General features: G+C 35.5%; 1 long non-coding RNA gene across 3 annotated transcripts; it reads right to left on the bottom strand.

Annotated features, from left to right (window-relative positions):
* Positions 1 to 8,760: 8,760 nt before the first annotated feature.
* Positions 8,761 to 76,600, bottom strand: LOC309863942. Of its 3 annotated transcripts, none has more exons than XR_014311309.1 (5): positions 76,538 to 76,600; positions 41,875 to 42,017; positions 31,461 to 31,561; positions 13,929 to 13,996; positions 8,761 to 9,914 (listed from the first exon to the last, which is right to left on the bottom strand). It is a non-coding gene; the product is annotated as an uncharacterized lncRNA (long non-coding RNA). The 3 variants fall into 3 exon arrangements; XR_014311311.1 differs by lacking the exons at positions 31,461 to 31,561; positions 41,875 to 42,017; positions 76,538 to 76,600 and adding exons at positions 15,286 to 15,329; positions 16,514 to 16,557; positions 33,603 to 33,664; XR_014311310.1 differs by lacking the exon at positions 41,875 to 42,017 and having other exon boundaries at positions 76,538 to 76,591.
* Positions 76,601 to 107,520: the final 30,920 nt, after the last annotated feature.

Here is a 107,520-nt window from a genome sequence, read left to right on the forward strand (position 1 = left end):
CTCCGGCCGCGCTCCAAGCTCACCGAGCCTGAGACCAGTTCAAGGTACCCCGAGCTGCGAGCTTACTGTCGGCTCTGTCTCTGTAGCCGGCTTTCCCGTTCCAATACCCGCAAGCTCTGCGACACTCAGACACCCCCGATCCTTCTGTGACCCTGCGGGACCTGAGGCCACGCTGACCCCGCATGTGCTTTGCCCCGGTTTAGCCTCTGGAGCGATGTCCCTCAGCGGAACAGACTTTTAAAAGTCCTGATTTTGTGCACCGTTGCTCCGCCGCTTGCCGGGAGCCCCCCCCCCCCCCGGGGTCTATCTTCCTGTCGCTTTGGATTCACTTCTCCGCCGGTCCTACCTTTCAGAAAGTGGTTGTTTTTCTGTTTCCAGAATTGCTGTTCTTCTTCTCTTCGATCTGCCGTTGGATTTTCAGGTGTTTGCAATCTATAGATAAGCTATCCAGCTGATCTCCGGCTAGCTGAAGTAGTCTCAGCCTGATACTTCTCTGCCATCTTGACTCCTCCTATATGGTCATTTTTAGTTGAAACTACTTATTTTTGAAATATTTGTTAGAACTCACCACTGAACAAAAAAAAATGAGCAGTAAGTTCTCATGATAATAAGATGTTGGTTACTGAGTTAATATTTTAATACTGAGATTATTAAAGTTTGCTGTTTTTATGAGTCACCTTAGTATTATTTTTTTCTTTTAATTTATCTATTTAAATTATCAAATATTGGCTTTTTGAGTGGTTCAGTGGGTTAAGCGTCTACCTTCAGCTCAGGTCATGATCCTGGGGTACTTGAATCACGTCCAGCATGGGGCTCCCTGCTAAGCAAGGAGCCTGCTTCTCCCTCTCCTGCTCCCCCTGCTTGTGCTCTCTCTCTATCACTCTATGTACACACTTGTTCTACTCTCTCTCAAATAAATAAATAAAAACATTTAAAAAATAAATTATCAAATATACTGACATAATTTTATGACCTCTTAGTAATTTTAATGACACAAGCTTCTAAAACATAAGCATCTTACCATGCACCCCAAAAATGGTTATTTGTGTCTTTATTATCTTTTTTTTTTATGTCCCAGCCCTGGTGTGCCTAATTTGGGATCTCTTTTCTTTGATAAAAAAATATACTCTGATACCTGTTTACCCAAACCTTTTTCTAATTTTCTGTTACTAAAAACCAAAACTATTTCCTAATTTATTTCTGTCATTTACCTCTACTGTTATCATTGATTTATAAATATCCAAACTGCAAAGTGTTTGGACAGGTGACTATTTCTTATTCTGTCCCTACTGGATGCTATGGATTTTAGAGAATAGCCTCTTTTAATACTCATATCAAAGGTAGTATTGATTGATAGTATGAGAAAGATAGGCTTTCATAGAGGTTATGTTGCAGAAGGTTAAATAGTCAAGAAGTACAGCCAGTATTTAGTGCCAAGTTTGCCTGAAAATAACCCTATACATATTCACAACTACACTGAATTTTCTTAAGAAATGCACAATGTAATTGTAATCTCTTAAGGTCCAAATAGAATTATTAAACTACTAGACCAAATAATTAACACAGAACTAAATCCAAAAGTAAATTACGAGTTTTTTTAAAGCAGTAGATACAAAGTATCTGCAAAGTATAAAATAATTCATATTTTCCATGTTATAACTTACATTTAAGTATTTGTCTAAATACTGTGAAGAATGGTCCTGTACAATTTAGTGAAATCTTCCATACTTAATGTAACAGTATTCAGTTTCTGTAAAAATTATAGTAATGTATAATATATTTAATAGTTTCATCATCATTACGCTATGGATAATTAAATGTATAGTGTGTCAATTCATAATTTAGAAAGGTAGATAATGTCAGTGCCATTTAGTGAAATTGTTTGCTTGCCAAATGTTTAATGAGTAGAAGTCCCTAGATGCTTTTATATAATGTTAGGCATGGCAATTAATTCTTGCTTTCCATTGTTGTATCATTCTCAGATTTAGTAGCCAAGAATCATAAAAGGAAGTAAGTAAGATTAAAGGAATGAAAGAATCACTGCATTTAATGAGCACACATGGTGCTCTGTCAGAACAGATTACCCCATGATGCTTGTGATTAATGCCTCTTGTTCTGTGAGCTTACAGTTCCAAGAACCAAGTAAGCATAACAGCAACAGTCGACAGAATTAGAAGTCTGCTTTAATTTCATATTTATCACCATCTTGTCATTTATGATCACAGTTCATCATATATGTGCTTTTGGCTGGAGTGATCAAAATTAAAATCTACTTCAATAGAAGTAGCTCAGTAGAGAACCAATGAGGCTATTCGGTGCGACAAATAATAAGGTGTACAAATTAGAATGAATTTGTTCCAGTTTGAAAATAACAACATTACAAGAAGCTCATGGGATTCCCTTTCTTCATTCTATCATATATTTCCATTATGGGGAAATATGTATCATTAAGTCTATTGGTAGTGATGTACAAATAATAAACTTTTTTATTGTACTTCCTCGTGATGGGATTTCATTGTAGTCTGATTCTAGAAAAGAGCCCTAGGTAAATGTCTCTTTGCAAAGGTGTTATGAAGACTGAATATTTACTGCAAAGCCACACACAGTAAAAATGCAACTAAATAATGAAGAAACATGATCAATCATATCATAGCAGTGTATCAAATTTAGAGCCTAGGGGAGATTACAAAACATATATATATAAAGTGGTGCTTTCACTCCATGTTCTTGATAAATATAGTTCTTTATTTTGAAACCATTTTTGACCAAGAATTAAAGCTCTATTCTATTGCAATCAGGCAGGGGTTGTCCATGTCTCCAGAATAATCATCTACAGTGTTCCCTAATCATTAACTGTGATCTATAATTTCTACCCTCCATCTTTGCTACCTTTATCTGTCACCTCTATAAAACTATATAAAATTGCTCCAGCTCCAACTGCCTCACCTTACTCTACATTCTTATTGCATTCATAAGCCCTTGATCTCCATTTGCTTCACACATACTAGCTTTTATTCCACCCAATAATAAGCTCTGGAGGTCAGGGAATATTATATACTCTATTTTCTCTCCACAGCATCTAGGACAGTGATGACTATCTCATAAATGCTCATACATTCTTATTGAATTTATTTTTTTACTTTTGTACAATTTTAAGAAGCCTCAAAATATTATACTCTTCTCTTCTACCCAAGTTCTGAACTAATTGATAAATGAAAGACATCATATTTAGAACAAAATCTTAACTTTATTACCAATGAAAGAGAAATCTTAGGATGTGGCTCGAGTATTGGGACAAAATGAATTTCCTAATTCTGATTGTACTCCATCATTAGACTGATTAGTCAGGCATAAGTCAGCTTCTTCTTCTCTTTTTCTTCTTGGGACTCTACACTCAAGATGTCTGCTCTCTCATCTTTTTTTTTTTTTTTTTAATAAACCATAAAGCATAGAAAGGCAGCACAGAAGGATGCTTCTTCTGTGCAGATTCCTAGATGCAAAAAGACAAAGAGATTTAGCTGTTCATGACCAATTCCTCTTTTCAACCTCACCAGTCAGCTAATAGATGAAAGACTGACAAGGTAGAGAGAAGCCAGGAATTTTATTTTAATAAGTAACATTCCACATGGAAGGACTATTGAATAAAAGCTCTTCCCCAATACTGTTACCAAAGCAAACAGAATAAGGTGTTTATACAAACTTTAGTGATTCCAGATTATTATAAACAGTTTGTAGATTTTTTAATTCAAGGAAATATCCTGGGTAGATTTGAGTAATCAAACATACTTGGTTCCTAGACAATTCAAAAGAACAAATCTAAAATCTATAGGAATCTCAAATGGGTTTGTTCACCTTATTCAAGAATAATATTAGGAACATGCTCAACTCCACAGGGAACATGTGATATGTATTTCTGAAAACAGTATTATGTGTGTAATTAACAAGGCATGTAGTCTGAGCAAAATCCTATATCAACAAGAAAAACAATTACACTGATATCAGTGATGGATAAAAGTAGTCAAATACAGGGCCCCTGGGTGGCTCAGTGGCTTAATGCCTCTGCCTTTGGCTCAGGTCATGATCCCAGAGTCCTGGGATCGAGCCCTGCATCATCATCATCATCATCATCATCACCAGGCTCTCTGCTCAGCAGGGAGCCTGCTTCCTCCACTCTCTCTGCCTGCCTCTCTGCCTACTTGTGATTTCTGTCTGTCAAATAAATAAATAAAATCTTTAAAAAAAAAAGAAAAAAAAGTAGTCAAATACCATATTCAGATTCTTCTGTAATTCAGTAATACAAAGTTTGAACGTGTAAAAGAAACTTAGCTGTCAGTGGAGAAAAATTTTCACTCAAACTATAACAGGAAAGTTGGTTGAATTATTCAATAATTATCTTTGTCATTTAGAGTATTCTTAAATTATTGTTTTATTGACAGACGCGCAAAGAATTAAGAGAAACAATAGCAGCTGTTAATAGTTACTAAAAAACAAACAAACCTTCTGCAAGTCTAAAAAGGTAGCATATTGGTTCCCCTTGTCCTAATAGAAGTTTAAATATTTTCTGAGAGTCTACCACTGGCATGATATTTATGAGTGTGTAGCATTTTGAAGCCTTAACATGTAGCTTTTAGAAATGTCCCTTTTTGGGAAGTGCTTTTTGCTTGTCAGTACCTTATCAATTAGTATTCTATGACATTATACAGCCTTAGTTTCCTTTTGAATAATGCTAGTTTTTTTGTTAATGTACACAGATTCACTGAGTCACTTTGCTCCCCAAATGACGATTATACAGAATCTAGTCTCAGAAAAGAATTAAACTCATTTGTCCTGGTCTGAAAGCAAAGAAAAATGAAATATATTTTTGTAACATATAATCTTCCATTATAGGTTTTCTGAATAAATTGTGCACTTGAATTAGGTTATTACAGTGGTTATGTGTGTCACAGAAAATGAATGATTAAATGAATTAGTGAATGTATAAATGGACATCTCTTGTGTTTTGCAAATCATCCTTTTGAATGACAGGCTAAGTGAGAACATTTAGAAGTGCCACATATATCAATTCCTGGTACCCATCATCAATCAAGGCATATTTTTTACCTCATCACTGTTTTTTATAATGCTAATATTCTAGACTCACCAGTGGAAATAAATTCTGGCTCTCCTCTGCTATTTATACAAACAATTCCTAAATCTACATGTATAGCTACATTCTATCTTCTGAACTCCAGATGTATATTTCAACTATCTAGTGAAAATGTATACTTCTATACTTCTATTTGTGTCACATAGATAAAAATATCTATAGTTGTATACCCCAAGAATATTTCATACATGGAATAGCTATCCTTTAACTCATTTTTCCCACCCTAATCTTCTTCTCATATTTCCTACCTCATCAAATAGCATTATTAACCCAGCTAAACAAGAAAACTAAACACAATACTTCTAGCCCTTCTCTTTCTCCATTCCCTACATCAAATTAATTGCTTCTCTCCTAATAGAGTGGAGAAGTGAATGGACTTGAGAATCAGACCCTGGATTTAAATCCCTATTCCTCTCTTGGTGTTATGTGACCTTGAGCTTCTTTGAGTCTTAGATTCTTTATTTTTAAATTCCTTTAAGACATAATTTTAAAATAAAATTTCTCATTTAAAAATATCTACCTCAGTCAAAGAAGAAGTAAATAGATGTTCTACATTCATGTATAGCAAGACTCAATATTGTCAAAATGTCAGTTCTTCCTTATTTAGTCCATAGATTCAATGTAATCCTGATCAAAATCCCTGTTGGAGAGGCTAAAGACCCAGAATAGCAAATGCACTTGGTTTCAAAAGGACTTAGTAGCTAAGTAAGGTTAGTAACCTCCCATTGGCCAAAGAAGAGAAAATTTTACAATTTAAAAATTAAATAGGAGGAACACAGAGGGTATTTAAGGCAGTGAAAATACTATGTATGATACTATGGTGATAGATGCATGCCATTATATATTTATCCAAACCCCTGAAATGTACTAAGAATGAATGTTGATGTAAATTTTATTTGGGTGATAATAATGTTGCAGGTTCATCAGTTGTAGAAAATGCACCACAATGGTGGGGAATGTTGATAATGAGAATGGTTATGCATGTGAGAACAGGAAGTAATCTCTGTATCTTCCCCTCAGTTTTGCTGAGAATTTTAAGCTCTTCTTAAAAAATTGTCTTAATAAAAAAAAATCTAATTCATAGAAATTTGGGAGGAATAAATGCCATAATGCATGAAAGCATTCACTACAGTGTCTAACAGGCAGTGCTTAATAATAGTTGGATATTCTTCTACCTACTATTAATATTATTCAATATGTTTCAAACCCTTCTACTCATTCTGTTATTTCTACCTTTCCCATAGTTTATTCCAACTCATGTTTTACTGGAACACTACAGTTACTTAGTACTCTGATCCTATTTTCACTCTCGAATGCTCCCATCTATTATGCTCTGTGATTTCCCTTACGTTCAGGGCTTTACATGTTATTTTCCTTTCTCTGCCTTAATCCATCTTCTTTTCTCATCTTAATCTTTCTAGCACTTACTTATATTTTGGTTTATAAATTAAATGTCAGTTTCTCTAAAAATTCTTCTCTGACTCACAACCTTCTCCAATAGAAGCTATTTCATACCGTTTATCATTAAATATGTTCTACAAATTTTTCTTTCTGCCTTCTTTTTTATACTCCTCATCAGATGGTAAGATTCTTGAGTTCTAGAACCATATATTCCAGGTTAACTATGATATTCTCAGTGCTTAGTCTAATGATCTTTACATAGGTACTCAACAAGTAGTTTTTTTTTAAATAAATTAATTCCTAATCTATCCATTTTTTAGAAGAGTTTGTTTATTTATTTGAAAGAGAGTAAGCAAGAGAGAAAAAGAGAATGAGCAGGGGGGAAAGGCTGAGGGAGAGGGAGAAGCATGCTTTCCCCAGAGCTCAATGCAGGACTCCTAGATCATGACCTAGGCTGAAGGCAGACACTCAACTGACTGAGCCACCTTGGCACCCCCAATCTATCCATTTTTGCTAAGCCATTAGTAAGTGACAGTAGATTCTGGCTATAGTTTCCATAAATCCTGGCATCTTGATTCTGCTCCTTAGAGGCTATTAGAAGTTTTCTGTTTACTAATTTTGTTTTTATTAATAGAATTCCATGATAATCAAGTATAGACCTTTGATATATTGTTTCCCAATTCTATTCTATTTGTTACAATGTAATGGTTCTTTATAAATATTAGAATTTACCAATACTTTCCCAGTAACTGCTATTAATATCTATAAAAATTCTTCTTTAGTTTTCAGGAAAATATCTCTGCTGAAATACACTCCCATTTGTGTTTGGAGAGGTTTAGTAGGTGATATAGAATGTAGTGAAAATATGTAACTTCAGAACACTACATGTTGAGATTGCAAGCCTCCCATTGTACTTAAGAGATCACATTTTCCTAAAATATACAGTACAATGAGAGAATTCAATACTTCTGACTTCCATTTGGGAAACATGACAAATAAAGGTCATCAATCTGTTCTCAAAAATAGCTTGATGTTTAGACTCAAAACCTGTGAAAATATTTCTTTTTTGTGGTGATCTAATATGGCTCTGAAAGTTCCCATTAGTCAAGGTGCAAGGTTAAGGAAATGAATCTGCATCCACTGGTTGAGAAAAATAAGTGAGGAGACAACTGGGAAGAGTTATAAAATTTCTCCTTTTTGTTATTTTCACTTGAAGCAAAAAGTATAGATGTCTTTCAGTTCAAGCTGATTCCACTCCTAATGCCCGATTCTTCAGCCTGCAGTTCTATTTCACTTTATTTAATGATTACCTCCTTGAATGCAATCACTGCTAGATTCATCCGTCCCATTTCCCCTTTTATTGATCTCATACTTCAGACCTGCTTTTTTATTTACTTTCCCATATGCCTAACTCTAGGGGAACAACTCCTGTAGGTGTTAAAAGTTTAATTTTTTCTATTATGAGGAATTCAACTTGTAAGAGAGCACTATGTTTCTCTTAAGAACATTTTCTTTATTTTCCTTCCTCAGGTTGTACATAAAAATGATACAAATTATTCCCTATATGTTCTCCAAAGTGTTTCCTCGAAACACTAATCCCTGCGTTGTTAATGCGGTCAAACACATTTAGCAAATACATTTTAAAGGCTGCATATCTCTTTATTGTAAGATTTCTCAGAGGTTTTAATAAATTAATGTGAATTGTGACTTTCTAAAACAACATAATGTATGTGATATTTCTTAAATTTATTTGCTACTTTGTTTCACATATTTTCTCTGAACTGTTCGTGGAACTTTTCATAGAAAAGACTACACTAGGGGCACCTGGGTGGCTCAATGGATGGCTCAGTGAGTTAAGCCTCTGCTTTTGGCTCAGATCATGATCTCAGGGTCCTGGGACCTATCCCTGTATCAGGCTCTCTGCTTGGCAGGGAGACTGCTTCCTCCTCTCACTCTCTCTGCCTATTTGTGATCTCTGTCAAATAAGTAAATTAAATTGTAAAAAAAAAAAAAAAAAAGAAAAAAAAAGAAAGAAAGAAAGAAAGGAAAAGAAAAGACTACATTAAATTTTCTGGCATCCATACAATAACTTTTAATTATTACTCAGTTTTTAATTAAATAAGACAAAAACTTTAGTAAATTACTGTACCAGTAGTACTTGCCCAAGGGCTTTATTCAATTAAGGCCAATTCATTTTTCATTTGAATTTTTAAAAATTCATATTAAAACTTGATACATAGAAATGAGTTTCCTGATTTCATTTATTGTAATATGTTGCTCCAAAGAGTGAATCCTATGTTAAAAGCCAAAAAACAAAAACAAAAACAAAACTAACTTTTCCACACGATCCATATTATTTATGGCCTTCAGTCAGAAAGGAAAGAAGATCTACATTTAATTTTAGTCATCTTTAATTCATTGATTGAGCCAATTCAACAATGACTACTATATAACAATTAGTTCAATAAAAGTTGAAAATACAATAATGAAAGAAGAAACTATTCTCATGGAACTTTGGGCCAGGTAAAATACAAGACTTTGTTAGACAAAACAGTATTTCAGTTAATACCTGAGGAACAAGTAGACAAGAGTTAGAGAGCTTTCAGTACTTGCATCTAGGGGCTACAAATAGCTCTGCTCTTCTGAAGGGAACAGTGTGAGGAAAAGAACAGTGTGAGGAAGAGAACAGTGTGAGGAAAAGAGGACATTCTTAGTACATGGTTCCTATTATATGCTGCAGCTTTAGTCTCTTTCAAAGTCAGCATTTTAACTTGATCTCATACTTTCTCAATATCTTTTTTACAAAAAGTAAGAGCTATGCTTAGTGGATTGATTCTTCAGTGTAGTAATGACTCTTTAAGAACAAGACTCTTGCTCATGTATACACTCACAATATTGTAGAGGAGAGCTATGTGAGGGGATGAACAGCAGCTCTATTTTTGTAATACCAAATATGATGGAAAATGGAGCACAAAACTTGGAAGAGAGAAAAAATTCGATGAGATAGTGAAGGTAGATGGGTAAGAGAGATAATAAGTTTTAGGCAGAAATCATATTTTTTCATTACACACCATAAAAAGTATGAACTCTTACTATTCAGTTATAATGAAAACTGGAAAACATGTATACTGAGTATTATCTTGAGCAAAAGGGAAAGATACATCAATAGAATTTTAAATATAAAAGATTTCTTCAGTTTGAAAGCAAAAGATAAAGGCAAGTACTTAAATCTAAGTGATGCCAGAACTCACAGAGCAAGTGCATAGTCTTCCCATCTGGAAATCTTTCTTGTCATTTCTTTATCACACTTGCCTAAGATTTTCTCATTTCTCTAACATAAGCAAAGCTCCATTGAAGTTTTCTAAACCTAGGGGGAAAAAAAAAAGGATTAAGGAAACTAATTTACTGAACCAAATGGCAGGGTTTTCTGAACTTCTTGAAAGGCATGTCATTGAAATGTAGAAGGATGATCTGAGGTTTGCAAAAGAAAAAGAAAAGAGAAGGTATTAAAAGGATTGTTTTTCTGAAAAGCTTTGTAGATGCGGACTGGAATAGGATGGAAATAATTGCTAACTTATACAGCTATTCCTGTGAACCAAATAGTGTTCTCAGTACTGCATATATTCAATGCTTTAATCTTCTAAATGACTCTAAGAGATAGATTTATTATTGTCCTCACTTTAAGAATAAGGTATTCCGACACAGCGGTGTTAATGCCTTGCTCCAGGTGACATAGCTAGTAAGTGACACAGAACATTTGAACTCCCTGGATTCAGCCTCTAGAATCTACAACCTTAATACTAATGCTAAACAAATTATTAATGTTAAATGAAAATATTTTTGTGTGTTGAATACATTTTATAAAATCAGATATTTATTATTTTTCTAAAGAAAGAATGTAAGTGTGTAAAGAATATTTCCCATCCAAAACATTTAGGTCATCTCATCTGTCATAACTCCTATTCAAGGTCAGCCTTGAAATGATCAGTCTGACAATCAGCTGGTTATTATAAAGACTCTATAAGAAGCAGATCAAGCAGGTTTTCATTTCTTATGATGGATATATGAATGTTCTACATATGGATTTATTCATTCTATACCTCATTTTTAAAATTCTAACTGTAAGCCAAGATTAAAATAAATGCTAATTAAAGCAGAGAAAAATTGAATTAAATGTTCACAATGTAAAATGAAATCAATATTAAGTTAATGTATAATATGCAAGCTGTAAGATCCTATCTACTTGTAAGAGAAGAGCCTACAAATGTTGTTTCAAGATTTCTGTTTGTCTGCAAACACACACACACAGACATGGAAATAGTAAATTTATCAGAAGAATCATTGTTAGCCCAAAAAACATAAGTATATTTCTCCTCTGGAATCTTACAAAGTAGTAAGTATGGTTCAGATACTAAAGGAATAACAGTATCTACCACTTCCTTTGTTAAATAAACAACAGACTCTGTATAGTGTTGTTATTGTTTTATAATGCCCTTTCTTGTAAACTGACAACACTATCCCAATGCAGAATAATTTTATATGGTACCAGAATAATAGAATACAGGCACATTATTTAGTGATGTTATAGATTAACAGTTAAACATAAAATACTTTATGAATGAGAACAAAATATGTATTAGCATATATAAATATAAACACACACATATGTAATGAAACAACAGATACTCTTAATGTCTAAGATGTCCTCTGAAATTTTCATTGTATTCTGAGTTCATTTAGTATTTAAAAGTTGGCCAGGAAGTATTCGATTAATTTCCCAACCCACAAATGTCTTATAACCTATGGATTAAAAATAATAACTTTAAGCAAATTTGAATCTCACACAATACTTGTTATTTTTCAAAATAAAACCCGATAGATATTGAACAGAAGTAAATTTTAATTTGCATTTCCTAAAATAGAAGATGTGACATAAATATTATATTTTAATGATTAAAGAGAAACACTTTCTTTCACAGTTTAACAGAAGTCTGGATTCTGGGGAAAAGTTATTATTACCTTACATAGATGCAGAAGGCTGAAAAGAATCTGACAAGACACTGTATGTGATTGTTCAAACTTCAGATGAAGGTGAGCCAAGGGAACAAACAGGAGTCTGCACTGTAAGGACCTATTTAGAAACTGTGTCCCTGCTCCCCTTCCCCCAGGGGATTTACTTGGAGACAAGTCCCGGAAACCAGCTTCAGGTAACAAAGCCCAGATACAAAGGTGGGTCAGGCCAGGTGGAGACCTCCTATCAGTGGGGGGATGCATACTGTCTCCCTGGTTACCAAGGAGTATGGGCCCTGCCTTTTGGGAGCCTTTTGGGCACCAATCTCAATCAAGGTGTAATAGACTGGTTCAAATGTCTTCTAGGGTAAACTGTAACTCAGTTGGTCACCCAGCATCACTGTAGAGTTTCCTGTGTGTGTTACAACTCATTGGCCACCTGTGTGTGGCCAGGCCCGACCGCATGGGCTTTGTCCTTAAAAGCTAGTCTGTGAAACAGAGAAGGGTCACCCTCTCTTGTAAGAGGTGCGGCCCCGAATGTTCGGTTAGATTCTTGATGCTTGGTGTGAAACAAAGCTTTGCTTGACCTTCACTTTGTATCAGTCTCGCTCCTTTAATCATGGACCCATTATTGGGGCATAACGTGCACCAGTCTGACTCAGAAAATCATTTTTAGTTCACTAGTCTAACACTAGGACAAATGGACAGTGAAACCTTAAGGTTTTAGGTTATTGACCGAAGCCCCCAAATATTTTATCTTCAAAATTAAAAATCTCAAAAGAACCTTGTTAATGTGTAACTTTAAACAGTGTGATTTCTTTGTAAACTCTCAAAAATAAATGAAGTTTAAAAATACACCATATATTTTAGTTGTGGGAATAGTTAGTTCATAGCAGCACAGGTAAAAGGATATATTTGCAAAACAAAGTAAAACAAAAACAAAAAACAATAAAAAAAAAAGATACATTTGCATTTTACAAATGATACCCATCCAAGAAAGACCAACTCATGGCATCCTGGCTAACTATGAAGTACTTTTTAGAGCTGGTACATGGTGGGGAACCAAAAATATGCTTCTAGAACTAATTAATTAATTAGTGAAGGAAGGTTACATAGAAAATGCCAATTGCTGTCTAGGAGTAGGAAAAAAATGTGTTTCCATAAAAGAACAGATAGAAATGAACCACATCTACCTTGATTTCTTTTAATAGAAAAATAAACTATATCTGTATATTTTTCTAGTAATCAAAAAATTCATAATTGGGAGTACCTGGGTGACTCAGTGGGTTAAGCCACTGCCTTTAGTACAGGTCATGATTTCAGGGTCCTGAGTTTGAGCCCCTCATCAGGCTCTCTGCTCAGCAGGGAGCCTGCTTCCCTCTCTCTCTCTCTGCCTGCTGCTCTGCCTACTTATGATTTCTTTCTCTCTGTCAAATTTTAAAAAAATAAAATCTTTTTTAAAAATTCATAATTAATAGGTATTGAAATGGCAAATATATTTTTAACTTAATGAAAGAGGAACAGGGGCGCCTAGGTGGCTCAGTTGGTTAAGCAACTGCCTTCAGCTCAGGTCACAGTCCCGGAGTCCCGGGATCGAGTCCATTATCGGGCTCCCAGCTCATGGGGAGTCTGCTTCTCCCTCTGACCATCTTGCCTCTCATGTTCTCTCTCATGTTTCTCTCTCAAATAAATAAATAAAATCTTTAAAGAAAAAAAAAGAGGAACAATCTTAGATAAAGTCCACAAAAATATAAAACTGAAATGTTCATTGCTGAATGTTTTGAAATTATTTTATGAATTTTGTGCTTTTATACTTTCATCTTAAACCACCAGCTAATGACTGACTCAGCTAAGATATTGTATATAACTCTGATAAATTCTATCATTACTGTCTTCCTTTATCTTTTACCTCCATAACTCAACATAAAAGTAAATAATTTATTATTGATATTGTACACTATGAAAATGCTAGAAATAAATGTTAAATAAATACAGAAGGATTAATACAGAAATGGTTAGAATGCAATTTTGTAAGGGATTTGAAACAACATTTGGGAGGGCTAGAAAGTATCACTGTTTACAAAAAGATTATGACACTCACACATTTCTTTCTCTTATAGATAGAAACTATAGCACTTCATCTTGTAAGTAAGAATTTATTATTTACAGGAAAGAACACTGTAATAAAAGTATTCCTTTTTTTCCCGGTGGAATTGTAAAATTAATGAAAGTTGTTTATCATTTGTTTCATGCATAAATATCAAAACTAATGCCTGAAAAATAAAATTTGTAAAAGCAATATTTTAAATTATGCTGGCAATTCAAAATTTCTCTCAATGTTGTTAGAAGAATGTAAATGATGTTTACTTACTTTTTACTGTGCTTACAACTCCTCATTTTTTTCATGCCTTTCCAATGTTTTGCATTTCTTAAAAATACCTAAATCAAAAGGAAAGATATGCCTTTAAAATGAATTTACTCAAAATAAAGTAGTCTAGTTTTCTTTTGATTTTTGAAAATGCCATTCCCATGCACTTTGAAGTTTGGAAATTAATCTCTACCAGTTATGAGCATATAACCAACTGCTGATTATTTATTCTGATTAATCAATTTACTTTATCTAACTATGATTTATTTCTAAAAGCCTGTAGATATACACATTTCACTTAAAATTAGATTGTTATTTTATCCTTCTCTAAAGTAGGCATAGGTCAAGCCAAACTGTATTTTCCTTCAAAATAGAAAAAAATTAAATACTATTTGTAAGTATAACTTTGATGGGTTTATGTCCGTATTCATGAATTTGACTACTAAATTAAGTAAATAATAATGTAATAGTTGACTTGAGTAATGAGGAGAGTGTTTATATACAATGGACACCCTCTCCATTATGCAGATGAAAAATGATTCTCTTCCCATTTGTCATTTACTAAATTTTTAAGACACTTTGTCTGTTTTCCACATTTATTTAGGAGGTTTTCAAAAGGCCAGTCAGTGAATAGAGTAAAAATTGCTGCTGAAAATGAATTAGCACCATCTCTGAAAGAGTCAGATCTCACATAGGTGCCAAATGAAAGGCGTGATGACCCTCATAAACACCTTGTGTGAGTTAATAAGAGTGAAGGTTCATTTCCATAATGACTCCACATTTGCATCTGTTGCATACCACTTGGGGTGCACCATAATATAGGTTGTGCATGGTACAGGTTGACAAAAGTCAACTGTGAATCAGGCAGCCTGTGATACTCATCACCTCGGTAATAAAAATGACCATGCAGACTTTGTATCTGGCCCAGTGCCCAAGTAAGAGCCATTAAATTGGCTTAACAACAACACAGCCTTTGAAGCACACCATCTGCTAGTCCTCTTTGCTACTACTTCCTCCTCCTTGTAACTACATAAACATTAATATACCATAAAGTATATACTTCCAGACAACCCACCTAGGACAAGGTGAAAAAGCAGATTCCTTTACTGATTTCTACTTTTATGGATACCCTCTGAGCAAAAAGAATAAAATAGCATGGGACAAGCAAATTTCCAACCATGTTAAATGTATTATTTCTTTGCTTGGCTTCATTTAAATTTTAGCTAGTATCTATTGAGGACAGACACTGAGTTAAGTACTTGACAAGGATTGTCTCCTTTATCAGCCAGAATGTGGCAGGTGGTGTAATGTTTCTATTTTAATAATATGAAAACTGAGGTTTACAGAGTAAATAACTTACCCATAGTGGGTCATAGCTAGTAAGAGTAAGGTACGAATTCAAACCTGTATAAAAAAGAAATAATTATGTGATGGAAAGATGTATTAGTTAATGCTACAGTGGTTATCATATTTTGGCATATAAATACATCAAATCAACATGTACACCTTAAACTTATACAATGTTATATGCAATTATATTTCAATTAAAAAGTAAAAAAAATTAACTCACATCATAAAAAAGCCATATCAATCAGACTTCAAGGTTGGTACTCTTTAATAACTCTGCTACATTGCTTCCACACCACTTACATAACTTCTTCCTAATGTCAACACATTTTCTTTTCATTTAGAGTCTTTCTTTCCCACCTATGTCTACACACACACACACACACACACACACACACATTTCTTTATGCCATTTTCTTTGCATAAAACACCTTCCTTACCCTTCATATTCCTTATTTAAATAAGACAGGACAAAGTTCAAGTCATTTGCATGTTCTCTTTCATGCAGGCTTTCATAAATATTTATCATGATTAATTTCCCTATGCTTTTAACTCTTATACAACCCAATGTTTATCATGGAATTTTTATACAGTTTGCCTATATCATTCATTATTTTTTCTTGTATTCTTATCTCTGCAACTCATATAGATCTTTTTCAAAGCACGAAACTTGTGGTTCTCTATAATATACTATATAAAAGCAAGTTATTATTATTTCAGTCATTGGACTTCTGTATACTTTGCTTATACTAGCATACTGATGTATAATAGGTACTTATTGGGATTCATGCCAATTTATTAATGGCAAGGGCTGAAACTTAAACAGATTTTAGATTTCCCAATACAGAATGAAACTATTGCTTAAAACCAACTATAAGTCTTTGGAACTAGAATTCGGGTAAAGGAAAGTTTTTTGTCCTCTATAATTTGAAGGGCAAACATTTAGTCCTATTTAAATGCAAAAGGAGCAGCTGGATTTGTTATAAATAGCAATGAAATAATTCAAAATGTGTAGCCACTGAAAAAACTTAATATTGCTGTTCAGTGGATAAAACCACTAGTAGTCACAGGAAAATGATGAAGATAATGAAGATATAAGAATAAACGCAATAAAATTATTCAGTTTCAAGCTTCGCCAAAAAAAAATTATAAAGGTAATTTTGAGTAAAAAAAAAGAGCATATTTTAGTTCAGACTAAGAAGTTTGAAGTTGTCAGAAATATAATAGTAGTGAAACTTTACCAACACTGGATGATTAGCCATCAGAAATGTAGTAGGACAGACTCCTAAGAAGAAGCACAAATTAATAAATTCTAACCCCATTTCCAAATGTTTCTTTCTTAATTCTAGATTTATATGTTCTTGAGTGTCTGAAAATGTAAATGGGTGATGCCAGTGTTGCATAACACATAGCAGAAATTCTCAACCCTGGATACATATTAGATTCCCTTAGGGAAAACTTAGAAATATTGGTGCTTAAGTGCAACTATAAACTAATTAAATCAGAATCTCTAGGGATAGGATATAGCTGATCATATTATTTTAATGCTGACCAGGTGACTCCAGTGTGCACCTAGGATTAGGAGTAGGCCATAGACATGGCCTGAGACTTATGGGAGGTTTACAATTACTAACTGGTTGTATAAGTTATATAAAAACTCAAATATTTCTAATAACAAATCTTTGATCAGAGACATATCATAATAATGACATAAGTAACTATAAATCAGGTAAAACAAGCAAAAGTCAAGAAAACTGTGTTTTAGTTACCACTTTTCTATAAACTTTTTGTGGTGCTCTGGTCCACTAAATCACTTTTTATTTCTGAGCCTCATTTCTCAGTTTATTCTCATTTGTGACTCTAGAAATTGGCCAGTGGGACTGAGATTTCCTTTAACTAACCTTAAAGCTGCTAAATATTGCATAAAAAAATCCCATTTATCTGTCACTAACACAGAATCTGTTGATGTCAAATCTTCCAGCTTCTGGTTGAAATACTGGGGATTTTCCATTATAATGATGACCAGAGCCACAAACATACATTTCAGGATTACAATAACATTAAACCAAGGTAGTATCAGAAAATAGAGGTAGAAATAAAAATTTTGATTGTGAGCAAATTTCTGCCTTTATCTATGTTTACTAAGTAGCTCAGAGATTACTGTTCTTAATATAATAAATTCAAATGAGGGTATGAGAAACACAATTTGATAAAAATTAAAATCTAAAAGCTAAAAAAAACCTAAAAGAATATTTGTTGCAGGTGATTAAAACACACACACAGAAATGCATCATAAATAATACTATATGGCTCCATAGCTCAGGGGTTAGAGCACTGGTCTTGTATAAATAATACTATGTGACTTTAGCTATAAAGACTAAACTGAAAATATTTGAAGTTCTGGCCTAAATCTATAATATTTTAAACCACAAGTTGAAAGCAAATTAATAAAATTTTGCAATGACCTAAAAAAATAGACACAGACACTAGTTGGGGTGAAATCATGAAACAAAGTGTTAACTTTTAAATGATTATACAATTTATCAGAAACTCTTGATTAGCAAAATTATTGAACAAATGTGATGTGATATAGCTAAGGTATAAAATATAATTCTAATGCTTTTGAGAAAACTGTCATTTACAAAACAGGAAAAGAAAAACTATTAAATTAGGCCAAATTCTGTATTAATATTTGACATTCTATTTTCAAAGCAGCCTTAGTGAATATCCAAAGGCTTGAATCTTCTTCTTTTACCCAGAGATGGACAACATAGTTTTCTGTGTGAGATTTGCTTTTGGATGTGCTATCTGAAAGGCTGTAGCTCATCCTCCTGATCAAAAGCAATATGAGTGACTTCACGCTTTGTTCATGGGAATGCGTAAGAAAACTAGGCTCTATGTCTTTGCGACTTCCAGATCATTTTCTGGAATCTCTCAGTCATTTTTTTACTTGAGTATGCCCCTAGGAGCTTGCCTGGATGACCACCACTCAATCATTGAATGTTTATGTGTATAGCAAAATCTTTTTTTTTTTTTGTTTTTAAGATTTTATTTATTTATTTGACAGAAAGAGATCACAAGCAGGCAGAGAGATAGGCAGAGAGAGAGGAGGAAGCAGGCTCCCTGCCGAGCAGAAAACCTGATGTGGGGCCTGAGGCAGAGGCTTTAACCCACTGAGCCACCTAGCAAAATCTTAAAACCATGCTTTGCTTCAGTAATTTGAAAAAGAAAGTTGGGGATTCACCTTCAATTCACTCAAAAAATCAATCAAAAGCAACACTATTGGGGCACCTTGGTGGTTCAGTGGGGTAAAGCCTCTGTCTTCAGCTCAGGTCATGATCCCAGGGTCCGGGGATGGAGCCCCACATTGGTGTCTCTGCTCAGCAGGGAGACTGCTTCCCCCCCTCTCTCTGCCTACTTGTGATCTCTATCTGCCAAATAAATAAGTAAAATCATAAAAAAAAAAAAAGCAACACTATTTCATAATTACTTGGTTTTACTTACTGGATAGATTTCAGAAAATATACAAGACATTCTGATAGGAAGTCTGACTTTATTATTGATAGGTTGTAGTTTATAACTACAGTTTATTTTATCTACTAAACAGGACGAGCTGTCTCATTTAACCAATGGCAGCTGAGTGAAGGAGTGAATCTTCTCATAACCCCAGAAATTTTATTCATTAAGAAAATTTATTCAAACTGATGTCTTGTTTTGTTTTGTTTTTATTGAGAGCCAGTGTTCCTTTTGCATGACTCCCAGATTTTACTGATTAGCAATAGATTCACAATAAATGGTTATCTGATTTTCTTAACTGTCTTATCACTTGTTCCAAGATCATTTTAGTGTTGTTTGTAGAATATCCTACAGAGTTTCTGAATTATCCTATACTTTATTCCTACCTTTATAGGGTAAGGAGGACAGAGAGAAGTAGAAATGTCAGCTTCCTTGGTAATAAAAGCAAACATCATCCATCTCTTTCACTGCAGTAAGAATCGCAAAGTTCCGTAAAAAAAGAAACCATTTGACCTATTTCCTATTGCTTGCTTGGTAAAAAATATTTTGGGTAAAAAAGTTATTTTTGATTAAGAATGAGTGAGGAAGGGCAAAAATAATTGAAGGAAAAGGAGACTACCCCAAAAAACTGTTCAATAAAATTTAATGTAATTGAGAGATAACCTTCTAGATTGAGGTGACAGAGTGCCCAACAGAGTGAACAAAAATGGACCTATACTGAGGCATATCACAGGAAATTTGGGGATATGAAAAACCAAGATAAGTTTCACTAAGTTTCAGAAATTAAAGCGGTGGGGAGAACTCATGCTTATGTGCAAAGGATCAATATTCAAAATGGCAAAATGGCTTCAGAGTTCTATGAAGCTACAAAATACTGAAATAGAACCTTCAAAACACAGAAGTAATATTATTTCAGTCTTGAATTTCATTACCAGCAAAACTATAAATAAAGTGTAAAGACAGAATAAAAAACATTTTTAGACAAGCAAAGTCTCAAAAAATAATAACTTTCCCAAGTGTTCACCTGAAAAAAGGTATTGGCAAATCACTTACTCTTAAAGTGATTTCAATAGCCAAAGCCAGAAGGATGTGACCAACTAAGAAGGAACTTCAACATATGAAAAATGTAATGAAAATATGATGATAGCAGTGAAGGGACATTCTAGGATAACAAGAATGAGCCAGGTAATGCGAGAATTGATTTCTGCTGGTCTTAGTCTAGTGAGGCTATTGGTTAGAAATACCAGCTGTGCCCATCAGGAGACCAGAGACAATCTTCCTTTCTGAGCCAATGTTGTTGACTGAACCAGCCCTTGTGGGTCCTACTGTGAATGCAAGATGCACCTCAACAATGGCCATCAGGGAACCTTAAAAAAAGAAAGCCTTATTACTTATAAAGTAATACCTGGAGGGTATACAGTTTAGGGTCCACACAGTGATTTTTAGGAAGAGGGAGAAAGAAAAAGAACGAGAGAAGACAGGAAGAGAGAATAACAAGAGAGAGAGCATTTGGATCCGGTCTCTGCTTTCATTGGGGGTGAGTGTGGGGTGACTAGGGTTTCATGGGTTCATTCTTCATTGGTGAATTTAAAACATAAGAGAGGAAATTTAAATTAAGGATGGAAAGAGCAAGTTGTGGAAATTAAGTCATCCAGACATATCTAAAACAAAGCAAGCTTCAAGGGTGGAGTGACCTCTCTCTAGTTGTGCCTTTGGAAATGTGTTTCAGAGAGAGCTGCCCTTGAAGTGGAGGTCTCAGCAATGTAAAGCTTACCTTCAGGACTTGCATTGTAATCAAAAAGGCCCACTTTCATCCTCTTACACTGCAGAGGATAGAATGAAGATGGGGAAATATTGGACATATATGATAAGGTAAGGTGTGAAATGATTCAAATGTATTAGTGTATAAAAGAAACTAAAGATAAAAATGACAAGAGCCGGAGGGAGGAGTCAAGATGGCGGAGAAGTAGCAAGCTGAGACTGCTTCAGCTAGCCGGAGATCAGCTAGATAGCTTATCTAAAGATTGCAAACACCTGAAAATCCATCGGCAGACCGAAGAGAAGAAGAACAGCAATTCTGGAAACAGAAAAGCAACCACTTTCTGAAAGGTAGGACCGGCGGAGAAGTGAATCCAAAGCGACGGGAAGATAGACCCCGGGGGGAGGGGCCGGCTCCCGGCAAGCGGCGGAGCAACCGCGCACAAAATCAGGACTTTTAAAAGTCTATTCCGCTGAGGGACATCAGTCCAGAGGCTAAACCGGGGCGAAGCCCACGCGGGGTCAGCGTGGCCTCAGGTCCCGCAGGGTCACAGAAGGATCGGGGGTGTCTGAGTGTCGCAGAGCTTGCGGGTATTGGAACGGGAAAGCCGGCTACAGAGACAGAGCCGACAGTAAGCTCACAGCTCGGTGTTACCTTGAAACGATCGCAGGCTCGGTGAGCTCGGAGCGCGGCCGGAGGTCAGGCAGACGGGAGTAACTGGGCGCTGTTCTCTGGGGGCGCACTGAGGAGTGGGGCCCTGGGCTCTCGGCTCCTCCGGGCCGGAGACCAGGAGGCCGCCATTTGTGTTCCCGTCCTCCGGAACTCTACGGAAAGCGCTCAGGGAACAAAAGCTCCTGAAAGCAAACCCAAGCGGATTACTCACCCCGGCCCTGGGTAAGGGCGGTGTAATTCCGCCTGGGGCAAAGACACTTGAGAATCACTACAACAGGCCCCTCCCCCAGAAGATCAACAAGAAATCCAGCCAAGACCAAGTTCACCTACCAAGGAGTGCGGTTTCAATACCAAGGAGAGCAGCAGAATTCCAGAGGAGGAGAAAGCCATGTACGGAACTCATGGCTTTTTTCCTGTGATTTTTTTTTAGTCTTGCAGTTAATTTAATTTTTTCTTTTTCATTTTTTTTTTCTTTTTTTCTTTTTCTTCTCGCCTTCGGGTAAAATTTTTTTTTTTAACTGTTACCTTTTTCTTTTTTAACAATTTTTTACTAGTTTATCTAATATATATATTTTTTCTTTTTTACATTTTTCTCAGGTGTTTTCTTTTTTTAAAAAAATTTTTTTTCTTTTCTTTTTTTTTCTTTCTTCCTTTTTGAACCTCTTTTTATCCCCTTTCTCCCCACTCACGATTTTGGATCTCTTCTAATTTAGTTAAAGCATATTTTCCTGGGGTTGTTGCCACCCTTTTAGTATTTTACTTGCCCCTTCATTTACTCTTATCTGGCCAAAATGACAAGACGTAAAAATTCAACGCAAAAAAAAGAACAAGAGGCAGTACCAAAGGCTAGAGACCTAATCAATACAGACATCGGTAATATGTCAGATCTAGAGTTCAGAATGACAATTCTCAAGGTTCTAGCCGGGCTCGAAAAAGGCATGGAAGATATTAGAGAAACCCTCTCGAGAGATATAAAAGCCCTTTCTGGAGAAATAAAAGAACTAAAATCTAACCAAGTTGAAATCAAAAAAGCTATTAATGAGGTGCAATCAAAAATGGAGGCTCTCACTGCTAGGATAAATGAGGCAGAAGAAAGAATTAGTGATATAGAAGACCAAATGACAGAGAATAAAGAAGCTGAGCAAAAGAGGGACAAACAGCTACTGGACCACGAGGGGAGAATTCGAGAATTAAGTGACACCATAAGACGAAACAACATTAGAATAATTGGGATTCCAGAAGAAGAAGAAAGAGAGAGGGGAGCAGAAGGTATACTGGAGAGAATTATTGGGGAGAATTTCCCCAATATGGCAAAGGGAATGAGCATCAAAATTCAGGAGGTTCAGAGAACGCCCCTCAAAATCAATAAGAATAGGCCCACACCCCGTCACCTAATAGTAAAATTTACAAGTCTCAGTGACAAAGAGAAAATCCTGAAAGCAGCCCGGGAAAAGAAGTCTGTAACATACAATGGTAAAAATATTAGATTGGCAGCTGACTTATCCACAGAGACCTGGCAGGCCAGAAAGAGCTGGCATGATATTTTTAGAGCACTAAACGAGAAAAACATGCAGCCCAGAATACTATATCCAGCTAGGCTATCATTGAAAATAGAAGGAGAGATTAAAAGCTTCCAGGACAAACAACAACTGAAAGAATTTGCAAATACCAAACCAGCTCTACAGGAAATATTGAAAGGGGTCCTCTAAGCAAAGAGAGAGCCTACAAGTGGTAGATCAGAAAGGAACAGAGACCATATACAGTAACAGTCACCTTACAGGCAATACAATGGCACTAAATTCATATCTCTCAATAGTTACCCTGAATGTGAATGGGCTAAATGCCCCTGTCAAAAGACACAGGGTATCAGAATGGATAAAAAAACAAAACCCATCTATATGTTGCCTCCAAGAAACTCATTTTAAGCCCGAAGACACCTCCAGATTTAAAGTGAGGGGGTGGAAAAGAATTTACCATGCTAATGGACATCAGAAGAAAGCAGGAGTGGCAATCCTTATATCAGATCAATTAGATTTTAAGCCAAAGACTACAATAAGAGATGAGGAAGGGCACTATATCATACTCAAAGGGTCTGTCCAACAAGAAGATTTAACAATTTTAAATATCTATGCCCCCAACGTGGGAGCAGCCAACTATATAAACCAATTAATAACAAAATCAAAGAAACACATCAACAACAATACAATAATAGTAGGGGACTTTAACACTCCCCTCACTGAAATGGACAGGTCATCCAAGCAAAAGATCAGCAAGGAAATAAAGGCCTTAAACGACACACTGGACCAGATGGACATCACAGATATATTCAGAACATTTCATCCCAAAGCAACAGAATACACATTCTTCTCTAGTGCACATGGAACATTCTCCAGAATAGATCACATCCTCGGTCCTAAATCAGGACTCAACCGGTATCAAAAGATTGGGATCATTCCCTGCATATTTTCAGACCACAATGCTCTAAAGCTAGAACTCAACCACAAAAGGAAGTTTGGAAAGAACCCAAATACATGGAGACTAAACAGTATCCTTCTAAAGAATGAATGGGTCAACCGGGAAATTAAAGAAGAATTGAAAAAAATCATGGAAACAAATGATAATGAAAATACAACGGTTCAAAATCTGTGGGACACAATAAAGGCAGTCCTGAGAGGAAAATATATAGCGGTACAAGCCTTTCTCAAGAAACAAGAAAGGTCTCAGGTACACAACCTAACCCTACACCTAAAGGAGCTGGAGAAAGAACAAGAAAGAAACCCTAAGCCCAGCAGGAGAAGAGAAATCATAAAGATCAGAGCAGAAATCAATGAAATAGAAACCAAAAAAACAATAGAAAAAATCAACGAAACTAGGAGCTGGTTCTTTGAAAGAATTAATAAAATTGATAAACCCCTGGCCTGACTTATCAAAAAGAAAAGAGAAAGGACCCAAATAAATAAAATCATGAATGAAAGAGGAGAGATCACAACTAACACCAAAGAAATACAAACTATTATAAGAACATACTATGAGCAACTCTACGCTAATAAATTTGACAATCTGGAAGAAATGGATGCATTCCTAGAAACATATAAACTACCACAACTGAACCAGGAAGAAATAGAAAGCCTGAACAGACCCATAACCAGTAAGGAGATTGAAACAGTCATTAAAAATCTCCAAACAAACAAAAGCCCAGGGCCAGATGGCTTCCCGGGGGAATTCTACCAAACATTTAAAGAAGAACTAATTCCTATTCTCCTGAAACTGTTCCAAAAAATAGAAATGGAAGGAAAACTTCCAAACTCATTTTATGAGGCCAGCATCACCTTGATCCCAAAACCAGACAAGGATCCCACCAAAAAAGAGAGCTATAGACCGATATCCTTGATGAACACAGATGCGAAAATACTCAACAAAATACTAGCCAATAGGATTCAACAGTACATTAAAAAGATTATTCACCACGACCAAGTGGGATTTATTCCAGGGCTGCAAGGTTGGTTCAACATCCGCAAATCAGTCAATGTGATACAACACATCAATAAAAGAAAGAACAAGAACCATATGATACTTTCAATAGATGCTGAAAAAGCATTTGACAAAGTACAGCATCCCTTCCTGATCAAAACTCTTCAAAGTGTAGGGATAGAGGGCACATACCTCAATATCATCAAAGCCATCTATGAAAAACCCACCGCAAATATCATTCTCAATGGAGAAAAACTGAAAGCTTTTCCACTAAGGTCAGGAACACGGCAGGGATGTCCATTATCACCACTGCTATTCAACATAGTACTAGAGGTCCTAGCCTCAGCAATCAGACAACAAAAGGAAATTAAAGGCATCCAAATCGGCAAAGAAGAAGTCAAATTATCACTCTTCGCAGATGATATGATACTATATGTGGAAAACCCAAAAGACTCCACTCCAAAACTGCTAGAACTTATACAGGAATTCAGTAAAGTGTCAGGATATAAAATCAATGCACAGAAATCAGTTGCATTTCTCTACACCAACAGCAAGACAGAAGAGAAATTAAGGAGTCAATCCCATTTACAATTGCATCCAAAACCATAAGATACCTAGGAATAAACCTAACCAAAGAGACACAGAATCTATACTCAGAAAACTATAAAGTACTCATGAAAGAAATTGAGGAAGACACAAAGAAATGGAAAAATGTTCCATGCTCCTGGATTGGAAGAATAAATATTGTGAAAATGTCTATGCTACCTAAAGCAATCTACACACTTAATGCAATTCCTATCAAAGTACCATCCATCTTTTTCAAAGAAATGGAACAAATAATGCTAAAATTTATATGGAACCAGAAAAGACCTCGAATAGCCAAAGGGATATTGAAAAAGAAAGCCAACGTTGGTGGCATCACAATTCCGGACTTCAAGCTCTATTACAAAGCTGTCATCATCAAGACAGCATGGTACTGGCACAAAAACAGACACATAGATCAATGGAACAGAATAGAGAGCCCAGAAATAGACCCTCAAATCTATGGTCAACTCATCTTCGACAAAGCAGGAAAGAATGTCCAATGGAAAAAAGACAGCCTCTTCAATAAATGGTGCTGGGAAAATTGGACAGCCACATGCAGAAAAATGAAATTGGACCATTTCCTTACACCACACACAAAAATAGACTCAAAATGGATGAAGGACCTCAATGTGCGAAAGGAATCCATCAAAATCCTTGAGGAGAACACAGGCAGCAACCTCTTCGACCTCAGCCGCAGCAACATCTTCCTAGGAACAACGCAAAAGGCAAGGGAAGCAAGGGAAAAAATGAACTATTGGGATTTCATCAAGATCAAAAGCTTTTGCACAGCAAAGGAAACAGTTAACAAAATCAAAAGACAACTGACAGAATGGGAGAAGATATTTGCAAACGACATATCAGATAAAGGACTAGTGTCCAGAATCTATAAAGAACTTAGCAAACTCAACACCCAAAGAACAAATAATCCAATCAAGAAATGGGCAGAGGACATGAACAGACATTTCTGCAAAGAAGACATCCAGATGGCCAACAGACACATGAAAAAGTGCTCCATATCACTCGGCATCAGGGAAATACAAATCAAAACCACAATGAGATATCACCTCACACCAGTCAGAATGGCTAAAATCAACAAGTCAGGAAATGACAGATGCTGGCGAGGATGTGGAGAAAGGGGAACCCTCCTACACTGTTGGTGGGAATGCAAGCTGGTGCAGCCACTCTGGAAAACAGCATGGAGGTTCCTCAGAATGTTGAAAATAGAACTGCCCTATGACCCAGCAATTGCACTATTGGGTATTTACCCTAAAGATACAAATGTAGTGATCCAAAGGGGCACATGCACCCGAATGTTTATAGCAGCAATGTCCACAATAGCCAAACTATGGAAAGAACCTAGATGTCCATCCACAGATGAATGGATCAAGAAGATTTGGTATATATACACAATGGAATACTATGCAGCCATCAAAAGAAATGAAATCTTGCCATTTGCGACAACATGGATGGAACTAGAGCGTATCATGCTTAGTGAAATAAGTCAAGCAGAGAAAGACAACTATCATATGATCTCCCTGATATGAGGAAGTGGTGATGCAACATGGAGGCTTAAGTGGGTAGGAGAAGAATAAATGAAACAAGATGGGATTGGGAGGGAGACAAACCATAAGTGACTCTTAATCTCACAAAACAAACTGAGGGTTGCTGGGGGGAGGGGGTTTGGGAGAAGGGGGTGGGATTATGGACATTGGGGAGGGTATGTGCTTTGGTGAGTGCTGTGAAGTGTGTAAACCTGGTGATTCACAGACCTGTACCCCTGGGGATAAAAATATATGTTTATAAAAAAAAAAAAAAAAAAAAAAAAGAAAGGACAAATACCCAACTTTTGTAGCAACATGGACGGGACTGGAAGAGATTATTATGCTGAGTGAAATAAGTCAAGCAGAGAGAGTCAATTATCATATGGTTTCACTTATTAGTGGAGCCTAACAAATAGCATGGAGGACATGGGGAGTTAGAGAGGAGAAGGGAGTTGGGGGAAATTGGAAGGGGAGGTGAACCATGAGAGACTATGGACTCTGAAAAACAATCTGAGGGTTTTGAAGGGGTGGGGGGTGGGAGGTTGTGGTACTAGGTGGTGGGTATTATAAAGGGCACGAATTGCATGGAGCACTGGGTGTGGTGAAAAATAATGAATACTGTTATGCTGAAAATAAAAAATAAATTAAAAAAAAAATGACAAGTGCCATTCAAGTGCATATTTTAATTACATAATTAGAATGATTTATGATAAAATGCTGTGTTTCAGTGTGCGTATGCTTTTATTGTTAAATTAGAGTTTCAGGGAATTTAGGGGCACCTTGGGTGGCTTAGTCAGTTAAGTATCTGACTCAATCTCATCTCAGGTCTTGATCTCAGGGTCGTGAGTTCATGTGTGGTGTTGGGCTCTTGCTAGGCATGGAGCCTATTTAAAAAAAGAGAGAGAGAGAAGAATAAACATTTTCAGGGAATTTATTTTGAGTTTTGAGCTGATCAGCAAGGTATCAGATTACAACCTTACATTGTGGATCATTGTTTCGCCACACAAAACTACTCAATAATTATAAGAAGATGTTTGGTTTCTTTGTCCTGTGTCAGTTATTCATATATTTTCCTTTGTCTACAGAGGCAACTTCTTCACTTTCATTAAATTTTTATGCCGATCCACAACCTTGACTAAACTGCTTAAGAACATAAATAAACCCACTGATGCTAAATTTAATAAACACTTAAAAAAATTCATTTATTTATTTGAGAGAGAGATGGGGAGGGTGGGCAGAGGAAAGAGAGAGAGAAAATCTCAAGCAGACTCCTTGTTCAGTGCAGAGCTGACGCAGGGCTCAGTCTCACCACTCTGAGATCGTGACCTGAGTTGAAATCAAGAATTAGATGTTTAACCAACTGAACCATGCAGGCACTCCTAGACACTTTTTAATCCCCATCTGACCTGATATTTCAGAAATAGGTGGCTAACATAATCTCTTATTAATAACATCCTCTGCCTTTCTTAGTCTATGTGGAATTGAATTGGAGGTCCACTCAGTTCTAGGGACAGACATGTAGCCAATTCCTGACTAATCATTACATATAATTGTAATATCCTTAGCTGATGTTTGAATGAATGAATGGACTGAATGAAATCAGCACTAATTCTAAGAATATTGATTTAGTGAACAAACAGGAGGCAATTCCTTTTCTATAGACTTAGAGAAAGGAGAATGTAAATCTAGAAAATGGATCAAATAATAAAGGGCAAACGTTTTAGTAAGAGCTTTGCAAAAGGATCTCAATCTAATATGGAACCAGAGGATAGAAAATGGAGAATCTCATGCATGTGGTTTGAGAAGTGGGAGACTAATTATCCATAAATGTCTGACTTACAGAAAACTGAGACTTATCCCCTGAACAGTGGACATTCACCAAGAATCTCTCCCCATCTTTCCTCAGTTCTTCTCCAATGAAGTTACTGCTTAGACTCTCATTCTTGCCTTTTTCTCCTGCAGCATTCTACCTCTCAGCAAATGGTAATCCCTTAGAATTTCTTGAATGATTCCTTAGCTCGAAGCCAAAGAATCATTATCAATGCCTTCCTTTCTCTTAGCCTAAATTCAGTCTGTTGCTAAGTGATACCAATTCTTCTTCTACTCATATATACAGTTAGTTATCTTTATCTCTTTTGCTATTCAGATCACTATTGTCTTTTTAAAAAAATTTTATTATGTTATGTCACCATACAATACATCATTAGTTTTTGTCTTTTTTTTTTTAAGATTTTATTTATTTGACAGACAGAGATCACAAGTAGGAGAGGCAGGCAGAGAGAGAGAGAGAGATGAAGAAAGAAGGCTCCCTGCTGAGCAGAGAGCCTGATATGGGGCTCCATCCCAGGAACCTGGGATCATGACCCGAGCCAAAGGTAGGGGCTTTAACCCACTGAGCCACCCAGGTGCCCCCTAGATTTTGTCTTTTATAACTGTACTTCATTCCTCCAATTTCAACCCTATCTCTATCTCACATATTTCCACAGAGAGGACAGAATGATGTTTCAAAAAATGAAACTCAGCTATGGTACTCCTCTGTTTGAAAGCTGTCAAATATGCTTCAGCACCTTGACATTCTTTCTGTTTCTTGAATGATCAAACTCTTTGCTTACATGAGAGATGTTGGCAGGCCATCTCTTCTGCCTGAAAGTTAATTCCTGGGCCTAGTCGTATTTAATCATATCTATGACTGTTTCTTTAATATCACAGAGTATTTTGTAATTTTCCAATATTTATCACAAAGCTTGAGACTTAAGGGGGCTCAAAACATGCTTTCAAATGAATGAACAACATTTATACCACATTTTTTTTTTTTTTTAATCAGAAAGAGAGAGAGACAACATAAGCATGGGGAGTGATAGGCAGAGGGAGAAGCAGGCTCCCTGCTGAGCAAGGAACCCAATGAGGTCTTCAATCCCAGGACCTGAAAATCATTACCTGAGCTGAAGGCAACTGCTTAACTGGATGAGCTACCCAGGCATCCTTATATAACAATTCCTTCCTGCTTATTATGGCAAATAAAAATGGAAGGAAGTGAATTACTATGCCCGATTGTTATACATTTGTACTTGGAGACTGAGAGAATTACTTTTATGTGTCAACTTGACTGGACCACAGGGTGCACAATATTCAGGGTGTTTCTGTGAAGGTGTTTTTGAATGAGATTAACATTTAAATTAGTAGGCTGAGTAAAGCAGGTTTTTCTTCTTCCTCCCCAACAATGAGGTCTGATTGGATGCGTCTCATCCAATAAACTGAAAGTCTGAATAAGACAAAAAGTCTGACCCTCACCTGAATAAGAGAGTATTCTTTTCAGCCTGACTGTCTTTAGATGAAGATAATGGCTTTTTCCCACCTTCATCTCAACTAAGACAACAGTTGTTAGGTCTTAAGCCTGCCAGCGTTTTAATGGGAGCTACACAATTGGCTCTCTTAGGTCTCAGGCCTTTGGGCTTGGACTAGAACTAAGCCATTGGCTTTGTTGGGTCTCCAGTTTGCTGGCTTGCCCTGCCCATTCTGGGACTTGCCCTGCCCATTTTGGGACTTGCCCACCTCCATAATCACATGAGCCAATTCCTTGTAATAAATTAGTACATAGACAGGTAGAGAGAGAGAGAGACAGAGATATGCAGAAAGAGAAAGAGAGACAGAGAGAGAGAGATCTCCTTATTGGTTCTGTTTCTCTGGAGAATCCTGACAAATACAAAGCATTATAAAAATATAGCCAAAGTGACTTTTTTTTAAAGATTTTATTTATTTATTTGACAGACAGAGATCACAAGTAGGCAGAGAGGCAGGCAGAGAGAAAGAGGAGGAAGCAGGCTTCCCGCTGAGTAGAGAGCCCTATGCGGGGCTCGATCCCAGGACCCTGGGATCATGACCTGAGCCGAAGGCAGAGGCTTTAACCCACTGAGCCACCCAGGTGCCCCGCCAAAGTGACTTTTTGATTAATTAAGAGTGCCTTTGAATAGGTGAGCCTTGGTCATGTATATCATTGTTTTAGAATTTGAGTGTTCTGACTTAACACAATCCATCCCCCATAAACAGTTGTATTCTCTGCTATAGTTTGCATAGTTCTTGGTACAATGGACATCTCTACAAATGTAATCTAAGTAAATATTTAAAAAGACTTACTCTACTAAATGCATAATATTTCTATGCATATTTAAGCAGAATTGTATAAATAAGTAGTTCTATGCATTATTTAATAAATAGTTGCTCAAACAACTGTTTATCTACATGAGAAAAAAAATACATCCAAATAGAAAACATAGACAAAAATCAATTCCAGGTCAATCATAGATTTAAAATCAAAAAGCAGATTTAAAAAAAAATACAAAAAATAGTAAAATGCTTTTTTGACTACATAGATTAAATTCCCTTAAGAAGACACAAAATACCTGGAAGGGAAAGATAAATAAATTCATGCACAATACATTTAAAATACAAAGGATTTTCTATAATTCAGATATGATAAAATAGCTAGTATCAGAATAAATTTCCTGTCAAAAGCAATTATCAAAGTGAGGCCAAAAAGAAAAAAAAAAAAAGACAATCATCTGACAGAATTGGAGAAATATAGAAAAATCTGAAGGACTACTATCCTTGAGAAAGGAGAAGCATAGCCAGTGAAATCCACTTAACCCTATCTTTCCTGAGGCCATATCCAGGTTCTTCTTGCAGGAATCTAGAACACAAGAAGGCTGGCTGCGATCTCACTGGGAAGGGAAGACACAGGACAGAGACTGTGGGAGGCAAAAACAGGTGAAAAGTAAAAGACAAAGTAATGAACATATGCCTAGAAGAAGCTCAAAAATCTATATACAAGTACCTCGTAAGTCATTGCCTGATTCTTAACCAGTCATATCAATAAAAACTACCACGACATGCAACAATATGTCTGAATCTCATAAGCAGAATGCTGAATGCAAGAAGCTAGACACAGAAGAGTACATACTGAATAATTTCAGATATGTAAAGTTCAGGGATAGAGAATAGTAATACACAGTGACACTATTTTTGAAATTTAAATGAATGATGTGGAATGATATATATCAATAGTACTTAGGGGAAAAATGCATAAAGGAAACAAAGCCAATTGCCAAAAGAAGATGTATAATATGAGAGTATTCAGTTAAAACTTAAAAATCTCGGGGTGCCTGGGTGGCTCAGTGGGTTAAAGCCTCTTCCTTCAGCTCAGGTCATGATCCCAGGGTTCTGGGATCGAGCCCCACATCAGGGTCTCTGCTCCACGGGGAGCCTGCTTCCTCCTCTCTCTCTGTCAGCCTCTCTGCCTACTACTTGTGATCTCTGTCTGTCAAATAAATAAATTTTTAAAAATCTTAAAAATAAATAAATAAAACTTAAAAATCTCAAAGGAATCCTTTATTGAGTTTATGAATATATATACATTAAATCTGAAGCTAATATTTGACAAAACTTGGTAGAAGACACATTATTTTATATATTATTTTGTATGCTGAATATATATATATCTATATTTTTTTTTTCTTTTTCAACAATAAGGTCTATGTAGTTGTCTTTAAGCACTCTTATCCTGAAAATCAAGTCATCAGTTGAAAAGTTGCTGCAATGGCAGCATTACCTGTAGTCAAAAGAATTGTGTGTTTTTGACAGCATTATTACTTTAAAAATGAAATTTTCAGAAGGATGGTTTAATTTATTGAGGGCGGTTTAGATTTATTACTAAAAAACTCATCTAAAAAAATTTGTCTTATAGGTTAAGACCATTCATATTCTATTTCATACATGAAAACTCTTAAGTATTTATAATTTAAGAATGTATATGATATCTTTATAATAAAACACACTAGTGTCTATGACATAATTTCATCCTCAAGAAGTATATAGTTCAGTAAGAAAAAGAAAATAATTTGGTACCATATCTCCTTGTACTTCCAAATCTAAATTTCTCAATTGACCAAAGAAAAGAATCAAATAGGGACATGTGGATGGCTCAGTCTGTTAAGCATCTGCCTTTGGCTCAGATCATGATCCCAGGGTCCTGAAATCGAGTAGCCCATCTGACTCCTTGCTCAGGGGGAGACTTCTTCCCCCTCTGCCTGCCATTCCCCCTGCTTGTGTGCTCTCTCTCTCTCTGAAAAATAAATAATGAGATCTTTAAAAAGAGAGAGAGAGAGAGAGAAAATCAAATAGTTTACCATAAAATATATGGACATTTAGAGAGTTTTTGTGTTTTTCCTCTATTTGGGGCCCAAACTCAAGGATAGTATGTCAGACCTAGTATATGTCAGTGTTTGCATTTTCAATGTTTACTATTTGACATCCTTTAAGCCCCAATAAAGAAATTTTCTCCAAGAGACCATACATATTTTTAAAAAAGTAATAAAGAATGTAAATTATTTAGTACATAGTTTCATATGCCTTTAGCTTGGTTACTTTGAAGAAGGCCATCCAGCAACTAATGAAGTAAAATCTACAATGTCTGACATTTAATAAAAAGTTACAGGCAAGTAAACATAAGGCCTTTAATGAGGAGAAAAAATCAATCAATGAAATCAGAGTCAGAAACTATACATTATAGTATGTCTAGAAGATAATGAAGTTAAAAAAAGCTACTGTAAATCTACTCTGTATGATCAAAAAGGTAGAGGGAAAAATTAGGATGATAAGGAATAATATAAAAGATAATTTCCTTAAAAAGATCCAAATTGAACACCTAGAGATAATAAAATAAAATACCTCAAATAAAAATATTTGAGATAAGATTAACAGAAAACTGTATACTACTGGTGAAAAGATTACCTTAAAGTGGAAGATTTTTGGGGTGCCTATGGGGCTTAGTCGATTAAGTGTCGGACTTCAGCTCAGGTCATGATCTCAGGGTCCTGATCAAGTCCTACATCAGGCTCCCTGCTTCAGAGGGAGTCTGTTTCTCCCTCTCCCTTTGCCCCTGCTTGGGCTTGCTCTCTCTGTCAAACAAATAAATAAAAAATATTTTTAAAGATTGTATTCATTTATTTGAGATAGAGATAGAGATAAAGCACAAGTTGGAGGAGAGGGGCAGAGTGAGAGAGAGAAGCAGACTCCCCCCTGAGCAGGGAACCTAATAGGGGGCTCCAACCCAGGATTCTAGGATTATGACCCAAGCTGAAGGCAGACACTTAACTGACAGAGTCATTCAAGCACCCTTAAACAAATAACTCTGAATAAATAAATACATACATAAATACATACATAAATAAAGTAGAAGATGTTCTAAAACCCACCCTCCCCCATGCACACTCATAAGACTTGCTGTGACTCCCAACTGCTCCTACATTAAAACCAATATTTTCAGTGTAGCCTCAAAAACCTGCATGGTATGTTTGTTACCTATTTCTAAATCTCACCATGAATCATGGTTTCAATCTCAGCAGGTTTTTGCTGCCTTGCCCTTCATCTTTATGGCCTTTAACTGAATATTTGTCAATTACACATGATACCTCACTTACAAAATTTCATCCCCTCATTGCCTCACTTTTTTGCCTTTTTTCTAATTACCTACTTTAAGTATCACCTGCAGCATTGTTTCTTTGAAGGTCTCCATGATTCCACTGATTAGGTTGTTATCTCCCTACCATATACTCATAACTCCTGTGTTTGTTTGTTTTTAATTTCTCACTTCCTTGTAATTCTATACGTTTTGTGTCATTATATTTTTAGCACCCACCGTTTCCAGTAGTGTGCAGATAAAAAATAGATTTTGTCCACCAGTAAATTCCCAGCACATTGCCTGACACATGATAAGTAATCAACATTTTTTTGGAAAAAAAAACAAAAACAATAAGTGAATTAATTGCAAATTAAGATTTTTTCTTTGGGCTATAATGTGTTTGGTTTATGAAGTCTCTGTTTCATTCAATATAATTATGCAAGCACAAACTTCATTAGCATTTAAGCCCCAAATCAATTAGTTTTCTGTATTTGGATTTTCTGTATTTGCATTATGCCTAAGTTGTAATTTCTCAGAAATATTAACTGATTTATTAAGACTAACATACTAAGCTCAACTACAAAGAGATTCATGTTCTAAGTAAAAGCACACCAAAGCATAATAAATAAGTACATTAAACTATAACAGTATACTTATCAAAATGCTAAAATGTCTTAAATTTTATAAAATTTTACTTATGGTGAGAGCTTAATGAAGATTAATTGTTAAAAATAAAATCAGCTAATAATATCTAATATCAAAAGTATTTTGCTTCTCATTATTGAATTATATAGTGCATGAATGACAAAAATAACTGTTTATTCAAATACCCGTAAAGGGTGGCTCAGTCGGTTAAGCAACTGCCTTCTGTTCAGACCATGATCCCATGGTCCTGGGATTGAGCCCCGCATTGGGATTCCTTCTCAGTGGGGAGCCTGCTTCTCTCTCTCCCATTCCACCTGCTTGTGCTCTCTGTCTCTCTCTCTGTCAAATAAATAAATAAAATCATTTAAAAAAATACCCATACCAAAATACTTAAGTCTTAATGACAAAATGGAGTGAGGATATTAGTCATTATGTACTAATAAACTTCTCCCCAGTGTATTTAGAGATAATGAAATCATTTCCACAAATCAAGGTGTATATTACATTTAGGGAGTAGGAACATCAAAGTTAGATTTTAAACTACTTTAATATTCTGCAATTAAAAACTAATAATAATAATAATATAAAATGATTTTCCATATCAGTGTAACCATTGGGTGCTTGACAAAAAGGAAATAAAAACCACACTGTAAAAGAGCATAATCTCATTTCAAGTCTAAAATGACTTCCACTAAAAAAGATCCATGCAGAAGAGCTTACACTTTAAAATTACAAAATGTACAAGGTTTTACAACAAAGAACAGACTGAAATCCTCCAGAAAACTTCAGAAAATAGCTGACCATCTGAAAAATACTATAAAATGGTATATCCAAAATTATTAAAAGCCTGAAAGAAGGAACATAAAACAAGACAAAAATATAAGAAAAGCTAACTTAGAAAAAGAGCAAAAGAAATTTTCTGAAATTAAAAAAGAAAGAGAAAAATAAATAAGAAGTCAAATTGTAGATTGCTTAATATAGCACATTGCTAGAAAACACAGAATTAATAAACTCAAAGAAAAAAATTGAGCAAACTACATGCATCATATGAAACAAATGGATAGCTATGAAAATAAGATTGAGAAAGAACTTGTATTATTCCTGTCAGTCAAGGAAACAGAACCAATATGACTGCTATGAAATAAGAAATTTATTATAATAACTGGACCTTACACAATTATGGGGGAAGCCAAAAGCATGAAGTCAGATGACCAAAGAAAACAGGACCTCAAAGAGAAGCTGGTGAAGAAGCAGATGAAAGGTTATTGCCTTCGAATCTGATGGTTGCCTGAAATTGCTGTATGTCACTAAGACAGTTAATTGATAAGAATAAGTGGACACAGAGCAGAGAACAGCAAGGACAAAGAGCAAGAAAATAGTAATATGCTCAAAAATAACCTGGACCCCATAAAGCCTAGAATGGGGATATTAGTGCCTTTTACAAAATTAAAGCTCAGCTAAGGGAGGAGATATAATAAAAGCTGGAGCAGCAGAAGGCCTGAATATTGTCCCACACCAACAATATGAGCCAACAAATCAGCAATAATATGGAGGAGCTGCAGTGGTGCCTGGGAACAGATAGAGAAAGGAGAAAATTCTGAGAATGATAGTTCTAACTTAGCTACATTGACAAAGCATGAATTCACTACAGTCCTCTTCTTTATAAATTGATATCCATACATCACTCTTTAGAACACATTTAATTTGCAAACAAATACACAGTACTTCTTCCATCTATGCTACAATCCCATCCATTACAGCTGAAAATAGCCAACTTTCACAATAAAATAATACAAAGTCACTTTATCTGTTTCTGGGTGATGTTTGTTCCTGTTCTATTTGAGTCTCAATCCCTCCTTGATTTCCTTTAATGTAATGCTGATAAATTATATATGTGTGTGTACATGCACAAACACACACACACACACACACACACACACACACCCCTAACACAAACATATATTCTTTTTAAAAAATTAAGAAGCATTCGTAAAGCATGCAATCTTATTTTTGTAACAAATCATGTGGTGGTAGCAGGTGTTTAGACCGTCTTCTACCCTTAATAATTCCGTATTCTCTTTACCATCAGTAAAATCTCAGCTTATTATGGCTCCTTGCCTGATGGGGTAACCCAAAATTTCATTCATAAAATGTCTAGGTTATCAATGAGCTGCTTGTATTGAACTCACTTCCAACAAATAGTCTGGAAGGGAGAGCAATAGTATCTTTGTAGTAGTGAACTCTGGACAACACCACCTTAACCAAATATTTTAAGGATAATATCCCTAGGAAGAGGTCAAGTTGAATTCACTCACTCTCTGATATGATGAGATGAGGAAATCATTTTACTTCTGTAGTATTCTCCTTCTAAGTCCATCACTCCAGTTTAATCATGAGAAAATACCAAAGTCTTAACACTAAAAGAACAATGACATGTTTATAAATATGTATACTAAATATACAATGTGTATGTATATGAATATGTGTATATAATGTATATATAGAATGTATAGTGTGTGTGATAGAAATATAATGGGAAAAAACATAAAGGTAACTTTTGCCATTCAGTTAGAAGAAAATTTGCCTTATTTGGTTTACATTTGTAATATTATTTAAACTTACCAGCTGAGCATATTTGGAGGAGAATTAAGATTTGGGGCATAAAAAACAAAATACTTGTTATTAGTCCCAGTTTATGTCTTATATTCATTCACTCTACCAATATTATATTAATTCTAACCATTCTCCTCCAGAGGAAAGACTAGGGTTATTCTGATCTAAGGACATGATTAGTCTCTCACTTTAAATAGATGCTGTGATGTGATGCAAGCAGCAATGTGTGCCAATCTTGGAATATGAATTAGGAATGTAGGAAAGGATTTGTTAAAACATATAGTAATGTAAATGGAGTTGGTCTTTTAATAACTACAGCAGCTGTTGAAATAAAGAGGAAACACTGAATATTTTATGTGAAAATAATCCCAGGATGTTTATTTTCTTTATTTAAAAAAAAAATTTAATTCAATTATGCTGTTTCCATGATAAAGCCATATAATTGCCTAAAAATACACTTGAAAATAATGCCTTGTATTTTTCCAGTGCTAGCAGAAAATTATCAAGGAAGGAAGACGGGCATGTCTAAATATTCTAGGCTTATTTCTGAATCTCATTAATGGTGTTTGTTCCTTAAGCAAGATAATCACTTTTCTGACCTTATCCTAGACAAAGCACAGGTGGTCAACACATAACAGGAACATTAAAAATATTTGTTTTTTTTAAATTCCTCATTTTTTCTCACTTTTGGTGCATGTATTATCTTATTATTTTTCCTTAATTCAATTTAACACTTCCCCAGGTTATATTTTTCAGTTATCATCTTCATAATCACTAGTTTTTATTCAAATCAACTCACCATCTTTATGTCAACTTTAAGCAAGATATTTTAAGAATATTTGTGGCTATAAAGAAGAATAAACCATGTATGTTCTTTTGTACCCAAGGAATTTACAATTGGGAGAGAGTCATCTAATTGTAAAAATAACCCTGTTTTTAAGTAAAATAATATTGTTATATACTTAATGATATAAGAGAGAAATGGCCAGCATCTTAAATATAGTCTCTAGCACTTAACATTCTTCCAAAGAACACATTTGTCTATCATTTTACAGCATTATGCAAAATAGACCAGGAAGCAGCAAGTACTCTGAATACTTTTAAAAAACAAGCAGATAATGAGAAATAAAAGGAAAAGTTTGCAGATCCAGGAGCTGACACATAGGTAAATTTTTTAGGAATATACTGGTCTATGGCAAGCCAGGATATTGCATCTTAGGCAAAAAACAAGTTGCTACACCTTGTTCCCCTATCAGTAAGTCACTAAGTGGTATACCACTTGGTAGGTCTCTTTAGAATGTTGAAACCATATATACTAAACTAGAGAGAAATTCTCTAACCAACTGTCAGGGCATTTTAAAGTTTGTCAATTTTAAGAGAGGCCAAGAACAAGAGATGACTCTGTAGCCAGTCCTAGGTTATAGAGGTATCTTCCCAGTCACCCAAGTCATGGAATCCCAGCAGATTTGATGATATTAGATGTATCTATAGTGGATAAAGGTGCTGTGTGTGTACCTAGATGAGCAGTACCAATGAAAGAATTACAAGTCACGTCTTGACTCAGTTATTGTCTGATTCACCAAGTCATATAGTTGGGTGCTGCTACACAATCCATGATATGATGTAAATAGTACATTTAGGATCACACCTGATGTCTATAAGATATAAATAAGGTTGAAGAGCATACAAAAGTAAGTTAGATGATCAAATGGCCAGATTCTCACATCACTTGTCTTTCTTATGCTGAAGCATGCCACTCAGCTCACACTTAGGATTTCTTGGGAGATTGATTTCTATCATTCTCTTATAGAAGAGAGGAACAGCTCATTTGAAATGCATTGTTGCAGGATGTAGAGGTAAATTAAAAATTAATTTCTATTTCAGTGCTATTTCAGTGCTATTTATGTGTGGTCCAGAAGAACAGAAGAAGTCATACCACTGGCAAAGCTTCAGGGAGCACATTTGATTGGCAGATTTGTTTGGAGAAAGAAGTACTTTAAGATTTGTACATACTAAAAAAAAGATTTTCACATATGCAGAATTCTGGACACAGATGAATGGTTTGATTGGTTAATCAGAGATAAGGAATATAATTAGAAGATCAGAGACAAAAAAATCTGGGCAAGGGGCATATGGATGAACCTATGAAAGTGGCATAAGTATGGAGATTTATGTGTCAAACCCCACCATAGAGCATCTAACAACCTCCCAGGTAGATGGGGTAGGGGGGGTAACTTATCCTATGGTCATCAGTAGTCTTTGTCCTCAACAATCACAATGCATGACAGATAGTGACATAAGTGGAATGGTCATGGTGCAGGGATGGTGGTTGAACATGGGATTAATAGCATGGGCTCCCTCTCACTCCAGTTGATTTAAGTACTGTCATACTGAGTGCCTAACTTGCTAGCATCAGAGACTGACACTGAGATCTCAATATGACAAAAATCTCTCAGGCCTGTCACTTAGTACTAAGTGGATTATGTGAGCTTCCATCACACTGGAAGGGACAGTGATTGATCTTCACTAGAACTGATACTTACTAATTTAGGTTTCTCCTTCCTGGCTGCAGGATCACTGCCAGCTCCAGTATCACAGAATTTTTTATCCCTCAGACTGAGGGAAGCACTTTATGGCAAAGCCAGAACTACATAGGATCTACATTGTATAATATATAGCATTACCTAGAAAGAGTCAGTCAGCTATAACTCAGTTGATCATTTTAGAGTTCTTTTGCCAGGGGAGCAGAAAGAATAAGAAAATAGGGTTATTATACTAGAAGGTAGATAATTAACACTTATTATGATAAGGACCTAAGAATGCTGTTAGATAAGACAGGAAACAGTGTGCCTAGAATTCAAGGATCTACTAAGACATTTTTGATACTCCCATGCCACATTAAATAATGACTGACACTAAAGTAAATGCAAGATGATCAATGCCTCATAACACTTGTCATGATGTATGGGTCAATCAATCAGGCAAACATCAGTCCAGTTGATGTGGTTTCCAAATGTGAAGAAAATATAGAATGAGTAGTAGTGGAAGAAGGAACTGACTACTGGAGCAAGGACAATAGCTTGTTCCACTGATAAGCATTAAGTTCAGAATTCTTGCTGAGGGACTTATGCATCTTGTGACTGGACCCAAGTGGGGCAAGAATGGACCATGTGGATATTACTTTTGTACTGACATATATTCTCTGATTACAGCCATGGCTATGGTAAACAATTCCAAGCAGGCTTTAATTTACTTCACACTCATGGTGACTAAAGTGAAGTGTGTACCATATGTATGTATTCAGGACTTTTCTGATGCTGAGGCATGGGATGCCTGAAGAAGACGCTTGGCATCTATATGCAAATACCATAAGAGTGTGTGGGGGGTTATAGTCTAAGGACCAGATCTCAAGGAATGGGAGAATGGAGCTGATGGAAAAATCTTCCATTTCATCCCTCAGACAGATAATTACACAGCTCCTCAGAAGGTCCTGGTGGAGTCACCTGTCCAAAGCCCACAGTGACTACCATTCAGTAACTGATTTTTATTTGGCTTTCTCTCTTTCTTTTTTCCTTCTTCTCATTCTTTATTCTTGTTTTGTAATTTTTGTTCCTTCATAAACTATGTGTATACAGGCCTGTATGTCAGCCTCTGCTTTCTGGAGGTATCCATGTTATTCGAGCAAAAATTTAACTTCTCTGCTGAATTGTCTTCACTGGATTTGGATAACAATAATAATATCTATATCATCTGATTGTTATAATAATTAAGTGAGGTACCAATTGTAAACTACTTAGAACAGTGCCCGGCACATGGTAAGTATTTCGTATGTTACTAACAATTAAAGAACAGATGAGGATAAAGTTTTAAAATATTAAACAGGATGACAGATGATATGACAGATGATATGGTATGAGATATTTATGATACATGATAGAATATAATTAGAAAATTAATTTTTCCAGAATAATAGCTTTCTTATTTGTACTACTATCAACCCCCAAACCTTTCCCATTTCTATGCTGTTAGAATTAATTTTATGTTGACTCTACTTACATAATGAATTTCTGGTGATAGTGTAACACATGAGACCCTAGATCACTCAACATAATGAAAATCATTCACTTAGAATAATAAGAGAATGCCTAAGTGAACGAATTGGAGATGCTGCTGATAATAAAATCTGATAATAAAATCTGAGCAAAACAAACTACATTGATATATCAAGGCAAAGACTTTAAGCATACACTTTCCAGATTACCATTATAAGTAGATGGGTAGATAGATGATAGATAAATAGATAGATAGATAGATAGATAGATAGATAGATAGATAAATCCCTACTTCTTGAAGTTGTGTAGAAAATGGAGAAAGGAAGGAGATATAGTATCTTATAATGGTCCATTTCCTTAAGTAGTAGGAAGGGAGGAACACATCTGTGACATTTTCCTTAGGCCACTGACAAGCACCCTGCATTCATCTGCCTCCTGTAGAAAAAGAGTTGATTCACATGAATATATATACACATTCAAATAGCCTTTAGCTTTGCACAAGAAAAATATTCCTAAGAACTACTGAATTATCCTTTTCTAATGTACCATTTCTTCAAATATTCCATAAAATTAATCTCTCAAGTCCTCTTTTCCTCAAAAGTATAATGAAATATATTATTTTATTGTAATGAAAAATATTTCCATGATTAGTTATATAAATAAGCTATCTATCTATCTGTATATATATATGCATATATATAATACTCTTAGAAGAAAAGGAAGTTCAGTAAAGCTTCATGTCTGCATGTAAGAAGTTGGCTGACAAAGGCAGTGAAACCCAGAAAACAATAACGAAAATGATCTCCTAATGTATTATTCTTCAGTATTTTCGATGCTTAAAAGTATCGTTCAAATATGTTTCTTCCTTTTTTAATCTTCTTCTGGTTATAAATAGTATTATTTACCATGGAGACAGCCTATATGTTCAACTATCACCCACAGACATGAACAGCACCCTATTTATTCATTATAGTATATATTTTTTTTAATTTTTTATTTTTTATAAACATATATTTTTATCCCCAGGGGTACAGGTCTGTGAATCACCAGGTTTACACACTTCACAGCACTCACCAAAGCACATACCCTCCCCAATGTCCATAATCCCACCCCCTTCTCCCAAACCCCCTCCCCCAGCAACCCACAGTTTGTTTAAAAAAAATCTAAGGTTGAAATATTTCAAGCAATGAAGTGATATCACTGGGATTTTATCATTAAGTAGGTTTGGTAAAGAGTATTAAAGGATTCATCTAACTATAAAAATATCACTTGAGAATCATCCTTGGTTCTTATTTGTCCTCTGGGTAAAATACTGCCTCTCCCCAATCATATTTTTGGAGAGTAAAGTGTTATTCTTAACTACACAGTCATTCTTCAGAAAACAATGTTAAACACATCTGCTCTGGGTCTATTATTCAGCCCCTCCTTTCATCACATCAATCTATTGTTATGCAGAGAAAGGGACAGAATGTATAATAGATGAGAAATTTATTATTTTATTACACTTGTCAACCTGACACTTAAAACAAAACAAAACAAAAAAAAAAACCTGCATGGAAGTTCTGTTTCAAAGAAATGACATTTTTATCTTATGGAACCATAATTTCTTAGTAAATCAAGGAGATGTATTTTGTAAAGAATGCACTGAAGGTATCTAATCATGTCGGAAGGGTAAATACAACACTATATACCTAGTTACCATTCCATGATGGAATATGGACAATTTTTTTTCTACTTTAAATATTAGAGAGTTTGGCTCGCTTGACTTTAAATGATACTGTAAATCAAGTGTGGAGTGGAAATAGTTTTCAAATTCCAAAATATCCCTCTCTTTAAGCTGTCTGCATTGTTTTTATATGTTTAACTCAGATTATTTTGATTCCATGTAAGTCAGATTAATAAATGTAAGAAAATGTTTGATTTACCGACAAGCTTAGTTTCTCCTTCTGTCTGAGATAAGTTCCTAATACTTCATCTTTCTCAACTGTAAAAGAGAACATGTTCTCATTTCCTTATCTTTGCATTCAGCTAACTTCTAGTTTATATCTCATGATATCAAAGTGTATTCCTTACCAGATGCCCACCAATACCAGAACTTCTCTCTCTGTGAAATATAACACCATGGTGCTTAGGAGGAGAGTAAGAAATGATTGAATATATCAACAAAAACATGCAGGCACAATGCTAACATTCTTTGTTTTTATAGCTAGATATCTCTACGTGGGGTCAGGAGAAGCCATGGAATTCTACTAGAAAAGTTTTAAGAGCAATACAAATTTCATTCCTGTCATGACTGAGTTTATAAACAAAAGGATAAAAAGTATACTGAAGAGTAAGAAAGTTGGTGGCAACAGCTCAAGTCACAGAATTATTGTCTCCAATGCCTAATAAAATGAGCATAAAGCTACAAATCAAATCAGAAAAAAGAAGAATTCACAGTAGTAACCAAGAAGGAAATGGTACAACCTCATTCAAAAAAAAAAGATTGATTGGTACCTCAATCCAAACTTCATACTATGCACAACACACACACACACACACACAAACACACACCACTCTGAAAATTAATACCAAGAAAAAATATGAGTGACTGAGTGGCACAATTGTGAGAATTCCCATTATTATACTTGACATTAGAAAAAAATAGATTAAGATTTACACAGGATTTCTGCAGAAGCAAGAAAAGTGTCAAGTTTTGACATTTTCCAGTGTTCCTTGCAGAAATGTGGTAATGATAAGAAGCCCAAAGTTATAAGTCCTTATGAAAATACGTATCTTAAATCTTGTTAGAGGATATTTGCCAGGATCTTAGAAGAAAAAAACAGAAGGTCAAATTGAGATTCTTCCACATGCTCAAACAATAAAAACAGAATAAAACACCCTCTAATTGCAGCTCAGAGGGAAGACAAACAGTCCCAGGTAAGTAGGGAGTTACTTGTATAAGAAAAATGGCTTTCAAGATAGAGTAAGCAGAAGGGCTGGCCACCTTGAATTTGAGCAAATAACAAGTGGTACAGCACAGCAACATGGTATCTGTCATGAAGACCATAACTAATGAGGAAAAAAAAGGGTAAATTGATGGTAATGAAAGAGAAATGAAAGAAAGAAATGTAGTAAAGCAAAAGAAACAAAATAAGGAGCTCATTTTGGAAGAAAACATAATGGAATGATTAGTGGAAAATGTTAAAGACAAGAAAGAACACAAATTAAAAAATCAAAGACTACACTGATAAGATTATGAACTATTATTATCCAAAAAAGGAAGAGCTGATAAAATCAAGAATCAAAACAGCCAAATGAGAGAACTGCATTACAGAATGTCCCATAACAGAACAAACAGAGATGAAAATATGGTTATTGGCCCAAAAGATCTTAGGTTCATCAGTGTGAACACAAAAAAGAAAGTCAAATACTAAAGAAATCAGAGTCCATAGCTTCTATCTGATTGAAAAGAATTTCTGTGCCCTCAAGAAAAAGGTAAGAAACATTGAACATCTTTGAAAACCCAAAATAAGCTTGAATTTCAGAATATGCATGTCCATTTCCAAAACACAAAGCTCTGTTAATCTCGTTATCTCATTGTGTCTTCCCAATAGTCACATGAGGTTAGAGATTTAACTTTTTTCTCTTTAACAGATAACCAAACTGAGGTGCAGAGAAATTGACTTGGCCAACATCAAATGTCAAGGAAGTTAAGGAGAAAAGTTATTTATGTAGATGTTCTTGACTTAGAGCTGATGCTCCCCCCGCCCCGGAAATGGCCAGTTAAGTAAGGCATATAGCAATGGTTTGGGAAATACTAAGTGTGAAATTTTAAAGGCAGGATTAGAATAGAAGCATTTATCTGTTGTTTAAAAATGTCTTATATCAGGCGCCTGGGTGGCTCAGTGGATTAAGCCTCTGCTTTTGGCTCAGGTCACGATCTCGGGGTCCTGGGATCGAGTCCCACATGGGGGTGGGGGGGTCTCTGCTCATCAGGGAGCCTGCTTCCCTCTCTCTCTCTCTGCCTGCCTCTCTGCCTACTTGTGATCTCTCTCTGTCAAATAAATAAAATTTTTAAAAAGTCTTATATCTTTCTTTGAATAGTAAGCAACATCAGATATTATTTCAAATGATATCTCCAGAGAATAACTGAAAAATAACTCAAATTGGATGAAATGCAGCAGCAGAGTCCTATAGGGACCAATTACAAATAAACAGCCTCATTAAAGCTGTAAATGCTTATAAAGTACATCAGAGCAGGAATATCCAACAGTGAAGCACAGGTGTACACAGTTACTACCAATATTTAGCATAATTTAAATTTGGAACATAATTAAAGGAATTTATGGGAAAATGCAGGCATCTGAGAGTTTCCCAACCAAATGATGATAGAAGAAACTGTGGGTACAAGATTGAAATGTCTACTTTGTTCAGTATTATGTTTGTCCAGTTTGCCCTCTCCTTTCCCCTTTCTATTTCTCCCTTCATTTTAGAAACTAGTACTTTCTGTAACTCATTGATGGGTCCCACACTGACCTTCCTCCTTTGAAAGTTTTTCCTTATCTGTTCATACATTCTCCTCATTTAGACAAGTCATTACATTTTCTTCCTTCGAGAGTTTTAGAACTAAGTTTCATTAACATGACTGGGAGGATATTTATCAATATATATCTTAGTGTGCAAATACTTCTCATAAAATGAATTCCTTAAAGAGAGAAAAATTAGAGGAATAGTGATTTGCAGATGATAAGACAGAAAAAGAATGATTATAAAGAAATGCCTGGAATTATTTTTTCCATTATTGTTTTCTAATACCAGAAAACTGAATTTAACATGGTAAATTCATTTTTACCACAGCCAATACATTTCATCAATACAAGTCAATGCATTATATATGGAGACTAAAATGAAATGTAACTATCAGAATCCATGTTAATCTCCTCAAAGTCAGTAGTAAGTAGCTCTATAAATAAGGAAGATGTCTAGAGAAAAAGGTAATTCATTCTCAAATTGAGTTCACAAACTTAACTTACTATGATTTTTATGTATACATTAGAGAAAAAAGGTTAACTTAAAACACATTATTTGAAATCACTTTGCCTGTCTGCCTCAAACCTAGTTAAATTTGACTTTTAAATTGTTGAAAACTGAAAATGTAAATAGCTTGTATGTGTGAACTTAGTCAAAATATTAACACTCTTGGGGCACCCGGATGGCTCAGTGGGTTAAAGCCTCTGCCTTCCTCTCAGGTCATGATCTCAGGGTCCTGGGATGGAGCCCCACAATGGGCTCTCTGCTCAGCAGGGAGCCTGCTTCCCCCCTCTTTCTCTGCCTGCCTCCCTGCCTGCCTGTGAACTCTCTCTCTGTCAAATAAACAAATAAAATTTAAAAAATATATTAATACTCTTGGCTAATTTCCTCATCTATAGAATGAATACTGGGTAGGGTAAACTAGGTACTTTTAACTTGGGTACAAAGAATCTTTTGTTAAGAAACTATGTTAGAGGCAACTAATGAATCATTGAACACTACACCAAAAACTAATATATTGAATTTAAATAAATAAAATTTAAAAACATAAACAATAAATGTTCTCATAAAGCCCCTTATATTAAGCTGTATGTTGGCCTCTGTCTTGAAGACATTTCTGAATGTTGCAGAATTTTTTTGTAAAATGACGTGTAGCTTCCTGTGTCCATTGTTTTGGAGAGAAGATCAATACATTACATCAGATTTTATGCAAGGTGGACTACATGTTACTTTATCGCTCAAGTATTCTATTGATGCTGTGATATTCCATCTGTGGTTCACTGAGTGTGGAGGAATAATCTGTGAAGGTTGTAGAAAATATGGATTATTGAAACACACAAAAGAATTTCTGATTGAGGAGGGCTGGCATCAAGTTGATGTAAGAAGAGTCACTGCTAGGGCGCCTGGGTGGCTCAGTGGGTTAAGCCTCTCTTTTTCGGCTCAGGTCATGATCTCAGGGTCCTGGGATCGAGCCCCGCACATCGGGGTCTCTGCTCAGAGGGAGCTTGCTTCCTTTCCTCTCTCTCTCTCTGCCTGCCTCTCTGCCATCTTGTGATCTCTGTTAAATAAATAAATAAAAAAAAAAAAAAAAAAAAGAAGAAGCGCACTGCTATATGCCACAGGACTCATCACAATTACAGATGTGATAACCAAAATGTAGTTTAAAGTATTTTAAAATGATAAAAGAATATTTTTAATCTGTGCTGATTAGCATAACTTATTTTCTGTGAAGCCAAGTCCCTTAAAGTTTCTTTATTGATATGTTAATTTTAATACAATGGCTCTCCTGTCTAAACTTTCACAAGCAGGGAAAAGATTGGAGATCTTAAAGCTGTATAGCTTTAAGACTATACAGAATGTCTGATGAAAGGTTTACACATATAGGAAAGCAAAACTATTAGCTAAAATAACATTTGAGTTCCATATACCCACTATGGTACCCCTATGGATTTAATGTAGTTGTGTTAGCTCTGGGATTCTTTGTGTTTGTGGTTGTGGTTGTGTCTTTTATTCTAAATTGGAAAGATCTACTTTTCTTCCTATAGAGTGGTCATTTTTTCTGCATTGCTTGTAATTCTACAAGGGTTTCCATATTAAAGGAACTCTAAAATCAATCATGTCCCTATGGAATCAAAGCCATTACTTTTAAATTTCTTTATTCCATTGCTTATCACTTCCACAAAGTCATCCCCTTTGAAGTCATTGAAGTCTCCTGGAGAATTTTCAGGGGGCATGAGACAACAGTAGTTATATTTCTCATTATTACTGATAAGAAATAGAAATATCTACTTTGTCGAGATGAGGTCATTAGCTAAAAGCTAAGGAAATGACTGCAGTACATTAAAATATTAATCTAATTCACTTTTTAAAACAGTCCTGCAGGCTGAAAAATTAGGAATTTAACAAACCATAAATGTTCTCATAAAGCCCCTTATATTAAGCTGTAGCAAATTAAGACATTTTCTCTAAAAAATAAAATAAATAAACTGTTGGCCTCTAACCACAATTTTAAGAAGTAATTATTAAATAAATGTCAAAGAACAAATTCAGACTTAGTAGAAACTTTATTCAGAAGGATAGTTGAAGGTAAGGAAAAGCATTATTGCAATAGAAAGTGCTGACCTTAGGTCAGCAAATATCTTAGGGGTGAGTCAAGAAGGGCATTTTCCGTACAGAGAGAAGTGAAAACAGCTAGAAAGAATAGAACATGGGTAAGTTGGAAGAAGGACTTGTGTGATAGGATGATGGAGTAAAGAATACTTTACCCTGGGGGAACCTGGCTTGCTCTGCTTGAAGAGCATGTGATTTTTTTTTTTAATATTTTATTTGTTTTTTTGACAGAGCTAGAGAGAGAGCACAAGTAAGCAGAGCGGCAGGGAGAGAGGGAGAGAGAGAAGCAGGCTCTCTGCTAAGCAGAGAGCCTGATGCGGGACTCGATCCCAGGACCCTGGAATCGTGACCGGAGCCGAAGGCAGCCACTTAACCAACTGAGCCACCGGGGCGCCCTAAGCATGTGATTCTTAATTAGTTCCAGCCCTATGTTGAATTTAGAGATTACTTACAAATAAATCTTTTAAAATAAAGAATGCTTTACACTGAGGTCAGTGTATACTTAGGGGGGCTCTGAAGAAGGGCTGTATGATGGCTCAAGCTGAGGGCATCCCAAAAGCTAGGGACCTCAGGCAAATAAAGAAGCTTGACCAATGTTTGGTTAATAAGAATTTTGTTCCAAAGGATTGGTGGAGATAGCAGTTCATTCAGTCATTAATGAGGCAAAGAATAAGAATTTGAAGACTCTATGTCTGTCCATGTCATAGGCAAACAAGGAGTATACATGAATCTTTTCTAAGTTATACAAAGAAGAATGGTTCTTTGCAGTAAGCTGTACTCTTAGAATACAAAATCTGTGGATTTCTTACCTTTCACTGTTTTCCAGGCTCACAGAACTCATAAAAGTCAACATTGTTATAGTTTTTTACAAATGTCATAGTAAAATACCACACATACTCTGAATTTGTACCTCATTGTACATCTTTTATAGACAGAAACTAATTTCTCATTTTCTAGAGATGTTGTTCTCTGAGATAAAAGTGGAGTAGAAGAAGGGGGTATCTAGATATGATAAGTGCAAAGCAGAGTAGATAGAGCATCCCTCCCCAGTGACAATTCAGAAAAGGGAGACTTCAATGGAACCATCCAGAGAAGTATCTTGCTCCATCACTGAAACAAGTCTTATTTATGGCCACCCAATGCAGAAATGGTTTCAGACAGAGGGTGTGATAGAAAAAGATGACCCTGGCAACCAATATTAGCTCATTCAATCTTCTATCTGGACTATTAATTAAATTCACAGAAAGAACTTCTCCCTATAAAATGAGTTGACCTTGTTCACTATGTTCCAAGCACTATGCTGTTTGCTGGATTGCTAAGCATGAAGGCATCATTCATATGTAATTTTGTTTTTTTATTTTTAATTCAAGTATAATTAACATACAGTAGTATATTAGTTTCCAGGCTACAATATAGTGATCCAACAGGTCTATACATTAGTCACTGCTCATCATGATAAGGGTACTCTTAATCACCTTCACCTATTTCACCCATCCCCTCACCTATTTCCCTTCTAATAACCATCAGTTTGTTCTCTATATTTAAGAACTTATTTTTTGGTTTGTCTTTTTTTTTTAATTTGTTCATTTGCTTTGTTTCTTAAATTCCACATATAGTTGAAATCATATAGTATTTTGTATTTCTCTGACTGGCTTATTTTGCTTAGTATTATATCCTCTAGATCCATCCATGTTGTTACAAATGACAAGATCTCTTTATTTTCTATGACTGGATAATATTCCGTTGTTTATATAAACAACACAACTTACCTTCTATTGATGGACACCAAGGTTGCTTCTATATCTTGGCTATTGTAAATAATGCTGTGATAAACATAGGATGCATGTACCTTTCTGAATTAATGTTTTATTTTCTTTGGGTAAATAACCAGTGTGGGACTACTGAATCATATGGTAATTCCATTTTTTTAATTTTTTGAGGAACCCCCACACTGTTTTTCCATAGCGGCTGTATCATTTTGTATTCCTACCAACAGTGCATAAGCTGCCTTTTTCTCTATGTCCTCCATAACACCTGTTGTTCCTTTGTTTTTTTATTTTAGCCATGTGACAGGTATAAGGTGATATCTCATTGTAGCTTGAATTTACATTTCCCTGCTAATGAGTGACATTGAACATTTTTATATTGGCCATCTGTACTTCTTCTTTGGAAGAAAATGTCTGTCCATGTCTTTTGCCCATTTTAATTGGATTATTTGGGGGGTTTTGGTATTTAATTATATAAATTCTTTATATATTTTGAATATTAACATTTTTTAAGAATTATTTATTTCTTTGACAGAGAGAGAAATCACAAGTAGGCAGAGAGGCAGACAGAGAGAGATAGGGAAGCAGGCTCCCTGCTGAGCAGAGAGCCCAATGCGGGCCTGGATCCCAGGATCCTGAGACCATGACCTGAGCAGAAGGCAGAGGCTTAACCCACTGAGCCACCCACGTGCCCTGAATATTAACATCTAATCAGTTATGTAATTTACAAATATCTTCTCCCATTTGGTGGGTTGTCTTGTTTTATTGATGGTTTCTTTCACCGTGCAAAAGTTTTTTATTTTGGTGTAGTCCCAGTAGCTTAATTTTGTTTTGTTTCCCTTGCCAAGGGAGACATATCTAGATAAATGCTTCCAGCTAATGTCAATGAGATTACTGCCTATGTTTTCTTCTAGGGATTTTATGGTTTTAAGTCTCACATTTGGAACTTAATCCATTTTAAGTTTATTTTTCTGTATGGTACAATAAAGTGGTCTAGTTTGCATTCTTTTGTGCATAGCTATCCAGTTTTCCTACCACTATTTATTGAAGAGACTTTTTACCATCGTTTATTCTTGCCTCCTTTACCATAGAATAATTGACCATATAAACATAGATAATTCATATCTAATTTTAAATTTTTTGGAGTAACAACTATTAGGCTATTTTCAAAGTTTATATATTAGCTAGTACTTCTAAATCAAATTTAGCATCATTAGAAAATAAATTCTTAAACACTTCTGTTTAACAATTTAAGTTGGATATTATCTTAAATATATCTCTGTACCTTCTCCTACCCCCTTTCTTTATCATCATCACCACCATTTAAAACACAAAATGCTCAAGCTGTAGAATAATTGGACTGTTTCTTTAAGCTATCTATCATATGTTGTTTATACTCTCATCTGACTGGTTTTTTTTTTTTTTTTCTGCTTACTTCAGAGGAAAGCTGTTGGTCTGAAAGCTGTAGATGGATACTCCTCCATCAGTGGAAACTAAATTCTTCTATTAGACTTTATAAAGTGTCATGGAGTTTTATAAGACAAGCAAAAGGAAGATAATTTGTGCAAGCTTCCTTGAGGCTAGAACAGATGGAATGAAGCTCTTCCTATACTAAGATGAAGTGGACCTTTGCCTCAGGCCTGGTGCTTTGCAATTCTTATGATTGGGAAAAAGCAAAGATATATTTCAACAGCTAGTTCTGAAAAGTAAGAGGCATATAACAATGAATACTATTTCCATATAGAAACATATAGAGCTGTTATTTTAATCATCAATCTATATAATCACACATTTTAAAAAAATATAAGTAGCCCTTAAATTGTAAGCTGCTCTATTGTGATTAATTTTCCTAATCCAATGTGTTCCTCCTGTCCATATAAACCTGATTTTAGCTTATAAAAATATTGATTAATGTAGAAAAATATTTAGATTACAATGTTACATACTTGAGAAGCATAGCCCTAGAATATGACCAGGTATGATGATATAATGAAAAGATATAATAATTTTACATATATTGCCAGATGTTAAAGGTAACTTTGAGAAGGATGATGAAACATCATAAGTAGATGTTAATACCTGATTATAAGTTAATAAGAAGTCTTGAACAACATGCTGGCCCATGAATTTTCATAATTTATAGCTCTAAAAGATAAATTATGGTCCATGGACTTTTCAACATTTATCTCTAAAATATACAAAAATAACTCTTAGCACTACAGTCCGTAGATTGAAATATAAACACATATGGTTATTTATCTGTTTTAAGCTGTATACGTTAGTAGAAAATGATGTATGTATATTAATACCAAGCAGGAAGAGACCATAGAGGTCAAGGGCACAAGCTCTAACGGGCTCACCTAAGTTTGACTTCCAGCTGAACCACTAATCTCAGGCCAGCTACCTTGGATGAGCTACTCCCTACCTCATTTTCCCGACTGTACTGTGAATATTAAAATAGTACTGACTTCAAAGCTTGTTCTAAAAAAAAAAAAAAAAAAAGAGTTATTTTAAAGCTCTGAAAAAATCCCTGACATATGTTAAACACTCAATAAATGTTAGCTATTTTATTAGGCCATGTAACTTTAGCAAAGACTCATTTTTCTATGTGCTCTAAATAAATGTTTATTACATAGTCTTACTATAAGAATTATTGTTGATTTCAAGATAAGCACTGTGCTAAACATCATACACACACACACACGTGTGTGTGCACAAACATAAAATTTTATTTGACTTTCTTTTACAATCTAAGAGTTTTTAAGTATTATTATAATGCCCGTAACACCAAACAGAAATCAAAGCATAGAGTTGCTAAGTAACTTCTCCAGGATCACAGACTTTAAGTAAAGAGAGAATACAAAACAGAACACTACCTTAAGAATCAACAAAACTTAGATTCTCAGTCATGATATATAATTTCCTTGCTGTATTATCTCTAAAAAGGTAACTATCTGGCTTATTGCCTCACTTGTAAAATAGGAGTAATGTTCTATATCCCTGCCTGCTTCTCGAGTTAGTGGAGAAAATCAAATGATGTAATAATGATAAAAAAAAACATTCCATCCAGTGGAATAGGAATAATTGAAGATTTTTCAGCATGAGGTGTCTAGGTCACTCTCTCTCTCTCTCTCTCTCTTTTTTTTTTTAATCAAGAGATGCTCAACCGACTGAGCCAGCTAGATTCCCCAAGCATCTTTTTTCTTTCTTTTTAAATTATTTATTTATTTATTTGACCGACAGAGATCACAAGTAGGCAGAGAGGCAGGCACAGAGAGAGGAGGAAGCAGGCTCTCCACGGAGGAGAGAGCCCAATGCGGGGCTCGATCCCAGGACCCTAGGACCATGACCTGAGCCGAAGGCAGAGGCCCTGACCCACTGAGCCACCCAGGCGCCCCTGTCTAGGTCTCTTTAAGAGTGCTTCAGGTTGCGATGTTCTTAGCCACTTCCTCAAAGAGCACCAGAGCCTGGTTTTCCTTTGAGGAACATTCCTGTCATTCCCTGCAGCTGAGTCTGAAGGAAAGAAGGGGCTTAACTTCTATAGTCATAGCTGGTGTCTGAATGTGAACTGGCTTTTCTTCTCTGCCTGTGCCTGCTGGGCTGCCAGCAGACGTATCTGCCTGTTGTTGCTACATGCACATGGATAGATCTCATTTGAAATGCTAAATTCCAATAAATTTTTCCCTCTCTGGCCTAAAGATGAATTTGTTCTGCTTCTCAAAACTATTTAGGAGCTACCAAAATGGAGCTGCTAAGATCCTAATGACCCAATTCATCTTCTGTAACACAACCATTTCCACAAAGTAAAGACTCTCAAGAGCATTTTGGTAATTGGGGGTTTGAAAGACATAGATTTAGGGACTAGGGTTAAACTCTATCTCATGTTCTTACCTCAGGAGCCATCAAGTCCTTTTTACAGCATAGGCCCTTTTACTCATCCTTCCCCTAACTACCCAGAATTCTGCTTCTCTTTTTTTTACAAACAGGAGTCCATTCATCTCTCTTTGGCTTCTTTAAAGGACCCACGATTTATCAAACTAGTCTACATCTACCCCCAAACTTTGATTCTGACAATAATATATGCTTAAATTTGGCAAAACATGATTTATAAAGTTACCATTGCTACCCTGATACCAACATGAAAGGAAAAAAATGCATATATTTTTGTGGCAAGTAATATGGAATCATACCTAAGGTATATAACTTGCATTATCATTTTAAAATGGGGAAATCTAAATTAAATACTCTACAGAATTTCAGTCATTAACACAAAATATGTTAAAAGTCATCTTGGGAAGTCTTATCAATTAATTAGTGGGTATCTGATATATATTTCACATTCTGCTTAGACCGTGATTATTTTTAAAAAGTAATACATGGAGGGGAGGAGTCAAGATGGCGGAGAAGTAGCAAGCTGAGACTGTTTCAGCTAGCTGGAGATCAGCTAGATAGCTTATCTAAAGATTGCAAACACCTGAAAATCCATCAGCAGATCGAAGAGAAGAAGAACAGCAATTCTGGAAACAGAAAAACAACCACTTTCTGAAAGGTAGGACCGGCGGAGAAGTGAATCCAAAGCGACGGGAAGATAGACCCCGGGGGGAGGGGCCGGCTCCCGGCAAGCGGCGGAGCAACGGCGCACAAAATCAGGACTTTTAAAAGTCTGTTCCGCTGAGGGACATCGCTCCAGAGGCTAAACCGGGGCGAAGCCCACGCGGGGTCAGCGTGGCCTCAGGTCCTGCAGGGTCACAGAAGGATCGGGGGTGTCTGAGTGTCGCAGAGCTTGCGGGTATTGGAACGGGAAAGCCGGCTACAGAAACAGAGCCGACAGTAAGCTCGCAGCTCGGGGTGACCTTGAACCGGTCGCAGGCTCCGTGAGCTCGGAGCGCGGCAGGGGGTCAGGCAGACGGGAGTAACTGGGCGCTGTTCTCTGAGGGCGCACTGAGGAGTGGGGCCCCGGGCTCTCGGCTCCTCCGGGCCGGAGACCAGGAGGCCGCCATTTGTGTTCCCGTCCTCCGGAACTCTACGGAAAGCACTCAGGGAACAAAAGCTCCTGAAAGCAAACCCGAGCGGATTACTCACCCCAGCCCTGGGTAAGGGCGGTGTAATTCCGCCTGGGGCAAAGACACTTGAGAATCACTACAACAGGCCCCTCCCCCAGAAGATCAACAAGAAATCCAGCCGAGACCAAGTTCACCTACCAAGGAGTGCGGTTTCAATACCAAGGAGAGCAGCAGAATTCCAGAGGAGGAGAAAGCCAAGCAGGGAACTCATGGCTTTTTTCCTGTGATTTTTTTTTTAATCTTGCAGTTAATTTAATTTTTTCTTTTTCATTTTTTTTTTCTTTTTCTTCTCGCCTTCGGGTAAAATTTTTTTTTTTAACTGTTACCTTTTTCTTTTTTAACAATTTTTTACTAGTTTATCTAATATATATATTTTTTCTTTTTTACATTTTTCTCAGGTGTTTTCTTTTTTAAAAAAAAATTTTTTTTTCTTTTCTTTTTTTTTCTTTTCTTTTTTCTTTTTTTTTTTTCTTTCTTTCTTTTTGAACCTCATTTTATCCCCTTTCTCCCCACTCACGATTTTGGATCTCTTCTAATTTGGTTAAAGCATATTTTCCTGGGGTTGTTGCCACCCTTTTAGTATTTTACTTGCCCCTTCATTTACTCTTATCTGGCCAAAATGACAAGACGTAAAAATTCAACGCAAAAAAAAGAACAAGAGGCAGTACCGAAGGCTAGGGACCTAATCAATACAGACATCGGTAATATGTCAGATCTAGAGTACAGAATGACAATTCTCAAGGTTCTAGCCGGGCTCGAAAAAGGCATGGAAGATATGAGAGAAACCCTCTCGAGAGATATAAAAGCCCTTTCTGGAGAAATAAAAGAACTAAAATCTAACCAAGTTGAAATCAAAAAAGCTATTAATGAGGTGCAATCAAAAATGGAGGCTCTAACTGCTAGGATAAATGAGGCAGAAGAAAGAATTAGTGATATAGAAGACCAAATGACAGAGAATAAAGAAGCTGAGCAAAAGAGGGACAAACAGCTACTGGACCACGAGGGGAGAATTCGAGAATTAAGTGACACCATAAGACGAAACAACATTAGAATAATTGGGATTCCAGAAGAAGAAGAAAGAGAGAGGGGAGCAGAAGGTATACTGGAGAGAATTATTGGGGAGAATTTCCCCAATATGGCAAAGGGAACGAGCATCAAAATTCAGGAGGATCAGAGAACGCCCCTCAAAATCAATAAGAATAGGCCCACACCCCGTCACCTAATAGTAAAATTTACAAGTCTCAGTGACAAAGAGAAAATCCTGAAAGCAGCCCGGGAAAAGAAGTCTGTAACATACAATGGTAAAAATATTAGATTGGCAGCTGACTTATCCACAGAGACCTGGCAGGCCAGAAAGAGCTGGCATGATATTTTTAGAGCACTAAACGAGAAAAACATGCAGCCCAGAATACTATATCCAGCTAGGCTATCATTGAAAATAGAAGGAGAGATTAAAAGCTTCCAGGACAAACAACAACTGAAAGAATTTGCAAATACCAAACCAGCTCTACAGGAAATATTGAAAGGGGTCCTCTAAGCAAAGAGAGAGCCTACAAGTGGTAGATCAGAAAGGAACAGAGACCATATACAATAACAGTCACCTTACAGGCAATACAATGGCACTAAATTCATATCTCTCAATAGTTACCCTGAATGTGAATGGGCTAAATGCCCCTGTCAAAAGACACAGGGTATCAGAATGGATAAAAAAACAAAACCCATCTATATGTTGCCTCCAAGAAACTCATTTTAAGCCCGAAGACACCTCCAGATTTAAAGTGAGGGGGTGGAAAAGAATTTACCATGCTAATGGACATCAGAAGAAAGCAGGAGTGGCAATCCTTATATCAGATCAATTAGATTTTAAGCCAAAGACTATAATAAGAGATGAGGAAGGACACTATATCATACTCAAAGGGTCTGTCCAACAAGAAGATTTAACAATTTTAAATATCTATGCCCACAACGTGGGAGCAGCCAACTATATAAACCAATTAATAACAAAATCAAAGAAACACATCAACAACAATACAATAATAGTAGGGGACTTTAACACTCCCCTCACTGAAATGGACAGGTCATCCAAGCAAAAGATCAGCAAGGAAATAAAGGCCTTAAACGACACACTGGACCAGATGGACATCACAGATATATTCAGAACATTTCATCCCAAAGCAACAGAATACACATTCTTCTCTAGTGCACATGGAACATTCTCCAGAATAGATCACATCCTCGGTCCTAAATCAGGACTCAACTGGTATCAAAAGATTGGATCATTCCCTGCATATTTTCAGACCACAATGCTCTAAAGCTAGAACTCAACCACAAAAGGAAGTTTGGAAAGAACCCAAATACATGGAGACTAAACAGTATCCTTCTAAAGAATGAATGGGTCAACCGGGAAATTAAAGAAGAATTGAAAAAAATCATGGAAACAAATGATAATGAAAATACAACGGTTCAAAATCTGTGGGACACAATAAAGACAGTACTGAGAGGAAAATATATAGCGGTACAAGCCTTTCTCAAGAAACAAGAAAGGTCTCAGGTACACAACCTAACCCTACACCTAAAGGAGCTGGAGAAAGAACAAGAAAGAAACCCTAAGCCCAGCAGGAGAAGAGAAATCATAAAGATCAGATCAGAAATCAATGAAATAGAAACCAAAAAAACAATAGAACAAATCAACGAATCTAGGAGCTGGTTCTTTGAAAAAATTAATAAAATTGATAAACCCCTGGCCCGACTTATCAAAAAGAAAAGAGAAAGGACCCAAATAAATAAAATCATGAATGAAAGAGGAGAGATCACAACTAACACCAAAGAAATACAAACTATTATAAGAACATACTATGAGCAACTCTACGGCAATAAATTTGACAATCTGGAAGAAATGGATGCATTCCTAGAAACATATAAACTACCACAACTGAACCAGGAAGAAATAGAAAGCCTGAACAGACCCATAACCAGTAAGGAGATTGAAACAGTCATTAAAAATCTCCAAACAAACAAAAGCCCAGGGCCAGATGGCTTCCCGGGGGAATTCTACCAAACATTTAAAGAAGAACTAATTCCTATTCTCCTGAAACTGTTCCAAAAAATAGAAATGGAAGGAAAACTTCCAAACTCATTTTATGAGGCCAGCATCACCTTGATCCCAAAACCAGACAAGGATCCCACCAAAAAAGAGAGCTATAGACCGATATCCTTGATGAACACAGATGCGAAAATACTCAACAAAATACTAGCCAATAGGATTCAACAGTACATTAAAAGGATTATTCAACACGACCAAGTGGGATTTATTCCAGGGCTGCAAGGTTGGTTCAACATCCGCAAATCAGTCAATGTGATACAACACATCAATAAAAGAAAGAACAAGAACCATATGATACTTTCAATAGATGCTGAAAAAGCATTTGACAAAGTACAGCATCCCTTCCTGATCAAAACTCTTCAAAGTGTAGGGATAGAGGGCACATACCTCAATATCATCAAAGCCATCTATGAAAAACCCACCGCAAATATCATTCTCAATGGAGAAAAACTGAAAGCTTTTCCGCTAAGGTCAGGAACACGGCAGGGATGTCCATTATCACCACTGCTATTCAACATAGTACTAGAGGTCCTAGCCTCAGCAATCAGACAACAAAAGGAAATTAAAGGTATCCAAATTGGCAAAGAAGAAGTCAAATTATCACTCTTCGCAGATGATATGATACTATATGTGGAAAACCCAAAAGACTCCACTCCAAAACTGCTAGAACTTATACAGGAATTCAGTAAAGTGTCAGGATATAAAATCAATGCACAGAAATCAGTTGCATTTCTCTACACCAACAGCAAGACAGAAGAAAGAGAAATTAAGGAGTCAATCCCATTTACAATTGCACCCAAAACCATAAGATACCTAGGAATAAACCTAACCAAAGAGACACAGAATCTATACTCAGAAAACTATAAAGTACTCATGAAAGAAATTGAGGAAGACACAAAGAAATGGAAAAATGTTCCATGCTCCTGGATTGGAAGAATAAATATTGTGAAAATGTCTATGCTACCTAAAGCAATCTACACATTTAATGCAATTCCTATCAAAGTACCATCCATCTTTTTCAAAGAAATGGAACAAATAATGCTAAAATTTATATGGAACCAGAAAAGACCTCGAATAGCCAAAGGGATATTGAAAAAGAAAGCGAACGTTGGTGGCATCACAATTCCGGACTTCAAGCTCTATTACAAAGCTGTCATCATCAAGACAGCATGGTACTGGCACAAAAACAGACACATAGATCAATGGAACAGAATAGAGAGCCCAGAAATAGACCCTCAAATCTATGGGCAACTCATCTTCGACAAAGCAGGAAAGAATGTCCAATGGAAAAAAGACAGCCTCTTCAATCAATGGTGCTGGGAAAATTGGACAGCCACATGCAGAAAAATGAAATTGGACCATTTCCTTACACCACACACAAAAATAGACTCAAAATGGATGAAGGACCTCAATGTGCGAAAGGAATCCATCAAAATCCTTGAGGAGAACACAGGCAGCAACCTCTTCGACCTCTGCCGCAGCAACATCTTCCTAGGAACAACGCAAAAGGCAAGGGAAGCAAGGGAAAAAATGAACTATTGGGATTTCATCAAGATCAAAAGCTTTTGCACAGCAAAGGAAACAGTTAACAAAATCAAAAGACAACTGACAGAATGGGAGAAGATATTTGCAAACGACATATCAGATAAAGGACTAGTGTCCAGAATCTATAAAGAACTTAGCAAACTCAACACCCAAAGAACAAATAATCCAATCAAGAAATGGGCAGAGGACATGAACAGACATTTCTGTAAAGAAGACATCCAGATGGCCAACAGACACATGAAAAAGTGCTCCATATCACTCGGCATCAGGGAAATACAAATCAAAACCACAATGAGATATCACCTCACACCAGTCAGAATGGCTAAAATCAACAAGTCAGGAAATGACAGATGCTGGCGAGGATGTGGAGAAAGGGGAACCCTCCTACACTGTTGGTGGGAATGCAAGCTGGTGCAGCCACTCTGGAAAACAGCATGGAGGTTCCTCAGAATGTTGAAAATAGAACTGCCCTATGACCCAGCAATTGCACTATTGGGTATTTACCCTAAAGATACAAATGTAATGATCCAAAGGGGCACATGCACCCGAATGTTTATAGCAGCAATGTCCACAATAGCCAAACTATGGAAAGAACCTAGATGTCCATCCACAGATGAATGGATCAAGAAGATGTGGTATATATACACAATGGAATACTATGCAGCCATCAAAAGAAATGAAATCTTGCCATTTGTGACAACATGGATGGAACTAGAGCGTATCATGCTTAGCGAAATAAGTCAAGCAGATAAAGACAACTATCATATGATCTCCCTGATATGAGGAAGTGGTGATGCAACATGGAGGCTTAAGTGGGTAGGAGAAGAATCAATGAAACAAGATGGGATTGGGAGGGAGACAAACCATAAGTGACTCTTAATCTCACAAAACAAACTGAGGGTTGCTGGGGGGAGGGGGTTTGGGAGAAGGGGGTGGGATTATGGACATTGGGGAGGGTATGTGCTTTGGTGAGTGCTGTGAAGTGTGTAAGCCTGGTGATTCACAGACCTGTACCCCTGGGGATAAAAATATATGTTTATAAAAAATAAAAAGTTAAAAAAAATAAATAAATAAAATAAAAAGTAATACATGATTTCTAGAGTTAAAGCACTTGGCTGTTTAATACTAAGAGAGGACTTACATACTTTAAATGTGAGAATAAGATAGAAATTTCTGACAAAGATATAATGAGGTAAAGAAAAAAGAATTATGGACTTAAAAAAAGGTTTCTTGAAGAAGAGGGTATTAATCTGAACTTTGGCATTCATTTATGATAAAAAATGTTTTGTAAACTAGAAATAGACAATAAATTCATTTCCTATCTGCAATCAGAAATGAGAAAAGGAGACCTCCTATCACTATTTCTGTCCCACATCATTTTGAAGGTCCTAGCTGTTATGATATAGCAAGAAAAAGAACCACAAATGTAAGAATTAGGAACAAAAAATGAAGCTCCAATGACTCACTAATATGATTGTCTTTAAGAAAATAAAAAATAAAGTCCATATAAATCATTACAATTAAAATCAACAAAATTTTTGGTTATCATCTTTTAATACAAAAGTTTTATTTAAGAAAATATGTAAGAGAATTAAATATTAAATATAATTTTATAAATCAAGGGTAATTTTTAAAAATTAACAAAAGACTTAAAAGAATTAAATGTCAAAAAATAAACCTCATGGAACATATCCAAGATCTCTACATGGAAAACATAGAACATATGTGAGAGAAATTAAGGGAGACTTACATAAATGAACAAATATTCTGTGCTCCTGGGTTGGAAGATAATATTATAAAGTTTTCTATTTTTCCCTCATTGACTTATGCCTTAGGTGCAGTGAGGGTATGAAGCAGTGGAAAACTTTGTCAACTGCCAATAAGAGTGTACATTAGTAAAATCACTTACCTTTATATTATTTGTAATTCAGAAGTAAACATGGTTGATAGATGGGCAGCATTTAAAAATTTTTTAAATACAGAAGTTTGTTTTATAACCACCCACGTTCATAAAATACAGAACCGAAGCTCCATTCATGAGATGGAAGGCCATCTGGTAATATTTTATGTTAACTAATTTTTCTTGTTATCTGCCCAGTGACTAACAATGGAGGCTATCCAAGAAGGATGGCAAAATGGTGATGGAGAAAGGAGGGTAAATATAACTAGGTATGTAGAAAAAAAAGTAAATGTAAAAATTTTGATATCATAACAAAATACTAAGGCTTTATCAATTTTCAGGTTAATTTTTTTTAACATCATTATGGACTGAGGACTCTCAATATATTTTTGAACTTGGCCATCCAACTGGCCTCACTGCCAGTACATTCAACCCATTCACTCCCAAACGTGATTGTTACTTTAATGTTCAGATCTGAGACTCACTGAAGAAAAGGACAGAGTAATATGAAGATAGGATATTTTCTGGTTTCCAGAAAGCTGGTATAATTTCAAAAATGCCCATGGTGATGCTAAAAGAACAATGGAGCCAAATAAAAGGGCTACTATTGGCCATGTTCTCATACACTGAGGATCAAAAAAAAAAAAAAAAAGGAAAGATAAAAGAAAAATGATAGTCAATTATAGTGGTTCTCAACCAGTGAGTTTTGTCCCCTAGGAGACATTTGAATTGTCTGAAGACATCTCTGGTTGTCACAACTGGGGTAAGTGCTTCTGGCCTCTAACAGGTTGGGGCAGAGGGGTGCTAAGCATCCCGCAGTACAGGGGACAGCTCCCCACAAAAAAACAAAAACAAACAAAAAAAAAAACACACACACACACACCACTACAATTTAAAATCTCAGTAGTGCTTAGATTGAGAAATGCTGGTCAACTGAAACAAACTCAATTCATAAACATATTCCAAATAGGGAAAAACCACATAAATGTAAAGTAAGGTTGCTGCATGCAAAAGAGGAGTAAGTTTAATATGTGTTTTGAAATTGCTGTTAATGTGTGACTCGACTTGTCACCAGCTAGACCATAAGACCTGACATTTACTGACCACCTGCATGTACTCACTAATCTTTGTCTTGCATTTTGCCTTAAGCTCTTCTTCCTAGCTTAACCTCTTAACTCAGGGAAATGAAACCCAGAAACACCCCTCAGGGGTTGGAGACTGCTCTGATAAGACCTCTCACTAGCCCAGGCCACCAGGACCTTTGGAGTTAAACCCCCCCAAACTCATCATTGCACAGATGGACCATGGAGTGAACCCTGGAATGGCCAACCATTACCTTTACTTCATAATACTAAAATCTCTGCCCAAGGAGGAACCTCAACCTCATTTATGTAACATAAATGTAAGTTTAGGCATATTTCTTTAAGGTGAAAACTTATGCCTGTCTCTACATAAGATGAGAAGTCATCCTTATATAAATATTCATCTGAACTGAGGAGGGAACAGAAGGCAAGCTGAGGTCAAAGCAGAAGCTGACACCCCACAATGCCACCTCCATAGAATATGTGAGATAAATGTCTTAGCAATTTACAAGAACAAAGCATTTCTATCAATGACCTAGTTTCCAAAGGAAATCAAGATACAATTAAATGTCCTTATAACCTGCAGCCCAATGACAGATACTGGAAGCTGGCAGGGTTTAATGTTCCTCCAGGAAGTTCCCAACTTCCTTCAAGTTAATGCCTTACTAGAGGGGTAAAAACCATTAATTTGACAATGCCAAGGCCTCCCATATCCTGTGAATCTTCTTTAGCATATGAAAGTTTTTTCAGAAACCTCCCTTTTTCCTTACCTCATCCCAACCCATAATATATAATCAGCCACCCTTCAACAACCCTGGGGCAGCAACTCTTTCTGCCCATGGGTCCTATCCCTGTGCTTTAATAAACCACCATTTTACACTAAAGACATATCAAGAATTCTTTCTTGGTCATCGGCTCTGGACTCCTCCTCAACTGAACCTCACCCATATTCTAAAACCACATCATTAACCCTAAACAAAAGGAACCCACTGACCTTCTCTCTGGCATTCTTGACTTTGGAAGTCATTCCCTATAACCTTCTTATTTGCTGCAAGTTATTATTATTATTATTTTTTCTTCTTGCATGAAGCCCAATATGGGCTTAAACTTATAACCCTGAGATCTAGAACTGAGCTAAGATCAAGAATCAGACACTTAACCAAGTCATCCAGGTTCTCTCTCTGTCAAATAAATAAATACAATCTTAAAAAAAAAAAAAAAAAAGTTTTCTTTGTTCAACAAATCAACCTGGTGCCTTTTCTGACTCACCAAAGAGCAAACTCATGCTTGTTCAGCTGCAAATTAATGTGCATGAGTGTGCTGATTTCAGGGTTTTGTTTGTTTTTATTAAGAATACGCATGATTACAGATACTTATTGTTTGTTTACTATGTGATGGGGAATGGTAGACAGGAAGAATCATGAGAGAGCCCAGCTGAACCAGAAAACCAAGAACTGTATAATAAATCAGAAGAGTGGTCAGCCAAATGGCTTTACAAAATAATCAGGTAGAAATAGGTCTTAATGTTAGATTGCAGTTCAGTAGTGCAAATGTTCATAAGAGAAAGTAGACAGTGAAGACTCAGCCCTCCAGGAGGGAAATCTTTGTATGGTTCTACTAATTTTAATGCAGTACTAACAAGATATAGTGAAGTAAACTACATGAAGTATCTGTAGCAAAAACTTGATGGATAAAGGAACAAAAAGGGGAGGTGGAAGAAAAGGAATCAGTCTACAAGGTCTGTGAAATAGCATATGAACCTGTTCTAAAAGAGGGAGTCACACCAACTAGTGTAGACTTGGAATTGTAAAAACAGGTCTTGTTTTCAGACCAAGAATCAACTAGTTAATAAATCAGAACCTGATATCTTGGCTTGAAAGAATATTATTTGGGGAATATTATTTGTAAAGATTATGCTGTCCAGGAGTATGAATGAAAATGCTAATTTTGTAAACCCATAAATCCAGAGTATCAATATCTTTGTAGTGATTGAAGTATCAGTATAACAAATAAGATTTGTAATCATTGAGCTATTTTATATGTATTTGATTTATTTTATGAAGTTGAAGGATTTAAAAGATCTCTTACAATTACAGTCTTATTTTTATTGACATTCAGGGCTTGCCTGCGTTTTGTTTTGTTTTGTTTTGTTTTAATTATTTATCTATTTATAAGATTTTTTTTTAAAAATTGATTTGATATACAGAGATCACAAGTAGGCAGAGAGGCAGGAAGAGCTCTCTGCTGAGCAGAGAGCCTGATGTGGGGCTCAATCCTAGGACTCTGGGATCATGACCTGAGCTGAAGGCAGAGACTTTAACACACTGAGCCACCCAGGTGCCCCATTGCCTGGGTTTTAATCAACTTTTATTTAATTGTTTATTTGTTTAAAGACTTATTTATTTGACAGAGAAATAGAGTGTGTGAGCCCACCAGTGAGTGAGAGGGGGAGGGGCAGAGGCAGAGGGAGAGAGACTCCCAAGCAGACTCCATGCTGGGTATGCCACTCAGCCACCCCAAGTCAACTTTTAAATGATCAGAATATGGGATTTATAAATGGATATTTTTTTTTTAACTTTTTATTTTTTATAAACATATATTTTTATCCCCAGGGGTACAGGTCTGTGAATCACCAGGTTTACACACTTCACAGCACTCACCAAAGCACATACCCTCCCCTATGTCCATAACCCCACCCACTTCTCCCAAACCCCCTCCCCCCAGCAACCCTCAGTTTGTTTTGTGAGATTAAGAGTCACTTATGGTTTGTCTCCCTCCCAATCCCATCTTGTTTCATTGATTCTTCTCCTACCCACTTAAGCCTCCATGTTGCATCACCACTTCCTCATATCAGGGAGATCATATGATAGTTGTCTTTCTCTGCTTGACTTATTTCGCTAAGCATGATACGCTCTAGTTCCATCCATGTTGTCGCAAATGGCAAGATTTCATTTCTTTATTTACTATATTTATATTTATATACTAGTAGTATATAAATATATAGGAAATTTGCCTTAAGGGTTTATAAGCTTAATAAATTGAATGATAAAAAACAAAAGAAGAGGTGAAGTGTGCCTTTGCACCCACAACAGTCTCCCAAGCCTTAACGATGAGAAATGGCCATAAGGAATAGCACTAGTATTAACAAACTATGGCCCACAAACTAGATCTTGCCTGCTGCCTATATATGCAAAGCCTTACTACATTTTTAAGTAGTTTAAAAAAATCAAAGAGGAATAGTATTTTGTAACATGTAAATTATAGGACAGCCACATTTCTGTGACCGTGTTTATTCATTGTGCTATTGAAACACGGCTGCACTCATTCATTTACATATCGTCTCTGTTTTTGTAGTACAATGGCAGATTAGGTAGTTGTGACAGAAACTGTATGCCGACAAAGCTTAAGATACTTACTATGTGGCCCTTTACAGGAAGTTTGTCAGTTCTTGGGATAACAGTTGTAAGCCTGGACTTCAGGACAAAATAGACTAGGTTTAAATGCCAATTCTGCCCCACTTGTCATGACTCCGGCAAGTTCCTTAAACTTCCAGAACACCAGTGTGAGATGGAGCCAATTTTAGTAACCACCTTACAGAGAGGCTGGGAAGGATAAATGCATAACACATGTAGGCACCTCAAGGGGCTCCTGGAAATAGGGAATCCTTAACAAAGGCTTTTTATTTTTTTATTTATTTTATTATTATTTTTTTTTTAACAAAGGCTTTTTATTAACACCAACTGTACTGGGCTTCCTTACCGCCATGTGTGGAGTGATCCTGGAGGACTGCAGATGCTATCAACTTGGTAATGTGCAATTTTAAAAATAACACACTTATTTACAATAATTATTTATTTAGCTGTTTTTAACAATTTTATTTGACAGAGAGAAGAGAGAACAAGCAGAAAACAAGAAGAGAGAACAGCAGGAGAGGAAGAAGCAGGCTCCCTGCCAATCAGGGAGCATGATGCGGGGATCCATCCCAGAACCCTGGGTTCATGACCTGGGCCAAAGGCAGATGCTAACCAACTGAGCAACCCAAAAGCTCCTACAATCATAATTAAAAACTCCTATACCTTCTAAACATCAGCCCCTGATGCAAAGCCAGTTGAACTTCCTTTGAACTCGCCCTGGGTCACAGAGTTGGTAGCAGAAGAGAGAATCAGTGTCTTTCTGGCAGAACCACATGGGCTTTGGAACCACGCAGGTTTCAGATGAATTATAATTCTTCCCCTGGCAAATAGCAGTTTCTAAAACCCCTGGCTTATAGCAGTTCAGTATGCCTTTATGAGCATTGCTTTTCTCATCTACATAAATGCAAGATATATAACAGCATCATAAATGCAAATACAGGTGCTTGGACCTGCTGAATCTCAAAGGATGAAATCCAGATGTTCAGAATTTTTAAAGAAACCTAAACATCCTTTTGGTGCACATGCAGGCAGGGTTGAGAATCACAAAACTAAAATGTTTACGAGAAGTCTAAGTGAGATAATGAGTGTCAAACTCCTAGCAGAGGACCCGAGACAACCAATCTTCTAAACCACAGCACTTGCTAACACTCTGAAAGTCATCCATTCAGAGGTAATGGAAACTTGAAACTGGGCTTTCTGTCTTCATCCCAAGAAATGAGGAAGGACCATTTTTGTGCAGTAACAGTAGGTGACGAACAGACTTTGTATACAACTGTCCTCCAAACTTTGGGGAGAAAATATCTCTATCCAACAGTCAGTATTCCCCCAAACTCTCCATGCCAGAAAACAAGATTGTTCCCAGAATCTTACAAAATCCTGTTAACGATCAGTAGCATCAAAAGTTTGAATATAAAGAGCACATTTTCTCAGGGTGATATTTCTATCAAAATTAGACCCTTTTCCTTGAACAGCATTATGAGCTTATTAACACTTTAAAATCACTGGAAAACCTGTAAGGCAGTGCTTACATAGTCCTGCTGTACTCAGAATGGTTCAGCATCAATACAAAGTCTCATTAACCTTATCACTTTCTAGTCCTTGAGCACAATGGGGTATGCCAGGCAGCTGCCACTGTCTGTGTGCTCTAATGCATAAACTTAATGGGCTTGGAGAACAAGACTTCCAGCAGTGCCATGAGCTATTCAGAGGTACTTTTCAGCTAGCTAATATGTTATTCTGAACCACCCAGCTATTATTGCAATGTATGGAGCCCTTAATTTTGGTTTAATGGTGTTTTTGTAAGGGAGATGTCAATGAAACTTAGACCATGTTTTAAAAGTCCAAGAAAAATAAAAAGGGCTCTCCTTGCCACATAGTCCTAGTGACATTGAACAATGTCATATGATGAGGTCCTCACCTTCCTCCTAGCTGCTACCTAACTGGTTTTGAAAGATATATTCGCCTTATGGATTCAATTGTACAAAGTGTAAGGAAACTTCCAAAATAAACTAAATTTCCTCGGAATGATTGTAAAATAAAGAAAACATCTTTAACAGGGCTTAATTGCCAGAGATGTCTAAAATTTCCTTCTGAGGTTAGGAAAAAAGGAAATTAGAATATTGAACAAAGTATCTTTGTACCTGAGAGCCACAACACCACACCACCATCCCCATCCTCACCACATCCCATAAATATAAATTTCATTGGTATGATCTGTTGTATGTAAGAGATGTTTATTATACAGGTAAGCTTTGTGAATAGCTTTGTGAAATGATGTAATCAAAATTTAGTCAGGAAACCAATCTTTAATGATTGAATTATTTTTAAAAAGACTGATTAAATGATTGATGATTAAATGATTAACATAATTAAAAATGATTAAATGATTTAAAAAGTATTTGATTAATTTTTTAAAGTTAAAAAAGAAAGAAAGAAAGAAAGAAAGCAGGGCTCTTGGGCGGCTCAGTCCTTTAAGCATCTGCCTTCTGCTCAGGACCTGATCCCAGGGTCCTGGGACCGAGCCTGACGTTGGGTCGCTCCTGCTCAGCGGGAGCCTTCTTCTCCCTTTCCCTCTGCCTGTCACTGTGCCTGGTTGTGTTCTCTTTCTCTCTGTCAGATAAATAAATCAAATCCTTTTAAAAATAAAATAAATTAAAATTAAATTAAGAAGGAAGAAAAATTTAGAAATCTATAACATGAGAAGAGATACCTATTCTATGCTGTTTGTTCTATTAGTGGGTACCACTGACATTCTTCATACAAATATTTCTCATTTGTAGAAAATGCTATAATACATTTTGTTAAATGGAATCAGATTTTGGGTAGTCTCAAAGAGCTGGGCCATGGAAGAGCAAAGCAGGGTCAATCTTATTCTGGTCAGTCAGTACAGCATACTCTCTTGTTGGAAGTTGGAACAGCAATCCAAGAATCCTTGCATCATCAAATGGTTTTTATTACTCACTAGATTGTAAAATAAAAAAATTACTTTGGTGGTCACTTAATTGAATTCTTGCCATCCTCTTACCCCACACATTGATTATATACCACACAGGCACTGACTATACACCTTTTTACTTTTCCCCTGTCTATGGGTGGTACTTTAAGGAGAATAATTTAAAGACTGTTTTCTGGACTTTTCTCTCTTTGACTTTCGCCATACCCAATCAGTTATAAAGTCATATTTTTTTTTTCCTTTATGTGTCAGATGAATTCCACTCTCTTTCCATTCCTAACACCCAAATGCAAACTCATTCCTTCTTACTTAGGTTACTGAAATACTCAATCTCTCCCTCTCTCTCTCTCGCTATAATCTCTGTTGTACAGTACTCCTTAGTCAACATCAAAGCATTAACTTTCTAAAATGGAACTTTGGTCATTGGGCTGGGATATTCTTTGTCCATTTGCATTCATTTTACACACTCTGTACTCTTTTCTGTGCCTGAGAGGTTAACCTCTGCAGACAGCATCATGTTTTCTGGTTTTTCTTTGAGTTTGCCAAACAGAGTTACCAACAGGAGGTTAGCAAACAAGTAGGACAAAGAGGTAAACATACCTTTCATCCTGGCCACCACATGCTGGGCTCTGGTTTAGTGGTTGCTATAGAGCTCCAAGATAAGGACGCATTCTTATAAGATGGCAGCTTCTGAAACCTTCAACTTCTTCAAATTCTGGCAATCACTTTCTCCTTCTATGTCTCCAAGTCTAATGTTTTGAGCCCCATAGTGATTTTCCCTTAATCTTATCCACAGTCTTCCAGTCTCTTCAATTATCTCTTCAGTAGCTACCTAACACGATTCTGACTGCTATAATTATACTACTTACTGAACAGGTACTTTCAAATGTCTTCTTATGCCTCTAATATAAATTCCACTTTCCCATATCTGATTGTTAACCCCATTAAATTTAATCCTAATCTATCAGTCCTGATGATCTTCAATTGTTCAGTTACAGGAACATTACTCTCTAACCAGATTACCTCACTCACTCTGTTCCTCAAATATCACCTGTGTTCCCAAACCCATTCCTTGATAAAAATAATCTGCCCTAATTTATCAGCCTCTTTTTCTCTTAGATCTGCTTTCCATGTTCCCTATTATACTATTAGCAGGTATGTTTCTGCTATATGACTTTCCTCTCCATCCATGAAAAATTGGGCCAGGCATACATAAAAGACTCAAGTTCTCAGGAATGTAAATTATTTCAGAACAAAATTATTGGGACTAGATTCTGTGGGTAATGGAGTATCAGTAATAGGATTGTGGTTTTAAAAAAGGCCCCATCCCTGAGGTTTGTTTGAAAAACTCTTCCTTGATTTGAACGAGACAATAAGATATCTTCTCCAATAAATTTTTTTATGTCAGCTCAATTTGATTTCTTTAACTGTAAAGCAAAGGAACCATCACTAACACACTAAGATTCAACATTTCTTTTCTCTTGGAATAGTAGCATGCCTCACTTTATATATTTAAAGCAATGGTCTCCAAAATAGGTTGTGAGCACCAGAAATGACTAATTAGTGTGGAAAAAAATATTGGACTATTTTCTATCAAAATAACTTTAAATGATTTAAAAACCAACCTGTATTAATATTTAATATGCAGATTAATATTCATACCATCCCTTAGCCTGTAAGGCAGCAAGCGAGATGCTCTACACATGCAGGAAAGAAAAGGGATAAGTGGGAGTTTTATAAGGTAGATAGATTGACAGTGGTATTCTTCTTTATTTACTTTCATCACAAGTTAAATTATAATAGTTTATGTGTACCCTATTAGAATGGTTTAAATGCTTATTTAAATGCTGGAGTTTTTAAAACACAATGACATGAGAAAGACAGTGATTCTGATTTATTTTTGTAACACTCAGAGGATCACTGTTTATGTCATGACAAAGTACTTTAAAGACCTGTCAAGTTTAAAGATAAATAAAGCATTTTTCTTTTACAAAGATAAGTGTTCCAAATATATTGAATTTTTAGTGATAAAAAATTGCTATCTGTAATGTGCTATCTAGCAGATATTTTTTTTTAAAAATTCAACCTTCACTGTACCCTTAAGATAGAAATGATATTTTAATAACAAAGAAAAGTAATCCATTTTGAAAGCAACTCCTTTGAATTTGGGTATTTGTTAAAGTTTCTTTCAGTGAGAAATGTTATTGTGAAAATATGTAATTTACATAGACTTTAGTGTTATACATTAAAACATGGAAATAGAAATTTCAAATCAGTTTCAATTCTCCAAACAGACAGTATTATTAAGCTTTTAGCCATTTGCTCAAAATATAAAACATGGCAGCTTCCAAACAGCTCAGGCAAGAATAACCAATCTGCATCAATTAAGATATAAAATTAAGAGCTAAATTTCAGCTAAACACTTTTCATAATTAGAATAGAAAAATGTGTATCATAATCATCAAATATTGCCAATTATTAACCTCTCCAGATAAATCTCTATATATTTCTCAACTGTAACAGGCATCCATTTAAAATCAAATATTGTAATACACTCAATTTATAACCAAAATCTTAAAATATTCAAAAACACAGGATTAAAATTTATTTTTCAAAATACTGAAGGATTTTCAGTAATGCTTAATAAAAGCAAAGAAGTTTGGGTATGACTAATGAAAATAATATAATAATTTAAAAGTCATTTATTTATATCTTATACTTAATTTTTCTCACATATTTTTTTTTATCTTGGGTTATTTTTGAAATTTCCTATTGAATAGCTTCTGAAAGCAAGATATTCCTACAGTTATAACTGTAATAGGTTAAACTTGTAAATGGACAAATAATTTACAGATTTCTTGAATAAGGGAGAAAAATACTTTGGGGGATCAAAGCCATATAAAGTCTGTCCTCTACCAAGAAAACTTTCCGAACCAAGGTTTATCTTTTCACTGAATTCCTGTCAAAGCTTGTATAATTACTGTTTATTTCATATTTATGAATTTTCATATTTTTGTAAATATTTATATTGTCAATTTTATTATAGTTGACCCTTGAACAATGGAAATTAGGACTGGTAGTCCTTAAGCAGTTGAAAATCAATGTATAACTATTGTCTTTCCCCAAACTTAAGTACTAATAACCTACTATTGACTGAAAAGCTTACCAATAATGTTATATGTCTTATATACTATATTCTTTTGTATGTTATATGTCTTATATACTATATTCTTATAATAAAGTAAGATAGAGAAAATTGAAATGTTATTAAGAAACTCATCAGGAACAGAAAATACATGTATAATACTACATTGTATTTATATAATATGATATGTATTTTATATATAATATAAATATATTGTATATTAAAACATAATAGACATATTTAAAATAGTAAATCTTTATATAGTATATGTGATATATAAATTTTATAAATATATAAATATATTCCTATATATATATAAATATATGTATATACATATATATATATATATATATATATATATATATATTCCACATATAAGTAGGCCCACACAGTTCAAACCCATATTGATCAAGGGTCAACTGTATTTTGCTAGTTACTTGGAAGCAATCACTGTGTTTTATGGTTACATATATTTACATTTGATCTTCTCTTCTATCCTTATTTTCACTTGACCCAAATAGAGCTTGGTTAAATCCAACTCTTAACCTTGAAAGAAGTTGGGATAAACTTGTCACCCAGCTGGCCAACCTTACTTTAAATTCAAAGTCACTGATCTCAAATAGATGACAGTATATTTCCATGTTCTTTTCATCCTCCTATGTTTCCTCATGGCTATGTTGTGGCTTCTTTTTCTTCAGACCTCCAAAACTTTGTTTATTCTTACATCAGAAGATCTTACCTTCTATTTACTGAAGCAATCACAAGAAAATTAAAAAAAAAAATCTAATAAGTGCACCTATACATATCCCTGCATCTATGACCTCCTTTGCTCCTGTAACCTCGGTCAGTGCTTTACCTGAGCAAGATCACACTTTGGCTCACCTACACAGACTTAGCTCTCGTAATGAACCCTTATCTCTCCTCCATCATCACTATTTCCTTCCTGAGCTTTCTCTTCGTCAGCATACAAACCACATTTTCATTTCCCTCACCTTAAGAAGTGAGTCCACACTGCTCTCCAACTTCTCCCTTTTCCTCAGATTTCAAAGGAAGAATGATATTTGTTTATAGGTATAAAAAATATTTGTCTCTATATGCTAAATCCATTCCCTTTGGCATGCTCAATCAGGCTTCTACCTCTACTTCTACTACAAAACTCTTAACATTATCATTGATCATTTGATTGCCAAAATCAGTGTTAATTTCTCCAGACATCATTTTCCTTGATCTATAAGCAACTTTGTCAGAGTTGATCACTCTATCATCCTGAAACTCTTTTTGTACTTCCTGGAAGATATACTCTCTGGTTTTCCTCCTTTCTCCTGGTTGTATTTTCTTTTTCTTCTCTGTTTGTCATTACTTACCTGGCTGTTAAACATTGGAGTCCCTTAGGATTGTCTTTTTTGTTTTCCACATATATGTAGTAGCTTGGTGATGCCATCCATTCAATATTTGTATTTTAATATATTTATTATGTATAAAATATACATAATTTAATGTGTTATATATAATTATATATATGTATATATATACCTTGCCCTCCCTTCAACCTACCCTCCATATAGGTATATGTGAGAACAACTTCTATAATTCCACTACCCTAATAATCACTGTTTATAATTTTTGTAGTATTTCAAGTCTTTTCAAAATAAAAACAGTGTTGTGTTTTTGTTATAGAAATAAAAATTATAATGTAATAAGTATAAAAATAGAGAAAGTGGTTAGAAGGTAAAATCATCTAAATACTGAAAAAGGAAGAAAGAAGGAAAAAGAGGAAGAGAAGGAGGAGGAGGGGGGAAGAAGAAGAAGAAGAAGAAGAAGCAGCAGCAGCAACAGCAGCAGCAGCATACTCTTAAAACATCAAAGCTTGTCTCTAGTCCCAGTATTTTCCTCAGACTACAATGTCCAACTGCCTAGTCACCTTCTGTACCTGGATGTCAACTCAGTATCTTAAACTTTTACACACCTAAAGCTGAGCTCCTTTTAATTTCCCCAAACCTGCTGTTCTGACAATCTTTCACTTGAATAACTTTACTCTTGAGTAACTCTACTCTTCTATGTGATCAGAACAAAAATCTTAGTCTCTTTCTTTCCAGGGCCGTAAGTCTTTCTCTAAACAGCAGTTCAAATGATCCTGTTGAAAACTGTCACATTATCTTATACCCATGCTCAAAATTTCTCAGTGGCTTTCCCATATTTTATAATTATACAATGGGTTTTAAGGATAAATGTCTGTGAGATAAGCAGAAAATTAAAAAGCTTCTATTTGTGCCACTACCACTACTACCAAATGAAAGATTATTAAATACTGGCCTCCTGAAAGCACCATCAAAATAACTGGCTGATAATGCAAAACTGAAATTATTGCTTCCTGCAGTGAAGGAAAACCCTGTTTTGAGAGGATTAGTAGCATCTCAGAAAAATGAGAAAAACTGGGTTACTAGTGAGGCTTTTGGGTATAAAATAGATTTTCCAATATGGAGGTTTATTTACAATGGTAAAGATCATGATATACTAGCATAGGATTGGCAGACACAGAAAGATAAAGATTTTTGAGGCAAGACTCTCGGGGACAGTGTTGACAAACAGTTGTTTGATGCTGTCTGTGTGATATTTATTTTCCTGGGTAATTATTTCCTGGAACAGCAGTCATGTTGATAAAAATAGTACAAAAGAAGATATGTTATATGAAGATACAGTCAAATATTAAAGTCATTTAATGTAGGTAGTAATCTGTTATAGATGATTTTGGTTCTCACCAGATACACTCACTTTCCCACTGGCTATCCATGCCAGCTCTCTGAAGTAAGAATATCAGAGAGTTTTCTTATGAATACATAGAACATATCAAATATGGAACGTTGGGTTGATTCACATAGTATCAGCCCAGTTTGGTCATTAAAATTACTTAAATAGATAACTGCTAAGATGGACTGTTGTTTTTTTTTTTTTTTTTACATAATTAGATCAACTATCACTATATTTATGTCATAGAAGTATATCATCAAAATATTAACTTGAACATAAATAACTTCAATATATATCCAGAATGCAAGATCTGCTCAGCTTTTGCACTGTTTCTGCCATGATTCAAGCCACCATCTCTTATCAGTTATTGCACTGACCTTGCACTGCTTCTACTCTTGCCCACCTCTCAGCCTCTCCCTTACAGAGCAACTGAAGTGATTCTGTTGAGAGCTATCAGATTATGTTAAACCCCTGGCAGAAATCTCTCAATGCTTTTGTTTTTTATTTTTCTCAGTTTCTGTTAAACTCCACAAAAGCCACTTTTTATGAGAACTTTTTCAAGATATCTTTCCATAATATATAACATCTAGTCATAAGGAATCTCCCTTGAAAATCATTGATAAAAATAACATCCTGCCAACTAGACCCATCCCCAACATTTATCTCTGGGCTTATAATATACACTCCAACGACTAGGAGCACACTTCTCAGCAGCCAAACAGGACTTTACCCAGAGGACCAATAGTAACAGTCACTTAAGTCCTTCTCCTTGGAAATTCCAGCAATTAGAACAAAGTCACACAAACCACACCCATGCTTAATAAAAACACTGGCATTTCATTGATCAGATGCTTCAGAGTACCACCCTTCCTTTGCAGTAGCTCCACCACTGACTCCAGATCTGTTCTCTTAGGATTACAAGGTATTCCAAACTCCTCAAAGAAATGTTCATCTTCAGAATAGTACTTCTTATTATCTTCATCTCTACCTCTTGCTAGCTCAGAATGAGCCAAATTATTTTCCATGGTTTACAAAGCACTTTCCCATCTGGCTGCCTATTAACTCTGATCTTCTGTCTCATGGCTCTGTTACTTCTCTGCTCCAGGTATACTGACCTTGCTTTTCCTGGTCCATGTCTGGCTTGCTTGCTCCTGCCTCAGAGCCTTCGCTCTTGCTGTTTCTTCTGCCTGGAATACAATCCTTTGTTTAAACACATATACATTCTTCTTATTATTATTTTTTTAAGATTTTTATTTACTTACTTGACAGAGAGAGAGAGAGAGCACAGGACTGGGAGGAGGAGCAGAGGGGAGAAGTAGATTCTCTGCTAAGCAGGGAGCCCAACCTGGGGCTTGAGGACCCTGAGACCATGACCTGAGCCTAAGGCAGACACTTAACTGACTGAGTCACTCGGGAGCCCCCACATGTGCATTGTTTAGCTGCCTTCGTTGTTTTTATTTTTCTCCATTGCACTTAATACCACTCAATACACTATATATCTAAGTATTTGCCTTTTTGTCTGTGTTCTTCTACTGACACATAAGATCCATGAGGACAGAAATTATTTTTATTTCCAAATAGAAAACTTTTTATATCAAATGATGATTCACAGGATCAGACTATTCAAGGAGGAACACATTAAGCCTCACATGTATTATTTACAGATGCTACATGAAAATCATAAAAACAAATGAGTTATCCCTCTTGTATGTTCTTATGATCCTGATCACGATCCTTTTAAAACGTTCAGCACACTCATTATAGCAGTGCTGTTTGTATATTTAACTTCCTTCCTGCAGTAAGAATTCTCTTAGTTTAAACACATGCCTTATTCACATTTCTGTGGCTAGATACCAGCATAGAATTTGATATTCAATAAGCAGGATGTATCAGTGTTTGATCATTCTTTTGTGATTTTATTTACTTATTCATTTACTCATTTATTTTTACATTTGGGAGAGAAAACAGGCATTTAAAAAATATATATTAAAAGCTCCTTACCACTATGCAGTGTGGGAAACCTGAAGGAAGTCAAGCTCATGGCGCTGCACTAATTACACAGTCCACTGGATGAGAAGGTCCTTTCTGTTCTTTTTCGCCTTGTGTACCTATGACTGTTATTGACAATTCCCCTATCTCACTGTTTCTATGTCAGTGGACTTTTCTGACTTCATTTCAATTCTCAGATCCAAAGATACATAGAAAAGAAATATGCAGAGAGAAATAAAATGGAAAAGCAGAACAGGGGTGGAGAAAAGAGAGATAAATGAAGGGGAGTCCAGGACAGAGGAGGGAGAAGTAAATTCTAGCTCTGTGGGGCATTTACATAGGCATTTGCATCATACAACTTTGCTGTGGCAAGAAAGTCCATAGGAGGTAAGCTTTGGAAATCGATCCCTTTCAAACTGAGGTGCCAGGGAAAGAATGGAAGGGAAGAGTGATATAAGGAAGAGATATACTATATAGTAGATGAGATGAATTCATACACTACTTTTTAAATGTAAACAGGTGTAGATTTTGGTGTATGTTTCTCAAACCTTGAGTAACTGAATGATAATGGTTTAAATAAAACTGTCACCAGTGTTGTTTTCTCTTCCTTTTTTGCTTGCTAATTAGCTTTATTTTGAAATACTATGCTTTTAAAGGTCTGCTCTCTCTAAAAGCTAAGCTAAAATTTTCTTTTCTTTGTTTGATTGCTGATTTGTTTGGGAAGTGGTTCAAGGGATACCAAAAGATTATTTTCAGAAAGGTGATTTTAGGGGCATTTGGGTGGCTCAGTGGGTTAAGCCTCTGCCTTTGGCTCAGGTCATGATCTCAGGGTCCTGGGATGGAGCCCCACATGGGGCTCCCTGCTAAGCAGGGAGCCTGCTTCCCCCACCTCTCTCTGCTTGCCTCTCTGCCTTCTTGTAATCTCTGTCTGTCAAATAAATAAATAATTTTTTTTTTAAAAAGAGGTGATTTTATTCATTAGTATTGTATTTGCCTACTTTGATTTATAAACCTTTTTCACATTAAACATTCAGCCAGTGACCTTGAAATGAGGCTAAACTCCAACTCAAATGTCAGCAGAAAGAAATGCCAGTTTTTATGAAAATTTTGCTTATGAATTTTAAATGTGAGCATAATGTCCTTTGTTTTTAAAAACATCCTATTCTCTTTCACCTTTATTATTACTATAACCTTTAATAACAGCTGTTTGAATTAATCAAATTTCAGAAAGAGGGAACTTATGAATATTGCTCATTAAAATTTTACCATTTGTTAATACTAAAGTAATTTCTAGAACTAATTCCATAACATTTAACAAAACTTCCAGGTGTATTCTCTAGGTTCTTTTGTCATATGTTTTCTTTTGCAATTATTTTTAAATATTGTTTTAATATGGTGCTCTAGATAATGAAGTTGGATTAGGAGGAAGATCCAAGAAAATAATAAATTAGTGGGTGTAGAATAGAAAAGAAATTCAATCACGGTATTTTTACAGAGTTGTGAAATAAAGGTGCATTCTTTCTTTCCCTTTCATTCTTTTTTCCTTTCCTTTCTATTAACTTTTTTTTTTTTTTTTTTAAGAGAGAGAAGGGGGCAGGAAGGGTCAGAGAGAATTATAATGGAACCCAACATGGGACTGAATCTCATGACTCGTAGATCATAACCAGAGTTGAAATCAAGAGTCAGACACTTAACCAACTGAGCCACACAGGAGCCCCATGAATTAGAATTTATTATAATTAATGATTTAGAGCTTTTCTTTTGCTTCCACAATAAAAAAAGACACTACATATACCTTTTTCCAAATCCCTTTCTCTGTCCCTGCTAAAATGTGAAGAATAGAGGAGCATTATTTATTGCTATGAAGCATTTAAAACTAATAACTTCTGTCATTTTCCATTAGCCACCAGGGAATATTTAGAACTACTATTGTTTTCAAATATATTAGAGAATTTCATTATAATGTTAAAGAAATTAAAAGCATCAAAAAAAAAAAAAAACCTTAAACAGAGCTTGACTGTAATAAAACTAACACTGGGTGTTTACAAGTGTCAGAAACTATGCTAAGTCTTTTATACACCTTATCTAGTTTATTTTTTTCCCCCTTTTTTTTTTTAAATTTTATTTATTTATTTAACAGAGATCGCAAGTAGGCAGAGAGGCAGGCAGAGAGAGAGAGAGAGAGAGAGAAGCAGGCTCCCTGCTGAGCAGAGAGCCTGATGCGGGACTCGATCCCAGGACCCTGAGATCATGACCTGAGCCGAAGGCAGTGGCTTAACCCACTGAGCCACCCAGGTGCCCCCACCTTATCTAGTTTAAATACTACAATAACTCCATGAAATAAGTACCATTGGATAGAATAAACATTAAGACTTGGAGAGTTTTATTTATTTACCTGTCACACAGGTGTTAATCTGTTGATCCGGGTTTTGAATTCATGTTTGTCTGACTCCAGCAGCCTAAATTTTGAGTAGTATATTGGATGATATTATCTGTTCAAAATATCTGCTGCTCCTCTTATAGGTCCCTTTGCTATGAAGGATTGTACATATGGTATATGGTACCCAACTCATGATGATTTGACTTACAATTTTTCAAATTTACAATGATGCAAAGCAAAACTCATTCAGTAGAAAGCATACTTTGAGTTTTGATTTTTCTAGGCTACCAATAAGCAGTAGGATATTCTGTTATGATACTGAATGGTGGCAGTGAGCCTAGCTCCTAGTCAGCTACACAATCAGGAGAATAAACAACCAGTATACCTACAACCACTCTGTTGTCACTTTTAGTAAAGTAGTCAATAAATAGCATGAGATATTCAACACTTTATCATAAAATAAACTTTGTTAGGTGATTTCACCCAAGTCTAGGCTCATGTAAGTTTTCTGAACACATTTCAGGAAGACTAGGCTAATCTATGATTAATCTATAATATTTGGTAACTTAGATGTATTAAATGCATTTTTGACTTAACGATATTCCAACTCACGGTGGGCTTATTGGGATATAACCCCATCCTCAGTCAAGGACTATTTATACCTTTCCACCTCATTGACTTTAGGCTTTGATAAATGGATAATAGAAATTGACATGTGCCATTTCCAAACAGAAGATTTCCAAGCCATCACATCGTTTTCCACCTTGTTATTTTCCCCTTTCTCTTGAGTTTGACAGTGTCCCCAGTGAGGCTGATCCTATAGTCTAGGTTTCAGGTGATGGTGACTCTGAACAAGACCCTGGACAGTGATAAATACACAACTGAGTGTTCAATGTTCTGTGTCAATGAGACTTACAAGTCATTTTTTGTTATAGCACAAATGAGCTTAGCTTGACTGATGTATTATTCAGTTTGTGCCTCTATTTGCTTATTCTATGTAGACAAATTTATTTGTAATGTAATTTTTTTCTTTACTGCAAATAAACTAGAACAAATCAAAATCTCCTTCCTGAACATATTCTGAACACATCATAAAGTCCTTTGGTAAACTCTGTAAATATACAACATAATTAAATTATGAGGGCATGAGAATTATAAAATGCTCACTCTGGTTGAATGCTGCAGAGAGTGCATAACAAGTAGAGGAGCAAATACTTTTCAGAGATTATTTTCCATTATCTACCATTAATAACACCTCTGGCTCAACTGTTTAAACTTTGTCGGCAAGAACATTTTAAAACAGATTCTGTTGACAGGTGCAGTTCCAAAGACTGCTTCTTCTTCAGTGAAATTATATTCCCTCTCCCACTCACACTCCTTCCTTTAAAATGGTACTTAACACCCACTGCCGCCTGGATGCTTTTATTGTACAGGAAAGACTAAAGAGTGATTCATCTAGTTTTTAATCTTTTGGCCTTTTTATTGGGATGGTACAATCACAGGAATTAGGGATGGGAAGGATCAGTTGCTTTTGAATTTACATTTTTATACCTGTAGTCAGCAGCTTCCCAACAATGAGATAGAATAAAACATGATAGGTAGGCCAAAACCCTCTGCTACAGATAATCAACTAGCTACAGACCAGAGGGTGGGTGTGTGCTCTATTTAGAAGAATCGCCTGATAGATGTCACTACCATCATCTTTTAAATTCAGTCTTCTTTGGCTCAGTGTGTATCCATTGATTTTGTTTTGGCCAAAATCTATTTAAAACACACACACACACAAGATAAGCAACTATGAATTTCTCATTTGCAACCATTTATGTATATGGGAAGTGACTTAATGATCTTCTAATTGAACAGTCATTGCTCACTCTTCTTCACACTATTCTTCACCAGTGTTATTTACCACTGCCCAAGCCCTGATCTGACTGTCAGGCTGTGAGCAACTCTGTAGACAGGAGTGCAGTTTCTGTGGTTAGAGCAGCCGTATATCAAACGCTTGAAGCAGGCTAAATGGAAACTTCAGGCACAATATAAATAGATTTTAAATGATTACTGTAACCTCTTCTTTATGGGTAGAACCTAGCAAAAGCACTTTGTCACCTCCTGAGCCATTGCTTCTGGCCCCAATAACAATTTTTTGGTGGATGTTTTTAGTAAAATAGAAATCAACACTCTAAAATCTAGATCATAACAGGTAAATTTAAAAAGTATGTGCTTCCTTCATATTAGCAGATCTTGACATTTCTCAATGATTACTTCATGATTAAATGTAAAAATATATGTTTATATATATGTTTATAAAAAATAAAAAATTAATAATTTAAAAAAAACGTAATGAAATTGTAACTGTTGGAAAAACTGTTGGAGAAACTGATGGAAATCCCATCAAAAGGAGTATAAAATACAATAATTTAAAAGGGGGGCAAGACTGATCATTTTATCCTCCTTGTATATAGTATCATGTATACTGAATTATTGACTCTTCCATGTGACTTTCTCTCTTGCTTTGCTACTCATTTTACTTATTGCTCTAAAAAAATCTGTGTAGACCAGTGCTATGCAATAGAGCTCCTTGTAGTGGTGGAAATGTTCTCTAATCTGCATAATCTAATATACATTTAGCCACTAGCTTCATGTGCCTAATGAGCACTTGAAATCTAGCAAGTGCAACTGAGAAACTGATTTTTAAATCATATTTAATTTTATTTGCCTTAAACACCTACATGTGGCTAGTGATTACTGCATTGGATGGTCAGGTCTAGACTGCACATAACTTACATTCTTAGAATCATAGAACTTTAAGGTTGAAAGCAGTTTATAGGGAATCTAACCCAAGTTTTCTTATTGTTAATCACCTGTTGGAGAGATTATTTCTGACATTAGCTTTGGAAAAAACTACTGTCAACTATAGTTTCTTGCTCAGTCTAATCACTACAGATAAGCCAGAGTCCAAAAAGTTTCTGGGTTTTATTCTTGTCAACCATATAACTGTATTTGTCAACTGTAAAATAGTTCAAGTAGGCAAATATTAGTATTACAATGGTGAATCATAAACATAACTCAGAATGCTACATATCATCTGAAATAATGTTGCTTGCCCTTAGAATTCATGTGGAAGTAAATACAAAACACAAAGCCAGGTTTGAGTATGTATTTAGGGGGAAATGAAACAGAAAACATTATTTCTACAGAAACATTGAGAATATTTTTTCTTTGTTGCTAGAAACCATGACTGTTTATCTCTGTCTCTTCAGAACTGAGCACAGTAATTCCAACTTGAGACCTGACCAATAAGTGTTATATGGACCTACTTAAGTGATTACATTAAGGGAGATGAATGGCATTCCAATGGTTGTTATCTTTCCCACAATAGATTAACCAATAGAGTTTATTACTTCACTGGTCCTTGATTCTGGCTTTATATTGAGGCGACCTGAGAAACTTAAAAAATGTCAAGTCCCAACTCCAGAAAAGGTGGGAGTCAAGGCATTAGTAATTTTAAAACCTTCCCAGATGATGCTAATGAGCAGTACAGGTTGAAAAAGATTATTTGTTTAACTTAATTATTATAATAAGTCAAAGTTCAAATATATTTCAGAGCCAAAATTAATCTTGACTCTAATTTATAACCTTAAAATATGCCAAAGATGATTATAACTAGGATGATGAAAACACCTTATCACTAATAAAAATAGAAAAATGAAACTATTAATTTTTAAAATAATCAAGCAAAAGACAGACAAAAGTCAGTGAATTCTATTTTCACTGAGGTTTCATATATCTATAGATATGCCTGAGACACTAGGAAATCCTATGTGACAGAATCAAATTTTCATGGCATATATTGTGAGTTATAAGAGAGAAATGACTCTTAAGAATGAAACAGAGAACTGGACTTCACAACAGGACTTTGGCAGAAGGGAAGAAAGGATATGCATATGTATGTAGCTGGTATTTGAATAATAACTGTACTTGTCAATAACTACTATCATTTTTATATATATAATATATGCCATTGTCATAACAATAACTACTGTCATTTATATGTATATATTAATTATACATGCCTACTACAAGTCACACTATTCCCAGGTCTGTAAGGGTGTGTTCTTTTTTATTTCATAGGGAACTACTAGATTGTTTTATTGCCAGAACTGGAAAGGATTAAACTCCTAGATAGCCATGATAATTGGTAGGAATCTATACTATGAAAAGACCAATATTGGAGAAAGTGGTAAAACTTAGAATGGTTTGTTTGAGATTCTTTCTTCCCTTCCTGTTTATCAGAATCCTTTCTATTCATCAAGGACAACTGTGGAAATAAAAGAAATATCAGATATCTTTTAAAGATTTTATTTATTTATTTGACAGAAATAGCAAGAGAGGGAATACGAGCAGGGGGAGTGGGAGAGGGAGAAGCAGGCACCCCACTGAACAGAGAGCCCAATGTGGAGCTCGATCCCAGAACCCTGGGATCATGACCTGAGCCAAAGGCCGACACTTAACAACTGAGCTACCCAGGTGCCCCCAAAATATCAGATATGTTAATAAAACTTTAGTTAGAACTTTAATTGAAAATACAGTCTTCAGGGTGCCTGAGTAGCTCAGTAGGTTAACACCTGACTCTTGGTTTCAGCTCAGGTGATGATCTCATGGGTTCTGGAACGCCCTGCTTAGGGCTCTACACTCAGCAGGGAGTCTGCTTAAAGGTTTTCTCTATCTGTCCCTCTCCCAACTCATGCTCTCCTCTCTCTTTCTCTCTCTGAAATAAATTAATCTAAAAAAATGGGAAAATATAGGTCTCAATTATAAATACAGTTAATGGTAATATCTGAGTTAAAAAAAAAAAAAAACTGTTGATAGTGACTTCAATAACTAAGGTATCCACGATCTTTTACTTGTAAAGCAAAGAGAAGTTAGAAAATATCTACTTACTATTTATCATAAAATTCAAGTAAAGACTACGTTTATACTATATCTATTTGTTACAAAGTTGAGTTTCAGAAGGTCTCTTAAAAAAAGAGATTTATTATAATTTGCATAGATATCTCTAAAGAGTCTTCTACTCTAGACTGTTTACTTATTACTTTGAGATTATATTTTATATAAAAAAGTATATTTTAGGTAGAAAGTTGTATTTTTTCACTTAAAATCAAAGTAAGTATAGCCCCTAAACCTAACTTAAAAACCTTTAATGTATATGTGCATAGAATAAATATTTGATGATTGATTTGGATGAAAAGTAAGGACATCTTATGACAAGTTGAAATTTGAGGTGGCTAGGTAGCTCAGGAATATAATTCCCATATGAGAGATACTGTGTGTGTGTGCACCTGTGTGCATGCATTTATGGATTTTGGATTCAGAAAGAGCTCTTTGCTTTGGAAGTAAGAAATCATATAGATGATACATTTTTATTTTCTGGGTCCATTATGAAGAAAGTAAACATATACAGAGCAAAACCACATAGAACAAGACTGTGTATCTCCTGAAACATTTTATGAAGGCCACCCAACAGGAAAATTAAAGGAAATTTATCAGATATATACCTGAGGATTCTGAAAATAAAAATAAAGGCTAAAATTGTTATTTAAAATCACTAATCTTTTCATCATTTGTAAAAAGGAAAATTTCTTTTTAAAATATGGTCAATCAGCTTTCTTTCTAACAGACTCTGCAGTCCTTGGTGCCAGTTGGAATACTGCAGTACAAATAGAAGCTCCATTACCTCATGGAGAGAAAAGAGTTGATGAACAATTGTGAGAACTGTAGAGCAGACTTCTCTGTTCCCCAGTTTCAGGAAACAAACTTGATGATGTATATTTAAGTAAATGGACATAATTCTCATTTTAGAATTTTACGATCAGTGCAACATGATGTAAGATATTATATCTTTACAAATAAAAACAAATGAAAATATTTAAAAAGGAGACAATGGTTGAACTCTTTCCCTGTAGGAAGAGACAGATTAGAAGTCACAAGGGTCTATTTAAAATCCTGCATGGTGTTTTCATTTTCAGAGAAACAAACTAATGCAAGATAAATCTCTTTCAAGTCTGATGAACAATATCATCGCTCTATTTGCATTTTAGATTATAGATGGAAAAGGAAATGATATATTTGCCTAAGATTTTCCAAAGAGTAAATGTAGAGCCAGGAATAAAATGTCTTTTATTCATGGTTCCAAATCTCTTACTTCCTTTGCTTGACAAGATGACAACATCCTTCTGCAGAAGAACATACTCCAATTATATAACCATCGTTGAATCAGATTAGCAGTGGTCTAAGACTGCATATATACTCCAAACTAAAAGTAGCATTATTCCAAAACCTGTGTTCTTCATATTTTAGAAATAACATTGGCAAAAAGTTATAGAAATTATACACCAAATTAGACTTTTCTAAATAATCAACTGATTCCAGATGGAGTAACCACTGCCTTGATTAAAGAGCACACTCCAAACTTCAATTTTTACTGCTCTTAAATAACCTTCCTGGCAGTAAACATTATGCAAATACAGGCAATGAGGGGAAACCGCTTCTGAAAACTGCATTTAAGTAAACAGCTATTGAACACAGAAATGTGCTTTCTGATTCTACTAAATTATTTCTTTCTAGAAACTCCAAAGCCAGGATTCTGATACACTTAAGAACATTGACTGTGAGTGAAAATAAACTGAGGCAGCAAATGAAATTTTACAGATTTGTACATATTTTAATCTAATAATTCACTGTCACTTTAAAATATATTTTTTAGACTTGCCCCACTTTCTGAAAAAAAAAAAAAAAAGTTTGTGATTCTAGAGAATGAGTCTGTCTGTCTTGTTTTCTCACTCAATAAGTTCATGTGCAGGGCATTCCTGGTCATCAGGGGTAGAAAGATAGATTTCCTCAAAGGGGAAGCTAAAGGAGCTACTCAGAAAGTTGAAGCCCCAGGGCGAAGAATCTCTTATATTAACCTTAAAAATCACATAGGAGATCCTTCCACCAAACAAATGATCACTGTGAGTGTGCTCACCCAGCTCCCTCAACTCACCAGTCCTGGTTCAAAGCACTATGTTTGGCTTTTGAGTGAGTGCTCTATTAAGGGAAAGCTTTGCATGTGGGAAAAACAAAAGCAAAAACAAAACTCCCTTTCTTCTTTGTGAGGCTAGAAAAACTCATGGTCTCCCCTCAGAATGCAATGTCAGAATCACCTGTGTTCTCACATTGAAAATCAAATACTCGCAGGGCCTAGAAAGATAAAGTATGAGAAGCAGGATGATGTAATCCTGTAAGAAGTGGTTACTCTAATAACTTATCTAAAACCATTCATATTTGGGAAAAAAACAATTCTCAATCAACATATTATTAAAAACCTTACTTGAAAATTTTAGATCAAAGGGATATAAAGTTTCATATTTCTTTTCAAATCTCAGTGTATATCACCTCCATATCCCTACAAGTATGTATCCCACTTGGTGGGACACTGCTCCAAATATCACCATAAGGCTAGATATGCTACATATGACTTCTTCTGACTAAATTATTGTCTTTGGAGACTCCACCCCAAGGGCATATATGAGACAAATATAAGCATTTTCAAGTATGGGTCATACTTTACTTTAGGTCACTGACCTAAGCAATGGTCTCTTTTCTTATTTCCACAGAATTCAGAGATTTTTTTATCATTATATTATATATGGTGGACACTATAACCATAGAACAGGACCTTATTTCTTCCTTTCACTCATTTCATCTTAATTTTATTTCCTTTATCACTTCCTTCATTTTGGGGCAGAAGAGAAAGTCACATTTACTAAGTTTTCTTTCTTTCTTTTTTTTTTTTTTTATATGGTGTTTGACTGACTACAGCAAAGGAAATATATCCTGATCCTTACATCTGCTATAGTGTAAACTTAGATAGATTTAGGCTTTAATGAACTTGTCTTTATTTTTTAAGGCTGTACAATATCTTTCTTTTATTATATGTTTTTGTTTGTTTGTTTGTTTTAGAGAAAGAGAGAAAAAGTGTGTGAAGGAGAGCTGTGGGGGAAGGGGATGGAGGGCATGGCAGAGGGAGAGGCATATACACAATAAAATACATTCCTTTTAAGTCTACAGATTGATGGGTATGACAGTGAATACACCACACTCAAGATGCAGAACACTCCTCTTATCCTCTTGGTGGTAAATATCCTCACCCTATAGCTCTGGCTCCAGGTTAGCTTCATCTTTCTGTCACTGTAGATTTCTTTTCCATGTTACAGAAATTCATACAAATGAACTTATACACTACGTGTAATCTTGTGTCAGCCTCTTTTCTCTTGGCATAACATTTTTAAGAGTTATGTATGTTGTTGGGTTTATCAGTAGTTATTCTTTTTTTGTTCATGAGTTGTATTTCGTTACAGACCTCACCATTGGTTTATCCATTGTTTGTATAGTAATTAGTTAATCCATTCAGTTATTGATGGATATTTGGCTTGTTTTTATTTTGGGGTTAATATGAATTCAACTGTTGCTTTCTAGTTCTGGCTGGAACATGTGTAAATATATGTTATTTCACTTGGATATAAACTTGGGAGTAGAATGGTTACATTTTTTTTTTTTTAAGATTTTATTTATTTATTTGACAGAGAGAAATCACAAGTAGATGGAGAGGCAGGCAGAGAGAGAGAGAGAGAGAGAGAGGGAAGCAGGCCCCCTGCTGAGCAGAGAGCCTGATGCGGGACTCAATCCCAGGACCCTGAGATCATGACCTGAGCCGAAGGCAGCGGCCCAACCCACTGAGCCACCCAGGCGCCCCGAATGGTTACATTTTATTCTAAGCATATGTTACCAAATTGTTTTCCATAGTGATTTTACTGCATTCTCTTACAGCAGCAAGACATGAGAATTGCAATTGTTCCATGTCCTCTCCAATACATGGCATGGTCAGTCTTTTTCATTCAACCATTCGACTGGCCATGTATTGGTATCTTATAATGGTTGTACTTTATAGTCTTAATGAATAATGATGTTGAACATCAGTTATGTATATAATAGCATATATATTATTCTTCCTAAAAAGTTAGTAAAAATAATGTAAGAATATTAAGATAGGGGTAAGGGAATTAATCATAGTTACTAATGCCAAAAAATATTTTGACTTTTCACTATTTTTCCATGATGCAACATAATACAGAATATATTAATTATATTGTATTAATCATTTAGAGGTTTACCTAAATGATTTAATTTATGCCTTTCTAATAATTTAAAAATTTTATATAGTTATCACATGTATTGGCACAAAATTGTTCATAACATTACCTACTGTCTTGCTAATATCTCTAAAATCTGAAGCTTCCTTTCATTCCTAATATTGATAGTTTGCTTCTTTACTCTTTTGGTTTTTATCAGTTTTGCCAGAAGTTTACTGATTTTTGACCTTTTAAAAAATTTCTTGGTTTTATTGGTTTTTCTCTCTTAATTACTTGTCCTCTATTTCATTGATTCCCACAGTTATTTTGATTGTTATTTTGATTATTTTATTCTTTTTATTAACTTTGAATTTAATTTATTTCTTTTCCTCATTTCTTTAGGTGCTAATATTGATTATTTCAGATTTTTTTCCTAATATAATGATTTAAAGTCTTACACTCCCCTCTAAGAGTTGTTTTAGCTGTATTTCATGAGTTTTGGCATGTTATGTTTTTATTTTTATTCAATTGGGATATTTTCTAATACCTTTGTGACTTCCCCTTGACTTATGGTTACTTATAAGTAGGTTGATTAATGTCAGTGTTTGGGGAAATTTTATAGATAAATTTCTGCAGTCAATTAAAAATTTAATTCCATTAAATCCAAATATAATCTTTATAGTTTCAGATCTTTTAATTTTATTAAGACATTTCTTATATTCCAGCATAGGGTCCATCTTGATGAATCGTCCATATGCTATTGAGAATATTTATTCTGCTATTGCTGAAGAGAAAATTCCATAAATATCAATTAACTTCTATTTTTTAGTACCACTGATTAAGTCTTTTTTATAGTTACAGAAAAAGATTTCTAGACTTCACATAAAATTGTAGATTTTTCTATTTTGCTCATCTGTTCAGTCAGCTTTTGCTTTGTGCATTTTGAAGTTCTCTTACTGGAAATATGCACAGTTTGGGTTGTATATGTTAATTAATTTCCCTCTTTACGCCTTGAAATATCTTTCTCCAGGTATAATTCCTTGTCTTAAAGTTTACTTTCTCAGGTATGACTATAGGTATGTCTGCTTTCTTATTATTAGTGATATATGACATATAGATATATGTTTATATTTATTATGTATTTGTTTAGATTTATTAATTTATTTGAGAGAAAGAGAGACAGAGGATGGGCAAGTGGAGGGGGGGAGGGACAGAGAGAAGAAGAGAGGCAGACTCCCTGCTGAGCATGGAGCCATATCTCAGGACCCTGAGATGATAACCTAGGCTGAAATCAAGAACTTGACACTTAACTAACTGTGTCACCCAGGTGCCCCTATTTATTGTGTATTTATTATAAAACTTGTTTGTCTTGACACTTGAAATGCATTTCTTATAGAAAGGATATGATTGGGTCATGCTATTATATGTCTGATAATCTCTCCCTTTTACTTGGAGTCTTTATAGATATTAAGTTAAAAGCTATCATTGTGTTATTTGTTTTATATTTGTACCTCTGCTATTTTTCCTTTCTCTTCTTGACTTCTTGTTTTTTCATATTCCTTTTTATTTTTTCTGTTGCTTTATAGCAATGGCTTCCTGTTTTATTGTTTGCTGATGTGGTAGGGTTTTTTGTATGTGTCTTTAACTGATTGCACTCTGCCTTCAAATAATATTATACTGCTTCACATAAAATGTAAAAAAAAATACAATAATATAATTACAACTTCTCATTCTTTCTTCTTTTGTTTTCATACATGTGATTTATAACATATGCTACATATATATGAAAACACCATTATATATATATTTTTACATTTGTTTTAAAATCCATATATCTTTATAGATATTTCAAATAAGAATGGCATATTGACTCAGCATTGTATTTACTCATATATTTACCATTCCCAACATCATTAATTTTAATAAATCCAAGTTTCCCTTTGTCATCAGTATCCACTCACCTGAAGAACTCTTTAAAATACTTCTTGTGGTACAAGTCAAGTAGTGATAAAATCTGTCTTTGTTTGTTTAAAAAAATTTCATTTTACCTTTCTTTTTGGAGTACATTTTTACTGGGTATAAAATTCTGGATTGACAAATTTTTCTCTTAGCCCTTTGAAGATGTTAGGCCATTATTTTCTGGCCTCTTTGATCTAAATAATTTGACTTTTGCTCTGACTTGTGTAAGAGATTTTCATTTATTGTTAGCATTTAACAATTTGATTATGATATGCCTAGGCATTTTTTCTTGGTGTTTAGCCAAACCAGGACTCATTAAAACTTCCAGTGAGTGACATATAACTATTATTTACCAAATTTGGCAAAATCTTGGCCTTTTCCTTAACTTTTATCTGCTTCCCAATACTCTTCCTGGAATTCCAGTTACATATTATTAGACAGTTTGGTATTACTGACACCTAGGACAATGAAGTAGTATAACAGGTCCCAGAATCACTGTTTATATTCTTGTTTTTAGTCTTTGTATATTTTTTCCTAGGGGGGTTCATGTTAGAGAAATTTTATTTCCACATCTTCAAGTTCGCAGATCTTCTTTCCCACAGTGCCATGTCTTCTGTTGAAGTATACAATAAAGTCTTAATTTCACATAGTGTATGAGATATACAAAGCTCCTGATGTTCCATTTGGCCCTTTCATGTATATCTCTAATTTCTGTCATCATGTTGTTCATGTTTTCCTTTAAAGGCGTGAGCATATTTTTTTTTAGTTGTTTTAAAGTCCTATCTAGTGATTCTATGATTGCTGTCATTTTTTTATTTGTTTCTGTTTTGCTGAAATTTCTTCCTTTTATGGATATTTTCCTGTGTTTTCACATAGTTAGACATTCCTGATTAGAAGTTAGATATTGTGAATTTTACATGGTTGAATGCTAGCTTTTGTTGACTTCCTTTAAGGGAAATTGACTTTAATCTGCTGATGTGTAAGTTATTGCTAATCAGTTTGGTCCTTTCAAGGCTTGTTTTCAGCTCTGCTAACAGTCTACAGTAGTTTTTAATCTAAGGCTAGTTTATCCCTGTATTAATTATCTGTATTTAGATATTTATTCTGGTAGCTTCCTACATCTGGGTAGTTAGCTATTGCTATATAAAGAATTGTGCCAAAGCACTAAAGCTTTTAAGAATACACATTCATTACCTTACAGTGTCCATGGAATGGGAATCCCAGCACGAATTCTCCTGGCTTACTGCCTCTCATAACGTTATAATTAAAGTGTCAGCCAGGGGTGCAGTTATCTTAAAACTTGACTGTGAAAGAATCCTCCTCTCAACTCTCTCACGTGGTTGTTCACAAGATTCAGTTGTTTATAAGGTATTGGTTGGAGCTCTTTCTTATTTCCTTGCCACTTGATCTTATCCATAATACAGCTCACAATGGCAGCTAGCTTCTATTAGAGTAAGCCAAAAAGAAAGCAAGAGAGGAGGCAAGTAAGATTTAAGCCATATTGTTTTCTAATTTAATCTAAGAAGTAACATTTCACCATATTTTTTGCTATATTTGATAATTTATAAGCACCTCACTATGTCCTGCTAACACTTAAGAGGAAAAGATCATGAATCCCTGGAAGATTGGATCATGGGAGTATCTATCTTAGAATACTAGCACATTCGTGCTGCTAAGGTGTAACTTGTTTCATATATCCAAATTATCCCATCTTGAGTAAAGACTCTGAAGTCTGAGTGGTCAGACTTAACCAACTCCCAGACCTGAATGAGGTCTGGGAATTGTTTAGTTTCTACGTATCTGACACTGCCTGACCTCATGGAGTTCATCCTTATATAAGTTTTGCTTAGTATTTCACAGTAGGATCAAGCAGACACTTTTACAGATTTTTGGGAGCTCTATCTCTGCATAGCTCCCTTTTTTCTAATACCATGCTCTCTAAATTACAGCCACCTCCCCAAGCTCTGCCCTCTGTGTCTTTTACTCAGAATTACTGTTATGTTTTGTTTTGCTTTTTCCTTTCTGCATTGTGGTCTAGACTCTGCCTGTAGGCAGAAAGCTGGGGCAATCATAGGGATCATCATATTTCTTTCCTTTATCTTAGGAACCATAGTTCATGTGGCCTGTTGTCTCATATTTGGACATGGATGTATCATCTATTATGCTTGGTTTTGTAGATGTTCATGGGAGAATGGCAAGTCCAGTCCCAATTATTCCATCATGTTCAGAAGCAGAAATCTTCCAGGAATCTTTGTAACAGCTTTATTCTTCCTCAGATATTGTGTTTAGTATAGTTAAAATATCTTTTTCTTATACAGATGTTAGCCTTGCATAAGCAAATACTAAAATAAAGGCTTAGAAGTTGAAAAGAAACTAAATTAATAGGAGTTACAAGTACCCTACCAAAGTAATTTCTATAAAATTCCTTAATATAGCATCATAATTTTTTTAAAAATGTAATTAAAAAAAAACCTTTCAGTAGCACTCATTTTATCTTTTTAAAAAAGTAACTATGAATGTCAATCTAACTGTAATATAATTCATTAAGAATTCTTAACCATGAAATATTTAATAGGACTTCAAATTGTTAATGTTGCCCATCTTTGTACACTTTAAATCCTAAAAATGTCTTCTACAGGATTTTTTTTTCCCATGCTTCACTTTATGGTAATACACTTTCAAAGGTTACAAGTGAAAAGTTCATCAGATTAATAATAACTGATGCTGTACTCTGCTAAACTTCCCAACATTTTCCTTTTACTGTCATTCATTTACCACATGGCCACCTATAATGCCCTTGATTTGAAAACAATTAACAGAAGAGCAAAGTTTCCTTTGCATTTATTTGTTTCTTGCTTTTGTGTCTAGGTAACATTTATAGCCTTCCTTTTTTATTCTTTTCAGCATAACAGTATTTATTGTTTTTGTACCACACCAGTGCTCCATGCAATACATGCCCTCCCTAATACCCACCAGCGAGTTCCCCCAACCTCCCACCCCCCACCCCTACAAAACTCTTAGGTTGTTTTTCAGAGTCTATAGTCTGTCATGGTTCACCTCCCCTTCCATTTTCCCTCAACTTCCTTCTCCTCTCCATCTCCCCATGTCCTCCATGTTATTTGTTATGTTCCACAAATAAGTGAAACCATATGATAATTGACTCTCTCCGCTTGACTTATTTCACTCAGCATAATTTCTTCCAGTCCTGTCCATGTTGCTACAAAAGTTGGGTATTCATCCTTTCTGATGGAGGCATAATACTCCATAGTGTATATGGACCACATCTTCTTTATCCATTCATCCGTTAAAGGACATCTTGGTTCTTTCCACAGTTTGGTGACCGTGGCCATTGCTGCTATAAACATTGGGATACAGATGGGCCTTCTTTTCACTACATCTGTATCTTTGGGGTAAATACCCAGTAGTGCAATTGCAGGGTCTTAGGGAAGCTCTATTTTTAATTTCTTGAGGAATCTCCACACTGTTCTCCAAAGTGGCTGCAACAACTTGCATTCCCACCAACAGTGTAAGAGGATTCCCCTTTCTCCACATCCCCTCCAACACATGTTGTTTTCTGTCTTGCTAATTTTGGCCATTCTAACTGGTGAAAGGTGGTATCTCAATGTGGTTTTACTTTGAATCTCCCTGATGGCTAATGATGATGAACATTTTTTCGTGGGTCTGATAGTCATTTGTATGTCTTCTTTGGAGAAGTGTCTGTTCATATCTTCTGCCCATTTTTTGATATGATTATCTGTTTTGTGTGTGTTGAATTTGAGGAGTTCTTTATAGATCCTGGATATCAACCTTTTATCTGTACTATCATTTGCAAATATCTTCTCCCATTCCGTGGGTTGCCTCTTCATTTTTGTTGACTATTTCCTTTGCTGTGCAGAAGCTTTTGATCTCGATGAAGTCTCAAAAGTTCATTTTTGCTTTTGTTTCCTTTGCCTTTGGAGACATATCTTGAAAGAAGTTGCTGTTCATTTATAGCCTTCTTTTACCTAGCTCCTACCTGAGACTGTTTCTGGGAATGAGCTACCATTGTAAAGGATTATCTAGTTACTCCAATTTCTACACTGCTCATTGCACAAAGACAATGTTTCTCCTAGATGCAGGTTTGGTGTATACACAAATTCAGCCTGAATGCATATGCAGGAGGAGGGATAGTTACTCAAAAACTGAAAGGAAAGTAAAATTTCATATCCACTCCTTCTTCCCCTTACTGTAATGCAGGCTAAGCCCAAACAAAAGTTCTAAAAAGTGCAGAGATTATTCAGAACCACCAAGCTGCACTCAATAAGACCTCTTAAGATACAGTTCACATATTCCTAATGTTGAGAATCCACATTAGATAGTTTACAGGACTTTTTAAGATTGTTTTATGTAAAAATTGAGTAAATTAAAAAAAGATAATGAGTGTTAAGAAAAAAGATATACTCTATTTGTCATAACATTTGTAAATAATATTTGTATTGGGCAATAGCATTTGTATTGGGCTATTCATAATATTGATAATAGCCCAATACAACTTCTCTCTTTCATTTATCTGGCTCTTTTCTGTCTGTCCTTCTATGTCGTCTTTGCATTTGTCTGTTTCTGGACTTATGCTCTTCTGCTGGTCAGAAGAGTATTCTAAAACTTAACTTTTTGTTAAGAAAGATAATTTTCAGTTTGGATCTGAGCTGAAAATAGTTCCCAAATTGCCCTGAAGTAATGACTGTGAGGATATTTCTAATGTAATATTTTTAAGCATGCTCCTGGGCTAACAATGTTAATGGTTTAACTACATAATCAGTTTGAACTCAATGTCTAGAAGACAACTGTGGTCTGTTGGCATAATATAAAAAAGAAGGGACAATATCCAATAAGCAGAGGTGAAAATGTTAGCAAAATTTTTTCACTGATTAAGAGTGAGTACTATAAGTACTATGTTTGGAAACTTGTTTTTGTTAATAAATTCTGATTCCATTATTAATAAAAATAGTATCTTTCTTTGGTAAATGAGTTCAACTAGGAAATCTACAAAGCTAAATAGAACCTGTTTATCTTCTATATTTTCATTGTGACTTGCAAATGGAAATGTTTGCATATTTTACATATTACAACATTTTACAATTCTATAGTGGAATATCAAAAAAAAAATCTGCAACACAGAATTGGGCAACTGTGTTTGACAGTATCTAATCCTGCCTATTCTCGGAGTTATTGAACTTATGGCTAAATGTGGAGGAAGCAGACAGCTGCTTCTGTTGTTTCTCTTCCCACAGCACAGCAATGAATTTAAACATGAAGGTGGCATTTGAATACTAAAGCATAGTCATTCTTCTCCTGGCTAAAATTGAAGTACTAGCAAATATATAATGTCAGATTCAATCAATTTTATTTTAATTAACATATCATTATTCAAAATGGGCTGTACTTGTTTTCAAAGATAGGGTTAAATCTTTCCTTGTAAATAACTTTTAATCAAATTTGGATTAAAGAAATTTCTATTTCTATACAGAAAAATGGAATTGTAAGAGTTACATTTGCTATTTGCTTTAGACAATTTATAAAACAAACATTGACAAAGTATTTTGGTGTCATGAATACTGCTAAATTTCCAAATTTAACCAGAAGCTCTAAACATAAAGTTCTAAAAATATATCAATTGCTCAAATGAAGAATAAAATTACCTTTTGAAATCTCATAATGGGAATCTAGGGAGGATAATTTCACAATGAGGTATTTCTTATTCATCAATTTTAGACAGATTCATAGCAAGAAAAACATGCAAAAGAATACAATTTATAAAAATTCGTTTTTAGTATCATTTGACAAAAAATATTGGATAGTTAGCTCCTTCTTATATCTATAGATGGAATTAAATATAAGCAATTTATAATAAAATATGAGATCTCAATTTATTGTACTGGTGTAGTGGACATAGTTCTCTCTGTACAAGATGAGAAATTACAATTATTTTTTTACCTGAGTTAACCATTGTTTTTTTTGGGGGGGGTCTGATATAAGAGTTCTTCTATTAAACAAAACAAAGTGACAGACTAGAAAACCCATCAAAAAGCAATGTCTAATTCATGCTGTTGTGAGAGAACTCATGCCTGGTAGAGTGAGCCTCTACGAATGACCCTGGACTGTTCTTTTTTATTGTTGTTGTTGTTTAAGATTTTACTTATTTATTTGAGAGAGAGAGAGAGTACAAGCACAAGTAGGAGGAGGGGCAGAAGGAAGAGGGAGAGGGAGAAGCAGACTCCCTGTTGAGCAGGAAGCTAAATAAGAAGCTTTATCTCAGGCCAGGATCTTGAGATCAAGACCTGAGCAAGGGCAGAGGTTTAACCCACAGAGCCTCCCAGACGCCTCACCCTGGAGTGTTCTATTCCTCTTTGTGGTAAATTCTATCTATACGATCCATCTTGTAGAACTTTGTGGTTGGATCTACTTGGGCTTATTCAACATTTGCAACTAGACTGTATAGAGCTAGCCCCACATTCATAAATAATTAGCCTATATTCTTCTAGCTTTCCAGTAGAGTGACTTGAGGTTAACTAATTGCTTATTTAATAATTTGTTTCTTATTTATTTGTACCCTGCTTTTTTACATAAAAAGGTTATAAAGTGATTTGCAAAGCTGCATACAATACATATACACAAAGATGTGTGTAAAGAGGCATACAAGATAAAATATATTAAAAGAAGAGAATGGGGAAAAGGGGGGCAGTTGGAGGCAAAAACAAGAAAACAGTTTGGAGCCAGGAGTTTAGTATGGAAAAATCCAGAAAATAATTTAATTTTATACAGGTGAGTCACAATTATGGTCTAGGTTTATTTAATAAGAAGTTTGAGAAAGGAACAAGGTAAATTACAGAATTCTCAGGAGCAAAACAAACAAATGGGACAGCTGTGGCTTATTTGAATGTCTACAATGAAAGTCAACATGCTTTGGAGTCAGCAATCTGAGTTCAAATTCTGCTTTGTCACTCATCACTGATGTAACTTTGGACCTGTCATTTTACCTATATATGCCTCTGATTCTTCATCTATCAAGTAGAAATAATAGTAATAAAACTATTAGTGGGTTGCTCAGAGAAGTAAATGAATTAATCTACAAGTGCTTTGTTCAAGGTCTGACATATAACACTCTCTACATAATGAATGAGATGAATTATAACAAAAAAGTAATTTTCAAATATAAAAAAATGGGAACATGATTATTAAAAGGATTTATCCATATCTGTAAGAGTACATTTAAAAGTGATCTTAAGATTATAAAGCAACAGTATTCTACCATGTGTTAAAAAATCTAGCTCTTATCCTGTTGCTTCTAACATCTGATGGACAATGAATCATTTGTTTAATAACTCAGAGTTTTAGTTTCCTCATCTCCAAAGATCATCTGGACAAGCTCAGGGTTTGTTCCAGCCCTTGTGTTATCTTGTTCAGACAAAGCTTTTTTTGTTGCTGCTGTTGCAATAGATTCTTTAACAGGGGTAGTATTGATTAAAATCAAACTAAAAGAAAGAAAATGAAGATCACTCTCAAAATACTATTAAGTTAGGGAACTTGACGTTCAATGTTTACATAAGCAGCAACTGAATGGAAACCAAGGGAAAGAAGTGAGGAAAATTCTAGCACAAACACAACTGGAGACACTGGCTTCACTTTGACAAACTTACACATCATTGTAGTTTGTATTGTTATTTTCATATTTGGAGCAAGCTCATCTAGAATCATTATAAGAGTCTGCACAAGTTTTATTCATGACTGTCAGAGCAAAATAGATCCAATGCAACAATGTAACTCAAAAATTAAAGACTTCAGCTTATGATGTTGTGAAGGCAAGGATTACTTTAGATTTTTCAGAATTGTTTAGGGCTTATTAAACACAGTTGACAAGAGAGTACAAAAACATGTTTCTGATGATATATTTTTGAAGTGTGTTGTAACAGTCATTTGGTAAAAGGAAAAATATGCATTAATACCTAAAAATACCTATATGCATCCATACAGAAGATCCTAAATTTTATGTATTCACTGAATATTTCATTGCATTAACATTCCCATCATGTGTTTCAGCCTAATGAAAATGATTTGAGGTTATCATCACACTATGTTTTAAAGACTGATTGATTGATTGATTGATTGATTGACTTTAGAGACACTAAGAGAAAGCATGAGCAGAAGAAGGGTCAGAGGCAGAGAGAGAGAATCCTCAAGCAGACTCCTCCCTGAGCACAGAGCCTGAGATTGGGCTCCATTCCAGGACTCTGAGATACTGACCTGAGCCGAAATCAAGAGTCAGATGTGCACCCAACTGATCTACCCAGGTGCTCCATCGTCAAACTATTTTTTCAATATTTCTTAGGCAGAATATTTCAAATCATCATATCATCTCCTCTTTCTCATTATTTCTTTTCAAGGGTTTTATCAGCACCCTATCACACTGAGCAGAATGACAGCAGGTTTGGCTTTTTCCTTCTGGGAGGCATCTTGTGGGATTGAGAGGCAGATGCTTACAGTGAGGTGGTTGTGTGAAGGTGGTGCTTGGACCATGGATGGATGTGGCAGACTCAGGAAAAATGAATTGAGACCAAGTCGGCAAGGAATTGCCAACTGACCCTGACCATACTGAGACTAGATGCATGAGCCCAGCTGCCAGTCTAGATGGCACTAGCAGAAAATGTATAGGAGACACCTGGGGATAAGATAAAATGAAGGGCATCTACCTGCTTAAAAGTAGATTGAAGGATTCCCTCCTCAATACCAATGAGAATGCAGTGAGTTACTCAAATCCAGATATCATCTTAGAAAGTACAGAAGGAGGAAAACAACTGGAGACGCAGCTTGATTTTTTTTTTATAATTTTTTATTTTTTATAAACATATATTTTTATCCCCAGGGGTACAGGTGTGTGAATCACCAGGTTTACACACTTCACAGCACTCACCAAAGCACATACCCTCCCCAATGTCCATAACCCCACCCCCTTCTCCCAAACCCCCTCCCCCCAGCAACCCTCAGTTTGTTTTGTGAGATTAAGAGTAACTTATGGTTTGTCTCCCTCCCAATCCCATCTTGTTTCATTGATTCTTCTCCTACCCACTTAAGCCTCCATGTTGCATCACCACTTCCTCATATCAGGGAGATCATATGATAGTTGTCTTTCTCTGCTTGACTTATTTCGCTAAGCATGATATGCTCTAGTTCCATCCTGGTATATATACACAATGGAATACTATGCAGCCATCAAAAGAAATGAAATCTTGCCATTTGCGCAGCTTGATTTTTAACTGACTGAATATTTATCCAAAAAAAGACCATATAATTTGGAAGAATCCAAAACATTTTTCTGTAAAAAGCTTTAAATTGTTTTGTCATAGCCCAACACTAATGAGAAGACTGGATTCTTGGTGAAATTTCTTGCTTATCCAAGTTAACAACACATTGATTTTCAACCCCTCACATGTCATTTTTTAAATTATACCCACTATATGCCTACTATTAAGCTAGAGAGAAGTACTTATTCCAATTCCAAAGAGTATAGAGGCATTATTGTCTATGAGTCCAGTGAGATGGCAGTTACAATGCCATACTACCTTTTCTTACCTTGAGCTGATATAATAAAATACCATGGACTATATGATATAAACAGCAGGAATTTATTTTCTCACAGTTCTGGAGGCTGGAAAGTCCAAATTCAGGGTACAAATGTAATGGATCTCTAGTAATCACCTTCTTTCTGAGGTGCAGAAAACCACTTTCTTGCTAAGTCCTTATGATACAGAGAAAGAAAGACAGCAAGTTCCCTAATGCATCTTTTTATAAGGGCACTAATCCCATCATAAAGACCCCACCCTCATAACCCCATCTAAACTTATTTCCCAAAGGTCCTATCTTCAAATGCCATCATATCAGGGATTTGGGCCTCAATATATAAATATGGAGAGAACATAATTCATTCAAATCATATCCTAACCAGAAAGATAACCAAAATTGCGGCATTTCTACATTGTTGGTAAAAATAAGGATGGAAGGAGACTACCCACTAACAAAGGAAGATTAGAAGCAGTCAATCTTTAAAACCTAGAAATTAGGTTATCCTGAAGCATAGACACACAGTTACTTTAGAGTCTGATCGCTGTGTGAATCCCCATGTGAAGTTTGACAAGGGGCAGCTGAAATCAGCCAGTGTAGAAGAACCAGTTCTGCTCACCCAGGTCAAAGCCCACAGCATCCTTAAGCCAACTCAGGAGCAAGCTGTGACCCACTTTATAAAGTGCAGCATTAGTTCCAGCAGTATCAGAATGGATGCTTGGCCAGTCTCCAGACTCCCAAAGAAGATATAGAGGAGTTTTAACAGTGCCATTTTAGGAAATTTGTCCTGTGTCTTGAATAGACAAGGAAAAACACTTTGGAAAGCAATCAAGAAATCTTGTGAGTCATACTGCACTATCATTTTATATAATTTTTTTTTTCTTACTTGTTGACATGGTATTTGTGGAATACCAGGCATGGTTTTTATATAACATCTATTTAAAAAGAAAATATGCTAGGGGTAGCCCTAGTCAAATGATGGCAGTTACTTTGCAGAGTCACTGTCATATAGTAGAAAATTCACTCAGCTAACAATCTGGATTTTAGAGTCTAATCAGTTGTCACTAGATAACTGTGTGACAATGATCCAGTCACTTAATCTCTAGACCATACGTTTTGCCATCTGTTAAATGGAGCCCATAGTGACCCATTTACTTTCTTCTCTACTTGTCTTATGTAAATACTCAGTAGGATAATGTTGGGGGGCGGGGAGCTTTAAAACCAAGAGATAGTATATAGGTGCAAAGCATGTTGTTTTTTTCTCTCTCTCTTTCTCTTCTGAATATGCTACCTCAAAATGCTCTGATTGTTCTCAAACTAGGACAATGATGGGTAAAATACAAGTAAAAGAAAAGGAATGTGAATATGTGAAAGCCTAGCTGGTTACATATTGAATGGTTTGAGGTTACTTTACTTTTACTGTTTTAACATTTGCTAGAGTGAACGTGTCACTCCTAGGGACCCTATCTTGTCTTTCTGCCTTCTAAAATGCCAGACTGTTTCATGAAGGACATTCCATTCTGGTTAGTAGTATTTCTGTCTGAACTATTTTACAATCTCTAGTGGGCCTCTTTTCACACAAATTAGAAAACCCTATTCTAGAGTGGATGCCTTGATATCTTGAAATTAACAACCATAAAACTTGAAGTTTAGTGTGTCCTTAGCTCTCTCTTCCTCCAGTGACTGCAGCTTTAATCCCAAGAGCATGAGCAAATCCACTATTCCTTATCTCAAGACCTCTTGACCAAAGACATGTTTTATAATTTAGGTGATTTTAGATTTAGAAACAGGTAGTATTATGTAAATTGTATAATGTTGTGTCATGATACCCCCTTCACCTCAAGGAGTCAATGTAGCACCTCACAGTCAAGTACACTAATATTTTGGCAGTGAACAAATGAATATTCAAAAGTGTGATAAAGGAAGACTGGAAATGGTCTCACATCAGTTCAGGTTAGTATTTGCAGTCAAGTAAGTTCAAGTCAGGCTAGATGTTACAGCCAACTAAGTTTAAGAAGTTATGGTTTTCAGAGTTATTTGGATATTAGAACTGCAGATAATAGAGTATATAGATCTATAGAAGGAAAGACCTGAGGCTCACTTTTTATAGTCAGCCTTAAATCCAGAAAAATTACCAACTTTTCCAAGGTGGAGAAAACAGATCATCTCTCAGTTTCCATATTTATTTCTCAAGTCTGTGTTTGATGTTAATTTGTTGGTAATGTCAAGACTGGTCATGGATTTCTTTTTTTTTTTTTTTTTTTTTTGACAGACAGAAATCACAAGTAGGCAGAGAGGCAGGCAGAGAGAGAGGGGGAGGCAGGCTTCCTGCTGAGCAGAGAGCCCGATGCGGGGCTCGATCCCAGGACCCTGAGATCATGACCTGAGCTGAAGGCAGAGGCTTTAACCCACTGAGCCACCCAGGCGCCCCTGGTCATGGATTTCTTAAATATACTTACATTTAATTTGTAAAAGACCTTTGAAATCACATGATATAATACCTTTATTTTCTTAATAATAAACTTACCTCAGAGAATTTACATGAAGCTTTGAACATGGAGAATCAAAAAATACATGTTGGAGTCAATTAGATAGGTCTCTCTTCAAATCCTTCTTCTGCTTCTTGCTTTTAGTCTAAAATGGAGTAAGTTACTCCATTTTCTTTGCCTCAGTACTCTCATCTGTAATGTAAGGGTTATAATAACTCTAGTGCAGGATTTCACATTTATTACTGAATGTTTATTGAGTGCCAGCTTAGTAGGCACTTGTCTAGGCACTAGGAATACATCAGGATTGTTTTTAGCATTATGTGTGACAGTATGTATAAAACTTAGCACAGGGACACCCGGGTGGCTCAGTTGGTTAAGCCACTACCCTCTGCTCAGGTCATGATCCTGGGGTCCTGGGATCAAGTCCCACATCAGGCTCCTTGCTTAGCAGGGAGCCTGCTTCCTCCTCTCTCTCTGCCTGCCTCTCTTTCTGCTTGTGTGTACTCTCTCTCTCTGACAAATAAATAAAAATCTTAAAAAAAAAAAAAAGCACAGTGGCTGGCACTTTATAGATACTAATTACTATGGTCAGTTATTTTTGTCATCCAACAGTAGAGTCATCGAAAAAAATCTCAGACCTCCAGGATCACAATTTACTTATTCTTCAAGAAAAGTGGGGAGAGGGAGCACCTAGGTGGCTCAGTCAATTAAGCATCCAACTCTTGATTCATCTCAAGTCATGGTCTCGGGGTGTAGGATCAAGTCCTGTGTCAGGCTCTGCACCGAGCATGGAGTTGTCTTGATTCTCTCACTCCTTCTCCTCTGGTCCCACCCCACATTCTCTAAAAAAATAAATAAATAAATAAAATCTTAAAAAAAGGAAAAAGAAAAATGGGGAGAGGTGGATGTAGAGGTAGACACTGTGGTTAGTTCATACTAATATGCCCAGGAGTAATATTGGATGAAAATTTTATAATATTAGCGTTTCAATATTAGTGATCTCTTGGTTCATGTTAGAGATTGCCTAGGTTTATGGTGCCCTTAAAATGTCCCAGTCTCTGGAAATGTCCTTCTAAAAGGGGTAGAATCTCAGAGATTGCCCAAGTTACAGACTACCCATGTTCGTTGGGTTTGTCAGGATCATTCTTTTATTTCTTTCATACTTAAACTAGAATTTTATTGCTAAATGGGAGCATAGCGATTTTTAATAATAATCAATGTTCCACTATTTCTATTACTGCCGTGATGCAATAGCATTTTTTTTTAAAGAAAAGAAAGTGTAATGCAATCATTTTTAGCTAATGAAAAAGATTGATTGTTAGAATACCATTGCTAATATTAATAGTCAGCAATTTACATGTTTTGTTGGATTAGGTGCTATCTGAGGATGAATCAGCAAGGTATTATTTACATTTTGTATGAAATTGAATGCTTGTTCCTAATTTTTTTGCCTCTTAGTGAATTTTATAATTTTTAATCTTTTCTGTGCAAGTCAGTTTATTTTAGCTTTAAGTTTAATTTTAAAGAAAGCATGAGAGACCAAGAATATTTTTTTACCCCAGAAGATAGAGTGTATGCACTTTGCTTTTCACTGGAACTTTTCTGTAATTGAGTGCTAGTTGTGGAGTTTTTGAAGCATGTGGGAGCAAACTGGCAGTCATCTTAGAAATGTTCCCTGCTTTTACTCAAATCATAGACATGACAACTGGAAGCATTTCATTCCGATATAGAATAATGATATATTTAAAATTTTGGATGAAAAGAATGAAATACCTGTGAGTCACAGGCTTCTGGCTCATTTAGGTGAAATGGCACTCAACAAATTGATTTGAATGTGTGTTTGTTATGAATGTGTGTGTGTGTGTGTGTGTGTGTGTGTGTGTAGTAAAAAAAGGATGTAAACCAGTTAATATTTTAAAAATTATTTAGACTTTTACTAAGAAAATACATTACAATATGACTGATAGATAAGCACTATTCAGTTTACTGAATCCTATTTATAGAAGCTCCATTTTTTCTATACTTTTAGGATTTTAATATTATTGAGGAATTTTGGTGGGATGGAAGAGACACAAGTAGTTTGAGGAGAGTGGATCCTTTATATTTTCAAAATCCTGTAACAAAGTGCTTGCTCTAAAATGAGTTTTGTTTTAGGTTGGGCAAGTGACATATTTCCCAGGGAACTTTCCAGTGATTTCTAGAGTGTAGAAATTATCACTCCAAGTTTCCAAAATTTCAACAGTACAGGTTTCAAAGACGGAAGGTTATAAAAATAGTTTGCAAAGGGGCTCTCGATGCAGAATGGTAAACTGGAAAAAAAAGAAAAAGTTTAAGTAAAAATGCTTTTCCTTGGCCTTGTCTTTGAAAAACAATATTCTGCATTGAAATCATAAAACACTGGGATCTAAAAGTTCTAGAGGCAGAAGAAATAGCAGCAGCTGACTACAGTATTCACTCCTCTGGCCCTTTAAATGAAGTTGCACAGAAATAAATTTTAATTATGGCTACCAGTTCCATGTGGCTTAATGTAAAGGGAGTCTAGGCAGGGAAATGCAGTCTAAATCAAACAAAGCAAGTTAAAACCTGAGAAACTCACTGAGATGATTATTTATTAAGGTACATACATAATTCCTAAAAACAAGTTTGATAAATATCAATATTAAAGAAAGACTATAAGCCTCTCTCGTTGTAATTGCCCAAATTGAATGCATGCCTTACCTTTTATGATAGAAAAAATGACATAAAGATTTGGAGTATAATATCAATTCCTGTTGTCCAGTTTAATAATGGTGATAGTGGTGGTGGAAAGGGAAGGTAGATAGGTGAGATATATATATAACTTTTTAATACTAAACAGTATTATTTACTCAGTCCAGATAAAATTCACCAAGTGAATTTTTTAATTTGAATCACAATTTTTTATGTTTTCTTTTTGATGACTTAGAATACTTTGAGTATGAAAAATTGAACTTAGTATTACTCTCCAACTTAGATATTGTTGTGTTTAATACAGTTGCATAAAGCTATATAAATAGTATATAAATAGCCCTTTTGTTACTCTTGAAAATCAAGTAAGTTGTTTGAACTAGAAAAAAAAAATGTCAATACTCTCATACTCACATACTGTAGCTTCTGAGAATACAACTTATGGTTGTATGAGACAACCTTAATGTATAATTTCATTTTGTCAAACAGGTTCACAAACTATTCTGTTAATGTATATTTATTTTTCTTTTTTAGTGCTGTAAACTCATATCAGACACACTTAAAAACAACATAATAGGAGAAATTGTTTTCCCTTTTTAAGGAATAATTTGTAACATTAACAGGATGCAGTGGGAAACCAGAGTGAACCAGACCCATTAATAATTTAAACATCCCAAGGTGCATAACTACCAGCAGACCCAGTAGATTATAAATGACAAAAGCAAAAATATTATTTTCTAAAGATGTAAAAAGAAAGTAGGTCTGAGAAAAGGAGGACAGAATCAACTTTCATGCCTGCATGGTGATACTTAGCAGGCCAAAGAAAAATAAAACAATCTGTCTCTAATGCTCAGAAACCTGCACAAAGACCTAATTAGAATGTAGGTGACAGCACTGAAGGCAAGTAAAGGATTAAGAAACGGAAATATAAAGGCCATTTTTACGGAAGTATTTTGTTTTCCCTTGAGAAGTTACACCAATGGACTGAAGAGTATGATGCTTCACTTTTCATCTAGTCTAAGAGACTGGTCTTGGGAATTTATTTGAGGCAGCCACTTGACAACTACTCATGCCACTGGAGATGTAAGTGTAATCAAAAGTCCTGAAGTTTTTAAAAAATATCATTTATATTTGGATAGGAATGAGTTAATACCCTATACCCAGATAAAAATTACTTTCTAGGGGCACCTGGGTGGCTCAGTGGGTTAAGCCTCTGCCTTTGGCTCAGGTCGTGGTCTTAAGGTCCTGGGATTGAGCCCCGCATCGGGCTCTCTGTTCAGCAGGGAGCCTGCTTCCCCTCTCTCTCTGCCTGCCTCTCTGACTACTTGTGATCTCTCTCTCTGTCAAATAAATAAATAAATAAAATCTTTTTTAAAAATTACTTTAAAAAATTACTTTCTAAGTGCTCAATACATACAAAAAGAATACAGACATTAACAATTTAGAGGGAGCTTAGAAGTCCACTCTACCTTTATTTCCTGAGCCCTGCTGGAAAATGGTCAACTCAGTTTTACTATCCTGTTACTCCTTGATGGTTTAAGAAGGTCTCCACTTTATTAAAAAGCTCAACTAGGAGATTCAGCCACATGTTGTGCTTCTAAGGATGTTTTTTCTTCTTCTTTTTTTAAGACTTTATTTATTTATTTGACAGACAGAGATCACAAGTAGGCAGAGAGGCAGGCAGGGAGAGAGAGAGGAGGAAGCAGGCTCCCTGCTGAGCAGAGAGCCTGATGCAGGACTCAATCCCAGAATCCTGAGATCATGACCTGAGCAGAAAGCAGAGGCTTTACCCACTGAGCCACCCAGGCGCC

This window comes from Mustela nivalis (assembly GCF_964662115.1).
Source record: "Mustela nivalis genome assembly, chromosome: 4".
NCBI lineage: Eukaryota > Metazoa > Chordata > Mammalia > Carnivora > Mustelidae > Mustela > Mustela nivalis.